Source organism: Manis pentadactyla, chromosome 12, assembly GCF_030020395.1.
Source record: "Manis pentadactyla isolate mManPen7 chromosome 12, mManPen7.hap1, whole genome shotgun sequence".
In the NCBI taxonomy this organism is placed as follows: domain Eukaryota; kingdom Metazoa; phylum Chordata; class Mammalia; order Pholidota; family Manidae; genus Manis; species Manis pentadactyla.
In genome coordinates, this window is record NC_080030.1 from 74,819,744 (window position 1) to 74,963,922 (window position 144,179).

A 144,179-nucleotide genomic window follows, 5' to 3' on the forward strand; every position below is an offset into this window, starting at 1 on the left:
TCTTCAAATATATTAAACTAGTTGGACAGGAAATGCTTCTAAAACTTTTATAGTTGGAAAGAATATTTTCTGAGCTTTATACAGCAATATCACACTTGTTCATAGGCACCTGGAAATTACATGACTCAGATCTTACCTATGCCAATTTAGCTACTCGAATTTGTCCCATAGGCACAGGTCCTACCAAAAAGGAGTTTGGTGGCATTAATGTGTAAAGGACAGCAGGTATGCATTAATATCTGCAATATGTTTAGGCTGCCCTAGTTAAGTCTGGATGGAGACAGAAGGCATATTCTTCATTATAAACTCAGTGGGACTGATTCCATTTGTTGAACATAAGCAGAGACAGTGAGGTTAGTCTGGCTGGATGTGAAAAGAACTGGACTTAAAAAATCTGTCTTCACCATCTGGCTTTGTCTATTACTAGCCTTTTTTTTTCTGCTAAATTACTGAACATAATTTATAGTATAAAGTGATTCAAACATAACACAGTAAAAATAATCATAATGTTATTATTTTCATATATGAGACACTTACAAAGTGTTCACAGTGTCTACTTCAAAAACAGGCCTGTGTGCTTCTGTCACCCACTGTCCCACAACACCCCTCAGGTCCTGGGCTTTTCTCACTCCTCAGTGTCCGCCTTTGCTAATGCTCAGCATAGACATCGCTGACCAACAAGCTCACTGAAGGTAGTTCCACACCACAGCCAGTGTCACAAAACTGTGATTGTTGCAGTAGTAGTTTGACTTAAAATCAGAGACTTGCTGAATTTTGAAACACAGTCAAGACATTTCTGTTCAATACGGCTCTTCAGTAAAGCTTCTTGGACCCTTTTCATATGTAAAAAGGAAATTTGGGGAAGTCATGCTGAGTAGTCTCACATTTTGTAAACCCTTACAAATATTTTCAATTTTCTGAATCAAAATTAATTCTAGTTCCTTCCCCTATGTCCTTGTAAGATACAGCTTCTAGCCAAGCCTTTGGTGGAACAAATCTGCAAAGAATAATAAGTTCCTTAGTCAAGATTCTGTAATGGCTGCTTTCTTGAGGAGAAATAAGATTATCTTTCTTTTATATGTTATTAACTCATGCAGAGAGCTTGTGACCATTGTGAATTCCTCAGACACTTTCATACCTTCTCAGCCGTCTGCCTTAAGGCAGAAGTCACTATGATTTGGTCAACCAGAGAACTTGGCCAAGGAGCTGTTGTAATATAACAGCTTCTGATGGAAAGAATACAACGTTAACTGGGAATCTGCAGTGGTGGATGGTCCCAGGGCATCAGCTTTCAATACTGTTCTTCTAAACGTACAGATAAGCATGTAGTTGAGTGCACTGAACTAATCAAGACTCAAGACAGTATAGGTACTGTCACAATTAACTGGAAAAAGGCAGTACACTTCACAGAGGCTACAAAGCTTTGCATCTCATAATGCTATCCTTAGACAAGTAGTATGCATCCTCTGAGAGCTTGTTATAGATGCAGACTCTTAGGCCCAGCCCTCAAAACACTGAATTAAAACTTCATTGTAACAAGTTCCCTGGTGATTTGTATGAATATTAACTTTGAAAATTACCAACCTAAATTTGTGGCACATGGTGCCATAAAAATTGGATTTCTAATCTTCCATACTTATATTACTTTTTTTTCTGTTTTCTTCCCTATTTTTATTCAATAATGATGTATCTGCAGACCTCTAATACCTTGATGTCTTCTTTCATTTGATGTTAAAGCATTTTGTTTCCTAGAAGCCTTCTTTACTGAAGTTTTCATAACATTCCAGTCATGCAGGGCCAGGCTCTGGACGAACTCCACAACAATCCTTGGTCTTTAGAAAAACTAAAGCTACTAGCAATCAACATACTGACATCATGATCCTGCTAATTCACTTAAACTTTTGGCCTTGACCTGTGTGGTTTAGACAAACTGGGGACACTGACATAGGTCTTTGTATATATGTCCCACATATTTGAGGAGATGTGTATTAATTGGGGTAAATTCCAATCCATGTCACATGTTACTGTGTATTGTTTATTTTGGCAGTTAAGTGATATCTGGCCAAAATACATATATCTACCTCATGTACTAATGTATATAGTCAAATATAAGCCAGGAGATCAAGAAGAACTTTCTAATACATTTCAGCACACAGATTGTGGTAGGGGGAGGGAAGACCAGCATATGAAATACCGACAATTTTGACTTTGGAGATTCTCTGACACTTGAAGAATGACAGAGAGCTAGAGAAGGGGCTGTGGGGTCATGGTGATATTTACTCTTGAATAGAAGGGGAGCAGCACCACATAGATGGAGTCCCTGTGACCTTGTGGGAAGGAATCTAGGAGGATTCAGTGACTTAATGCATCAGGATGAGTGGCCTTTAGTTAATGTTTTATATCTCAGTCGTGGCTGATTGTGGTGGTTTGAAGAAATTTGGCACAATTGGGATAGTTACATATTCCTTAAGAGTTAAAAAAATAATTATCTAAGTCTGAACAGAACATGGTACTCTGAGTTGAGGATTTCGTTGGCTGCTGGGTAGGAAGCCAGCACTGCTCAGTGTTTTATTTTAGGTGCGTCTGTTGGCTCAGAAGTAAAAGAAAAAACAAAACTCCATGAAGATGAATTTTCCAGTTTGGGAGGATCACAGACCTGCCTACCACCACCATCAGGGAGCACAAACTATTTGGAAGTGCTAGTTTATTTAGCTTAGGTAATTGTGTAATGGCCTTTGTGTGTTGGCAGCCTTTTCAAAGCATAAGAGCTTTTAATTTCCTTGAGGGGGAATGTTGAAATTGTCACTGGCTAAATGTCTTTTCTAATGTTTTTGGAAGATGTGTAATAAATTATTTCTGAACAATGTCTGAACACAAGGCCAGGGAAGACATTTTATTCCCTGTATAAGTTGTCTGAGGCTGCTGTAACAAAATGTCAAAAGCTTGGTGGCTTCAAGCAATGGGTATTTATTCTCTCACAGTCTGGAGGCCAGAAGTCTGAAGTCGAGGTTCAGCAGAACCACATTCCCTCTAAGCTCTGGGACAGAATTGGTTCATTTTCTCTTCCAGATTCTGGAAGGCAGCTATGTCCCAGCACTCCAGTCTCTGCCTCATTGTCACATGGCCTCCTACCTTTTCTGTGTCAAAGCTCTCTCCCTTTACTTTTCTCTCACAGACACATGTGATGGCATTTAGGGCCCATCTGGATAGTCCAGGATAGATTCTTCCTCTCAAGAAGACTGATTAAGTTTCAGTTTTAGAAGGTAATATCTACTCTTTAGCTATATAGGTTAATGTTCAAAGGTTCCATAGATTAGGACATGGATATCTCTTTTTGGGGGACACCCTTTAACACACTCTACTCCTCGACTGGTTCTAACTTAACCTTAAAAATTTTCAGACTTTTTGGAAGTGTGATGAGTGGCCTTTAGTTATGCTGTGAGTGGAAAGTCAAATATCAGACTTATATCCCCAAAACTCTTGGGTGCTGTATGAGACTTGGAACTTATGACAAAGGGACAGAGACCACAGAGAATTAGAGTGTTTTCCTTCTAATCCCAGAAGGTAATTTAGGCAAAATAAGCTGCATGTACTTAATGTATTCATCTATGTTATTGTTCTAAGGATACCATTTCCTTAGAAATGACTTACCAACACTCCATATCTTTCTTTAAAAGTAAGCATTCAGAATATAAGCAGGCTGATAATGGGTCACTTTACATGTTACAACAGAGAATCTTCCACTCAAACAGAGAGCATCACTGAGTGTTTTAGGAAAACTTCTCCTTTTGGAAAACTCGCTCAGATCCAGATTTATGTTTCCTGATCATATCTGTTCTAAACTAAAAGAAAATTGGAGAGTAAGTTGCTATAGGAAGTTATTTCACTTAACAAAAATCATCATCAAAGGGTCTGAAAGATTTGGCAGAACTGTTAAATTTGGGAGGGCTAATGATTACCTACTAGATTAAGTACACGCACTTGCTGCCAGCAAAGTGGAAACACCAAATCAACTTTAGGGAATAATTTCATTCTTTACACTTCAAAAAAGGTCAAAATAATAATGGTAAACTATGATTAAGTTTAACTTTCTTTTGTAGAGTAGTTATCACTTTTATTTTGACTTATAAAGGGGTCCCATAATCTTTTTGAGGCTTAGGTCCTCTAATGATCTAATTGTAGCATTTTCTGGACTCCAGAAGTCAAGGTGCTATTAGGAATGGGCTAATATGTAAGCTTCCCATGTCATGCATACAACACTAGAATATCATTACTGTTCTCCCCCTTGTTTATTGATAATCAAGATGGATCCAAAGACCCTCATTGACCAATAAGGAGAGGTCAGAATGGATAGTTTAAACAGTTATATGGTTAGAGTGAAGAGCAACATCCAAGTTACTCAGTACCTTTGGATGCTTAGCACAGGAAGCTCAGCCTAACACTTCACCAGCCAAGGAACCTTAGCTCTAGCTAGAGGTAAGGATATGCAGCCCAGAGATAAGGTCCTACTGCAGACTTTGGACATTTGTGGTAGGTATAAGCTGATAGACCATGGATGAGGTTTTCATCTAGGGAAGCAGCTAAGACCCTAACTAGTTGATAGTGTGGAGTGGCTCTCCAGAACTGAAGCTGTTAAGGTAATGGATCCTAACAACCATTCACCAATTAGATAACTGGTGGTGAGGTAATGGAGACAGTGGAGGTGTCTGTGGTAGTGGTGCTCATCCATTGCTGCCTCCTGGCAGTAAACAACCATGACTGGATGAGCTGGTACTCATTCAGTGGAGTGGGTTAGGAGTGGATGGTGACCTGGAGGAGGGACATGGGTCTAAAAACACATGGAAGTGGAAAAGCAATAATTCTCCATTTTTGAAGAGCTTCCAAAAAAGAATCAATTCCTCCTAAAAACAGCAAGATTGATGTCAACAATAGTACAGATGGACAACTCTGCCCAAAAGGCACAAAGAATAATATTCAATACTAAGGCTGACAAAATACCATAGAAAAAACTCCCATGCGGTTAGGTATTTCCCAGTGTGTGATCACCACAGTATACTCCCGGGTCAATACAACTTAGGAATAGATCTGGAGGAGGCAGAGCCAAGATGGCGGCATGAGTAGAGCAGTGGATATCTTCTCCCAGAAACATATATATTTTTGAAAATACAACCAAGACAACTATTTCAAAAAGAGAGTACAGAAGATACAGGACAACAGCCAAATGACATCTACACCTGTGAGAAACCAGTGCCTCGCAAAGGGAGTAAGATACAAGCTGCAGCCCGGCGGGACCTGAGCGCCCCTCACCCCAGCTCCCAGTGGGAGGAGAGGAGTCAGAGCGGGAGGGAGAGGGAGCCCAGGACTGCTGAACACCCAGACCTAGCCATCCGTACCGAAGCGCAGAAACACAGTGTGTGGGGTGCTGCATACTAGGAGAAAGGGGCAGTAAAATCTGTGAGTGGGTCCCCGCAGCTGGCACCCCTGGGACAAAGAAAAGCAAGTGCCCTTTGAAAGTCTTAAAGGGACAGGGGCCTCACAGCTGGACAGAGGTGTCATGGCACAATCATCTCAGCAGCTGTGAAACCGAGGAACTCCAGGCACCCTAACCCCTGGGTGGCAGCGCAGCTCCTAGGCCCCTCACGGCGATAAACAGCCTCCCACCCATACTCACTCCAGTGCCAGCTCGCCACAGAGGCAGTGACCACACCCACAGCAAGCACGCATGGAGCTTCCTTCAGTGGCCGGGCAAGAATTAGAGACCTCATCTGTGCGCAGCTTCCCAGCACAAGTGGCTAGAGGTCACCATTCTCCCAGGAGAGGAAGACCACAAACTAGCAAGAAGGGACGTTCTCCCAGGTGACATGTGCCAACTACCCACGATTATCTCTATCGCCATGAAAAGGCAGAAGAATTTCATACAGACCAGATTAAGCCAGACAGTCTCCCCTGAAAAGGAATGTGGGGAGATAGACCTAACCAATCTTCCTGAAAAAGAATTTATAAGTAAGGTCATAACCATGCTGATGGACTTACAGAGAAATATGCAAGAGCTAAGGAGGGAGAATACAGAAATAAAACAATCTCTGGAAGGATTTAAAAGCAGAATGGATGAGATGCAAGAGGCCACTGATGGATTAGAAACCAGAGAACAGGAACGCATAGAAGCTGATGCAGAGAGAGATAAAAGGATCTCCAGGATTGAAACATTAAGAGAACTGTGTGACCAATCCAAAAGGAGCAATATCTGCATTATAGGGGTACCAGAAGAAGAAGAGAGAGAAAAAGGGATAGAAAGTGTCTTTGAAGAAATAATTGCTGAAGACTTCCCCAAACTGGGGGAGGAAGTAGTCGCTCAGACCACAGAAATACACAGAACCCCCAACAGAAGGGACCCAAAAAGGACAACACCAAGACATATAATAATTAAAATGGCAAAGATCAAGGACAAGACAGAATTTTAAAGGCAGCTAGAGAGAGAAAAAAGTCACCTACAAAGCAAAATCCATCAGGCTATCATCAGACTTCTCAACAGAAACCTTACAGGCCAGAAGAGAATGGCATGATACATTTAATGCAATGAAACAGAAGGGCCTTGAACCAAGAATAGTATATCCAGCACAATTATCATTTAAATATAAAGGAGAGATTAAACAATTCCCAGACAAGCAAAAGTTGAGGGAATTTGTCTCCCACAAACCACCTCTACAGGGTATTTAAGGCTAAATAGATGTCACCAGAGAAAATAAAATCACAGCAAAGAAAGCAGACCAACAAAATACTAACTAAAGGAAAAAAATAAAATCAACTACACACAAAACCATTCAAACAAAACACAAAAGAGCACAGAATAAAACACCTAACATATAAAGAAAGGGGAAGGGGGAATAAGAAGGGAGAGAAATAAAGAATCATCAGAGAGTGTTCATAATAGCTCAATAAGCGAGTTAAGTTAGACAGGAAGATATAAAAGAAGCTAACCTCGAACCTTTGGTAACCACAAATCTAAAGCCTGCGATGGCAATAAGTACACATCTTTCAATAATCACCCTAAATGTAAATGGACTGAATGCACCGATCAAAAGACCCAGAGTAATAGAATGGATAAAAAAGCAAGACCAATCCATATGGTGCCTAAAAGAGACTCACCTCAAACCCAAAGACATACACAGACTCAAAGTCAACGGATGGAAAAAGATATTTCATGCAAACAATAGGGAGAAAAAAGCAGGTGTTGCAGTACTAGTATCAGACAAAATAGAATACAGAACAAAGAAAGTAACAAGAGATAAAGAAGGACATTACATAATGATACAGGGGTAAGTCCAACAAGAGGTATAACCATTATAAATATATATGCACCCAACAGAGGAGCACCAGCGTATGTGAAACAAATACTGACAGAGGAAATAGAATGCAATGACTCATTTTAGGAGACTTCAACACACCACTCACTCCAAAGGACAGATCCACCAGACAGAAAATAAGTAAGGAGACAGAGGCACTGAACAACACACTAGAACAGATGGACCTAATAGACATCTATAGAACTCTACATCCAAAAGAAACAGGATACACATTCTTCTCAAGTGCACATGGAACATTCCCCAGAATAGACCATATACTGGGCCACAAAAAGAGCCCCAGTAAATTCCAAAAGATTGAAATTCTACCAACCAACTTTTCAGACGACAAAGGTATAAAATTAGAAATAAATTGTACAAAGAAAGCAAAAAGGCCTACAAACACATGGAGACTTAACAACACACTCCTAAATAATCAATGGATCAATGACCAAATTAAAATAGAGACCAAACAATATATGGAAACAAATGACAACAACAACACAAAGCCCTAACTTCTGTGGTACGCAGCAAAAGCACTCTTAAGAGGAAAGTATATAGCAATCCAGGCATATTTAAAGAAGGAAGAACAATCCCAAATGAATAGTCTATCATCACAATTATCGAAATTGGGAAAAGAAGAACAAATGAGGTCTAAAGTCAGCAGAAGGAGGGACATAATAAAGATCAGAGAAGAAATAAATAAAATTGAGAAGAATAAAACAATAGAAAAAAATCAATGAAACCAAGAGCTGGTTCTTTGAGAAAATAAACAAAGTAGATAAGCCTCTAGCCAGACTTATTAAGAGAAAAAGAGAATCAACACACATCAATAGAATCAGAAACGAGAAAGGAAAAATCATGACGGACCCCACAGAAATACAAAGAATTATTAGAGAATACTATGAAAACCTATATGTTAACAAGCTAGACAACCTAAAAGAAATGGACAACTTTCTAGAAAAATACAACCTTCCAAGACTGACCAAGGAAGAAACAGAAAATCTAAACAAACCAATTACCAGCAACGAAATTGAAGCGGTAATCAAAAAACTACCCAAGAACAAAACCCCTGGACCAGATGGATTTACCTTGGCATTTTGTCAGACATACAGAGAAGATATAATACCCATTCTTCTTACAGTTTTCCAAAATACAGAAGAGGAGGGAATACTCCCAAACTCATTCAATGAAGCCAAAATCACCCTAATACCAAAACCAGGTAAAGACCCCACCAAAAAAGAAAATTACAGACCAATATCCTTGATGAACGTAGATGCAAAAATCATCAACAAAATATTAGCAAACCAAATTCAAAAATACATGAAAAGGATCATACACCATGACCAAGTGGGATTCATCCGGCGGATGCAAGGATGGTACAACATTCGAAAATCCATCAACATCATCCACCACATAAATAGAAAGAAGTACAAAAACCATATGATCATCTCCATAGATGCTGAAAAAGCATTCAACAAAATTCAACATCCATTCATGATAAAAACTCACAACAAAATGGGCATAGAGGGCAAGTATGTCAACATAATAAAGGCCATATATGATAAGCCCACAGCCAACATCATACTGAATAGCGAGAAGCCGAAAGCTTTTCCTCTGAGATCGGATACAAGACAGGGATGTCCACTCTCCCCACTGTTATTCAACATAGTACTGGAGGTCCTAGCCATGGCAATTAGACAAAACAAAGAAATAGAAAGAGTCCAGATTGGTAAAGAAGAAGTTAAACTGTCACTATTTGCAGATGACATGATATTGTATATAAAAAACCAAGACTCCAATCAAAGACTACTAGAACTAATATTGGAATTCAGCAAAGCTACAGGATATAAAATTAACACACAGAAATCTGTGGCTTTCCTATACACTAACAATGAACTAATAGAAAGAGAAATCAGGAAAAAAATTCCATTCACAATTGCATCAAAAAGAATAAAATACCTAGGAATAAACCTAACCAAGGAAGTGAAAGACCTCTACCTTGAAAACTATAAGACACTCTTAAGAGAAATTAAAGGGGACACTAACAAATGGAAATTCATCCCATGCTACTGGCTAGGAAGAATTAATATTGTCAAAATGGCCATCCTGCCTGAAGCAATATACAGATTTGATGCAATCCCTATGAAACTACCAGCAACATTCTTCAATGAACTGGAACAAATAATTCAAAAATTCATATGGAAACACCAAAGACCCCGAATAGCTAAAGCAATCCTGAGAAGGAAGAATAAAGTGGGGGGATCTGGCTCCCCAACTTCAAGCTCTACTATAAAGGCATAGAAATCAAGACAATTTGGTACTGGTACAAAAACAGAGCCACAGACCAGTGGAACATAATAGAGACTCTAAACATTAACCAAAACATATATGGTCAATTAATATTCGATAAAGGAGCCATGGACATACAATGGGGAAATGACAGTCTCTTCAACAGATGGTGCTGGCAAAACTGGACAGCTACATGTAAGAGAATGAAAGTGGGTCACTGTCTAACCCCATACACAAAAGTAAATTCGAAATGTATCAAAGACTTGAATGTATGTCATGAAACCATAGAACTCTTTGAAAAAAACACAGGCAAAAATCTCTTAAACATAAACATGAGTGACCTCTTCTTGAGCATATCTCCCCGAGCAAGGGAAACAAAAGCAAAAATGAACAAATGGGACAACATCAAGCTGAAAAGCTTCTGTACAGCAAAGGACACCATCAATAGAACAAAAAGGTATCCTACAGTATGGGAGAACATATTCATAAATGACAGATCTGATAAAGGATTGACATCCAAAATATATAAAGAGTTCACACACCTCAACAAACAAAAAGCAAATAATCCAATTAAAAATGGGGAGAGGAGCTGAATAGACAGTTCTCTAAAGAAGAAATTCAGATGGCCAACAGACACATGAAAATTGCTCCACATCGCTTGTCATCAGAGAAATGCAAATTAAAACCACAATGAGATATCACCTCACACCTGTAAGGATGGCTACCATCCAAAAGACAAACAACAACAAATGTTGGCGAGGTTGTGGAGAAAGGGGAACCCTCCTACACTGCTGGTGGGAATGTAAGCTAGTTCAACCATTGTGGAAAGCAGTATGGAGGTTCCTCAAAATGCTCAAAATAGAAATACCATTTGACCCAGGAATTCCACTTCTAGGAATTTACCCTAAGAATGCAGCAGCCCAGTTTGAAAAAGACAGATGCACCCCAGCAGAGGTGAGGCTTAGAACCTCCCCCCTCATGTTCTGAGAGAAATCTTCTGCAAACATGGATGTTTATTGCCCTCGTCTAGCTCGGATTAACACATAGTCTACAGGCACATACCTGATCATCTACACTTGCTCTCTTACAACACTAAACTATGTTTTCTACCTTTATCTCGTATCTACCTACCACTTCAGCATTTTATTAAAAATAATAATAATAATAGAGAAATGTGGTATCCACATATAAATCAAGTTTAAAAATCAAATGAATATTCATATTTGAACTGACTGTTTATAGTTCATAATGCATGAACAAAACCGAAAGCTTCTGTGATGACTGCCCTTGTACTGTTCACCATGTAACTTATTCACTATGTAAGAATTTGTACTCCATGTAAGAACTTGTTCGTTATGCATCAGAAGATTGGAGACTGACAAAAATTAGGCTTGGGGTGGATTAATGATTGTGCATTGAGTATTGACCCCCGTATACAGAAATTTATTGTTGTTAACAACTATTTGATCAATAAATATGAGAGATGCCCTCACACACACACACACACAAATATATATATATATATATATATATACACAAACACACTTCCAATTGTAAAATAAATAAGTAACCGGGATGTAATGTATAGCATAAGGAATATAGTCAAAATATTGTAACAACTTGGTATGGTGATAGCTGGTACCTAGAATTATCATGTATATAAATGTTGAATCATTGTGTTGTACACCTGAAACTAATGTAATACTGTGTGTCAACTATCCTTCAATTAAAAAAAAAAAAAAAAAAAGGATGGGAAGGGAAGAATTGGAGGCAGATCATATGGGCAACTCTTTTGAGAAGTTTTGCTACAAAAAGGCAAAGAATAATAGTACAGTATCTCATAAGTAAGGAAAGTGGAAATAGGAAGAACTTTTACTTGTTAGGAAAAACAATAAAATCGTTGTATGCTAAAAAAAAAAGACAGATGCACCCCTATGTTTATCGCAGCACTATTTACAATAGCCAAGATATGGAAGCAACCGAAGTGTCCATCAGTAGGTGAATGGATAAAGAAGATGTGGTACATATACACAATGGAATATTATTCAGCCATAAGAAGAGAACAAATCCTACCATGTGCAACAACATGGATGGAGCTAGAGGGTATTATGCTCAATGAAATAAGCCAGGCAGTGAGAGACAAGTACCAAATGATTTCACTCATATGTGGAGTATAAGAACAAAGAAAAACTGAAGGAACAAAACAGCAGCAGAATCACAGAACCCAAGAATGGACTAACAGTTACCAAAGGGAAAGGGACTGAGAAGGATGGGTGGGAAAGGAAGGATAAGGGCAGGGAAAAAGAAAAGGGGCATTATGATTAGCACGTATAAAGGGGAGGCATGGGGAGGGCTGTACAACACAGAGAAGACGAGTAGGTATTCTGCAGCATCTTACTACGCTGATGGACAGTGACTGTAATGGGGTGTGTTGGGGGAACTTTGTAAAGGGGGGAGCCTAGTAAACATAATGTTCTTCATGTAATTGTAGATTAATGATACCAAAAAAAAAAAAAAATGAAGGGAAGAAAAAATAATAGATCTGTAGTTATTAGATAAAATAGACCCTTTTATGCACAACTCAGATGACTGGTTGAGCAAGTGTGTCAGAGTTCATTAAAGCAAACAATGACAACAACAACAACAAAAACTCTTGTTTTTTAAAAAAGAAATTAACTAGTAAGATAAATAATAGCTTACTTTACTGAGAGAATAGATAAAAATCCAGGCCAGAGAAAGATCAGGAGCTAAGGAAGCTCTATAGATCTTGGTAGGAGAAACTGAGGAAAATATTTTCAGGAGTTTGTCATTAAAATGAATCACATTCAGCTGTTCCCCAGCTGTATAATTTTCTGCTTTAGCTACAAATCTTCAAAATCTTCCATGATGATTGTCCTTTCTGGGCCATATGTGTATCACTTGTCCAGGAGAGGTCAGATCACTATGTTGAGAGGCCTGAGACATCTTATGATAGGAGAGGCCTACCTCTCTAAAGGGAAAATAAGGTGATGTCTGCAATATGAGAGGGAATGATGATCAGAGAAAACAATGAATATGCCCAGAAGCTCAGACTTTGTCCATATTCATAACACCTTTACATCCACACCTAAATTGCACCATCAACATAACTATTCTTTCTATAACCAAATGCATACCCTAAACTGAAGCCTGATAGGTTTAACTTCAGTTTCAAAATATCTGACCAGCAAACCTTTGGTCTGATTAGGTCTCTTTCCTATCATGATGTTGTGCAACCACAGAATCTTAGGTGGATTTACCTACCACTAGCATAGATTATGTACAGCAAGTAAAATAAGAAAAGTTATGCACACAGAAAGAAAACACACATGACAAGGCAAGGTAGGAGAGAGAGGCCTCCTTTCTGCAACAGGTCATAAAGCCACCGCTGAATCTGTGGTTTTCATCCTCCATCAAACACTCAGAAAGTTTTACTTACTTTGTGTTAGCATCTTGAGGGTTCTTTCACCCATATTTTGATGATGCCCTCTTCATTCATGAGAGTTCTGGACCCTAGGCTAGCCTATCTTGTAGCATTACTATGTTTCCCACTAACATTTATGTAAAGGAATGCCAAGGGACTCCAAATTTCCTTCCATTTTGTACTCTATGTGCAGAAGTACTATTTTTTACTGGACATCAGAATAATCACTCTGGAAAACACTATGATCTGTATTCTTCCTCCATTTTTTTTTTTACTATTTGTCTAGTGGCATGAAAGAAGTCAATTGGCCAAATGGCAATTTGAAGAATCCAGCTGAATGGAATGGCCACAAAGACTATGGTTAAAGTGTTTTTCTATTTGGTACCAATATGTCTATATACCACCTAAGAATGATGTCACAGGCATGAAGAAAAAAATTGCATGGGTCATCATGTAACCCCTTCAGAGGGGCCTTCCCTACTTCCCCTTGCTCCTTAGAACTATACTTTCTGGTTAAGGGAGACATAGCAACACTTCCTTGTCACAGTCTCATTAATTATCCTATAAGTCTCCCTGCTGGCCTTATAGGTGGTTCTGGGTGTAGGGGTTTCATGATAATAATAATGATAACAAATACAAAATAATAATAGGGAGTCTTTTGGGGATGAACTCATTGCATTAATTTTTTTTTTCAGATAATTAATTTTTATTGAAGGATAGTTGACACACAGTATTACATTAGTTTCAGGTGTACAACACAGTGATTCAACATTTATATTCATGATAATTCTAGGTACCAGCTATCACCATACCAAGTTGTTACAATATTTTGACTATATTCCTTATGCTATACATTACATCCAAGTTGCTTATTTATTTTACAATTGGAAGTGTGTAGTTTTTTTTGGGTGTGTGTGAGGGCATCTCTCATATTTATTGATCAAATGGTTGTTAACAACAATAAAATTCTGTATGGGGGGTCAATGCTCAATGCACAATCATTAATGTGCCCAAAGCCTAATTTTCGTCAGTCTCCAATCTTCTGAAGCATAACAAACAAGTTCTTACATGGTGAACAAATTCTTACATAGTGTATAAGTTACATGGTGAACATTACAAGGGCAGTCATCACAGAAACTTTCAGTTTTGCTCATGCAGTATGAACTATAAACAGTCAGTTTAAATATGAATACTCATTTGATTTTTATACTTGATTTATATGTGGATACCAAAGTTCTCTCTTTATTATTATTATTTTCAATAAAATGCTGAAGTGGTAGGTAGATACAAGATAAAGGTAGAAAACATAGTTTAGTGTTGTAAGAGAGAAAATGTAGATGATCAGGTGTGTGCCTGTAGACTATATGTTAATCCAAGCTAGACAAGGGCAGTAAAACATCCACGTATGCAGAAGATTTCTCTCAGAATGGGGGGGTTCTAAGCCTCACCTCTGTTAATCCCCATTTTCTCACCCGATGGCCCCCCTGCGACTGTGCCTGTCTTAGGTTGTTCCTCCCTTGAGGAATCTTACCCATCTCTGGCTAACCAGTCATCTTCCGGGGCCATACAGGGAAATGTAGAGTTGGTAAGTGAGAGAGAAGCCTTATTGTTTGAAAAGGTTAGCTTTTTACTTCTTTGCATATTTATGCCCTGTGGCTTCTATGCCCAGCATTTGTCTTGAGGTATCTTTACCACTTGGAAGAATTATGATACTTGGTAAATTCTATATGAGGCACGAATTCTATTTAAGGGTTGTAATTAGGAAGGAAGAAGAAAAGCTATAGAAGTAGCAGGCAGAAGAAAACATGGGAAGATTGATTATTTCTTTGACATATCTTCTTGTAGAGTAACTTTAGCATGGATAGGTTTTAAACTACTAATTAAATTGCACACACACATTAACATAATAGGAGTACAGTTACATAACCAAAGCATACCTGTAATTACCAGCCATCTTCAGTGAAACCAAGGAAACCAGTTAGGCACCTTAGGCATTTGTGAAAACTTATCTATGATATGGTGGATATTGTCCAACTGAACTTGAACAGTCTGAGAGAAATCAAACAAATTAAAACAACCCATTCCTGGGGACTGTTCACATCACGTATGTTCTTTTAACAGTAAATAGTCTATAGTTTTAAGATTTTGGAGCACTACAATTTGCACTTCTCCTAATTCTTGGTTGAGTTCCAACCGTATAGATCCAGTCAAATTTGTTGTTTTACTGTATGCACAGGCCAGTTTAGATATCTCCTTCTTCATTCCCATGGCAAGTCCAGGAACTGGTGGGATGAGTGCATCTACACCTGTAGCAGTGCGTGGATCTTTGTTGGGGTTTTTGATGATCATCTTCTGGCATGAGTCTTCCAGAGAGTGCTGATGTTGGAAGTTCTTCTTCATCTCATATCTTAGTTCATTTTCTGGGTAGCCAAATTAGGCTTTGATCCTCTGTATAAACACAAACAGACCCTTTGCCTACACTTTTATATGCCCTTTATATCATTGTGTAGAACTCATTGGAGGTCACCACACAGGAACTGCTTTTTTTTTTATCATTAATCTACACTTACATGACGAATATTTTGGTGACTAGGTTCTCCCCTATACCAGGTCCCCCCTATATACCCATTTACAGTCACTGTCCATAAGCGTAGGAAAATGTTGTAGAATCACTATTTTTCTTCTCTGTGTTGTACAGCCCTCCCCTTTCTCCCACCCACCCCAGGCATGCTAATCTTAATATGCCCCTTTTTCATCCTCCCCTTGTCCCTTCCTAACCACCCATCCTCCCCAGTCCCTTTCCCTTTGGTACCTGTTAGTCCATTCTTGAGTTCTGTGATTCTGCTGCTGTTTTGTTCCTTCAGTTTTTCCTTTGTTATTATACTCCACAGATGAGTGAAATCATTTGGTATTTCTCTTTCTCCGCTTGGCTTGTTTCCCTGAGCATAATACCCTCCAGCTCCATCCATGTTGCTGCAAATGGTTGGATTTGCCCTTTTCTTATGGCTGAGTGGTATTCCATTGTGTATATGTACCACATCTTCTTTATCCATTCATCTATCGATGGACATTTAGGTTACTCCAATTCTTGGCTATTGTAAGTAGTGCTGCGATAAACATAGGGGTGCATTGGTCTTTCTCATACTTGATTGCTGCATTCTTAGGGTAAATTCCTAGGAGTGCAATACCTGGGTCAAATGGTAATTCTGTTTTGAGCATTTTGATGTACCTCCATACTGCTTTCCACAATGGTTGAACTAATTTACATTCCCACCAGCAGTGTAGGAGCATTCCCCTTTCTCCACAGCTTCACCAACATTTGTTGTTGTTTGTCTTTTGGATGGCAGCCATCCTTACTGGTGTGAGGTGATATCTCATTGCAGTTTTAATTTGCATTTCTCTGATAATTAGTGATGTGGAGCATCTTTTCATGTGTCTGTTGGCTATCTGTATTTCTTTTTTGGAGAACCGTCTCTTCAGTTCCTCTGCCCATTTTCTAATTGGGTTATTTGTTTTTTGTTTGTTGAGGCATGTGAGCTCTTTATATATTCTGGACGTCAAGCCTTTATCGGATGTGTCATTTTCAAATATATTCTCCCATAGTGTAGGGTTCCTTTGTGTTCTATTGATGGTGTCTTTTGCTGTACAGAAGCTTTTCAGATTAATATAGTCCCACTTGTTCATTTTTGCTGTTGTTTTCCTTGCCTGGGGAGATATGTTCAAGAAGAGGTCACTCATGTTTATGTCTAAGAGGTTTTTGCCTATGTTTTCTTCCAAGAGTTTCATGGTTTCGTGACTTACATTCAGGTCTTTGATCCATTTTGAGTTTACTTTTGTATATGGGGTTAGACAATAGTCTAGTTTCATTCTCCTACATGTAGCTGTCCAGTTTTGCCAGCTCCATCTGTTGAAGAGACTGTCATTTCGTCATTGTATGTCCATGGCTCCTTTATCAAATATTAATTGACCATATATGTCTGGGTTAATGTCTGGATTGTCTAGTCTGTTCCATTGGTCTGTGGCTCTGTTCTTGTGCCAGTACCAAATTGTCTTGATTACTATGGCTTTATAGTAGAGCTTGAAGTTGGGGAGTGAGATCCCCCCTACTTTATTCTTCTTTCTCAGGATTGCTTTGGCTATTCGGTGTCTTTGGTGTTTCCATACGAATTTTTGAATTATTTGTTCCAGTTCATTGAAGAATGTTGCTGGTAGTTTCATAGGGATTGCATCAAATCTGTATATTGCTTTGGGCAGGATGGCCATTTTGACGATATTAATTCTTCCTAGCCAGTAGCATGGGATGCGTTTCCATCTGTTAGTGTCCCCTTTAATTTCTCTTAAGAGTGACTTGTAGTTTTCAGAGCATAAGTCTTTCACTTCTTTGGTTACATTTATTCCTAGGTATTTTATTTTTTTTGATGCAATTGTGAATGGAGTTGTTTTCCTGATTTCTCTTTCTGTTGGTTCATTGTTAGTGTATAGGAAAGCCATAGATTTCTGTGTATTGATTTTGTATCCTGCAACTTTGCTGTATTCCGATATCAGTTCTAGTAGTTTTGGGGTGGAGTCTTTAGGGTTTTTTATGTACAGTATCATGTCATCTGCAAATAGTGGCAGTTTAACTTCTTTACTAATCAGATTTGTTGTATTTTTTTGTTTTGTCTGATTGCCATGGCTAGGACCTCCAGAACTATGTTAAATAACAGTGGGGAGAGTGGGCATCCCTGTCTAGTTCCCGATCTCAGAGGAAATGCTTTCAGCTTCTCGCTGTTCAGTATAATGTTGCCTGTGGGTTTTTCATAGATGGCCTTTATTATGTTGAGGCACTTGCCCTCTATTCCCATTTTGCTAGAGTTTTTATCATGAATGGATGTTGAACTTTGTCAAATGCTTTTTCAGCATCTATGGAGATGATCATGTGGTTTTTGTCTTTCTTTTTGTTGATGTGGTGAATGATGTTGATGGACTTTCTAATATTGTGCCATCCTTGCATCCCTGGGATGAATCCCACTTGGTAATGTTGTATGATCCTTTTGATGTATTTTTGAATTAGGTTTACTAATATTTTGTTGAGTATTTTTGCATCTATGTTCATAAGGGATATTGGTCTGTAGTTTTCTTTTTTGGTGGGGTCTTTGCCTAGTTTGGTATTAGGCTGATATTAGCTTCATAGAATGAGTTTGGGAATATCCCCTCCTCTTCTATTTTTTGGAAAACTTTAAGGAGAATGGGTATTATGTGTCCCTGTATGTCTGATAAAATTTCGAGGTAAATCTATCTGGCCTGGGGGTTTTGTTCTTTGGTAGTTTTTTGCTGGTAATTCATCTGTTTAGATTTTCTGTTTCTTTCTGGTTCAGTCTTGGAAGGTTGTATTTTTCTAGGAAGTTGTCCATTTCTCCTAGGTTTCCCAGCTTGTTAGCATATAGGTTTTCATTGTAGTCTCTAATAATTCTTTGTATTTCTGCGGGATCCGTCGTGATTTTTCCTTTCTCATTTCTGATACTGTTGATTTGTGTTGACTCTCTTTTCCTCTTAATAAGTCTGGCTAGAGGCTTATCTATTTTCTTTACATTCTCGAAGATCCAGCTCTTGGTTTCATTGATTTTTGCTATTGTTTTATTCTTCTCAATTTTATTTATTTCTTCTCTGATCTTTATTATGTCCCTCTTTCTGCTGACCTTAGGACTCATTTGTTCTTCTTTTTCCAATTTCGACAATTGTGACATTAGACCATTCATTTGGGATTGCCCTTCTTTTTTTAAATATGCCTGGATTGCTATATACTTTCCTCTTAAGACTGCTTTTGGTGTGTCCCACAGAAGTTGGATCTTAGTGTTGTTGTTGTCGTTTGTTTCCTTATATTGCTGGATCTCCATTTTGATTTGGTCATTGATCCATTGATTATTTAGGAGCGTGTTGTTTAGCCTCCATGTGTTTGTGAGCCTTTTTGCTTTCTTTCTACAGTTTATTTCTAGTTTTATGCCTTTGTGGTCTGAAAAGTTGGTTGGTAGGATTTCAGTCTTTTGGTATTTACTGAGGCTCTTTTTGTGGCCCAGTATGTGGTCTGTTCTGGAAAATATTCCATGTGCACTTGAGAAGAATGTGTATCCTGTGCTTTTGGATGTAGAGTTCTGTAGATGTCTATTAGGTCCATCTCTTCTAGTGTGTTGTTCAGTGCCTCTGTGTCCTTACTTTTTTCTGTCTGGTGGATTTGATCTTTGGAGTGAGTGGTGTGTTGAATTCTCCTAGAATGAGTGCATTGCATTCTATTTCCTCCTTTAATTCTGTTAGTATTTGTTTCAGGTATGTTGGTGCTCCTGTATTGGGTGCATATATATTTATAATGTTATATCCTCTTGTTGGACTGCAACCTATATAATTATGTAATGTCCTTCTTTGTCTTTTGTTACTTTCTTTATTTTGAAGTCTGTTTTGTCTGATACCAGAATTGCAACACCTGCTTTCTTCTCTCTGTTGTTTGCATGAAATATCTTTTTCCATCCCTTGACTTTAAGTCTGTGCATATCTTTGGGTTTGAGGTGAGTCTCTTGTAAGCAGCATATGAATAAATCTTGCTTTTTTATCCATTCTTTTTCTCTATGTCTTTTGATTGGTGCATTCAGTCCATTTACATTTAGGGTGATTATTGAAAGGTATGAACTTATTACCATTGCAGGCTTTAAGTTTGTGGTTACCAAAGGTTCAGGGTTAGCTTCTTTACTATCTTACTGTCTAACTTAACTCACTTGTTGAGCTATTATAAACGCGGTCTGATGATTCTTTATTTCTCTCCCTTCTTATTCCTCCTCTTCCCTTCTTCATATGTTGGGTGTTTTGTTCTGTGCTCTTTTTAGGAGTGCTCCCATCTAGAGCAGTCACTGTAGGATGTCCTGAAGAGGTGGTTTGTGGGAGGCAAATTCTCTCAACTCTTGCTTGTCTGGGAATTGTTTAATCCTTCCTTCATATTTAAATGATATTCATGCTGAATACAGTAGTCTTGGTTCGAGGCCCTTCTGTTTCATTGCATTAAGTATATCATGCCATTCTCTTCTGGCCTGTAGGGTTTCTGTTGAGAAGTCTGATGATAGCCTGATGGGTTTTCCTTTGTAGGTAACCTTTTTTTTCTCTTTGGCTGCCTTTAATACTTTGTCCTTGTCTTTGATCTTTGCCATTTTAATTATTATGTGTCTTGGTGTTGCCCTCCTTGTATCCCTTGTCATGGGATTTCTGTGTACCTCTGTGGTCTGGGATGCCATTTCTTCCCCTAATTTGGGGAAGTTTTTGGCAATTATTACTTCAAAGACACTTTCTATCCCTTTTTCTCTCTCTTCTTCTTCTGGTATCCCTATAATGTGGATATTGTTCTGTTTCAATAGGTCACTCAGCTCTCTTAGAATTCTTTCATTCCTGGAGATCCTTTTATCTCTCTCTGCATCAACTTCTCTGTGTTCCTGTTCTCTGTTTTCTAGTCCATTAATGGTCTCTTGCATCTCGTCCATTCTGTTTTGAAGTCCTTCCAGAGCTTGTTTTATTTCTGTATTCTCCTTCCTTAGTTCTTGCATATTTCTCTGCAAGTCCATCAGCATGGTTATGACTTTTGTTTTGAATTCTTTTTCAGGAAGACTGGTTAAATCTATCTCCCCAGGTTCCTTCTCAGGGGAAGATGTAGCAGATGCCGAAGCTGTCTGGGTTAGTCTTGTCTGGATCATATTTTTTTGCCACTGCTTTAAGGCTTCTTGTGATTATGTTGAGTTTGCCAAGGTATCCTGGATAATCTCCCCATCTGAAGGTTCATATCCTTAATCTCATCTGCAAAGTCCCTTTTGCCATGTAACAGTCATACCCACCGGTTCCAGGGATTAGAGTGTAGACATCTTTGCCAGAAGGGTCATTATTCTGCCTCCCACACTGATTAATCCTGATAGTAGTGTGTTGAAGAGAGAACTCACTAGATACAGATGTCAGGTATACCAGAAGCTGCCTGGTTCCTGGTTTCTTCTGAAAACTGTTGTTCACTCATTCCATCAGTTTCATAAGTTATCCACCATCAAGTAAACTGTTTGTCTTTTTTCCTTAAATTAATCAGAATCAGTTTCATTTGTCTAAGAAATTTATATCATGAATTGGGATGGGATCCTGGGTTTGAAGAAAAAAATGGCAGTTCCACATTAGGCTGAATTGGTTTTCAGGAGGCCCTTGAGAAAATCCTGGGCTATCTGGGGACAGAGACAGTTGCATAAGTTCGTAATGCAGGCCAGAGCTGTGGTTCATTATTGATGGGTGATGTGTGATAAACAGAGGGAGGCTGAATTAAACACAAATAGGAGCTAATGACCTTTGACTAAGTGGAATGAGGGATGGACGATAATCAGAGACTGAAACACAGCAGGGGTGTGGCATATCCAATTTAGTCCATGTGCAAAATTAAGAATCAAGGAGCATCTCCCAGAATAGTAGGTCCTATGGCAGCTTCATGTAAAAATCAAGTCCATGTTGTTCCAGAAATTGAAAACAAAGAGAATAGACAAGAGCTAACAGGAAGCAAATAAGAAAAACACTTCAGACACATATTTAGGGTGTAAGGCTTAATAATGTTCTGGGCTTAGACTATAGAAAAGAGAGGCCTGCATAATAATGACAGGTAGAATGCCCGGTTATTCTATACATACACAAAGAAGTGCTGATACAGTCCGTGAAGCACAAGGCTTCAAATTTCAACTCAAAATTCAGATATCATTTCAAAATATGCTGGTATCTGGAGTGAAACTTATTATATTGACCTGATATTTTTTTATGTACCCAGGAAAGGTTTTGGTAGATGGCTTGCAAATAACTCACCTCTAGAGAACAAATTATAGTTAAATGAGATGAGTTAGAGACCAAAGGCTAACTTTCTCAATGCTTTACCTCCTTTGGCAGTCAGGTAGGTGCTTCTGATCAAGGCAGTTAATGAAATAAATTTCCATAAGTGCTTGGTTTGTCTTAGTAGCATCTTTTACTATATAGACGCATATATTTTTGATGGTGGAGCAATTCATTCTGTTCTCATTGAAATGATATGTCATAGCTATCTTTTTTGCTAAGTTGGTGATCCCCTCTTGTTTTGCCTGCCAGTCTGGTTCTGCTGTCAGCTATTTACTGGACTTGAGGCAGATCACTTAGCTTTTTTGGATTTCATTTCTCACATTTGTAAATATAAAAGTCTATTAGATGAACTCTGAGATTTTTTCAGTCAATAAATATTTATCCAGCATCATGGCAAGGGATACAAAGAAAAAAATCTTTATCTCCATGCTAGAATGAAAAGCTCCACAAAAAAAAGGATTTCTTTTTTTTTTCCTGATTTTCTCTATAGCAGTACCTAGAGCATAGCAGCTGCTCAGTAAATATTTCTTGAATGAATGAATGAACCACAGAGAAATTAAAACTTAAAAGCCATGCAGTATCTAAAGAATGAACATATGAGAACATAAGGGTCAGAGGCATGGAGGTGGGTGATTGAACACTGAATTTGGCACCAAGGTTGACCAGGATAGCAATTAAGAGCAGGGGGTGATTGAAAGGCAAGCTGAGGTCTTGGTTGTCTGACTAAGAAATTTGGACTTCACCTCAATCCATGCTGTTGTGGATAAGAATCTAAATAAAGATTTAAAATTAAGCTTCTGGTAAGAAACTGCACAACTGTGTATTTTATTTTATTTTATTTTTTTGTTATCATTAATCTACAATTAAATGAAGAACATTATGTTTACTAGGCTCCCCCCTTCACCAAGACCCCCACACAAACTCCATTATAGCAACTGTCCATCAGCATAGTAAGATGCTGTAGAATCATTTGTCTTCTCTGTGTTGTACAGCCCTCCCCATGTCCTCCCCCTACATTACACATGCTAATAGTAATGCCCCCTTTCTTTTTCCCCATCTTTATCCCTCCCTTCCCACCCATCCTCCCCAGTCCCTTTCCCTTTGGTAACTGTTAGTCCATTCTTGGGTTCTGTGAGTCTGCTGCTGTTTTGTTCCTTCAGTTTTTCTTTATTTTTATACTCCACATATGAGTGTAATCATTTGACACTTGTCTTTCTCTGCCTGACTTATTTCACTGAGCATAATACCCTCTAGCTCCATCCATGTTGTTGCACATGGTAGGATTTGTTTTCTTCTTATGGCTGAATAATATTCCATTGTGTATATGTACCACATCTTCTTTATCCATTCACCTACTGATGGACACTTTGGTTGCTTCCATTTCTTGGCTATTGTAAATAGTGCTGCGATAAACATAGGGGTGCATCTGTCTTTTTCAAACTGGGCTGCTGCATTCTTGGGGTAAATTCCTAGAAGTGGAATTCCTCGGTCAAATGGTATATCTATTCTGAGCATTTTGAGGAACCTGGTACCTCAATGGTTGAACTAATTTACATTCCCACCAGCAGTGTAGGAGGGTTCCCCTTTCTCCACAACCTCACCAACATTTGTTGTTGTTTGTCTTTTGGATGGTGGGGATCCTTACTGGTGTCAGGTGATATCTCATTGTGGTTTTAATTTGCATTTCTCTGATGACTAGCGATGTGGAGCATCTTTTCATGTGTCTGTTGGCCATCTGAATTTCTTCTTTAGAGAACTGTCTATTCAGCTCCTCTCCCCATTTTTTAATTGGATTATTTGCTTTTTGTTCATTGAGGTGCATGAGCTCTCTATTTATTTTGGATGTCAACCCTTTATCGGATCTGTCATTTATGAATATATTCTCCCATACTGTAGGATACCTTTTTGTTCTATTGATGGTGTCCTTTGCTGTACAGAAGCTTTTCAGCTTGATATAGTCCCATTTGTTCATTTTTGCTTTTGTTTCCCTTGCCCGGGGAGATATGTTCAAGAAGAGGTCACTCATGTTTATGTCTAAGAGATTTTGCCTATGTTTTTTTCTAAGAGTTTTATGGTTTCATGACTTACATTCAAGTCTTTGATCCATTTAGGATTTACTTTTGTGTATGGGGTTAGACAGTGATCCAGTTTCATTCTCTTACATGTAGCTGTCCAGTTTTGCCAGCACCATCGGTTGAAGAGACTGTCATTTCCCCATTGTATGTCCATGGCTCCTTTATCATATATTCATTGACCATATATGTCTGGGCTAATGTCTGGAGTCTCTAATCTGTTCCACTGGTCTGTGACTCTGTTCTTGTGCCAGTACCAAATTGTCTTGATTACTGTGGCTTTGTAGTAGAGCTTGAAGTTGGGGAGTGAGAGCCCCCCCCACTTTATTCTTACTTCTCAGTATTGCTTTGGCTATTCAGGGTCTTTGGTGTTTCCATATGAATTTTTGAACTATTTGTTCCAGCTCGTTGAAGTATGCTGTTGGTAATTTGATAGGGATTGCATCAAATCTGTATATTGCTTTTGGTAGGATGGCCATTTTGATGATATTAATTCTTCCTAGCCAAGAGCATGGGATGAGTTTCCATCTGTTAGTGTCCCCTTTAATTTATCTTAAGAGTGTCTTGTAGTTTTCAGGGTATAGGTCTTTCACTTCCTTGGTTAGGTGTATTCCTAGGTATTTTATTCTTTTTGATGCAATTGTGAATGGATTTGTTTTCCTGATTTCTCTTTCTAGTAGTTCATTGTTAGTATATAGGAAGGTCACAGATTTCTGTGTGTTAATTTTGTATCCTGCAACTTTGTTGAATTCCAGTATTAGTTCTAGTACAACTGTGTATTTAATCTGAACTCTCAGATGTAAGTGCAAAGTTAGTTTAGAAGGAAAGAGACATAAATAAGAAGATGAAAATATGACCCAGGTAGTGCAATGAAAACAAAAATATTTAGGAAAGAAGATACATAATATAATCTTAGAGAAAAATTGAATTAAAACACAAGTAAAAAATAATATAATTGAACAAAGAAATGAAGAAAAGGTTTAAAGAGTGCTGACTTTGATGGACACTGCAATAAGAAATGAGAATCCAGTGAAAAGGTTGGGGGATGTCTGACATTAACAATATAACAAAACCTATGAGACAGATTTGATTAAAAATATTTAGAAGACCTCTTTTATTTTGTTTTGTCCATTTTTCTCCATTATACTCACTGGTATAAATGTCATTTTCCTTGTTCTGTATGTTATTGGAATTATAAAGCCCTGAGGTGACGAAACTCATTCCCCCCTCTCTTATTTGTTTGGTATAAGGTGAACTATACATTAGCAACAAGCACTAAAGAGCCTCTAATAATAGCTAAATATCAGCTAGGAAGAGCTGGAATAATGATCTAGGAGATAGGTTATTAACCTGGAGTTCATAAATAGGTCAATGATCTGAAATTTACGGAATAGTTTGTGAATATGTATGCACATTTTTCTGAAGGAAGGGTCCACACTTTACAGTGTTGCAGGAATCTCTGATACTCAAAATGTTCATGATTACTAGGATTACCAACCATCTCTGTTTGCCTGGGACCAAGGGGTTTCCTCAGGACTTTTAGTTTTAAAGCTAGGAAACATCTAGGGCAAATTCAGCAAATTGGTCCGCCCACTGTCTCCCTTTGATATATATGAAAGAAACCCAGAAAAGTGGCACCAATTTCCAAAGATTCCAAATTTGTCAGAAAAGCTGAGACCTCACAGTTCCTGTCTTTTCCATGTGAAGAGGTCATTATTAGGTTACAATCTTTGCTTGTCTATAGTAATGCCATTTCTTTCTCTGAACTATAGAATATGAAACAGTTACCACAGGCAAAATATATTTTATATTTCTCTAAATAATGTCTCTCCAAGAGAACATGTATGTCCTATGTGTTCCCCTCATAAATATAAAACTGCAAGTACTTAGGAGGAAATATGGTTTCAATGAACAGACATGGAGAAATATGGTTTGAAAAGAAATTCTTAGCAAAGTTTTATCCTGTTTAGTGTTTCAAATTCAGTCACCTAAATACTGGTTTATGCAAGGTTAATTACAAATGAACTAGAAAATTTCTCTTCCACTTTGCTATTAAAAGAGTTAAATGCGTACCTTGACTGGATTTCATTGCAGAAACTAATTTCCAACCGCAAAGAGTTTTTAGAGTAAGTTTGAGCCCCATGAAATTTATTGCTGTTGATGGACTCATCTACAATGGCACCCTTTAAATCATATTTAATGGGATATAGTCTATGTTTTCCAACATGTGGTTTTTTATTCATAGAGAGGCTGTATCATGATAAATATTATCTTAGAGTAGTAGTTCGGTTGTTAGGCTGACATGCATGTGACAGTACTGAGGTTTCAATTATCCACTTGCATCAATCAATCTTTCAGTTTTCAACACTGTTGCCTGCAGTAATGTCACAGCTTTTCTGTCAGACAGAAGAACTTTGCAGGAAATGTTATTCATTACAGCTGCAAATCTGTCACCGTGCATGGCATGGCTTGTTAATGACAACATTTATTTCAAAGAGCCATGTTTCGCTTTGGTGCAGGAGAGTTGACTTTGTGATCATAGAGTATAATCAAATGCCAAAAAGATGGAGTGAATGAAGTTTTCCAAAAATACACTAAAGTGATCCCAATCTGTTTTTTTTAAAAAGAAGAATGCATTTGCATTCATATTTTTATGCCCTTACTATATTTAGAAGGAAGCACCCTTGGAACAGGAGGGCTGCATTTGGGTGGCTGCAGAGAAAGACAAAGATTGTTCCTCCCCTGGGTTGAGATAAAATTTCAGGTGGGCACAGGTTAATTGGCCAGGCTTGGATTAGATACAGCAAATGCTTAGTAACATTGCATTTTCTTTTGAAAATCCTTCATGAAAGCTGCACAATGACTAACAGCAGTGTATAATGATTCATGAAAACTAATATTCTTACTAATTTATTTGTGGTATTTAAAAAAAATTGTGTGATAAAAAGGGAGAGTGAGGTGAATGATAGAATAAAATGGAAGGATATAGCTCAATTTAAACTGAAAAGGTTAATTTCTGGTTTTCCCAATGGCTAGACTGACATGTAAGTTGCTTTGAAGTAAAAGTAGCTGGTCATAAAATTTATGTTTGTCAGGTAGATTAAAATAAGCCGTAGTTCTCTGCATCTCCTTCCATTCAGAGATGGGAGGTGGAGCAGTTTCTCCACTCCTTGAATCTGAGCTGGTCTTGCCACCTGTTTTGACCAATAAAATGGGAGAAGTAAAGTTGAACTGGTTTGAAGTCTGGGCCTCAGGAGGCCTTGCCCACTTTGTGTTCCTGTGTTGGAGCCCAGCTACTGACCCGCGAGGACCTGCTGGAGAGCCCATGTGGACCTGAGATAAGCAGTAATGCTAGGCAGTGACCTTAGACCACTCAGTGCCCTTCCATCCTGGCAGCTGACCACCAAGCCATGAGTGAACTCAGACTAGATCAGCAGTCAGAGCAGAAGAGCCGCCACTCACAGATTCATGATTAAATAAATGGTGCTTGTTGTAAGCCACTAAGTTTATTATTCAGTTTCTTTATCTGGAAGATGAGTGTTTTGAACCAAATTATCTTTCAGTTTATTTCAAGACCTGCCTTGTAGCTCATTCAAACCAAGGTGAAAAGACAGTAAAAGATAAGACTGCAGATATGCTGTAAAAAATTATAATATCTTTGTAAGAAAATAAAATATCTCTATGCCTACAAGTGCTGTTACTTATTCCATCCATTTTTCACCTGATTTTTTTCTCTGTATATACCTCTCCTTCTCACCTATTTTCTGAAATTCTTTATCAATTTCCCTTTGCTTGTAGCATAAATTCTAAGCTCTTTAACAGGTGAAGTTTTGTTTATTCTAGTTTTATTGTGATATAATAGGCTTATAACATTGTATAAGTTTAATATGAAGCATATAATTTGATACACGTATTTATTGCTAAATGCATTTATTGCAGGTGAATGTTTGTGTCCCCCCAAAATTCAAAATCATATGTTGAAACCCTACACCCCAATTGATGATATCAGGGGGGTGGGGCCTTTGGGAGTTAATTTGTAGCTAGGGAGGTAATCATGATTATATGAGATCATGAGGGTGGAGCTCTCATGAATGGATTGGTGCCCTTGTAAGAGTCACAGGAGATCGTGCTTCCTCTCTCTGCTCTCCTGCATGTGAGGTTACAATGAGAAAACGTCCCTTTGTAACCTGGAAGAGGGCTCTTCCTAGAGTCCAACCATGTCAGCTTCTGATCTTGGGGTTCCAGCCTCCATAGCTGTGAGAAAAGAATGCCTGTTGTTTGTAAGTCACACAGTCTCTGCCACCACGATTCTCATTCCTTTCTGAATATGCCAAGATTTGTCTTCCTTCTTGGTTTTGTATATGCTTTTCCATGGTCCTTAGGTGGACCCTTCTCCGTCTTCTTCCCCTGGTGAACAGCACCCATTCATCAAAGCTCACTCCGAATGTCATCTCTGTGAAATCCCTCTTCAGTCTCCCAGGTGGAGATGTTTGTTACATCGACATTTTATTAGGGCTTCCACTGCATTGGATTGTGACTTTTTGCTTATATTATTGTTTCTTCTCTTAGATTATGCAATCTTGGGGAGCTTCAGATATTAGGGAAACAAAAAATTACTACCTACACTGTCCTACCATAAAGATATGCATTTTAATAGTCAAATGGTAGAAAAAAGAAGAAATAATTGATTCACCTTTTTACCAGTACAGACAGAATTAATTTACCCTTTTTTCAATGAAATCACTGTTTTGCCTTAAAATAAACACATTACTGAAGTTAAGTGCTAGGAACACAGTAACAGTATTTTAAAGGGGCAGTTCATTAATATAAATAGGTTATTTACAAGATCTTTAAACTCTGAATATTCTTCCTATCTGCAGGGAAATATTAAGACTGAAGGGAATCTGAGGTAGCAGCCTCATTGATAGTAGTAACTGTGTACATGCAGAGGATAACTTGAAGCCATTTAAAGCCAGAAGATTATTATTGATTGATTTATCATTTTCCAAAAGCTTGAGTTACTAAAACTCTTGAAGCTTCCTTTGCAAAAAAGGTGGACAAGCTGCATAATTGTTGCTTGTTAATCTCTTTGGCAGAAAAACATGAACTCACTTTGTCTAGACATGCTGATTGTACTCCATCAAGGAATGATTAAGTAGTAATACTCTTCTTCATTATACAGAATGTTAAAGAGATCCTTGAATAACAATTAGAATTGAAACACTGAACATAAAGGGGACCAGCACATAACATATTTTCTGTGAAACAAAGGCTTTATAGGAACTCATACGCAGAAGAAAAGTGAAAATAAATTCTTCATTCTTAAGAATGAGATAATGAAGCAACAATCATATTTTAAGAACCTGATTTTAAGGAATCTAAAATTATATACCATGTAATCCAATCTTCAGAATAATTTAAATGTAGATATTTCAAGTATCAATCCTTAGTATATATATTATTATAATACATATATTACTTTAATATACATATAATAACAGTTCAACCTTAAGTGGATTAACCATGCTGTTCACTCCAGCACTAATATTACAGGTTCCATACAAGTGCACAGATTTTTGTGTAATTATGATCTCATTTTGTAGGCTTTTGTATGTCTTTTTCACATGTATTCCTTTGGTCTCTTCTGTTGAGTTTTAATGTGTTTAGAGGGCAGAGATTTCTTCTTCTAGGCCTTTGTCAGCATAGCTGAGTGAATGGCTGTTCAGTCCTCATCAATAATTTATTGATTGAAGGAGGAATGTTAGAGAATGTAAATTATCAGTTTATATTATTCCTCACTCATATAATTCATCATTTTATGAGGTTAAACTATACCCATCAAACATTGCCCAAATAGATCCTCCCCCATAAAAATGTTCACATCTGCATCTTGTCAATGTTAATCAACCTCAGGACACTCGGCTCTAACATGAGCCCTCTATGACTCTCCTCTCACTGTTAATTTTGTGTCCCAAACCATATATTGCTTTATTTACTGCATTTTCCTTCATCTTTCATTAGCAAGTGTTCATCTCTTCTTTCTTTCAGTAGTCTGGGAACCCCTTGAATGTAGGGAATAAGAAATATTTATGTATTGTCCACAGCGCCTTCCTCAAATCCTCTCATATGCCATAAATGATACTCAAAATCATCGAGTGATTCTAAAGACAAGTAGCAATAGCTGATCTATCAATTTTCCAGTAACATTTTCATGAAGCCTCACCATGTTTACTTCTACTAACACCTTCTTAATTGTCTTTTTCTTCACTCCCTTTGTTGGAGTGGGTTTAATCTTACCAATATAAGATGGAAAATTCTTCTATCCCCCTAATATTCACAGAAGCTTGTTTGAAAGGCAAAAAAGTCACAGCAGCAAAAATAAGGATTATTAATGACAAGCTGAATTTTTTAAATATCTAATATATTTTAGTGAATAGCACTTTGGGCTAATAGGTACTCAGTAATATCAGGAAAAATAATTTGGTAGGGTCTCCTTTGGGTACAACAGAGTCTGTTGGCCAACTCCATTGCCTCATCTTTGAACGTGCCTTACGTTAAAACAGAAGGTGTGCTCAGGATCTGACTGAATGACAGTTGTCAAATGTCACTAGACCATTTAAAAGTGAAGTACACTTGCTGCCAACTGCCAGTGCCAGATGCAATGGCAAATCATTTTACAGATTGCCGACAAATTGCATTGGTATAAATTCTGAAGAGCCTTAGTAATTTGTACTAATTAGGAGTGGGCCAGTCTGAAAAGTAAGAAATCTTAATTACTTAGGAAACCTTTATAAGGAATACAATTTCTTAACTTTTAGGTTCATAGAGTTGTGCAAACTTGGTTAAAGAAGGGTTTCAAAGGGCATGTGCAATAATAAACAGATGAATGATATATGAGCATATTCAGTGAGCCTATAAACAAAGGAGAAATGAAGATTGAGGAATGACCAATATAACAGAACCAGAAATTTAAGTGGCATGCAATAGGCTGAAAAGTTGAATTTGTCTAGTGAAACAGAATTCTTTAGGAGTGAATCTTTAGCTCTTTATATGTTTTTTGAAAAAGCCTCCAAATTATTGGACATGTAGAGGTTGAGCAAGTCACATCTAGACAGTAACACTATTAAACAGATAAAAGAAAAAAAAAAACCCAAACAAAAAACAAACATAACAAAATTCAGAGGTTTTCTCTACCAAACCTGCCCCCTCAAAAATGAAATGCTGAGTTATGTTAGCAGGAGAGTGCACTCTTCTTCAGTGCAGTAGTGATAGTTCTGGTATCAGCACTGGTGAGACCTAGAAATTTTATTGTGTCCAATTTTGGGAACCAGAGAGAAGAGACACTGGCTGGTGTGCTTAGGCCCAGAGGAAAATGACCGGACAGTAAGAAGGCAGGAAACCATGGTCTGCAGCACAGACACTGGACATTCAGCGTAGAGGCCAGAACACGTCTAGGGGTGACTACAGAGTCTTGAACTCTCATGTGGGACAGTTGATTAGATGCCTTTCTTTGTCTCCACAGACCAGAACCAGGGCAAATGAGTAAATGAGGGGCAGATACTAGCAAAATATGAAAAACGTTCTAAGAATTTGAGCCATTTGGAATTGGAATGAGATGCCCTGGGGAGCAGTGCATTGCCAGTGACTGGAGGGACCAGACAGGAATGCCACGAATATCACAGAGGCCCTTTGGTCATGGGCTCAGATCCTTTCCTACCATGATATATGGTTATTGTAATAGTCTCAAAATTCTTATTTATTAATCAAGCCCATATTTATCAGGCTCCTCTTCATTATTTTATGTTTATTTTGGCCATAAAATGGGAACTTCCAACTTCACATTTTCACTTTCTTCTGATTTTCCTGCCTGCACGCTGTCAGCCCTTTTCATGCCTCTTGCCTGAGGGTGAGCCCAGTGGGGCTACTAGAGCAGGCCTCACCGTAGGTAGGCACCTCTAACTGTCTGCTGTATGTGAAGTTAGGAAAGAGTAGACATCCCATTTCAGACTCCAGTACCAGAATGTTTTTCAATTCAGCTTTATTCATAATGTCCTTATTATTTTAGTTTTAAGCTCCTACTGAATGGGAGAATAGCATAATGGTTGAGTGTCAACTTTGGAGCTAGAATGGCTGGTTTAAACTCCTGTGACTGTGGGCAAGTTACTTAATATCTTTGTACTCCTGTTTATATTTCTGTTTTTATTTTTTCTACCTGGAAATAAGGCATAATAGAAGTACTTATCTCATGGATTGTTGTGATTATAAAATGACTTAATTTGTGTAAGTCATTGAATCAACCTGCCACATGCTAAATGTTAGCTATTATTAGTATTATTTTGGACTGAAAGATTCTAATTTGAGTAGGAGAAACAGCAATAGGTAGCAATAACAAAGACTCTGTGTTGGGTGTGGTGTGGGAGGCCAGGGTTAGTTCATGAAGAAGATCATACATGATCTTAAGTTGTGAGTGGCAGCTTTGCAGGCCGACCAAGTGGGGTTGGAGAATGTGCATTCCATAAAGAGATGGTGGAAAATATGGCCAAAGACACGAAATGGGAAGGGATAGCACAAATTCAAGGAGAGAACACTGGGCAGGGGGCCGACAGGAGCAGGGGATCATGTTGAACAGGCCTAGCAGTGCTGGTCCCTCAAGTGCTTGACATATTGTTTTTTGGGAGGTTGGCTGTTAACTGTCCCAGCAGCACAGTATGAGGCCATGTAGACTAGAGTTTGGCAAATCTTCTGAGTAAAAAGCTAGATAGTGATTAGTTAAGACTTTGCCAGCCACTTAGGTCTCTGATTCATATACTTTTTTTTGAGCATTAAAAATATAAAAATCATTCTGAGTACAAAGGCTACACATAAGCAAGCAGTGGACCAGATTTGCTGAACCCTTCCTTGTCTAGACCTTAAAGTCAGCACTATGTCTCTACCTGTAGAAAACTTGGCTGCAGCAGAATGTTCATGTCAGGAAAGACCTTCAGGTGGGCCACAGGACAGGAAACACAGATGCTGGCAATTGAGAGCCCCTGAAGGATTTCATGCAGGGCCACAGCAATGTTACAGTTCTGTTTGAGAAAGAACACTGTAATTGCAGCATCAAAAATGGATCAGATGAAGGACTAGTTTGGGGCACTGAAGGGTCTGGATGGTGTCACCAGTCAGCTCAAGGGTTTCAGTACCCCCAGGATTATGACCAATGGGAAACAATAGGTGTGAGGAGCTAAGCCAATAAAGTCCCCTCCTTCTCCCCTGTGTGCTATTCTGCGGGCATTTTCGTCTATCAGCCTTCCCGAAGAGTCTGCTGGTCAAGTTGTCAATACCATCTACTGAGCAAACTGATCCTCGTCATTGCTCATAAGGCTCTCCTTTCCTCGTCCCTCTGCCTGATTGAACTTGCACTACCCAAATAAAGCAATAGCACTGTAAGCCTTGCTGCCCTTTTCTAGAGAACCCAGGTTATGCTTCCCGTATATGAAGAAAGGAGAACCTGCAAAGAAACCTGAGAAAAACGGTACTGAGGGAAGAGAAGTAGGAGAGCATGTGTGAGAGTCCAAGAGCGAATTTCAGGGAGGAAGCGATGGGTGGTGACAAATGTCACAAAGAGGTTAAGGGAGGATCAGGCAGTTGGGCAGCTGGGAGGTCACTGATGATCTTGCTGGAACAGCTTGCTCTGTGAGGTGACAGTCACACTGCCAGGGTTTTAAGACTGAATAGGAAGTAAGGAAATGGACATGAACTGCATATGAACTTGTCTTCATGACATATGACTTTGAAAGGAGAGAAAATAGGCAATAATTTAAATGAAATGGAGTTTAGAGATGTATTTTTGTTTAGACTTCTAAATGGCTTTACTAAAACACATTTACTTTACCAAAAAAAGTAAATGTGTTTATATATAAAGAACAATTCAGATAGGGAAATCATTCAGCCACTTTCAACCTGTCAGTGATCATCCAAAAGAGTGACATCCATTCTACCCCGACCCCTGAGCTTGACATTTTCTGTTGCTTTTACTCTGCTTTATTTTTCCCATCTCACTTTTCTAGATACAAACTATATATATTTAAGTACGCATATTACTCTATGTCTCTGTCCTCTCAAATGTAAGCTCCCTTGGGGCAGGAACTCTTGTTTGTCTGTTTTCTTTCCCTCAACACTTAGAAGAATATCTGGCCCATAGGAAGTACACATTATTATTTTTGTGGAATGAATGAATCTGATACATGTAAGATGTACTAGTCTAGCACTTTTACTGATTTTTAAAAAATGAAACATGTTAAGAAGAAATAAGATGAATCAATTCTATTTTTTAAGTAGAATAACTAGGACGAAATGCTAAATTATTAGATGTGCATAGGATTATACTGAGCCTAGCTTGATCTTCAGGATTACAAGAAATGAAGGACAGTTTGCTATAAAGAGCCATATGTCAGTGACAATAATATCACCTTTTTTTGGTCTGTATAACTTGGCTTGTTTTGTTGCCTAAGTGTGTTTACCATGTCAATGCTTTTCCATAAGCTCCTTAAAATGCAGAAGTCTGTGTTGTTAATTTTTAGCTAATAAATGAAAGAATTTCAGAGAGTGCTATATCATGAGGAGAAAGGAAGATTGTGGGTCAGGAAGCACATATGCCCATACATTTTGTTTTCAAAAATATTTTGCAGGATCTGCATGAAAAGCTCTGTTAAGCATTGGTGAACTCCATCTCATCTTCAGGTAGTATGTGACATTTATGGTTTATTTCAAAATCAAGGGTAAAGGAAGTGAAGGGGGGGATGATGGGTAAAGAAAATAAATCAAAAATTAATGTATAATCCCTGGCTCCACAACTTCAAATTAAATGAGCAGGCAAACATTATTCAATGAGAAGAGAAAAAGCAATGAAGGACAAATAGTCTTCTTCAGAAAGTGAATGAAACAAACATAGATTGTTTACCCTTTATTGAGTTTTGGTGCTGCTGGAATCCTATTGATCTGTTAATGGTAATTTTACTAACTTTCAGCATTTATTTATTTATTTATTTATTTAAGCAGGGGCACTGTTCACATACCTGAGGCATTTTCTCATGCAGAATTTTCTTTGGGTGACCTGTGACCCAAATATAGCAGAGTGTTGGTCTGTTTGCAGTGCCATGAAATATGATGAATCATGAACAGAAGGTAAGGCAGAGCACCAGTTACCTCTCATACTCTTAAAACACACATTTATTTACAAATGCAAATGACTTTACTCCCTTTTTTTTGACATTTTTTTAAACAGGAAAAGTATAAAAAAATTGATTCTCCTTTATTGTCCCCACCTAGAGGTAACTACTGATCATGACATGACACACATCTTTACAGGCTCTTTTGAATGCATTCACAATTATGTGCACACATGCCCACACTCAAGCACACTTATGTAGTGGAGTTGACTAAAAATGCTGTGACATAAATGTCTTTTCTTTACTTTGATGTTGGTAAGGAATAAAGAATGTGGGGAAATACAAATTTTTACTGGGAACTAAAAATTAGGGAGACATGCAACAGATGAGACGTATGAATGATCCTAATCAGCGGGAAAATTTGTATTGCAATATAACTATTGATAGATTGACTAATAATTGGCAAGTACACTTTCTAATTGGTTCTACAGGTAGATATATACATGTTAAGGAATATATTGTTTCAGCGTTTATGTTTTGGCGTGAGAAATAGAAAAGATTAAATCAGTAGAATAAAAAACTATTTGGTCGTTAAGAAAAGTGTATTTTGGTCAAAAAGCTATTTGGAAACAGATATATGGCAAAGGAGGAAAGACTGGGCAGATGTGAAATTCTTGAGACTATCAGAGGGAGGGGATCTGGAATGGAATGTGAGAAGAATCTATGCAGAGGAGGGAGACTGAGGTCCTATGGGGAAGGATTTAGGTCAAAGGTGCAAGGTTTGCAACATTCTGAGCACTGACTCACCTGCTGTTTCCACTTGGTGTTTTCACAGTTGGTATAAATAAAGCAAACCCTTTCTAACCTGTTTTTCTTATTGACCTAGCTTTTGGAAGAAATCCAGGAGTGAGAGATGATGGAGTTCACATTACATAACATTTTATTACATAAATCTGTCTTTGTCATCCTTTTCCATCATAAACTTTTTTTGCTTTAATGTTTGCAAAGAAATTCATTATGATATTATATCTTAGTTTATTAAGTCAAACCATTTTTGGTTGTCTTTAGGAAGTGTGGTACGCAGAGTAATGGCCTTTCAAAGATGTCTACATCCTAATCTTGGGAACCTGTGAATATGTTAGATAACATAACAGAGGGGAATTAAGGCTGCAGATGAAATTAAGGTTTATCAGCTGATGTTAAAAGACGGCTATTACCTTGGATTACCCTGGTGGGCCCAACGTAATTGCAACGGCCATTAGAAGTGCGAGGGGAAATCTGAGAGAGTCAGAAGCTGCAGTGTGACAAGCACTTAGCCAAATATATCTGAAGTTGCTGGTTTGAAGATAGAGGTAAGGGGCTATATGAGTCAAGAAAAGCAGGCAGCCTCTAGAAAATGGGAGATGAAAAGAAACTGATTCACCCCCAGGGCCTCCAAGAAGGCCCCACAATGTGGTCTTGGCCCAGTGAGATCTATGCTGGGCTCTGACCTGTAGAACTGTAAAACTATAACTGTGTTATTTAAACCACTGAGGTTTTGCTAATTTCTCACACAGCAATAACACTAATATAAGGTGTACTTTTTGCTATCTACAGGCTTCCCAGATTTCTTGGGAATAGGATGCTTATCTTCACCAGCCCCCTTACACTTGACAAAGGCCATATTCTGAGCAGAGCAGAAATGACATTTAATTGCTAGTGTGAGACCCTCCAGGGCTCTTCCCCAGGTTGTGGAACATCTTAAAGTAGTGTGTTGGGATGAAGTTGCTGCAAGATGGAATCAGCCTGAAATGATGAGCCACTGCACAAGGACAGCTTCCCTGGAGAGTTGCAGAGACCTTGTGTGAGAGGGAAATAAACTTTTGTTCGAATAAGACCCTGTAACATAGGTCTCATTTGTTATTGCAGCAAACTTAGTCTATGTGACTGGTGCAGTTGGTGGTAGTCTTAGCTTGTTAGGGATGTTGTAACAAAGTACTGGAAACTGGAAACTTTAAATGGCAGATATTTATTATCTCACAGTTCTGGAGGCTAAAAGTCTGAAATCAAGGTGTCAGAGGGTTGGTCCTTTTGAGAGCTATCAGGCAGGATATCTTCCAGACCTCTCTAATTGACTTGTAGATGGCTATCTCCTTCCTATGTGTGTGACTTTTTACATCATTTTCCCTCTATGCTTGCCTGTCTCAAATTTCCCCTTTTTTAAAGGATACTAGTTTTATTGGATTAGGGGCCCACCTCACTGCAGTATGATCTCATCTTAATTTTACTAATTATATCAACAAAAATCCTATTTCCAAATAAGTTCACATTCTGAGGTGCTGGTGGCTAGGACTCTCACATTTGGATTTTGGAAGACGTAATACAACCCATAGCAGTGATGATAACAATATACACATTGGATGGGTGAATAGATTAAGTTTTTATTTTGTTTTTAAAGGATCTCTGTTACTCTTTGCCTACTATCCTTGATCCCAGATTTTTCTTCATAACTGAGACTTCCAAAGAACAGAAGTAGGTTCCTTCAGCTGTCAAAAACTTACATAAAAAAATTAACCATTTATGAAAGAAGCTTGTTCAAATGATGTCACACACCCAGGGTTGCTCATCTCTGGAGACTTTGTCCTTCACCATCAATTTAACGGCCTTGTCACCGTGTGGCCATGTCTGATGGCCACCTCTTCCTCCATTCTTAATTCTTGCTAATGTATTTATTCTTAGCTGAGGGTTGAGGGGTCCTGAACTCTTCATTTATTAGCTCTGTGACTTTGGGCAAGTTATTTATTTTTAAATTTGGCTTTTATATCTATAAGATGAAGATAGTAATACTTACATCATAGGACTTCTGTGAAAAATTTAGATAGATAATGAATCTGAAGAATCTAGCACCAGGTAGGCACATAATGTTGATGCCTGAATGTTAGCTACTACTACTACTAATAATAATGGTAATAACAACTGCTAATATTTATTGAGTTTACTATGTGCTGGGAACTAAGTGCTTGATAAATATTAGCTGATTTAGTCTTCACAATTAGCTTAATGATATTGGCATCATTATTTCTCCTATTTTTAGATGAAATTGGACCACAGAGAGTTGGAGTAATCTTCCCAAGGACACACAAGTTCTAAGTGGCACAGTCAGAATCAGAACTCATATAATCTGGCTGTAAGGCAATGAAAAAATCCAAGTTTATTAAGAGTCATACATATCAAAAACCAGAAACAGCGACAAAACCTAAAGAACTCCTGAAACAGCTGCATAAACCTTTGGAAGTGAAACACTTTTAACTGTCAAGGTTTTGGTCTCAGAGATACCTTTTGCTTCTATCCAAGTGGAGTTCTAAGCTTTTCAAGTTAGAGATGACCGGGGCTGTAACCTTAGCGAACAGATTTTTTACTCTGTGCCTTTTTACTAAAAGTTTAAATCCAGTCTTCATCTTCCAAACAGTTTCAGACAAGGAGAACAAGTGCTGGGTCAGCAAGTTAAAATCACAGGAATTAACCATCCAGGAGAGGCTCCTCTGGCAGGCCAGCCACAGGCCAGCTTGGAGGAGCTGGTGCCTGATGGTGTCCTGAGGTCAGGGTTACTGTGGTTGCTTCCTCTCTCCCAGTCCAAGCCCAGAGTGTGGATAGCACTAGGGAATGTATGTTAAACTGATTTAAGCTGAAGTTCATTTCTGTGGCCTCCAGCCAATTATGTCCCAGCATGACATTTCTCATCTTACCCAAATTAACCTACATCTGATTCTTCCTTATAATCTGGGTTTAAATCCCTGTCATTGGATAAAGTTTGTCATCTCTTAAGAGATATGAACATGTTAACAATGAACTCTAGATCAGCATTTCTCAGCAGGGGGTGATTTTGTCCCTTGGGACATTTGGCAATGTTGGGAAACACTTTGGGCTTTTGGAGGTAAAGGCATGCTTTATCTGTTGAGTACAGGTTAGGACCGCTGCTGAATACCCTGCAGTGCAGAGAACTACCCTCTCCACCCCTGTCTCCAGCAAAGCTAAGAGTGGCATGTCAAGAGTAGGACTGATATTTTGAGGATGGGGACTGTTTCAAGACTATTGACAACTGAAAGAATCTGGGGTCCTATAAGGTTCATTCATTTGATGTGACATCATGTGTCAGTTGGTGATTTATTTGAAAAACTGACAAATCCTAAGGTGATTATAATAGAATATTAAATGGTAGTGAGAACAGTTAAGGAATTAAACTTTTTAGGCAACAGTTCTTGTGTTCAAATCCCAGCATAACATCTAAATTACATGACTTTGGTAAATCTTAGGGTCTCTGGGTTTCAGGCATTTCATTACCATAATGCAGGTAAGACTATCTACCTCATGTGATAGCAGCAATGACTCTAAATGGGCTAACATATGAAAGGTCTAGCACATTATAAGCATTGAATAAATGCTAACTGTATTATTAATAATAGTAATGGTTGCTGTTATTAAAACAGTATGGTGTATCAGAGAAAAACCAAAATCTATACTTAGAAAATGTAGCTTTCTCATATGTAACATTGGCGTAATAAAGTTATAAGGGAAAATAGCAACTAATAATGACAGCAAAAATTTTAACAGGCATAATACATACATAATAATAGTGTATGTACTAGTCACTGTTTCAGATTCTTTTCAAGTTTCAACTGACTTAATTCTCACAGCAATCCTATGATGTGGGTAATATCACTACTTTAAAGAAGAAGGTTAAAGTGCATTATAAAGTATAAATCCCACAGAAATATTGATTGCTATTACTGGTCACACATTTCAGAATTTTCTCCCTATATTATCTCTTTAGATCCATGTGCCATCCCATGAGACCTTTACGTGATATTTGATGTCTCTACTTCAAAGGTATTTATACCAGTCCTGTTATACAATGAAAGACAGACATAGTAATTATTTAATAGAAGCAGAGACCCTGCCATAAATTTCTCAACATTAACTTTCTTCAAAATGTCAGGACTAGGGCCAGTCTTTGTTGTCTTTCCCCTGGTCCAGGCCGAGGCCCTGACTGATACTTCAGACACCAAAAGGGCCTTTCTCATCGAAAGTGCACATAGGCCTCAAGTGTACCTGTGACGTCTCACTGAAAATGGGTTTTAGGGGAAGGCATGTGAGTAACAAGGGCTTTTGTGATGTTTTTGTTATTGTAATCATAAAGGTCAACACCTACCAAAGAATCTCACACCCAGCTCTATTTCAGTTCTAACATTTCTGGAGGGAGAGGAAGGGGAAATAAATTGGTGCCACTGTCTTCCCCCCATGGCTCCGCTATGTAATGTGGGTGGTGAACCGATGTGACAGGTGACGACTAGAACTTAGATTCCCCGGGGTTCTTTGTTGGTGAAACGCTCCTATCACACAGCTGTCATATTCCAACTCCTGCTTTGACATATTGATGCATTGCTTTTCTGGCATTTGTTTTATGGGTGACCTCTGAGACTCAGTCAAAAAAAATATCTGCCAGCTCTGGGCAAACATAGTTGAGATACTGGTAGGAGTGGAAAGAGAATTTTTTCTCCACTCTGTTTGCCTAGGAGAATGTGTTTATACCCCCTTTGAAAGCTGAGAATAAAATCACATTGCTGTTATTAAAAAGTATTGCTAATTAAATGAGTGACGTTTGACCCAAGACAGGGAGGAAAATTTTATTATGCAAAATTTTAGCTTTCTTTGGACACTCCGATTTGGTACTTCCTTAATTGCTTAAGGTTGGAATAATGTATTTCCTGCTCTCATTTTCTTATTCAAGTAGCAGCCATAGATTAGAAAATATTTCTGGAAATTTACCAGCATTATCAAATATTGTCCTCATTATAGTTATTTTTAGCAAGATTTTTATTAGGAAAGGAAATATATTGAGATGAAAAGAAAATACATAGCTATAATATTTCTAAATCTAGAAAGACATGTGTGCCTTACTCTTCTAGCAACAAAGTTCTTGTTCTTTCTCTGGCACAGATTATTCCATATTTTGGTGCATATTAAATGCTGAGCTCCTGTTTTACCTAGAATGAGTCTCCCATTCACAAATAAGGATTGAAACTGCTAATAGGGCATAAGTCATTTTAAACAATTTTTTTAAGCCCTTTTAGGATTTTCCTTCTTGTTGGCTTTTCTTTAATTCTAAAATCATACTGATTTTCTAAATGTAACTTAACAAGTTTGTGTCAATGTTTAAATAAGACAGTTTATTTTTTTCCTTTAAATTAATAGTGCCTATTGTTTTATGATCTGTTGGTTTAATGGTGATTTTCTAAACCCTATCTTTGGTGTATGGATATTGTACAAATGATTTTTTTTGCCTGTAATTTGTTCCAGATAATAATCCCTGATATCACACCAGGAAATGTCTGTGTAATATAAATTTCAATGTTAAATTATTTATTGCATATAAATTTTCTATCAGAAGGGGATCAACACACTGAATCCACTAATGCTGGTCTAATAGAAAGTTAATGGCTTATTCCAACTGATTTTGCAAGAACAAAGGGGCATGCTAACCTCAAAGACAGTGTGCAATTAACCAGATGCCTAAGGAATAGGTTTTCTATAGTCCACGTTAAGTCTGCAGAACTACAAAGGTAGCAACTTCTTTCTAAGTGAAATTCCTTATTGTATTATTACCATTAAGTCTGCAAAGAGACACAGCTGAACATAACAGTACTACACTTCAGTGGAGAGAGGTCTTCTGAGCCAGGTTGTCTACTTGGTGAATGCCTAATACTAGGATGCTGTTCAGGGCCAGGGAGTGTACAAAATATGACTTCTTAGTAATATTATTTCTCTACTTTTCTAGTTTGAAATTAGATCTAAAAAATGCAGCATGATGACTAGTGGTGCAAATTCAAATTATAGGCTGTTGAACATGGATTTCAACAATGACACCATTTCATTTTGGTAAACTAAAAAGCAAACAGCTATCTAGCCAGGCAGGATTTTCCATAGCTTCTTCAGTATTTAAGCCATGATTCTGGCTCCATCAAACTGAAAATTTTCTTTTCTTCAAAAGACACTACTATGAGAATAAAAGACAAATAACAGACTGATAAAACTCTTTTGCAAATCACATATCAAAGACTTGTATCCCCCAAAAAATAAAGAACACTCAAAACTCAATAGTAAGAAACAAACACAAAGTAATAAAACATAGCAAAAGTTTGGAAGATGCATTTTGCCATAAAAGATTTGTGGATGGAAGTAAGCATATGAATGATACTCATCATTTGATAGTAGAGAAATGCAAGTTTAAGCCAAGAGATACCACTATATACTTAGAATGTACACAATTTAAAAGACTGACCATACCAAGTTTATGAAGATTTGGAGAGCAACTGGAATTATCATAAACTGCCATTGGAAATATAAACTGAGACAACCATTTTAGTAAACTGTTTATCAAACTTTTGATTATACCATATCATCAGCCACTCTCCTGGGTCTTTTGCAGGAGAAATGAAAGCATAAGTCCACACAATGACTTAGATGTGAATATGATGGCAACTTTATTGGTAATAGCCAAACACTGGAAACAGCTTAAATATCTGTCCATCAATAGGTGAGTGGATAAAAATTGTGATGAAGGCATATAATGCAATGACATAAAAATGAATGAATTATTAATATAGGCAACATCAGTGAATTTTAAAATAATTAAGCTGAGTGTAAGAAGCCAGACAAAAGGGGTATATACTACATGATTTCATTCATATAACTTTCTAGAAAATGCAAATTAGAGTGGTAATTTCTGAGTGGCTGAAAGGAGATCACTGGTTGTCCAGAGTCTGGGACTCAGGGAGGTACAGGAGGTGGTAAAGACATAAAGGGGCACAAGTGGACTTATTTGGGATGATGGATACCTTGACTGTGGCTGTGGTTTCTTAGGCCCACATAGAAGTCAAACTTATTAAAGTATACACTTTAAGCATGTGAAGTTTGTTGTATGTCAATTATACCTTGATAAAGTTTACAAACAATAAAAATCTCTTTAAAGATTTTTACTGAAGTAATAAAGCATAGCAAAAGTTTGGAAGATTTTTGCTCATTGAAGAAATAATTAAAAAATATGTGATTTTGAAGAAAAAGAGTCTTCTACTGCATGAGATTTACTTTATCTTACCAATTGGACACATAGTTCTCTTTTTGTTTTCTTACCTTATCTCCCTTACATTACTTATTTCTACCTTCTGTTATAGTTATTGATGTTCATTTGTTTAGTTATTTGACAAATATTTACTGGGCATGTTGTCTATGTCGGGCACTGTTCTAGCTTTGGGGGCTCCGTTAGTGAACACAGCACAGTGACTTTCCCAGTGAAGGTGCTGTTATTGAGGAAGACAGACATTGCTTCATTTCAAAAGAAATTAAGACACTGTTGAAGAAAATGGTATCAAAATGAAGTACAGGGTGCAGTGAGATTGTATCACAGAAACCTGAGCTAGACTTCAGGGTGCTAGAAGGATTCCTTGCTTGAGGAAGTGACACTTGGTGTAAACTCCCTGAGAAAATGTGTGTGCTCTCTTATGGACTCAAAGCACACTGACTATCTCTAGATAGATGCTCTGTACATGGTTTTGAAATCAGTGGAATAAGTAATTAACTTAAATGCTTTGTTAGTAGTTTGTTTCTTCTCTTTTCAAGATAGCCACTAAATACTTAAAGCACTATTTAACAAATAAAACTGATATACTCAGATTAAAATTACATTTATCTCTTTACTTTTGTGTGTGTGTGTGTTTTAAATTGAGATATACATTTCTTTACTTTTTATCCTTCCTTTTTTTAAAATTCACTTATACCCATGATGAAATTTTACTAAAGACAGATAATTGAATGAAAAATATTCAGGAATTTATTAAAGGGGGTGCCTAAATTGCTTGTTTGCTTTCCATAGTCACACTGATTAATTTTCATTTCAATCTGTTTTTGAGATTGATATTTTCTTATCATGTAATGTATTTTCCAGTAGAGCACAAAACAGGTAGAAATGGAGAACCAAGGTGATCACAGCAGCTTAGTCTGCCTAGACACCACAAATGTTCTCAGACTAACACTTTATGACCAGCCAATGGGCCTGCATTTGGAGACTTGATTGAGCAGGTCTTGTATATATATATATTTTTTCCACTTATCTGCTGGATCCATGTCAGATGTTTTTCAAATAAATTTCAACTAATATTAACTCAAGATCAATACTCTACTCAATAAAGTAAGTTGTCTCTTGCCTAACATGACAGTAAAGAAGTTTAAGAGGCTGTCTTTTGAAATGGCTGCTTAAAAATCAGAGATAAAGCAGCTTTAGATATGACAATGCAATACAAGTAATCACTTATTTTAAAAATCGTCTCTAAAATGTTACTTTTTATTTTCTTTAGCATGCATAAGTACTCAGGGCCACATTGTAACTCACTTGGAAGATCAGGTTACCACCGACTTTGGCTTTGTGAACTCTCAAACAGCCTTGGCCAAAAGCACTTAAGACCAGCCTTGATCTGAAGAGGCCAGTCAAGAAAAATAGGAAGACTTATTTAACGATCTTCTGCCTCACAGCCTGGAGCAAGGTGAGGTGGACTCCGACGCTACTTCCATACTGCCAAGGAGGGAGAGAAAGAAAAATCTATGAGCATCAGGGAGGCCAGTGTGTGCAACACTGGGGAGCTCCAACCAACAAAAGCTTTCTCCACCTCTCCCTCCCCGATGAGATCCCGGTACGCTCTCCCAGAGGGTGTCCACCTCCGCCTCGTCTCCCTCACAAACCCCTCCCTTGACCCTTCAATGCTTTAGTGAGCCTTTACTAAAAGATATAAATTTCCTAGCTTTCAGGCATGTTGGATGGTGGGAAAGAAAAAGGCTGAGAACACCTGGGCTAGGGCCTCAGCACAGAGGACTCAGAAATGTATGGCTCAGATATTTCGGCTCTGGCTGTGTTTTAGGATCCTTTGGTAGCTTTTGGAACACGGCCCCCAGAAAGTCATATTGAAGTGGTCTGGAGGGGCCCAGGTATTATGGTTTCCACTCTGCAGGCAAGGCTGAGAATCAATGCTATAAACTCATCATTAGCCTATTCAGATTTTAAACAGAGGTTGTCATGGCTCTGTGATCTATACTCTCCTAAATAAGACACTCCTGTTCTAAATGTCCTCTCCACTCTGTTCTGCTTATTGATGAAATTCATACTATACCAAAGGGAGGGATTTGGGTGACTGTGGACACTGGCACAACACCTGGCCTGAGAGTAAGTGCTGTGAGGCTTAACAATGACGAGCCCAGACCCCGCTTCCCCTTCACACCATGAGGGCTGCATGGTGAGTAATGCCAAAGCAGGATGGCCTTGCCCAGGGCTTTTCCCTGGATGGCTGGTCCTTATTAAGGACTTTCACTAATTGAAGAAAAATTAGTTTTCTTTTGTCATAACCTTAAGTTACTTGGGAACTTGGGGATGGAACTGTCTAGGATTTGTGCCTATTAGGCCTTGCAGCTCTGGATGCTGATAGGATGCTAACAGGAAAGAGATATTAGCATCTTTGATGCATATCTCTGAGTCAGGATCCAGCAAACTGAGCCTAGAGAAGTGGGGTGGAGACAGAAGTGGCACCCAGCTCACAGGAGTGACAGCATAGCTAGTGTGGAGATATTAGATTGGAAAGATAAGACTGAGTTCTGGTGTGGTTCTGCCACAAACAAACCTTGTTACTTTGAGAAATTCCTTTGAATTTTGATGTTTTCCCTTCTTTCACAAAAAGGGACCTAGGATGGGATAAGATGATATCTAAGACTTTTTATAACTCCAGTATTATACAACCCTCCAAGATCTATGTGGATGCATATCTATTGATACCTAAGAGATGTTGGAAGAAACAGTCCCTCTTCACCTATTTAAAATGGGCATAGAATGTTAGAGCTAGAATTTAGACAGCCCCACATTTAGTGAGCACCTACTGTGAGCAAAGGGCTGTGAGGGTTGCAGGTTGGGCATCAGAAGAAGCCAGTTATGGTCCCTGCCTTTCCCATTTTGGCACAGCATGGAAGGGCAGAGGAAACCACAAAAATGGTTGATAGGAAGCCAATCAGATGAATGGCTTAATAAAGATGTAATGATCGACAGGGGAAATCAGAAGGAGAAATAAAGGTCATTTGACTTCATGATGAGATTTAGAATGGTGTTACAGAACCTGCTTTTGTTCTTTGGAGGTGTTGGAAGACATTTGTTCATGGTGGTGGATTCTTCTGGAAAGACACCATGTCCTCCTTTCCTGTAAGCCTTGTGGTGTTAGCTGGGCACCTGTGTTGGCTGGATGCTCAGTACATGCTCCTCTTGACTGACTGTAGAATGGAAATTATTGTTAGTATTGTTTTCAAACATACTGTATCCAAGAGCAGCATTAGTAGTGGCTGGCATCCACCATACAGATTTGTCATCATATTACAAGGGGCAAAGCCATTTGGCCGTGTCTCACTCCAGACCTCTTTGCTGCTCTGCCCTGGATTCTCAAACTAGAAGTGCATAATCATGCCAATGTGTTCCAATGGCACTTTCACAAGTCGTTTGGGCTGTAATGAGGGTGTGGTGATCATCACACTGGAGTCTGGATGAGCAGCATCCTCTACCTCACACAGCTCCTCTCTCATGGTTGCAGCCGCTGAACACTGGGGCAATGAGCTCTGTCACTGTGGCACAATGACGTGCCAGGAAGGATTAAGAACAGAATATACCCAGAGAAGCTGTTGGTGCCTGTGAGTGCCAAGAGGAACAGATTGTACTGCAGAGGGTGTTTAGGAAGGCCATTAAGGCAACTTAAGTTATCAGACAATTGTGACAGAAGATTCGTGATGCGCAACAGTAATAGGGTTGGAGTAGTGGGAAGACAGAAAAATGAAGTTGTTTACAAAATCAAGGTAAAGATAAGGGTAGCAAAAGGCATATTCTGTATTTGGGGTATACAAAAGTCAGGAACTCATAGACACTGATATATATTGCTTCAAAATGACTTTTATTTGGGACAAAAAGGAATATAGATATAATATGTCAGGATGCTGTATCTAAATATAAACAACACTATCTAAGTTCCACCTGATAGGGATACCCATCCAGGTGAGCCTGTAGAGGGGAACATCATGTGCAAGGAAGTGGGTATGAAACAGGTTTGCTGTAAATAACGAGTGGTAGAAGGCCTATCATAGTGTGTGTTGTAACCAGAGAGGCCCAGTGCATGCTCACTTCCCAGCTGATGTCTGAGAGCCAGGGATCAGAGGAGAATGTCTGCACACTTGGATGGATAATCTCTAAGACATCAAAATCTAGATCTTATTGAGATTATAAACCAGAAAGATGCAAGCACATTTTGAGGCATCAGCATCAGTGCTCATACTACTCAAGGTCTCAGGTCATCTCCTATCCCTGGTTCTGGGACACCCTTACATGGCAGCAAAGGGGTGCACACTGAGCAGAAGATGACTGAACAACAAAGGAACCGATTCAGGTCACTGTGCAATCTTTTTTTTTATGAAGAGATGACAGGACTTACAGTGATGTTAAGTTTGAAGTTAAGGAATCATAGAATGTTAGAGCTGGAGGTAAATCAGACACACACTTAGTGAACAGCTATTGTGAGCAAAAGGCTCCATGTGAGGGTTTGGGGTTGATCACAAAAGGTGCTACATATGGCCCCTGGCTCTCCTGGATGGGAACTCCATGGAAGGGCAGAGGCACCCACTCAAATGGCTGATTGAAGCCAACTCCAGAGAACAATTTAATAGGGGGGCAAAGATTAGTGGAGAAACGAGACAGTGAAATAAAAATCTCCTACATCAAATTCTTCGATTAGTGGATGAGGAGTGGGAGCACAGATAGTCCCAGCAAGCTGGTGGCACAGCTGGGCCTGGACACCAAGTTTCCTTCAGGGAAATCTGTGAACATGCCCATCAGCATGCCCTCCGGTGCGCCACTGCAGTTTCCAAGATTATATCATTCACCAAATTATATTCATTTGGATTGAGTGTGGTCATCTTTAACGGAAATTTTTTGCCTGTGATTAAACTCATGAAGCCCTTACTGAGTCACCATCTGGAAGGTAAAACAGGAACTCAAACAAAATGAAGCTGTGTTTTGTAATGCCATCCTATTTCTCCATCGCTGTAAGGACAACACTGGACTGTCCACATCCGAAGTTCATTCCCTCCAACATGGGGAACTTTACTTGAACAGTTGACTCCTTTGGCTCAGTGAGAGTCCTGCTGTTCAAGGTGTCATCCCCAGACCAGCAACACTGGTGTCACCTGAGACCTCATAAGAAACGCACATCCACACAATCACAATAACCATTTTAAGATCCCTTAATGATTTCAGGGCACATTAAAGTTTCAGAAGCTCTGCCTTAGGTTCCTCCCTGACTCCAGATTTGTAATTCCCAGTACTGACTTTATACCTCCATCTGGCTGCGTCAGAGGCAGCTTTTATCCCACTGCAAAAGGAATTTATGATCACTTCCCAAAATGGCTTCTCCTATATTTTGAACTCAGGGAGAAAGTCTTCCCAAGAACAAAACCTTCTTTTCCAATGTCTCCACTAGTTCCCCCTGAGCCCCGCCCCCCACCAACTCCAACCCATCCAATTTCCCTTTGAAGAATATTTCCATTTCTTCCCAACTATGAGTCATCAGGCAAAATTGCTAAAATTGCTACAGGTATTTTGTGAGAGTTGTGGTCAACATCTGTTTTTTTTTTTTCCTACATAAAAAATGACATACAGACAGTTACATATAGATATGTATTTATACATCTTACAACTTTTCAGCAATTTAATATCCAAGTTATAATGGAAAAGCAATTGCCCAATTATTTCCACAGGGTATTGAAAAATTATTTTTTTGTTGTAAAACAGAGTGCTTCAGTTGTGGTTGTGCCATCATAGTAATAGAAATAAGCTCTGTTCACTTCTGAAATGGGAAATTTAAAAAATAGATTATATTTTCTGAACACTCCATCCCACACAAGAAAACCCAAGAAAAACACTGCCATGTGTCCTCCTTTTAGGAAATATTGTTATTAAAAATTAGTCAGGTTTAGTAGCATTTTAAAAATAGTTACTCATTAATAAACTTCAATGCTACTATAGGCGAATGATGCAATACATTTAGAATACTCCTTCTAAAGAAACTTTCTAATGTGCTACATTTATGTCCCTGCTATTAATTTTAATGTAATTTTTGAAAATTTTGGAAGGCAAAAACAACAATGCAGCGTTCACTGGAAAATCTTGGGGGCTCTTGCTGAATCATGCTATCTTTTTAGCTGTGATTCACCTGTATTACAGCTGAACTTTCTTTTTTGTATGAAACATGCTCTGGAGGAATTTTGTTGATTGTGTTACAGGCTTGGAGGAAGAAAAGCAGACATGATTTTCTTTACTTGGCATATCAAGGATTTTATTACCTCAGTCTGACCTTTTTACATTCTCCCTATAGCTCATGTCTAGAGTGCTTAAGTGTTAATGACAACTTTAGTTTATTTTCCTTGCTATATGAAATCTGATTTAAAATGGTTCTTTTCTCACTCAAGTTTGGTCCCTTTTTATTTAATGAAAATCTGCACCTTTTATTGTGACATACATATATTAATGTTTAATGCAGTGGACATGAAAAATATATCAAAGGTATTGCTTGTGATAAAACCTGCATCAGAGGCCGATCTGCTCAGTATGGACACTAATGACCGTGGTGGTTTTTGCAAGGCCAGCGTGCGTGCTCCACAAGATTTTTAGCTCCAAGCTGAAAACCTTGGCCAAATGAGTTCAGCACATCCCTCAGGGTTTATTATATTAGGCTGGCTGACAATGAGTAAGGGACAGATTTGTTCAGACTGAAAAGAGCACAGTGTGCAATGCAAGAACAGTAGCCAAATACTTCTGACTTCACATCTCCATCACCACTTGGCAGGGCTTTTTCTGCTAAAACCCAAGTGAAATTTCAAGTTGCAGTTGTACATTCATCATTTTCCAACTGAGAAAATACTTTTGTGCTTTTTTCTCATCATAAAACCTTTCATTTGAATAGGCAATTTGTGATCTGCAGTTTTCACTTCCGTTACCCTCTTTAACCCTTACCATAACCCTGATAGTTATTGTCTTACTGTTCTCACTTCTACAGATACTGGGGTTGATGCCCTGAGGGCCCACCTGACTGTCCAATGTCACAGAGATGGTAACTGAAGTCAGAACTCAAACACAGGTCTTCTGACTCCAAGTATAGCTAAGGGCTTTTTTGACTATAGACCATTTTACAATAGTGTGGGATGTCTTAACCTTACAAACTGTAAAAGGTTTCCAGAATATCTTTAGAAAGTGGATCGAAACACAGAAACATTTGTAATGAGCATTTTCCTTTCAACTAGAACCAACAGTGAGTCATTTCACTGTTTTCCCTCAGAGCATTCTCATTTTTCATTCTATATACAAAATGCAGTGTTCATTACATTTGACGGTACTTTGGGAAAACTTTGTTTTTAATATTGAATATTTTACTGGTGAATATTCAAAAGGCTTATGTGTGGCTCTGAGTGAAATGAAAGGCTTTGTCACTAAAAGCAAGGGAAATGCAGTACACAGTATTCCCCTAGATAATCGCTGGGACTAACCATTCTGAACCTGTGACTGCAAATATGGACCTGAGATTAACTTGCTATCTTTGATGACAGTAGGTAACACAGCATAGAATTGGGATTATTATTTTTTTTACCATCATGTGTACTTCACAATACACCACGGTACAACGCACAAACACTTTCGAAGAGTAATTTTAGGATTTTCCTTTATGCTCATCCCCATTGCCCAATTTTTTCATGTGTTGGTATTTTATATATAGTATTTTGCTTTTAGAAAAATTATGTCTCCTCCCACAGAGGGTGACATAATTACAATTTTTGCTGTTATTTCCTAATTTTTCTTATTTTTTTTGTCAGTTAGTTAATAGTTTTATGCTGATGTTGGTAGTATTATTTATTTTTACTGAAATATCTTAAAGAGTTTCTGCAGGCAGAGTCTGCCCTGTTATGGGAATGGTTTGGGGATCTTTTCATGCTGTTCAATTCTGATGTCTAATGGAAAGAAATCACAGAAATGGTGGTGCTGAGGATAGGGACTGGGATAATGTGTTACTCTTTCTTCTATAACTGATAAAGAAACTGAGGAACTAAGAGGCTAAGGAATACATTCACAGTTACAGAGGTAATGAATATCAGAATTTAAATTCAGCTCTGTCTGATGTTAAAACTCTTGTGAAAGGTACAATACAATAAAAAATAAAGCCAAACCAAAAGTTTAGAGATTCAGGTTCTATGGGAGTTCAGAGGACAGGGTGATTTACAGATTGCTGATTAATGATCACAGTGAGTCACAAAGGTGTCACATTTGAACCTCATGGAGAGGCTAGCATCTGAGTGGAGTCTTGAAGGATTCATTGACATTCAATAGACCATAAGCACGGAAAAAATATTGCTGGCTGTAGCAGTAGCAATAGCATGTACAAGGGTACAGAGATGTGTCTGTAGAGATTGTAAACAGTGTTGTTTCACTGAAGAGTAGTGCCTTTAGGGAATCCAAGGTCAAGCCTTCATGATTTATGTAGAGGAGTATGTCCTTGACCCCTAACACTGCAGAGGTAGGGAGATGGTATTTGTGCCTTCAAGGAATCATTCTGTGGGTGAAATGAAGAATGGAATGGATGATAGGATGGCAGGAGATAAATAATGTCCATGGAGGAGGCATCCAGATTGGAGAGATATTTAGATGGTAGAATCCCTGTTACATAAGACGTTCAAAGGTAAGCTCCTTGGTCTGGAAGAAAGAGCCAGTAAGAAGTTATACTGAGGAGCACACTCTAGAGTCACATCCCTCCATCCCTCCAGTCAGGTGGCCCTATTCTAATTCTTTTCCTTAATAAACTCTTGACTTACTTGTGGATCTCTTCATGATAAAACCCACCGGGTGAATCTACAGGTCTGGTTAAGTAAAACTTACTTAACTGTTTACTCTGTGCCTGAATTTCAGCTTTAAATGTCATAACATAGAACCATTTAGACCAGCCTGCTTCAAGTTCATGACTGACTGCTGTCTGACTTTGAGGCTGGCTGGTACTCGCCAGCTCTCTACTGCCTTTCCCATTCCATATTCTGTCCTACTCTCTTAAACCTGTAGGTAATTTTAGTTTTTACTACAGTGTTATTTTTTTGTTTTAGTCATTTGGAATGAAAGAATTTCAGTCTTTTTTTTTAAAGTGCTTACCCTCTATCTCATTTTTCACAAAGTATTTTATCATGAGTTTCCTAAGAAAAAGATTATTCTCCAACATAACATGATAACCTCATCATATGCAAAACTGAGACAATGACAATATCATCTACTATACAATCCATATTAAAACTGTTCCAACTATTGCAAAATTGTCCTTTATGGCTTTTATTTTTTTTACATCCAGGATCCAGTTAAAAATCTTTCATTGGTTTTGGCTTTCAAGTTTCTTTAGTCTCCTTTTTGTCTAGATGAGTCCTTTCACCTTTGTTTTTTGTGACATTTACAACTTCCAAATAACTTGTTTTGTTGAATGCTCTTGATCTGGATTTATCTAATAATTTCCAAAGGATTAGATTAAGGTTAAACAAGACTATTACATAGCTGATATGTACTTTCATGGCATTGAATCAAGAGACACATAATGCCAGTTTGTCTGTCTCTGGGTTAAGATAAGCCCACAGAAGCCTCCATTATAGAGAACATTCTTATCCTTTTATCATTAATAAGCTTTGATGCAGCAATATGCAGAAAATATATAAACATACTGTTTAGCAGTATCTTTTACCTGATGAGTTTAGCAAACATTGATGAGCTTTTTATCAATCACTTATTACATTTACAGATATCAAATGATGACTTTCCAATTCAATGTTGTTTTTACATTTGTTAACTGGCATTGTTCTGATTAGAGATTGTCCCCTTTCCCCCTTTTTTTGGATATCACTACAATTTTTTTTTGCATTTTTTAAGATTAAATAAGTTAAAACTCTTTATCATCATTATTCTTTTTAATGCTGAAATTGTTTTAGATTTACCAGTGGGAAGTACTTTAAGCTGACTTTGATGTCTTTTCTACATATCTCCACTTCTTTGGTGGCACAAATATCCCTTCAGTTTCTTTGGCCTTGACATAGAATCTGTCATTTTTTCAAAGATGATTTGTTCATTTTATTTACCAAGAGTTGTTTAACAATTAGTTTTTAAATGTCCCCTGATAAGACTTTCTAGCTTTATTTCAAATTTCTAATTGTGTTTCACTGCAACCAATCAATAATTTTCATGTTATTTCTACCTTACAGAACTCACTGAAATTTTCTCTGTGATTTAATGGCCAATGTTTTGTGCTTGCTTAGTGTTCACTTGAGAAGGGTATATATTCCCTACTATGGGGAAATAAATTTTGATACATGTGTATACGTGAGTGTGTGTGTATTTTGTTTCTTTCTACTGGTTATACATGTAGTAATAGAATTGTTGGGTCATAGGACAAGCATATATTTGGATTTAGTGGGTAACAGCTAAGTTTCCCAATTTACACTTTGCTAGTAATATGTCACAGGGTCTGCTTGCTCCATACTCTTCACATTTGATATTTTTCATTTTTTCCATCTGGTTGGTATGTAGTCTCACATCGTTTTAACTGGCATTTTATTAGAGGAAAAGATTGACTATCATTTCATATATTTATTTGCCTCTTTGGTGGAATACTTTTATTTTCCTCTTTTGTGAATTGTCTGATATCATTTGCCTATATTTTTCTATTGAGTTTTGTAGATATTTTTCATGTCTTCAGAACACAAATCTTTTCTGGATTATGTATTGATTGTAAATATCTTCTCTCGTGGTTATTTTTCATTCTCTTTATGTTGTCATTTGATGAGATGGAATCTTAATTTTAATATGTGTCATTTTATTATTATTTTTTTCTTGTATCACTAGTGACTTTTGTGTTCTGTCTTGCATACTTTGAAGTCATGAAGATGTTTTCCTTATAAACTTTACTGTTTTAGCATTCACACTTACATGTGTGACCCATCTGTAAATATCTTTTGTGTATGGTGGCAGGTAGGAAACCATGATATAGATATACTTTGTATATACATTTATGTATTTAGATGGATATACAATTTGATCCAGCACTATTTTTACTGTAAAGGTTATCCTTCCCATTCTTCACTGTATCAACATCTTCTAAATAAAATGGACATCTACAATTGTACAGTTATGTTTCTGCACTCTATTATGTTTAATTGATTAGTTTAAAATTTTGTCATTGTGCCAGATCATACTGCATTAACCATATAATTTAATACATGTTGATACTGTGTAAAGTTTTATCCTTTTTTAAGTTTGCTTTGACTTTCTAAATAACTTCCACTTCCATATGAATTATTATAACTTTTAAACATTACATACACAAATGGATATTTACACAGTCATATAACAGAAACTTGCTGGTATTCTGTCTGGGATTAGTTTGAATCCTTAAGTTCATTTTGAGGGAATTAATATCTTTACAATATTAAATCTTCTAGTGTATGTTCATGGCATATCCCTCCACTTACAGAGATTTTTAAGTCTTCTTGACAATGTTTAATAGTTTCAGTACGGTTCTTGCACATTTTTTTGTTAAATTTACTCTTTGGTACTCAAATTTTTTTTGGATGTTATTATAAATTATATTGTTTAAATTATATTTTCTATTTATTTGCTCCTCAATTTTTTATTTTCAGCTTTTTAGAAGTACTCCTTGTGGATATTCTGTTGTTTAGAGTATCAAGTTAAAGTTTGCTTTTTAAATTAGTTTATAATTTTTTCACTTAATGGTTGAATTAAGCCCATTTTCATTTATTATTACAACTAATATCTTTTGTTAAAAATCTTTAAAATTATTTTGTTATATTTACTAATATCATTTTATAACTACTTAATTTTTTCACTATTTGATCTGCTTTCTTTTTTAATTGTCCATTTACTCATATTTTCTTTCTGCAAGTTTCTTAAGATTTTGTTCTACTTTTGTCTTCTTTTGTACCTTGTTACAAAGAAGTCTGATGCCAGCCTCATTTTCTTTTTCAATTACCCTTTTTTTTCTCCAGAATAAGAGGATTTTTTTCCTCATCCTTGAAGTCTAACAGGTTTATTATAATATGTCTTAGAATTAACCATTCTTGGTAAATTTTCCAAGAAATGGTATATTGTATATAACGTGTATACAAGTAATTTTTTATTTCCAGAAACTTCTCAAAATGTAGTGTTATGTATTTATTCTGTTCCATTGCTTTGGTTTCATTTTTCAGGGGTTACAATTATACATATTTTGAATCCTCTTGTCTTTCCAAACTCTGAATAATGGGCTCTCATAGGGCTCAGAGCTCTGGGTCCTCTTCTGTTTTCAATCAACACTTACTGCCTCGGGTTCTCACTTGGTGCCATGGTTTCAGATGCCCGTGAATGCTGCGGCTTTCACAGTTATAGACCTAACTTTGACCTCCCTACTGAATGTTAGACTTATATATAAAATTACCCTCTGTCATCTTTCTTGGCAATGTAATACATGTTTCAAACTTAAGATGTCCAAGATCAATTTTTTCATTTCTGCCACCAATCCTTCTATAGTCTTCTTTGACTCAGAAACTCCAGCCTGCTTGGAGATGCTCAGACCAAAAATCTTGGAGTAATCATTGACTTCTCTTTGCCTTCCACTCCCACACCCAAACTATCAGAAATCTGTTTTTTTTTTCTATATTTAAAATATATCTATCTTTAAAATATATCCCTGTGCTCTACTTTCACTACAATCCCACTATTTCAAGCAATTATCACCTCTTTTCTTTCTTTCAGGAGACTTTGGCCCACCTACTTCACTTTTGCCCCCACTGCAATCCATTATCCTCTCAGCAGCCAGACTGATACTTTAATATGCAAATCTTACCACATATTGTCCTCAGTTCAAGATCCTTCAAAGTCTTCTCCTCTTTCTTATTGTAAAGTTCAAGACCATCCACAAGCTACATTGTTTGGCTCCTGCTCAATCTCTGACTTTGACTTCTACTTTTTACCTTCATTTTGAGCATTGTGCTCCAGTCACCCTTGCCTTCATGCTGTCCACCAACCACACCAGACATTCTTGGCCTCAAGGACTTGCATTTGCTATTCTCTCAGGTTACTGTGTCTTCACTGAGACATCTTTATGACTCATGCCTTCAAGACATTCTGATTCCTGATCAAATCTCTCACCTGTGAGGCCAGAGAGGCCTTTGCTGATGATCTTCTACATCCTACTTAATGTAGAACTTACAACTGTTCCTCTTCAGTCCTTCACCTGTTTCACTTTTCTTTATAGAACCTATCACCAGTTGTGTGTGTGTGTGTGTGTGTGTGTGTGTCTGCGCGTGTGTGCACATGCAGGAACAGTGCCTGCATAATAATAAATCTTAGTCAATGCTTGTTAAATAAATAAAATTGTTTTATTGAAATGCATATTTTTAACTAAATTAAAAAATGATATCATTAAAAAAGACACATTTGCCAATCTCAGTGTGATGTTCTGTGAGCTAATCTCTTTTTACTTGGACTGGACTGAGCAAAATCACTGAGATCCAATAGAAGACGGCAATTCATTTTCTTAAAATAGTTTCCTTCTCTCATCCAGATGTTACTCTAGGTTAATGTGAGAATCTGGGTCTGTGTCTGATGAAATTAACTTTACTACTTAAATCGGAATACTTTCAAGCATTGAGATCACTCCATTAGTACTGACAAGATTTTCAAAACAGTAGCTTCCTCTGGGAGAATGATATTCCAACCAGGAGACTGTCAATTTTGCATCCAAGATATCAAGTGGAAACTTTTCCTCAGTTATTAATATTGCAGGAATATTATGTTTTGGAAATGTTTGATTCTTTGTATTCCTCTTCAATAAGATCTCTTAGCTCTTAGATTTCTACCTTAACTTGATGCTCAATAGCTGTTTATCGCATTTCCTTAATTTAAATTTCTCTTTGATCATCCTGTTTCATGGTCACTACTAGTCTAGTGAGTATAGATGATAAGTATTATGTGATCATGGGCAGACTTGCCCATGTAGAATGCTGATACTAATGAATGTTGATTACAGTCTGGATCATATAAATGAAAGTGCTGCATAAGTCAAAATGTGCTATACATCAATGTTAAGTTTGTTATGATTATAATTATTATCATAGTTATTATGGTTATGAGCCTTAATAAACTCAGAAATGCAAGAAATAATCCTATTTCTTATTAAAAAATCAATTTAAACTTTTCTCAGAGTACCCCTCTTGCTTAGCTAACAGGAAATCCAATCTTATCATTGCTGTACACCTCTCCCCTCACCCAGACCTGTGCAAAAGTTCTCAGAACTTCCCCAGAGTCAAAGCACTAAGCTAGGTTTACTGGTCAATAGCGTTAGTCGAACAGTGATTTTGGAGGGAACTGAAGATTCCTTTCTGGTTTGGCTGCTTTGTTGCTTCCAGGCCATTCTAGAGGTAGAGTACTCGTTGCTGAGGCTGGGAACCCACATGCCAAGCATACATTCCATCTCATAAAACCTAAGAAAGACCTCTCCACTGAAGTCCTGGTATTTTATTAGTTGGAGTTCAGAGTTGCTGGAATGGAATTGGCTCTAGGCATTTTAGACAAAGTGGGTATATTTCATAGCAATCAGTAAATTAGAGAAGTTCCAAAGGAGCTGGGAAGTAAGTAGCCAGAAAAGTTCCCAAGCAATCATGGGACAATTCTAAAAGGACAGGGAGACACTACTAAGTTAAAGAAGTTTATCTTTTGTTTTACTGTTTCCTGGTGGCATAATGAAATTTGGGGCAGAAACATACCTTGGTTTACACTAGGGAAGCTTTACAATAGTTTGCTTTACATCTGTCTCTATCAGTGAACTTTGAACAGGATTGAGGCTAGGTTCCTGCTGATTTTCCAGACACACTCAGAAGATGGTTTGATCTATGCCATCATGGGTACCTATCTACTTGGGAAGGGAATAGAAAACTCTCTGAGAAATATACTCATATTAGGTTTACTTAGTAATTTGCTTCAAGTCAAGCAGACTGAAACCTTTAGTGGTGTCTTAAGTGATATAAACAAAATGACTGTTTTATGCAGATGCTCTTTATCACTTGCAAGGACAATTCCAAATAACTCCATTTCAGGGTTCGGCTCACAGAGCCATCTGAGGGAACGTTTTGTAGCTAGCTGATCTTGGCTGACCAGTCAGCATGAAGTCTGCCCATGAACAAATGTGCAGTAGTAGCCAGATTAAGGCTTTTTAAAGGTTGAAGCCACTGAATTGTAGCTACTGCCCTCAGGAATTTTTAGGAAAAAATGTTCTGCTTTACAGAAAACTGACTTTAATGATGCAAGTTTTCATAGGTTTAAGCAAGTCCAAAGCTGCCTCCTTTGGAAAGTCTTGGCCTTACCTTCAGATACTCCTGCAATTTTCATTCTGTAAAGTATCAAGAACACTTTAGGTAGCTATTTTTCTCTGAGAAAGTATCAGCGTTTTCTTATGAAAACTTATCAGAACAATGTAAATTTCTTTTCAAATGACACAGAATATATATGCTTTGGGTACTTGCCATTCAGCTACAGTTGTGATTTCCTTTTTTTCTATTCTTGCATAGCATTTTAAACAAATTTGAACTAGTTGCTAAAATTTAGGAATTGAGAAACTTTACACAGAAATCTAGACTTGGGTTTTCTTTTGAAAAGTTGGAAGCTCTGGCAAAAGCATTAAGGCCACATTGCCACCTGGAAATTGAAGGCAGGAACCGAGTAGCTGCTGAAGAGCTGATCAGCTTAGATAAGCTTCTGGTCTGGTTTTCCCCAGGCCTCATGGCTTCTCACCATACCCCTCCCAGGCACTGCGCTCTGTCTGCCTGTCTCCTAAGCACTTGAGTTTGCTGCCTCTAGTCTTGTCACATGACCATTTATGCCCTTCAAGCAGGAATCTTGATGAGTGCATTTCTTTTTTAAACCTTGCATGTCATAATGTACGCATCTGTATTTTCTAAGGAGAAGATCCATAGCTTTCATCAGACTTCCACAAAAGTTTAAGAACCATTACTTCAGATGTCCTAAATCTCTCTCCTCCCCATATTTTAATGGTCAAATTTTGTGTTTCAATGTAAATATTTTAAGTAATCTTTAGGAATCAGATAAAATATAAATCGTGTAATAAAATTAATGCTAAGTAATGAAGAAAAGAATATTGTCTGGAAGCTAGCTTGATCTTAAAGCATGCTTCCGTGTCATTCCATACCTGGAAGACACAGAGATCTTGGCTTCCCCCTGGGGCAGCAGTGAAGAACTGGAGAACCTGCAATTCAGCAGCCTCACTTTTTGCTCATATTGATCTGTGGGGGATCCTCATAATCTAGCACATTCACATAAGGAAATGTCATTGGAACACATTGTAGGGACTTGACTGCCAAAGGAAGGAATACAATATTCTGATGCACGAGGCTTTCTGTAGCTGATCAGCCAGACATAAAGTAGGGACTTCAAAATAGAGAACTGAGAAAGATAACAATGAATGCATACTTCACAGAACGCCTAGCAAGGAAAAGCTACAGGACACCAGTCTGGTGAAGAATGCCATGGCCTTGGTCTCTGACCGAAGTTGAAATTTATCTTTCTCAGGTACTCCATCATCTTCCTCAGTCATATATGATCTTTTCCTTTTCAGAATACAGTATTGAGGAAAAAAATTATTCATTTAGAGTTTCTAAGAAATAAAGAAATCAGATAATTTTAATATCCTGCTTATATAACAATTTACAGATCTTTAGGCATTAGTATATTTAGAGAAAAGAAATACTGTGATTTGTTTTCCTCCTCCTTGCTCATACTGGAAACATTTGAGTGATACATTTCTCCACATGAGTTAACACTTGTGGTAAATAAGTAAATAAACACCTTGGTAAATAATTTGGAATTCTGCCAAACTCTTGATTTGAATGTACACCTAACACACCACCACGGCAGCTTTGAGCACTGTGCTTCGGGGATGGAAATCTATAAAGCTGTACAGCAAAAGAATGAGCTAATAAGATGCCTTCTGTTGTATTTCCAAAGAACGGCCACTCTAGAGGAAAGCATTTTGGGAAATCATTTCAGAAGAATAGAGCAAGGAAAGAGAAAAGGATGAGGCATTGTTGTTTCTCCATGAACTGGCATGCAAGCTTGATGATTTCATTATTATTTTTTAGGTTTGTTAAATGCTGTTGTGTTTTTTGGCAAAAAGTCTGAGTCAATTCTATAAGTACAGTGATAATTGGACCCTATTAAGTTCCTGCAAATGGCATTTCGTTAGTGATGGCTTGTGTCTCAAGGTGAGTCACTCCAGTTCAGATTCTCTGACACTGAGGGTGGGAAATGATTATTTAAGTGTGTCATAAACAGAGGATTTTGCCTTTGCAAATGGATGGAGAGAGGTTGGGAAGGGTAGCAGTGCAAGTAGTCTGGAGCACAGAAAGGGTGGCTGAGGCTGAGGCAGGGGTTAGGGGCTCCCAGGCTCTCAGTCAGGGCACAGGAGCTGGTGCACTGGCTCTGACTTGCTATGGAATTGGGCAGAGAGCTCAGCAGATGCATTTCTCCTCATTTCCTCTGTCACTGCTGCTTCCTTACCTGGCCCTGTGCCCGGCACAAGGATATACAAGGAGTCCTGTCCCCCATCTGTGAATGAAGCTCAGCTCCTACTACCAAACTGAAGCTTCAGTTCTAGGGTATAATGCAATGAACTTGACTGGGTTCAATAGTACTAGCAACAGCTCTGACATTCAGATAAATATGAACTTTTTCTCACCATCTTAACAAAGTGTTTTTGTAGAATTAAAAATATCCATATAAGATAGTCTTCTTTTGGTCTGTTTTATAATAAGGAGGATGAAAATGTACACATCTAACATAAAGATGAAGACTAGAGGATAGAAAGAACCTGGAAGTTAGAAGATTGGTTTTCTAGTCCTACTCGGCTACTAACTTACTATAGTAGGCCTTTCAAAATATTAATGTGTAAGTGGGGGTTATTGTTAAAATGCAGATTCTGAACCAGGAGGTTTGGGGTGGGGCCTGAGTTCTGTATCTCTGACAAGCTCCTGGGTAATGCCTCTGCTGGTGGTCCCCAGGCCGTGCTCAGGGCTACATGACCTGAGTCAAAGGCTTGACTGATCACTGTAACTTGTCACCTCTCTTCCATCAGGCCCTCCCGTTTCTTTCTGGTCTTCCCTGATCATGGTAGCTAAAATGGCAATTCCCACGTTCACTCTATCCTCTTAACTGCCTTCTTTTTCTTCATTTCATGTACTTCCTAAAACTGACAGAAATTCTTATGTATTCATAGTTTGTCTCTTCACTGTACATGTTAAGCTCCATAAGGCAATGGCTTTATCTATTTCTTTTCTTATTGTACTCTCAGTATATAAGAGTAACTGGCATGTGGAGGAACACAGCATTGAGTGAATGAATGAAGGAATGAAGGAACCTTTCTTTCCATCACAGAATGTGTGGCACCTTCTTTGGAGTCTGTGTCATTTTGAAAGATGAAGCAATCCCACCTTTGGGCTAAGTATTGGTAAGACCACTGTGGGTAACAGCTAGAATCAACTTGTCACAGATTTTCCCTAGACTAAGGGGAGTGTGCAACTCTGACTAGTATGGTTCTTGGTATTTTGCAGTTTCCATACCATTGTCATAAGGCTAATCAGAGTACAATCTTGCCTGTAGATATCAAACATTTTTAATTTTTCTAGATTTTGAAAGATAGACAGCTTCTTAGGATTATATAGGCTACTAAAGCAATTTAAGAAATTTTTTTCCAAATTATTTCATCTAGTACCAAAAGATAGGAAACATTTCTGCCCTTCTTGCTTATAGTTATCTTGTCTCAACACAGAAGAAATATTGTAGGGACAAACTGAGTTACATTTCCAAACCAGAAAATCTCCTGAGGACACAATCATAATTGCAGCTCTCAGGAGTGGCAACCATATTGAATAGAGGTCAGCAGAATTGTAGGATGTAATTTGTAAAACACCAGAACAAGCAAACAACCATTGAAACTGCAAATAAAGGAATTATTGTTCTATTCTGGGTGAAAAGGAGGCAGGAAGGTATATGGGATTCTCTTCTACCACATCACTGTAAGCTATAGTAACTTTTATCAAAATAGCCATCCTCAAATTTTAGTTATTTATCAGATCATTTGTGTGAACATATTTTAAAATAAATTTTTCATTATTTTTGGGGTCAAACCTAATATTTTGAAGTACCTTGTCTTCTATATGCAGTATAAAGCAGAAGGCAGTAAGCATCTAAGAGCATTAGCTAAGAGAATGACTTTCTGCAGTATTCTAACTCCAAATTAAAACAAATTTTCTTGATTAAATTACTTAAATTACAAATTGCTAAAAGAGAAAAAAATGTGATTGAAATTAGTCTTTGTTCTTGCCTCTCACCAAAGGTAAAAAGAGAATAAGTTATTTTGTTTCAGGTAAAAATCTATGATTCAGTAAATTAGTAAAGCATTAACTTCCACCAAAAGTTTTGTTTCCTCTTTTCATTTCTGCTAAGTTTTCACTCATGGAAAAGCAAATCATAAGATTTGGGGATGTTGCTTCTACAACAGAAGGCCCTGAACTATTTCTGAACAGAAGCTGTCTCTATTTCCAGTTAATTTTGTGATTAATGAAGGGAAGTTAAAAGAAAATTACAATGAGAATGCAAGCTAATGATGGGGCTGCTGAAGGCATTTTCTTTTCTCTGAAAATCTCTTTAAGCCACAGGTACTGGGCAACTCCACCAGGTAAGCTTCTGAATTTATTGGTATGGAAACTATTCCAACTGCCAGATTATAAAATTCCCACACAGAGTTTTGCTGCCTACAGTTTGAACTAGAGATGACATGGTATTGACATTTACTTCTAACATGGATTTACTGAGAATGGACAAACAGGTATTGGGTGCTCATAAATAAACACTCCACCAAAGATGGTCACGTTTTGTATCTACAAAAAAATATTATTAGTGGGAGAAATTAAACATGTCAAAGACAACATGGTGATAAATTAATAAGCTCTTCCCATTTTGAAAGCCATTGAGATCATAAACTTGTGTGAAGTGAGTCTCTTAATACATGAGGTGGTACAATCAGGAGCAGGACAGTGTCATGGAAGAAGAGAGTGAACTGAAACACACCCACATACATATAGACACACAAAGGCATTTTTCATAAGACATATGACAAAACTTGTTTTTTTCCATTGAGTTTGCAGAAAACTATTTTCTTAGGTCTAAATTATTTAAGTACCTAGCTGTTGGGCTTTACCAGTGCTTGCATTTTTATTCATAAAATCAATATTGCATAAAATAAAACAGAATTTTCTCCCAAATATTTGAAGGTCATTTATCTTTCTGGGTCATACCAGTGGAAAGGAACCAGACAAGTTGGCTGCATTCCCCAGACGCTTGGTTAGTAAAGCTTTACTTTAGTAGTGGTTATTACCCAGTCTTGTGCAAAAAGTGTAAATCTTACTGTGCAGAAGATCCTCAACAAAATATTAGCAAACTGAGTTAAAAAATACACCAAAAGGATCATCCATCATAACCAAGTGGGATTTATTCCAGATACCATAATGGCATAATATTTGTAAATCAACCAAATACCACATTAACAAAATGAAGGATAAAAACAACATGCTTATCTCAAAAGATGCTGCAAAAGCATTTGCAAAATTCAGCATCTTCATGATAAAAACTCTCAGCAAAAAGGGAATAGAGGTTATGTACCTCAACATGATAAAGGCCATATACAACAAACCCACAGTTAATATACTCAATGGTAAAAAACTAAAAGCTTTTCCTTTAAGATCAGAAACAAGACACAAATGTCCATACGCACCACTTTTATTCAACATAGTACTGGAGGTCCTAGCCATGGCAATCATAAAAGGCAAAGAGATAAAAGGCATCCACATTGGTAAGGAAGAAGTTGAACTGTCACTATTTACAGATGACATGAAATTAAAAAACTATGAGAGCTAATAACTGGATTCAGCAAAGTTGCAGGATACAAAATTAATAGACAGAAATCTGTTGTGTTCCTATATACTAACAATGAACTAGCAGAAAGATAAATCAGGAAAACAATTCCATTCACAATTGCATCAAAAAGAATAAAATACCTAGGAATAAATCTAACCAAGGATGTGAAAGACTTACCCTCTGAAAACTGTAAGACACTCATGAGAGAGATTAAAGAAGACACCAATAAATGGAAATCCCAGGCTCATGGATAGGAAGAATTAATATTGTCAAAGTGGTCATCCTGCCTAATCAATTTATAGATTCAATGCAAACCTTACCAAAACACCAACAGCATTTTTCAATTAGCTAGAACAAATGGTTCTAAAATTCATATGGAACCACAAAAGACCCCATATAGCCAAAGCCATCATGAGAAAGAACAAAGCTGGGGGTAATATGCTACCTGACTTCAAGCTATACTCCAAAGCTACTGTAATCAAAACAGTGTAGTACTAGCATAAGAACAGACTCTTAGATCAATGGAACAGAAGAGAGAGCCCAGATATAAACCCATTCATAAGGTCTATTAGTGTATGATAAAGGAGCCATGAATATACAATGGGAAGCCTCCTCAATAACTGGTACTGGGAAAACTTGATAGAACATGTAAGAGAATGAAACTGATTATTGTCTAACTCCGTACACAAAAGTAAACTCAAAATTCATCAAAGACTGAATGTAAGACATGAAAATATAGGCAAAAAAATCTATGAAGAAACAATTCTGTATACCCCAAATATGCCATTATATTAGAAGACAACATAGGCAAAAATCTCTTGAACATAAGTATGAGCAATTTTTTCCTGGACACATCTCCTCAGGGAAGGGAAACAAAATAAAAAATGAACAAGTCGGACTACATTAAACTAAAAAGTTTCTGTACAGCAAATGATGCCATCAGCAGAACATAAATGTAACCTACCTACAGTATGGGAGAATATATTTATAAATGATTTATCTGATAAGGTGGTTAACATAAAAAATATATGAAGTCATACTACTCAACACTAAAATACAAATAAACAAATAACCTGATAAAGTGGGCAGAGGTCCTAAAGAGACATTTCTCCAAAGAAGAAATACAGTTGGCCAACAGGCATATGAAAAGATGCTCCACATTGTTAATCATCATGGAAATGCAAATCAAAACAACAAGATACCAACACACCCCAGTTAGAATGGCCACTATCCAAAAGACAAGAAATAACAAGTGTTGGTGAGGATTTGGAGAAATGGGAACCCTCCTACACTGTTGGTGGGAATGTACATTGGTATAGCCAATGTACTGTGGAAAGTAGTATGAAGTCTACTAAAAAAAACAAAAATAAAAATACCAATCAACTCAGTAATTCCACTTCTAGGAATTTATCCACAGAAAACAAAATACCTATTCATAATGCACCCCTATGTTTATCACTGCATTATTCACAATTGCCAAGATATGGAAACAAACTAAGTGGCCATCAATAGATGAATGGATAAAGGAGAAGTGGCACATATAAAAAATGGAATATTATTTAGCCATAAAAAAGAAATCCTGCCATTTGCAAAAACATGGATGGATCTAGAACGTATTATGCTCAGTGAAATAAGCCAGGTGGAGAAAGACAAATACCATATGATTTCACTTATTTGTGGAATTTAAAAACAAAGCAAAACAGAATGAAAAGAACAGCAGTAGACTCATAGACATTGAGAAGTGACTGATGGTTACCATGGGTAAGGGGAATAAAGGGACACAAAAATTCTCAATCATAATGTAAATTGGTCACAGGAACAGTAGTACACCATGGAAAATATAGTCAGTCAATGATTCTGTAACATCTTTCTATGCTGATAGATAGTAACTGCACTAGTGGGGGTAAGAATTTAATAATATGGGTATCTGTTGAACCACTGTGTTGTATATTTGAAACCAGTGTACGATTGTATATCAATGACACTTCAATAAAAAAATCTTACTGTGCAGATCAAGACTGAATAACTTCTAGGATTTTAAAAGTATGGTAGCAGGTGACTACCATATAAGGGCTTCTAGGTTACAAAGAAGGGACTCTAATTTGTGAAATAAATTAGGATACAAATATAATATTGGAGTAACCATTAACTAATAGATAACCACAAATTGGTAACAGTGTTAAAAAATATTGTGTAATTTAGTTCTTGCCATTGATCAAAATGGCTGCACTATTTTATTTATTATTTGTTTCAGGGTCTGACCAGCCTACCTCCCTCAATAGTACCCTCCTGGAGAGAAAAAGAGGTGGTTTTAACAAGGTGACAAATATTTTAGATGAATGTCTTACACTGAATATACAGAAAACATGACAAATATTTGGGATATATAGAATGGTAAAGTGAATGAAAATGCTCCTTTAACAAAATGGGAAGACATTCTATTAGATTCTTTTCATTAAATGGTCAAAAATCAAGGGTCATATCTGACCTGTTGTTGAGTCACTTTTGAGTTGGTGCTTTTAAGTGATTCCACAGTGCCACAAAGTGCATGTTGGCGGGATTCCTCTTCACGCTGTCCTCTCCTCTTGGACGGACGTCACACAGTGTGCAGCACTGTCTCTGTCATAGCATAAGCTTCATATTTTGGGTAAAACCTCTTTCATATGGATGTCAGATATCCCAACCAGTGCTGCATGCTCAGAATTCAGATCTCATATTTCAGAAAGAATTTTTTGTTTCCACTTGGTTGTATGATTTAAGATTTGTTTAATAGCCACTTTCACTGGGTCCTACAACTGGTGAATTTTTGGAGAACATTAATATAAATAATTTTACTTTACAGCAAATCAACAATGATGGGTCAGCTAAGGAATATCCATTATTTTAACATATTAAAATCCGAGACTTTGTATCTGTCATTCATGTATATAGTTTGTATACTTGTGGTGTATGTGTGTATTAAATCTATATATATACATATTAAATTTTATATAATTTATATAATATGTATATATATATAATATATATAATACACACATAATGCTTAAACAGAAAATGATGGTAAAAAATACATATGTATGTATTTTTATATTCTCCTATTCTCTTCTTTCTTATACAACAAATGTCTTGTGTCAAGCATATTATCTTACTCATAGCCTAGGAAAAATCAGATACCTCTGAGATATATAATAAGAAAGATACACTAAGGATAATTTTTACCATCTTTCTGTGTTAAAGGTCAAAGTTCTGCCCACCACATAACAGAACTCAGAAAATTTGGCAAATACATCATTAACTGGATCTTTCTTCCAGGTCTGATATATGATTATGTAACATTAATCTTAGAGGTAAGAAAACAAAACCCTGCCTCTGAGAGATTTTATTTATAATAAACAACTTTGAGTTTTATTTATAAATAAGCTATTATTATTTTTATTCACATACCAGAAGGAATTTTCATACAGATCCAAGAGTAGAATTTCCTCCTGCAAAGGAAATGGATAGATGACAAACATATCTTTCCCCCATTCAAGTTGCCGGGAAAAGGACTGACTGATAGAGGATGTCAAAAACAAGAAGGGGCTATGGGTCCAGGAAATGCATGATGGCGTCGGTCAGTTTGATGGAGTTTGACATCTTAAAATGTAAGTGGCAGTTGCTGGAGGGAAGTGTGGCAAAGCAGTGGATATCAAGGACACCCAGCTTAGTTGATTGGTGGTAGCAGTATGTTTCATAAGGCAGATAGAGCAGCTTTTAGAATCTTAATCAGGCAACATTCTATAATGCAGATAGGCTGACACATGGTCACTATCAGGGAAGCATCATTAAGTATGAAGGACTAAATATGACAGTACTAGACTGCATTAACTGGAAAGTACCAGACAGAACTCCAGACTTGAAGCTGATGTAACTCCGGGCAGATTATGAAGGTTGTAGCTGAGAAAAGAAAAGGAAAATCCTCTTCATCATTCTTTGAGCTTCCTTGTGATGTAGGTGGGACCATGGACTATGCATATCATCTTTGCATTCCTGGCACCTTCCCCAGAGCCTGCCACTCAGTATATGCCTAACAAACATTTGTCATTAAAATAAATATCAAATTGTGGATTCAGATGAATGGTGTGAATTTGATCTTGACAACTCAAAGCCATAGAGGTAAATCACATTTTGTATGCTGAAAACTAATATTTTTTTGTTTTAATTTACCAAAATTGTAAAATAAGAGAAACATGTATTTTTTTATATTATATTTTGGTATCACTAATCTACAATTACATGAGGAACATATGTTTACTAGGCTACCCCCTTCACCAAGTCCCCCCCACAAACCCCATTACAGTCACTGTCCATCAGCATAGTGAGATGCTGTAGAATCACTACTTGTCTTCTCTGTGTTGCACAGTCCTCCCCGTGTCCCCCCTCACATTATACATGCTAATTGTAATGCCCCCTTTTTATTTTTCCCCACCCTTATCCCTCCCTTCCTCCTCATCCTCCCCAGTCCCTTTCCCTTATGTGTCAGCCCATTCTTGGGTTCTGTGATTCTGCTGCTGTTTTGTTCCTTCGTTCTTACACTCCATATATGAGTGAAATCATTTGGTACTTGTCTTTCTCTGCCTGGCTTATTTCACTGAGCATAATATCCTCTAACTCCATCCATGTTGTTTCAAATGGTAGGATTTATTTTCTTCTTATGGCTGAATAATATTCCGTTGTGTGTATGTACTACATCTTCTTTTCCATTAATCTACTGATGGACACTTAGGTTGCTTCCATTTCTTGGCTATTGTAAATAGTGCTGCGATAAACATAGGGGTGCATCTGTCTTTTCCAAACTGGGCTGCTGTATTCTTAGTGTAAATTCCTAGAAGTGGAATTCCTGGGTCAAATGGTATTTCTATTTTGAGCTCTTTGAGGAACCTCCATACTGCTTTCCACAATGGTTGAACTAATTTACATTCCCACCAGCAGTGTAGGAGGGTTCCCCTTTCTCCACAACCTCACCAACATTTGTTGTTGTTTGTCTTTTGGATGGTGGGGATCCTTACTGGTGTGAGGTGATATCTCATTGTGGTTTTAATTTGCATTTCTCTGATGACTAGCGATGTGGAGCATCTTTTCATGTGTCTGTTGGCCATCTGAATTTCTTCTTTGGAGAAGTGTCTTTTCAGCTCCTCTGCCCATTTTTTAATTGGATTGTTTGCTTTTTGTTTGTTGAGGTGCATGAGCTCTTTATATATTTTGGATGTCAACCCTTTATCGGATCTGTCATTTATGAATATATTCTCCCATACTGTAGGATACCTTTTTGTTCTATTGATGGTGTCTTTTGCTGTACAGAAGCTTTTCAGCTTGATGTAGTCCCACTTGTTAATTTTTGCTTATGGAGAAACATGTATTTTATGAAAAATAAATATAAATATTGTTTTTGAGACAAGAAGAAAGTAAATCTTTGAACACTATGTTGATGACTTGTGTTACTTAAAAGGAAGTTTTATATTGTATTTATAGTAATTAGTGGGCTTGTAATTAAATGCTGGATTTGACACATGGCACAGGACAACTACATGATAAATGTCAATGAAATGAATTAATACAATTTATAATGCGCTTTTTCTCAAATCAACTTAATCTATGAGTATGTGAAATATTTCATTAATGGAATCATTGTGGAAAAGATGGGACATGCAATTGATAATATATAAAGAATATACACTATTATCTTATTTAGTCATAGGGTTAATAAGACACTTAAAAAATCAAATTATTCATTCCATCACTTTTAGGCAAAGATGAAATGTTTACAATTTCCTTTAAAGGAAGGAATGTAGTTTCTTTTAGGATAATTTTTGTAATGACACTATGTTTTGATAAAGTTTAACACATTTTAAAAGAAACTCTGTCCATCAAAATCAGAGCATAAAGTTTCTTTTTTACCAAATGATATTTTTCAAGTAATTGCAAATTAAAACTTCAAATTTATTCTCATTTAAAAAATTTAGTCTCTGAATGTGGTAACATCTTTAGGTATAGAAAGAAGAAAAAATTATTGAAATAGAAAATTTAAGGATACAATTATTTTCTAGTGTAATATGTACAAAAATTGTAACAAAATTCAAATATTCTATTGAAATTAGAGTACTACACAAAAAGGCTATATTCTCTTGGTTCTACGTGCTTGGAAGAAGTTAATGTGGTCTACATATTGCCTGATTCTATCTTGTGTCTCTAAATTTTATCCACAGCATTTAAATATTTTAGTTTTTTTTCTAATTTTGTTTTTTTTTCTCACATGATATTTCTTCATGGTTTATTTAGTACTTCTGGTGAAGCCTGTTAAAGGTATTTAATATATTTGTTTAGCATGTTTTTGGAAAGATAAAAGCAACCCTATTCCAACATTAGGATACAAAGATCACCACAGTATATTTTTTCTTAAAGTGTGGGTTTTCCCTTAGTGATTTTGCTTTAAATAAGTCATATCTATAAACTGGAAGGATAAACCAACTTTGTTCAGATGGTTGTGTAGAGGTTCCTATTTTTAATGTCTAACATGAACATCTTAGGCACAGGGTTTGGAAATTTTGCCCTTCTGCATTTCCTTCCATTTGCAGTCTAGTTACATTAATCTCTTTAGCTCATAAATAGTTGGATACCAGAATTAACTAATAAATATTGCTGAATAACAAATGCGATATGATGAAGCACTCACTGTACTAGGTACAGAAGAAGGAAATGCTCTTTGAATCCATGATACCAGTAAAGCCAGAGATGTTCACATGGATCTTGTTATCTTAGCTGGCTCATTTTCATTTTATTTCTTTTTCATTCCTTTTCATTTCCCTTTCCTCCCTTCCTTCAATTTCCTTATTTGCAAAATATTAAATTTACAGTAGAGTTCCAGTTTCTAGGCAGAACATTTGGTAACTTCATAAATCTAGAATTTCAGTTCTATGTCTCTCTCCCTCTTTACTGCCATTTAAAATTATGTGTTTATTTTACCAAAGCCTTTGCTATTGTTTATTACTTTGCTACCAGGTCATTTCTTTCATGCTTTTTCACCTAGGCACACATCAAATATAGACCAAATGCCTGGTAGAGTGAAGCTCTGTACTGTATCCTGTGGAGAGCATAGAAAGCATACAGTTAACACCATCAAAGGAAGATACATTCTCGTCTTGTGGGCTCTATCCTTTTAAAGATGAGAATTCCTTTTCTTCCCTTTAAAAGCAATCAGTGTTTATTTAATACATACCACGTGCCAGGCGCATGCATTATCTTAATACTAATTTCTTAGTATGCATTATCTTCTGATGTTCTGACTTACGGTTTTGTGGGTGGGTGTGTCTGTGGTGTCCATTTTTTAGAATCATGGTAAAATAAATATAAAATTTACCATTTTAAACATTTTAAGTCCACAATTTAGTGGAATTAATTACATTCACAATATTTTGCAATCATCACTACCATCTACCCGATATTTTCATCAACGCAAACAGAAACTCTGTTCTCATTTCTCATTAAGTAATTACTCCCCATTCTCCCCTTCACCAGCCCCTTGGGAATTTATAATCTACTTTTTGCCTCTGTGTATTTGCCGTTCTAGAATTTTCAGATCACTGGAACCATAGAACATTTGTCCTTTGGTATCTGGCTTATTTCACTTATGATAATGTCTTCAAGCTTCATTTATATTGCAGCATGTATCAGAACTCCACTCTTTTTTAGATCTGAATAATATTTCATTATATGTGAACATCCCAGTTTGTTTTCTCCACTCACCTGCTGATGGACACCTGGGTTGTTTCCACTCTCCTCTGATTTTGGCAAGCTGACAGGTTTTGCAATCACAGATCTACAGGTGTCTTAACATTCTCTCTCTTCCTACTGCTAAGTGCTAGAATGCCATCTTATCTCCGTATTTGCCTTCATCTTTATTCTATTCAGAATTAGCTCTTTATATACTCCTTTATTCCACAGTTTTATTTTCTCTTTCTGCTAATGACTATTTTAACATATGTGTAACTTGTATGTGTGACTCATTTTTTCAGCAGGTATAATTTCATTGTGCCAGTGTGTTTACATAGGCACCCAGATTATTAAATAATAAGGACATATCAAACCAATGATTAAGATTCATTTGAGTTAAATTTCTTCTACAGGTCATTGCAGTGAAAATAGGAACATGAAGTTTTTTCTTTCAACTCATTGGTGTTTTACCATTCTCCTACCACTTAAGTAATCAAGGGCATTATAAGATATTTATGAAGTTTACTAAAATACTAGCATACAATCCTTGCAAAAATTACTTAATCTTATTGCTAAGTTTATTCTATTATAAGAACATTTTTTAACATTTTATGAGATTATTCTAAATATGATATATTTACTAAAGTGAAATTGAAGCAGGAATGATTCGGGCTGTGCCTCTTTAAAAAATTTTTCCATAGCAGTTGAAATTCCTACAAACCTTTGTTACCTAGCTACATTTAAATATTCTTTTAATGATTGGATATTAATAAATTGGGTTTAGAAAATAAGTATTCCATTTACTTTATTCTCAGGAGAAAAAGTAGTTTAGACAAGAAACATCAATAAATTAAATTTTATGAGGACATTTGTGGCAATAATGTTAGAGTGTCAAGGTCTCTGCTGACTACTTTTTATTCTCTTTAATTTACACATAAAGGCTTAAAGAGCTGTGGGCAAACTGCTTCAAAGAAAAGAACATTGTTGCTGAACTAAGCTAATGCAAAATTATTTGAAAGCTAGAGAGTCCTTTCAGCACACAATAATGGAAGAAAGCAGAGCTTTTATATAACAAAATACAAGCTTCGGTACAAAGGATTTTCTCTCTTTACTTTCATATCAAGTACACCTAATTCATTTTTTATTCAGTACACAAGTTTTAAGGCTGTGTGGATAAATTGATCATGAGGGAGTATGATGGAAAAATGATATTAAAAACAATTCTGTGTTAGCAAGGAGAGGCTGCATTTAGTTTAACATTTTTTTATATTTCTATTTATTTTGTGTAATGACATGTATGAAAATGTATGCAAATGGCATCTTTAACAATCTTTGGGTGAATAAAGTAAGGGAAAGAAGTAGAGTTTTGCTAGTACAAACTGTAGTTGGAAACCTGATGCCTGAGATTGTCTGTACAAGTTAGGGGAGTTGGCACAAAGAACAGTCAGACAATCCTTTAGATTGCATTCATAGTCAATACCGATTTCTGTGGTTTCATTGATCTGGCCACAAATTACATGAGCCTGAGCTTGGAAAGACCCAACACTTTATCTCTCTCTTTCTCTCTCTCTCTAGCTGACTGCCTTTCACAAAGGAGAAGGTCACTAGATGTTTCTGAAAGAACAAGATGACAGAAGTCTCTGTTACCTGATGTCATTTCTCAGAAGCAAACATCACCAAACGGTGCTCCACAGCACAACCCCATTTGGACTTTTTATTCTATTGACTTATATTTTTTAAAGTGAAATAAAGCACCAAACAACAGAATCATATCTTTGCACTTTTTTTGTTAAACATTCTGTGGATGTTCAACAAATATCAAAGCAAAAGTCAAAACACTATGTGTTTATGAGTTAAATTCAAATGTATCTCTTGTTATTGATTAAATATGTGGAACAGAAGTTATTCACTAGTTGTATCAACGGGGTTGTATTGAACGGGGATTCACTGGTCCCAAGGCTGCATGTCTGTAGGGAGGGAGGAGTGCTTCAGGGTGTCTGTGAAGACTGAAATGATATAAAAACTCTGGAGTATTTTTTTTTTTTCTGGAATGATATGACTTTACAATGATTGAGCAGTTCCTATTTGTTTGGATCTGTTCTAATCATCATTTGGAGCTTTTTACTCACTTGATCCTCATGATAACACTAGGATGTAAGTGTTCTCTTGTATTATATTATCCTCTTATTATAGATAAAAAAACACACAGAAATTTCCAAATTGCTAGAGGTCTAGGGCATCAAAACTACTAAGAGGTCAAGTTGGAATTTGAACCCAGAAGTCTGGCTCTAGCACACATTGTGCTGTCTTTTGATAGGGAATAATAGATTTTAAAACTATGTCCCCTTTTCAGATCTTCAGAGGAGTTTGTGATCAAAAGACAATAAATATATACTGCAGTACAGGAGACAATTAGACCACAGAAATGCTGCTTTTATTACATATGCTATTGCTGAAACAACAGGACTTCTTCCCACAGATGTAGTCACCTGTGGTCACTTAGATGTTACGAATATTCCAGGTCTGATAATAAATGTCTCAACTATTTATTTATTTAATCTGACCACCCAGGACTTCATATTGCCTACTGTCTACAATAAAATGCATAAGCATATGGTAAAAATCAAGATTTTGATAATGCAGATAAAATAAATAGAGCAAAATCTGGGAGTAAGTCATTATTTAAATAGACACCCTATAGTAAATAAAATTCATTTACCTAAATTGGGCCTAGAAGTCCTGTTGATCAAGGCGAAGTGCAAAATATGATCAGTTACATGATTCACACTGTTCCTAAGAAAACCTATCACTTCCTCAGAGGGAACAATACATTACTTGGTTCAAAGTCAGTAATACATTTTCTTTATGATTATACAGTGAGCATTTTTTCCAGTGGCATCTCTCTAATAAATGTAATAGCTGCTGTGATGTGTACACCCCTCAAATTCATAGGCTGGAATCCTAAACCCCATTACTTCTGAACATGACTGTATTTAGAGATAAGGCCTTCAAAAAGGTGATCAAGTTTAAATGGGACCATGTGGCTGAGTCTTAATCCTGTATGACTGGTGCCCTTAGGACACAGACACAAGCCCTTCGACAGAGAAGAAATCTCATGAGCTCACAGCAAGAGGACGATCATCTGCACACTGAGGGGAGAGGAGGTCCCAGAAGGGATCAGATCTGCAGACACCTTCGTCTTACACTTCTCAGCTCCAGAATGGTGAGGAAATAGATATGTTGTTTAAGCCTCCCAGTCTGTATGTATTTTCTTATGACAGCCCTAGATGACTCATACACGCAGTTTCTAAAAGTACTTTGCAGTGATTTAAACTTCAGCACCCCTCTGCTTCTTACTCTATCATTCATGGCACCTGAAGAAGCAGTGCAAGTTAGCTGAGAATCCACAGTGAAATTCTGAGGCCCCTAAGTAATGTAGTCCAACACGGTGACTTTTCTGTGGCAGTTCTATTTGGAGGTGAGATCTAGATTATTCAGAAAAATGGATGAACAGTGTGTGTATGTGGGTGTATTTGGGCTTTTGATAAAACATACTACTGTAATGATCACTTAAGCTTCATAATAAGGCATCAAATGAAATGTTTCTGTATTGCTAATTAAGGATTAAAAATAGACTATTGGGCAAAAGACTTGACCTTTGATGAAAATGGAAAAGTCCCACCCAGGGTTAGAGCTCTCTGGTTCATGGTCACCTTAGCTCTAAGCCAGGGGGAACCTCTCAGCAGTAAGAATTTTCATTAGAAAGAGTTGTGGCACAAATCTGACACATGAAGAAAGTTAAGGACTGAGATAATGTTAAAGTTGCATGCCATAGATTTGTACAGAATATTTTCAAACCAAGAGTGACCAGAATAACTATGACCAAGGAAAATCTCATTAATATAGGCATATAAATGCAAATTTATTAAAAAACTTTACAGTGATCAGAAGTATAAAATTATTCACTGTGAAAGTCTCATAATAATTTATGAGTATATTATAAATAATTGCACATTTTTATACCTCTATTATAACATATGTCGCTAGGATTATAATTAGTTGTTGAATTGTGTCCACACTACTTACTTAGATATTAGAGAGCATGAATCCCATTTAATTTCAGTTGATTTTTTGATCAGCAGTGCTCAATAAATGTTATTGAATGATTGAATAAATGAAAAAAATAATACATTAAAATTGTATAGATGAACCACTAAAATTTATATGGCAGTTGGATTCTTGAACTTCTCATATATATCACTTAATAATAATAAACAAAAAATTTCTCTACACTTCGTTTTTTCCTTAATTTTAAATTTGATGCTATCTAATTTTTAAAAAATCACATTTTGGAAGACGATTTAAGGGTGATAAAATAGTGTCAGTATAGTGTCAAGTGCATAAATGTAAAATTATATGTGGATGATAACACAGACACAAAAAGAAATATAAGTAAATAAGCCAAAATATTGGTTGTGGTTGCTACGTGGGTGAAAAAATTCATTTTGGAGTTCTCTTTCACAGTCAGGTTTATTGACAAAAAGATAACATAAAAAATTCACATTTTTAGTATATAGGTCTAAGAGTTTTGTGTTATTTTATTTTAATTTTTTACATATTCCACTATATAAGCTTATTTACTCATTTTCCTTTTTTATTTTTTATTTTGGTATCATTAATATACAATTACATGAGCAACATTGTGGTTACTAGATTTCCCCCATTGTCATGTCCCTACCACATACCCCATTACAGTCACTGTCCATCAGTGTAGTGTAGTAAGATGCTGTAGAATTTCTTCTTGTCTTCTCTGTGCTACAATGCCTTCCCCATGCCCTCCGCCCCCCACGTTATGTGTGCTCATCGTAATGCCCCTTATTCCCCTTCTCCCTCACTTCCCATCCACCCTCCCCAGTCCCTTTCCCTTTAGCACCTGTTAGTCCATTCTTGGGTTCTGTGAGTCTGATGCTGTTTTGTTCCTTCAGTTTTTCTTTGTTCCTTCTTCTGCTCCACAGATGAGTGAAATCATTTGGTACTTGTCTTTCTCTGCCTGGCTTCTTTCACTGAGTGTAATACCCTCTAGCTCCATCCATGCTGTTGCTAATGGTAGGATTTGTTTTTTTTATGGCTGAATAATATTCCATTGTGTATATGTACCACATCTTCTTTATCCACTCATCTACTGATGGACACTTAGGTTGCTTCCATTTCCTGGCTATTATAAATAGTGCTGAGATAAACATAGGGGTTCATATGTCTTTTTCAAACTGGGCTCCTGCATTCTTAGGGTAAATTCCTAGGAGTGGAATTCTTGGGTCAAATTGTATTACTACTTTTAGTTTTTTGAGAAAGCTCCACACTGCTTTCCATAATGGTTGAACTAATTTACATTCCCACCAGCAGTGTAGGAGGGTTTCCCCTTTTCCCCATCCTCGTCAGCATTTGTTGTTGCTTGTCTTTTGGATGATGGCCATCCTAACTGGTGTAAGGTGATATCTCATTGTGGTTTCAACTTGCATTTCTCTGATGATTAGCATCTTTTCATGTGCCTGTTGGCCATATGAAACTCTTCTTTGAAGAAGTTTCTATTCAGATCCCTTCCCATTTTTAAATTGGATTATTTAATTATTGTTTGTTGAGATGCATGAGCTCATTATATATTTTGGATGTTAACCCCTTGTCAGATACGTCATCTATGAATATATTCTCCCATACTGTAGGATGCCTTTTTGTTCTACTGTTGGTGTCCTTTGCTGTACAAGAGCTTTTTAGCTTGATATAGTCCCACTTATTCATTTTTGCTTTTGTTTCCCTTGCCCCGGGAGACATGTTCATGATGAAGTTGCTCATGTTTATATTCAAGAGAGGAGTGATGCCTATATTTTCTTCTTAGAGTTTTATGGTTTCATGACTTACATTCAGGTTTTTGATGCATTTTGAATTTACTTTTGTGTATGGAGTTAGACAGTGACCCAGTTTCATTATCTTACATGCAGCTGTCTGTTTTTGCCAACACCACCTTATGAAGAGGCTTTCATTTCCCCATTGTATATCCATGGCTCCTTTATCATATATTAATTGACTATATATGCTTTGGTTAATATCTGGACTCTCTATTCTGTTCCATTGGTCTGTGGGTCTGTTCTTGTGCCAGTACCAAATTGTCTTGATTACTGTGGCTTTGTAGTAGAGCTTGAAGTTGGGAAGTGATATCCCCCCTGCTTTATTCTTCCTTCTCTGGATTTCTTTGGCTATTTGGGGTCTTTTGTGGTTCCAAATGAATTTTAGAACTATTTGCTCTAGTTTGTTGAAGAATGCTGTTGGTATTTTGATAGGGATTGCATTGAATCTGTAGATTGCTTTAGGCAGGTTGGCCATTTTGACAATATTAATTATTCCTATCCATGAGCATGGGATGTGTTTCCATTTATTGGTATCTTCTTTAATTTCTGTCATGAGTGTCTTGTAATTTTCAGAGTATAAGTCTTTCACTTCTTTGGTTAGGTTTATTCCTAGGTATTTTATTCTTTTTGATGCAATTGTGAATGGAATTGTTTTCCTGATTTCTCTCTCTGCTAGTTCATTGTTAATGTATAGGAAAGCCACAGATTTCTGTGTATTAATTTTGTATCCTGCAACTTTGCTGAATTCAGATATTAGTTCTAGTAGTTTTGAGTGTATCCTTTAGGGATTTTTATGTACAATATAATGCCATCTGCAAACAGGGGCAGGTTGACTTCTTCCTTACCTATCTGGCTGCCTTTCATTTATTTGTGTTGTCTGATTGCCATTGCTAGGACCTCCAATACTAAGCTGAATAAAAGCGGGGAGAGTGGGGATCCTTGTCTTGTTCCTGTTCTTAGAGGAAAAGCTTTCAGCTTCTTGCTGTTAAATACAGTGTTGACTGTGGGTTTATCATATATGGCCTTTATTATGTTGAGGTACTTGCCCTCTATACCCATTTTGTTGAGAGTTTTTATCATGAATGGATGTTGAATTTTTTTGAATGCTTTTTCAGCATCCATGGAAATGATCATGTGGTTTTTGTCCTTCTTGTTGTTGATGTAGTGGATGATGATGATGGATTTTTCAATGTTGTACCATCCTTGAATCCCTAGGATGAATTCTACTTGATCATGTTGTATGATCCTCTTGACATATTTTTGAATTCAGTTTGCTAATATTTTGTTGAGTATTTTTGCATCTATGTTCATTAGGGACATTGGTCTGTAGTTTTCTTTTTTTGTGGTGTCTTTGCCTGGTTTTGGTATTAGAGTGATGCTGGCTGCATATAATGAGTTTGGAAGTATTCTCTTGTCTTCCTTCTTTTGGAAAGCTTTAAGAGAATGGGTGTTATGTCTTCTCTAAATGTCTGATAAAATTCAGTGGTGAATCCATCCTGTCTGGAGGTTTTGTTCTTCGGTAATTTTTTGATTACTGACTCAGTTTCATTGCTGGTAATTGGTCTGTTTAGATTTTCTGTTTCTTCCTGAGTCACTGTTGGAAGGTTGTATTTTTCTAGAAAGTTGTGCTTTTCTTCTAGGTTATCTGGTTTGTTAGCACATGGTTTTTCATAGTATTCTTTAATAATTCTTTGTATTTCTGTGGGTTCATCTTGATTTTTCCTTTCTCACTTCTGATTCTGTCTATGTGTGTAGATTCTCTTTTTTTCTTGATAAGTCTGGCTATGGGTTTATCTATTTTGTTTATTTTCTCAAAGAACCAGCTCTTGGTTTCATTAATTTTTCTATTGCTTTATTCTTCTCAATTTTACCTCTTCTCTCATCTTTATTATGTCCCTCCTTCTACTGCCTTTGGTCCTCATTTGTTCTTCTTTTTCCAGTTTCAATAATTGTGAATTTAGACTATTCATTTGGGATTGTTCTTCCTTCTTTAAATAGGCCTGGATTGCTATATATTTTCCTTTTAGAACTGCCTTCACTGAGTCGCACAGAAGTAGGGGCATTGTACTTTTTGTATTCATTTGTCTCCATATATTTCTTGATCTCTACTTTAATTTGGTCATTGATCCATTGATTATTTAGGAGCATGTTTTTAAGCATCCGTGTGTTTATGAGCCTCTTTGTTTTCTTTGTACAATTTATTTCTAGTTTTATACCTTTGTGATCTGAGAAGTTGGTTGGTACAATTTCAATCTTTTGAATTTACTGAGGATCTCTTAGTGGTCTAGTATGTGGTCTATTGTGGAAAATGTTCCATGTGCACTTGAGAAGAATGTGTATCTTGCTGCTTTTGGGGGAAATGTTCTATAGATATCTGTTAGGTCCATCTGTTCTAATGTGTTGTTCATTGCCTCTCTGTCCTTACTTATTTTCTGCCTGGTTGATCTGTCCTTTGGTGTGAGTGGCATGTTGAAGTATCCTAAATTGAATGTATTGCATTCTGTTTCCCCCTTTGATTCTGTTTGTATTTGTTTCACCTATGTAGGTGCTCTTGTGTTGCACGCATAGATATTTGTAATGGTTATAGCCTCTTGTTGAACTGACCCCTTTATGATTATGTAATGTACTTCTTTATCTCTTGTGACTTTTTTAGTTTTGAAGTCTATTTGTGTGATACAAGTACTGCAACGTCTGCTTTTTTCTCTGTATTGTTTGTATGAAATATCTTTATCCATCCCTTCACTTTTAGTCTGTGTATGTCTTTGGGTTTGAGGTGAGTCTCTTGTAGGCAGAAAATATATGGGTATTGGTTTTTTATCCATTATATTACTCCATGTCTTTTGATTGGTGAATTCAGAGCATTTCCATTTATGGTGATTATTGATAGATATGTACTTTTTGCCATTGCAGGCTTTAGATTCATGGTTCCCAAAGGTTAAAGGGTAGCTTCTTTACTATCTAACCATCTAACTTAACTCACTTATTATGCTATTATAAACATATCTGAAGAATCTTTATTTCTCTCTCTTCTTTTCTTCTTCCTCCACTCTTTATACATTAGTTGTTTTATTCTGTACTCTTGTGTTTCCCTTGACTAACTTTGTGGATAGCTGATTTTATTTTGCATTTAGTTAGTATTTAGTTGGTCTACTTCCTGTGCTGTGGTTTTATTTTCTCTGGTGACAGCGATTTAGCCTTAGGCATACTTCCATTTAGGACAGTCCCTTTAAAATACACTGTCAAGGTGGTTTGTGGGAGGTAAGTTTCCTCAACTTTTGCCTATCTGGAAATTGTTTAATCCCTCCTTCAAATTTAAATGATATTCTTGCTGGATAAAGTATTCTGGGTTCGAGGCCCTTCTGTTTCATTGCACTGAATATATCATTCCATTCCCTTCTGGCCTGTAAGGTTTCTGCTGAGAAGTCTGATGATAACCTGATGGGTTTTCCTTTGTAGTTGATCTTTTTTCTCTCTCTGTCTTCTTTTAATACTCTGTCTTTGTCTTTGATCTTTGCCATTTTAATATTATATGTCTTGGTGTTGTCCTCCTTGGGTCCCTTGTGTTTGGAGATCTGTGGGCTTCCACAACCTGAGAGACTATTTCCTTCTCAAGATTGGGGAAGTTTTTAAGCAATTATTTCTTCAAAGAGACTTTCTATCCCTTTTTCTTTCTCTTCTTCTTCTTCTGGTACCTCTATAATGCAAACATTCTTCCATTTGGATTGGTCACACAGTTTTCTTATTATTCTTTCATTCCTAGAGATCCTCTTATCTCTCTCTGCCTCAGCTTCTCTGTATTCCTGTTCTCTAATTTCTATTCCATTAATATTCTCTGTCACCTCAGCCAGTCTGCTCTTAAATCCTTCCATTGTTTGTTTCATTTCTGTTATCTCCCTCCAGAATTCATCCCTTAGCTCTTGATTTTTTCTCTGTAGCTCCATCAGCATGCTTATTACTTTTATTTTGAAATCTTTTTCAGGAAAATCAGTGATTTCAGTCTCATGAAGCCCTCTTTCTGGTGTTGGAGGGATTTTGGATTGAACAAGGTTCTTCTGCCTTTTCATGGCAATGGGAGTGGTTGCTGGCAAGTGGCGCATATGTCAGCTTGGAGGACAAAGCCCTTCCTGCTTGCTGATTGCCTTGCCTGTCCCATTGTCTGTGCTGGTTATCTGCACACAGGGAGCAGTCTCTGGGTTAATCCCCTAGGCTGCTGTGGGCAGGATGGCCCTTGGCATGGCCTCAAGCAATGGCGGAGGTCGCAGGCCCGCAATGTGTGTGTCTGTCATAAGGACAAGACCCCTTCGTTCCTCCTGGTCTCTGCACCCATCTCCTCTATCTGTGCTGGTCAATCGCGCACATGGAGTAGCCTCTGGGTTAATCCCCCAATGTGCCATATGCGGGTTGGCCCTTATGTTGGCTTACTGTGCTAGTGGGTTTTGCAAGCAAGTGGCAGGTGTTCTGTCAGGAGAACAAGGCCCCTTCATTCCTTCCAGTCTCTGTGCCTGTTTCCTCTGTCTGTGCGGGTCAGCTGCACACGGGGAGCAGCCTCTGGGTTTATCCCTTTAGCTGCCATGGGCGGGGTGGCTCTTGGGATGGCCTAAGATGCTGGCAGAGGGAGCAGGCAAGTGGCGTGTGTTCTGCCAGAGAACAAAGTCCCTTCATGCCTCCCAGTCTCTGCCCCTCTCTCCGCTGTCTGTTCCGGTCAATCGCACACAGCAGGAAGTTTTAGGGTCTGGGCCAGTTAGCTGCGCACAGGGAGAAGACTCTGCATTAAATTGTGTGGTTGCTATAAGCAGGGCTGCTCTGTGGCTGGTCTGCAGCAATGGCAGGGACAGTCAACTTGCTTGCAGGTGCCAGCAAGGAGGAAGGAACGGCAGGCTGCTTATTGCTGTGAGGGGCCTCAGAGCAGCATTGCCAACCTGGGGTATAGGGTTCCTGCAGTTCCTTAAGGCTCCCAGCCTGCTGGGCTGAGTGTGCCAGGATGATTTTGTCCACCTGTTAAACCCTTGTCCCTTGAAGACTTTTAAAGTGCCTGCTATTCTTTTGTCCCAGGGCAGCTGGCTGTGGGAACCTGTTTGCAGTCTTAGTCTTGGATTTTGCTTTTACATTCCTCTAATAACCAGAGCACCATGTAATGTGTGTCTGTGCTCCTGGGGAAGATTACTGGGGCTGGTTATTTAGCACTCCTGTGCTTCCACTCCCTCTCTGCACTGATTTTCTTTTCGTCCCTCTGATGAGCTGGGGTGGGAGAAGTGCTCAGGTCCCACCGGATCATGGCTTTGTACCTTACCCTTTCCCATGAGATGTTGGGTTCTCACAGATGTAGATGTAGCCTGGTGTACTGTATCTTCTGGTCACTCTTTTAGCAATAGTTGTATTTTCAAAACATATATGGTTTTGGGAGGAGATTTCTGTCACCCTACACTTGCCACCATCTTTTCCTCTCTCCTAAGAGTTTTAAAGAAGATGTAAAATTCTATGAGTTATGGTGTTGTTGAGTATGTAACTCAACAATGAAGATAATGAATGCTCCCATCACCACAAAAAGCCCATAAATATTACATTTTAGACATTCCTCCTGACTCCCAATTCACAAAGCCCTGGAAACCAATGATTTATTTTCTTATAGTTGTCTAATCCCCAAATATCATATTATTGAACCTTATAGTTTTTTGAGTCTGACTTCTTTCACCTAGCATAAAACTTTTGAGATATGTCTGTTATAACATATACCAATATTCTTTTTTTCTGTTTTTGGCTAAATGGGGAATCTCTGTACCTTTCTCTCAATTTTGTTGTGAAACTTAATCTGCTCTAAAAATTTAATTCTTTTTAAAGAAAAGCTAATAGTGAACAAACTGAGTTGCATGTTAAATGTATATTTAATTTTAAAAGAAACTGTCCAACTTTTTTCAGAAGATTGTACCATGTTGTGCTCCAGTTGGTAGTATATAAACGTTCTTGTTCCATCTCCTTGTCAGCACATTAGTATTGTCAGGTTTTTGTTGTTTTAGCTAACATAATAGGTATGTAATGGTATCTTACTTTGGTTTTAATTTGTATATCCTGAATGACTGATATTGTGCACCTTTTCATGTGTCTGTTTAGATAAGATCTTTAGTAAAAGTGTTTACATTTTGCCATTAAAAAACTAGGTTGATTGTTTTCTTATTACTTCACCTTTATATATCACATCAGATGTGTGTTTTTCAAATAGTATTCCAATATTTGGCTTTGTTGGAGGAGGTCATCAAAAGGATGCGACCACCAGCTGACCATAAGCTGGACCTGGACAGTTTAAGACTTCTCACCCCTCCCCATCCTTGGAGTGTCTGTCCTGCTAGTTTTTGCCATACTAGAAGTTGCTCAGGGATGCAGCCTTGAGAGACCATCTTGAGTATTGTTGAGACCATCTGGATGGTATACGTGACTGAATCCAGTTAAAACCTCTGTGTAAACATCTGAAATTCTGTCAGGTGGGTGCTGAAATCTAGTCATCTGGAGGCCAAGACAAACCTGCCACCTGCCAGTTGGAGTAGCTTGCCTTTTTCTTGTTTATCCTTGTCCTCTGTTTATGGGGGACTAGTTTACAAGCCAATAGGTTTGGCTTTATTTATTACCAGTTGCATTTTAAAAGTTAAAGACTTTAATTTTCATGAAGTCTAATTTATCAGTTTTTTCTTTTTGCAATCATGCTTTCTGGGCCATGTTTATTTTTTGGCTAACCCAAAGTGATAAAAACTTACAATTTTTTTTTCCTAGAAGTTTTATATCTATGTTTTGAATTTAGGTCTGTGATACATTTTGAGTTATTTTGGTGGACAGTGCAAGATTCATTTTCTTAGATATGGATATCCAATTGTTACAGCACCATTTGTTAAAAAGACAACCATTCACCCCTGAATTTTTTTGCCTTTATCTACAATTATTTGACCAGTGGTTATGGTTTTTTTTGATCTCTTTATTTCAGTGATCCACATGCTTGTCCTTTTGCTCAGACCAAACAGTCTTAATTACCATAGTTTTCTGGTCAATTTTGAAATCAGATAGTGTTATGGACTTATTTTCCCCCAAAATTTGTTGGTTGAATTCCCAAAGTACCTGTACTAGGAGGTAATGTCTTTAAGAAGGTAATTAAGAGTACATGAGGTCATTGGGGTGGGGCCCTAAGTATGATTGGTATCCATATAGGAACAGGGAGATGTACCAGAAATATACATGTGCAGAGAAAAGGTGGCCATCCACAAGCCAAGGAGAGAGACCCAGGATGAAGTAAACCTGCTGTCACCCCAGGCTAGGGCTTCTAGCTCCAGAACTGTGAGACAATAAATGTCTGTTGGTGAAACTGCCCAGTCTACAGCGTTTGTTATAGCAGCCCAAGTTGAGACAGATTTTATTCCTGAGATGTGGGTTGCTGCTTTAACAGATGTGTACAGCTGTGGAATTGGGTATTGGGTAAAAGCTGGAAGAGTTTTGAGGCTGGATAGGTTTCTATGAGAAAAAGTATAGATTGCCTTGAAGGGACTGTTGGTAGGAATACAGACATTAAAGGTGATTCTGGTAAGGTCTGAGGTGAAAATGAGGAACAGTTTATTGAAGTTGGAGAAGAGGTGATCCTTGTTATAAAATGGGAAAGACTTGGCTGAACAGTGTTCTAGTGTTTTGTGAAAAGTTGAAATTGCAAGTGACAAACTTGGAGATTTGAGGATAAAGGTTCTAAACAAAGTGTTGAGGACATGGCCTGATATCTTCTTCCTGCTTATAATGAAATTAAAGAGGAGAGAGATAAATATAAGGCATTATTGGGCAAAAGAAACCAGAACTTGAAGATCTGGAAAATTCTCAGTCTATCATCATTGCAAAAACTGAGAAAGGTGTTCAGAGAGAACAGCAGTATGGCTGGACTATCATGTGATGAAGCAATTGTAGGGTTATACCAGGAGTAACAGTAAGAGTTTGGAGTAGATGGGACAGAATGAAGGAAAGGCTGTTGGACTTCTGGCATCCTACAGGATGGGACAAATAAAACTATTCAGGTGCAAATGAATGTTATTCTTCAAGGAAATGCAAGAATGACCCCAGTGGCATTTCATAAATCACCAGGGCTTCCACTCCCAGCATAAGCTCCGAGCACACAGGCCTGAGGGCAACACTGCCTGTTCTGTCTCTCAGTGGGCCAGGCTGTTATCATGCATGCCTTAGAACTGTGAGAGGATAAATTTCTCTTATGTAGACTGATTTTTTTTTAATCATTGGGCTTCAGCATTTCAAATATGCATTTTTTTTTGTTTTTTGTTTTTTGCTTGAGAGTCTTCAAATTTATTGGGTCTATTTATTGGGTCTATGGTTTGATGTCTTACAATACTTTTTTGAAATTTCTCACCATTATCTTATCTATCTATCTATCTATCTATCTATCTATCTATCTATCTATCCATTTATTTATATTTTGGTATTATTTATCTACAATTACATGAGGAACATTATTTTACTAGACTCCCCCCTTCACCAAGTCCCCCCACATACCCCATTAGTCACTGTCCATCAGCGTAGTAAGATGCTGTAGAGTCACTACTTGTCTTCTCTGTGTTGCACAGCCCTCCCCATTCCCCCCCACATTATATATTCTAATCGTAAGGCCCCCTTTCTTCTTGCCCCCCTTATCCCTCCCTTCCCACCCATCCTCCCCAGTCCTTTTCCCTTTGGTAACTGTTAGTCCATTCTTGGGTTCTGTGATTCTGCTGCTGTTTTGTTCCTACAGTTTTTCCTTTGTTCTTATACTCCACATATGAGTGAAATTATTTGGTACTTGTCTTTCTCCACCTGGCTTATTTCACTGAGCATAATACCTTCTAGCTCAATCCATGTTGTTGCAAATAGTAGGATTTGTTTTCTTCTTATGGCTGAATAATATTCCATTGTGTATATGTACCACATCTTCTTTATTCATTCATCTACTGATGGGCACTTAGGTTGCTTCCATTTCCTGGCTATTGTAAATAGTGCTGCAATAAACATAGGGGTGCATCTGTCTTTTTCTAACTGGGCTGCTGCATTTTGGGGTAGATTCTTAGAAGTGGGATTCCTGGGTCAAATGGTATTTCTATTTTGAGCTTTTTGAGGAACCTCCATACTGCTTTCCACAATGGCTGAACTAATTTACATTCCCACCAGCAGTGTAGGAGGGTTCCCCTTTCTCCACAACCTCTCCAACGTTTGTTGTTTGTCTTTTGGATGGTGGCGATCCTTACTGGTGTGAGGTGGTATCTCATTGTGGTTTTAATTTGCATTTCCCTGATGTCTAGCGATGTCACCATTATCTTTTAAAATATTTCTTCCATCATGTTCTTTCTCTCTCTTCCTTTTGAAACCCCAGTTTCAATAATGTCATCAATTTCATTTCCCATAGCTCATCGATGATCTGCCTTTTTCATTTTCATTCTTTTCTCTTTATATTTACATTTGTACAATTTCTATTGACTTATATTCAAATTTACTGATTGTTTCTTTAGCTATGTTTGGTCTATTGATGAGTCCATTGAAAATATTCTTCACCTCTGTTACTGTATTTTTATTCCTAACTTGTTCACCTGAGACTTTATATATTTTTGTTGAAATGTCTGTCTGATCATTCATGTTGTCCACCTTACCTGTGATAGCTTTACACATACTTATCATAATTACTTCATAATGCTTGATAGTTCCAATAATAGGTCAACTCTGAGTCTAGTTCTATTGGCTATTTTGACGCTTTACAATTTTTTCCTTTATATTTTGTGTATCTTAAATTTGTGATTATATGTTGGGAAACTTGGATGGAACAATATAGAATTAGATAATGTTTATGCCTATAAGTGGCTTGCCTCTTCTTCTCTATTCTTAATGTAAGTGCTTAAATCACTTATCAGGAGTTGTTCTGAGTTTGGGCTTGATGTTGTTATGACTGCCTTCAAAGCACCATTAGCTTCAGATTCTTCTAGTGTTACCCTGTGCTTACAGTGAATATTTGTATGTGATCTACCGATTGGGGCCTTTTCTGTGTGCCTGCCCTCAGAGGGACCTCCATCCATTCTCTTGTCAATCCTTAGAGGTATACTGCTATTGGTTGTTATTCTTTGATTGCTATAAGGAGGGTCTCTGTTTTCTGCTATAGTTTCAGTCTTAGCACTATGTTCTTGGGTCTCAGAGATAGGAGTGTATCAGTATTGCAACCAAACTCCATCTGTATCTGTGTGGTTCTTATGTGGGAGTTCAGGAGCCTTTGATAGCAGTAGGAAGGCCTTAATAATATTGATATTGAACCCTGAGCCCAGGATTATTTCCAAGGATATATTAAACATTTTAACCTTTTTTCTTCTGCAGAGTTTTAATTTGTACCCTGCCTTCTAAGAGGCTTAGGTTTTTGTTCTGTAGGGAGAAGAGCCTGGGCAGGACTTTGTTCCTTTCTTGTAGCTCTCTCTTCTCCTTTCCTTCAGGATTGTGCAATGCCAGAGGCTTTCTCTAGTCTAATTTATCCCTATCTCTTCATGAGTACTCATTAGAGGTTTGTGAATAAGAGCCAGAGAGTGGTGCAAACTCTTCTTGTAACTGCAGCATCCATGGGTTTTATACTTTTGCACTACTTGACCTTTATAAATTTGTTAAAATTTTTAGATGAGTTGTTATTATTTACCTTATGGTGCCTTGTGTCTTACATTCCTGAGGTGAGTCAATGCTCACCTCCTATTGATCTCTTAGGCATCCATCTTTCCTTAGATTTCAAACTACTTAGTTTCTTTAGGCCTTTGGTTCTCTGAAGTGTTGTAAAAAGTTTTGTATATGCTCTGCTTTGCCTGTACAAAAATCAACTGGGAAAGGATTTGCTTGACCTTAAGCTTTTTGTTTTGTAAATAACAAGAAAAACAAACAAACTTCAACCGTTTAATGATTGTTTGGTGTCTGGAAATTTATAAATTCAAAAGTCATTTATGTCAAATGAAATTGAAAGTTTTTTTTCCTTTAGATATCTTTTAATATAAATTCTGTCTTCTTGAATCACATAGTACACCTTTTTTCTTGCTACTGATTTAAATTTTGAGTAACAACCAAAACATTCTTTGATGCTACTCTTGTATTTGGAAAAGACAGTAATCAGTTACTAAAATTTTTAAATTAAAAAATTAATTTAAAAAATGCTATGTACTGTCAGTTAGTTAGCAGAACATTGCACATTATTCTTTTTCATCACCACAGGCAATACAATTTGCAGCTTTATTAATGGAAATATTTTAAAAATGGGAGTCATATTTATTTTTTCAAATAAAAGAAAAAAGTGAAGCTGATCATTGATGGTTTTGTTTCTTGACTAAATGATATCATTCCTTAGATAACGTTTTTTAGGCTTTTAACCAGATACCCTAAAATCCATCATTTTCTCTTTTAAATTTTCCTTTTGAAATATGATCTATTAAAATACAAATGTATTTTTACTTGATATTTCTGGCAACTTCATGGCCCCATGCAATACTGGTGTGATTAATCTGTCATTGCTTCATGATATTAAGTTGCAATGACATGCAGTAATTTCTTAATGATAAGAAACATGTACCTTTTTTTGCCTTTATTTGTGTCTTTTTGGGGAGATTTTAGAAAATATTTTTTGTTGGACAGTGTAATTAAGCAATATCTAAAAAAATACTTCACTGGAATCTCCTATGAGTGAAATCAGAAAATTTTCAGGTGAATTGTGAAAATAAAAGATGAGTATTTTAAAACACTGACTTAAAGCTTTTATGTTGTTTAAAAAAGATTTCACCAAATATAAATACTATAACTCTGAAACTTTATATATTTAAAAAACATTACATTTTAGACTATCATCTGAGGAAACCACTTGAGAGTTAAGATGATTTGCTACACTTGACATGGTAACATTGCTGTCTTCTGTATAAGTACAGTCCCTTCTGCCCTTTGTGGGAGACTGCCCTTTGGCCAGTCAGGAGTCAAGGAGTTTCTGTAAATTGGACCCTTTGTCTGTCCTTCAACAGCATCATCAATGGTGTAAAAACACAGGTACAGGCCAGAAAATGAAAAAGATTCAATTCCAGCAGGAAATAATATGGAGCCATTTGCAGAAAGAAGTTATTTGCATAAGATAAGGGAGCTAATTAAGGAAATGATTAAACATGTATTTGTATGTAATAATCCCTGTATCATAGGCAAACTATGTTTTCTTTGAATTGGTATTTGAACTATATATGTAATTCTTGGGCTTCTCTGCTGTGGCTTGTGTGTTGAACTGGGAAGCAGATCTAGGAAAAGCAGATCTAGGAAAGTAGACTCTAAACTGAGGGTTTTTGAAAAGGGGGATTTACGTGGGAAATAGGGATGGCTAGGGTAAGTAGTGATAAAAATGGTGAGAAAAAAAGGATTATGTGGAGGACAGCACTGTGGCTTTCTTAGATAGGGGTCACTCGGCCTGGGTCCAACAGTCTGGGCCTGTGTCAGAGATCAGAGAGACACAGGCCGTAGTAGAGGATCTATGGGCCATCAGGTACATGCTAAGGTGCTGTGAGGACTGCACTGCACTCCTAAACCATCTCAACACAGAATCCAAAGGACCTAAAGTTCTGTCAGGAATACCCTGCCTGAGAAGTTGCTACCCTCAAGGTTTCTTTTCAGGCAAGGAAGTTTTTCAGTAAGGAAAAAGACCAGAATGAGCTCAGTTGGGACACCCCTGGGGGTTCCAGAAATAACTCTAGAACTAGACTAGAGGCTCTCCATTATGTTAATGGGGGCTACATCAAATGAAATTTGGGTTATTAATGGTGAATGTAACCTCACTGGGGAAATTCTTAAGGCTTGCTTATCTATCCATTAGATTTTATCTCAACTGTCACTTCTTCAGGGAGGCCTTCACAGGATTCCCAAGCTGGAGTCTATGTACATTTTCAGTGTCATTTTGTTCCTTGATACTTATCAGAGTTTGATCCCAATGTTTTGATTGTTATTATTTTGTTTTGTTAATAGTATTCTCTCCATTAGACTGTGAGCTTCAAGAGGGAAAGAACTACAAGCCTGGAGCATAGCAGATGCTCATTATTTTTACATAAACAAATGAGCAAATAGATGAATGAATGGCACTTTGATTAAGTAGCTCCATGTAAAATTCATTGCTTCTTTACTGACTATTAATTGTTTTTTGGGAAGCTTATTAGAAACCTCTCTGGGCATTTCTCCTTAGACAGATTTTATATTAGTTTTTGGATCCTTACTCATAGTGAAGAGAGGCTTCACTCAGCCCCTGCTGAGGAAATTATCATCTTACTACAATATACCAAGTAACTGGTAGAAACAGTGAGAAAATTCAATCAACAGATTAATTTGGATAACTGATGCCAGATAGCCAGTCAGTCTGATTTTTACACCTCACTGAACTGACTTAATTAACAATGTTTTCATACTGTGTAGCTATCTCTATTGACACAAAATTATCATGTATAATAAACAAATGATCTTTGAGAACTGGAGTCTGACTGCCCTATTACCCTGTGTACCTCTCATTAGAATTTGTTTTTTTTTTTATATGGCACAAGTTAATGATTTTGCTCTTGTTGGTGTACACTAAAATTTGAACAGTTTAAAAACACACAATGAGCATAGAATATCTTGTTTCTAAATCTTAACACATATGTATGTTTTATAATGAACTTCATTAATTCTGGGTATTGTAAAAATCTATAAATAGACAACAATAAATTGTGAAGTGATTCAGATGGCCGTAAAAAATGATGGAATAAGCATGTCTATAAAATAATACTATGTGATAAAATTAATTTTTGTCAAGTAACTTTTCTGGTTTTTTTACACTTTTCGATCTTTTTTATTGGTTAAAACTAATATTTGAGAACAATTTAACTAAATAACATGGGTTTTACTTCAAAAAAGCTATAAAAACAGTATATTAAGGTCATTTTATTCATCCTCTGATGATACTTTTGAACAGTATTTAGTGCTGTTGATATGTAATGTTGTGGTATTTTAAAATAAAAAGCATGGAATCCTATTTGTCTCATATCATAAATGAATATGGTGCAGTATAGCAGGGGCTGAAAATTCTGCAAATTGACATGGTTATGGGCCTAGTTAAGGCAAGCAATACAAAAGAAAGAAGCCAGTAAGACGTGGCATACAAGAGAATGTTTACCCTTTTTAAATGATGTCCCTATCACTTGGCTCAAGCAGAAATGCAGGATGAAAAACCTTCAGACTTTGTGCTTCTGGTTCCTTTTTCACTTTCAGTTAAGTAATGGATCTTAATTAAAATTAAAAAGTGTCATTCCTTGAAATCAGATAGATCAAAGTAAAACTGCTGGTTCTGGGGCTGAAACATTTATCTTAAACACCACCAAACTCCAAGCATTCAAAAAAACAATAGCTTTGAATAGTAAGACTAGCCCCAAAATTTCTAATGGTAAAAATAGAAAAAAAACTTGTAAATTGGGTTGAGCTCCAGCTTCTGCATTACTCAAGATTTCTTAAAACAAAATGTTTGACTGTATGCTCTGGCCGAACTTGGGCATGTTTGTGTTCATATATATATTACAAAAGAAAAAAATTAGAGTCACTAGAACTTCTAGATGGATATAGATCAAAATTGGGCAAGATCGGAGAGATTAATGATGAAAAAACACATTTCCCACTAATTCTGTAAACTTCTGACCTCAGAAATAAAGTATACTGCTCATGCTTCTCCACTGAAGTGAATTTGTTATTTGCCCATGTTTAGTTCCCTCAAGGGTCTTTCTGAGTGACTGAGACTAATCTGATGAATTAAGGTTCTAATGGCATGCAATTGCTTAATGTCTTATCTCTTCTGGGTAGTTTTTGCATTTCCACACCTTAACCCAGCAGAGTGTGTAGTGAGATTAGAATGACCAGACACAGGGGCTTGAAGGTGAAAGGATGCAGCAGCCAAAGTCTGTGGGTAGATTTGAGACTGTCAGGTACTGGCAAGGCCAAAGCCAAAGCAGTTTTTGGAAGGAAGGCATTTCAATCCTCTTCAAATCTACATATGGGTAGGATTTGCTAGTTACAACACACTCTATTCTAGGTTGCATATACTACAACAAAAGTAATTAATAATTTGACTTAATTGAAAATGTTTTTAAATATTCCAGTTGTGTTGGAGTTACATAGGGAAGTCATTAAAGACAAAAAAGAAGAGATTAATGAGATTATCTCTCTTTTTCAAGCTCCATTTTATGCTGATAATTTATGCCTTCTCTAACCACATCAGTATAATCTTACAGTTAAGATTTCATTAGTTTTAATAAGCAGTATTTTGGTATCATTTTCAGTTGCAGGACCTCTGTCTCCTATAGAATCCCACCCAATTTTTTGGAGTTCTTAGGGGATACCACATACATGCTCACAAATTAGTCCTATGTGGCATATATATTTCTTTGGGAAGTTTACAAAAATGTAACATTTCACTGGGAAGTTTCTTTCCTTCCTTATCAAAGAGAGGAAGCATGTGAGGAAGGCTCACTAACAGCATTCATGCTTTCTATATTTAGAAGTGGATATTTCAGGATCAAGTATTTGGAACTGAAACAGCCACTTTGGTATTATGTAGTGTAGGTCTAGAGTAGCCAAAGGAATCAGATACAGTGCTCAGATTCTTATAGCTGCTGAATAAAATCCTCAACTGCCAACCTCCAAATTTCATTTTAAATAAACAGAATATGTGGTATGGATTAAGTCATGGGTTGGCAAATAATAACCTGTGGGTCAAATTCAGTTCACCCCAGTTTTTATAAATAAAGTTTTATTTGAACAGTTACCACATTCATTTACATTTTGTCTGGCTTCTTTCACTATAATAACATAGTTAAGTAGTTGTGACAGAGACCATATGGACTGCAAAGCTTAAAATATTCACTATCTGACTCTTTACATAAAAAGTATGCCAACCCATACATTAAACCAGCATTAGTAGAATTTTCTATTATTGTCACATGAGTGGATCTGAAGTGACAAAATCATACCTTGAAACATCTACATTTGTTGGATTAACACCCATTTCATATCTTCAAACCTGTTAAACCTTGACAAATTATTTTCAAAATGTAAAGCAGATTTTTAAAAGGACATAAAAAGTATTTAAAAGCTTATTTCTATGTTTTAATTCACCCTCAAATTCCAGCCAAAATTTTGCACTGAGATGAAATCATCATCTTAATTGTTGCCTAGTAGGATTTAAAATAACTTAACTTTCTTTCCAAATGAGACGCTTAATGGAAATGCCTTAAGAGCCCAAGCTACTGAGTGAGCACTATTGTTACAGCTATTTCAAAATGACATTTATGCAGACTATGTAAAATGTTCACAGAGTCATTAAATAGTATCCTATGGCTACCCATTTATCCTTCCTTAATCATGTAACAAAAGAAAAAAAGAACCTAATCATGATCAAGTCCCAGTTTCAAAAAAACTGCCTTTTTTGCAAACTGCCCTGAAGCTTAAATAAATCAGATTGATGCACATTCTCGTAAGAGGACTTAGCACCAATTTCTATACCTATGAACTAAAGAATTATAAAGTGAAATAAGCCTGTGAAGTTTCCTGGGGGTGTTCTTTCATATGAAGATAATTAGGACTTAATATCTCCCTATTGTTTCCTAATGTATATGACACAGAAATATACATTTAAGTTAATCATACTACTGCATTGGTCAGACTGCAGAATGGGGACTTTATCTTCTTCTCTTGTAATTAGAGCATGGTAAGTATAGCCAGCATGAAAGGCTGCCTTCTTCCATACACAGCCTTCCTCTGCTAATCTCACTTCCTTTATGACTGAACTGTGTTGAGAGATTTCTCCCATGATTCAAGAGATTGTTTTTTAATATTTATTTTAATATGAAAGAAGGAAATGCTCATTTATCATCAGAAATGTTGTTAAAACAGCACTTCTTATCGGCCATTGATGATGAATGGGAAGATCTTTTCTTAGTATGGGAAATAATATTACACAAATCTTCTTGACTCTTACCACAAATCTCTCTTAATAAAATTCAGCCGATCAGTTTGCAGAATAAGAATATGTCTTTAGTCACAAAAGGTAGTGACAATGGGAGATGCTTCAGAGATCTATTTTTTAAAAACTGTGCTTAAGCTTATGAGTAGATAAAAGACACAGCTGAAATTATATTTGTTTTTAACAGAGAAAAATTAAAGTTGATGTATTTTGCTTTGATGACAGCTTGTCATCTCATAATACAGTCTCCAGTATTTATTTGCTGTCAACTAAATGTGTGAATAATTCTAAATGTTGAGAGAAGTTACAATGGAAAAGAAACCAACAAACAGCATTCTCTTAGGAGCTCGAGCAAACATGTATTAAAAAAAAGACAGTACTATATCCAACGAAATGACTACATTCACACAGTCTCTCACCACTTACTGTGTGTCGGGCCCTGGTGGACCAGGCACATGTGTGGGCAGAGCAGTGCTCCAGCTGTCATGGTACTGACATTTAACTTGTCCCTTGAGATAGTCTATCACCCATTTTTATAAACAAAGTTTTATTGGAACATAATTACTTCCATTTGTCACTTAAGAATCTAGCCAATAAATGGAGTCATATTTTCAAACATTCAGCAATCCTTTATAGGTTAGCAAAAAAATATGCCTTTTTTATTTTTATTGAATGCATTACTCCTTTTTCTGCAGGAAAAAATGATGAGGAACACATTTGAATCAGATGCTGTATGCTGTAAGTCTGAGTCATTTTACAGGTTGCTAGGTTATCCTTAAGTGTAAGGATCTAGAAATCTGATCTTGAGCCTTAGAAGCATAAGTACATCATGAATCAATTGTGTGTCAGATTCTTTGAACATATCAGCAGGTCAGCTCTGCATCATTCATTGCACCAATCTCCCAATGCTATCATTTTGCAGCTCCAGTGTGCAGCTGGCAGATAAGCATTGCAAAGTTAATACACAGTGCAGATGGAGAGTAAATGAGAATAGTTATCATAGCACTACAGGTGAGCCACACACCTTCTAAGTTCACCAACATTGGCCTCAAGGAAACCGAGTACCAATTCAGTGTCTTCTCCAATTTTTGAGGTCACAGACTGAAAAACTCAGGCTCTTCTGCCAGTTGTGTAAAAATGCTTGAAAGTATGGAAGATAGAATATTGTTGAAATTGGGGAAATTTAAGCAGATATACTTGTCTCCAGCGTCAACCCACAAGACCCTTTGCAGGGCCTAGGTACAATAGACAATCTTCCTCTTCAGTGTTCACATGCCCTACCTGTATCTACACTTGTTACAATGCCATTTGGTTGGATGCAGACATTGCTAGAATCTCCAAAGATGCAGCATTTTGTCTTAAAACCTACTCTTGTAACCAAGAAATACAACAGGCTTAAAACATACTCTTGTAGCAAAGAAATATAACATTAAAGATTGTAATGAAACCTGTAGTGCGGTAGGACTCCAGCTTTACCCACTAGCAAGCTCCTTCCTGTGAGTAATAAAATCTCTGTGATGGAGAAGAAGACAAAAACCCCAAAGGATATACTGAATACAAATAATGGGATGAGCAATTATAAAAAGATATTAAATTAACTTTGCATTGTCATGATTTATTTTTAAAACATTCAGAATATTTATGAGAGATTTCTATTTATGTGGATAGGTTATAAATTGACTTGTGTTGTAAATGATAAATGGAAGTCCTTCTGTGCTCAAATGGCAGCATATGAAAATGTGTGAACTGATTTTAATCAGAATGTGTACTTATCCCTAGTTAACTACTTAAAATTTAAATGCAGAAGTTAAATAATCTAGGTAAAAAGATCAATCTGTAAATCAATCTAGTTAACTCAGGGTTTCTCAAACCTAGCATTTTTGACATTATTGGCTAAGTAATCCTTTGTTGTGAGGGGCTATCCTGTACTTTGCAAGATTTGGGAAAACAACCTTTTTTTACCCACTGGGTGGTAGTGAAACTGCTCCAGGGATGACAGCCAAATATGTCTCCCCAAATTGCCAAATATCCTCGGTGGGGGGGTGGTATTACTTTTTGTTGAAAACTGCTGAGTTGAAGAACCCTCTTCTATCCTGCATTAATATTCCCACGTTGCTTTAGCAAGCATGAAACAGAAGGAATTGAGAACAGAGTGTAGTAACTAATCAACTATTACTGTTCGTAGAAAATAACAGCTACCTGAAATACATTAGCGATTTAAAGAATGGGGGCACAATAAACTCTGACCTAACATTAAAGCTAACAAGAGCTTGGTTAAATCGTATTTTTATTATTGAGCAGGCACTTTAGGTTCATATAGACTGGAAACATTATTAGCAGTATGACCAATATGCTGTAGATATGCAGAAATATGGTAAATATGACTGTGGAATTGTGTCTCAAGATATAAGGATAGTAGTTTCACTGTCTTTGGCACTGATTAGAAGACATATAGATCACTACATAGATTTCTGGAAATCAGTCAAATTCCATATTCTTCTGGCAAGTAGATAAAAATTTCAGGGGAGGAACAAGTTAAAGAAAATTCTGAAAACCATATTTAACACATCACATTGGAAAGGGAGGTGTACTAGGGATGGCTATTTAGATAAAAATGGGTTGCAAGTAAGAATATAATAACTTTGGTCAATAATCTGAAACTTTTTTGTGGAAGATGATCTCAGCTACATTATCTTTTTCCAGAAAGTAGATGATTGGATAGCTGGTATTCGTCTGATGGAGGACAAATTTATTCCACTCAGCTTGGATGACTCCTCATCATTCCAGTCTCAGTTTCAATGTCATTTTTTAAAGACATCTTCCCTTAGCACCTTAATTTAAATCAGATTGTCCATTATTATTATTATTATTTTTTATTGAAGGGTAGTTGACAACAGTATTACATTACATTAGTTTCAGGTGTACAACACAGTGATTCAACATTTATATACATGATAATTCTAGGTACCAGCTATCACCATACCAAGTTGCTACAATATTTTGACTATATTCCTTATGCTATACATTACATCCCGGTTACTTATTTATTTTACAATTGGAAGTGTGTTTATATATATATATATATATATATATTTGTGAGGGCATCTCTCATATTTATTGATCAAATAGTTGTTAACAACAATAAATTTCTGTATAGGGGGGTCAATACTCAATGCACAATCATTAATCCACCCCAAGCCTAATTTTCGTCAGTCTCCAATCTTCTGATGCATAATGAACAAATTCTTACATGGAGTACAAATTCTTACCTAGTGAATAAGTTACATGGTGAACAGTGCAAGGGCAGTCATCACAGAAGCTTTCGGTTTTGTTCATGCATTATGAACTATACACAGTCAGTTCAAATGTGAATATTCATTTGATTTTTAAACTTGATTTATATGTGGATACCACATTTCTCTATTATTATTATTTTTAATAAAATGCTGAAGTGGTAGGTAGATACGAGATGAAGGTAGAAAACAGAGTTTAGTGTTGTAAGAGAGCAAATGTAGATGATCAGGTGTGTGCCTGTAGACTATGTGTTAATCCGAGCTAGACGAGGGCAATAAACATCCATGTATGCAGAAGATTTCTCTCAGAACATGAGGGGGGAGGTTCTAAGCCTCACCTCTGCTGCTTCCCATTTTCTCACCAGATGGCCCCCTGCGACTGTGCCTGTCTTAGGTTGTTCCTCCCTTGAGGAATCTTACCCGTCTCTGGCTAACCAGTCATCTTCCAGGGCCATACAGGGAAATGTTAAGTTGGTAAGTGAGAGAAGCCTTATTGTTTGAAAAGGTTAGCTTTTTACTTCTTTGCGTATTTATGCCCTGTGGCTTCTATGCCCAGCATTTGTCTTGAGGTGTCTTTACCACTTGGAAGAATTATGATACTCGGTAAATTCGACATGTGGCACGAGTTCTATTTAAAGGTTGTGATTAGGTAGGAAGAAGAAAAGCTATAGAAGTAGCAGGCAGAAGAAAACCTGGGAAGATTGATTATTTCTTTGACATATCTTCTTGTAGAGTAACTTCAGCATGGATAGGTTTTAAACTACTAATTAAATTGTGCACACACATTAACATAATAGGAATATAGTTACCTAACCAAAGCATACCTGTAATTATAAGCCATCTCCAGTGAAACCAAGAAAACCAGTTAGGCACCTTAGGCATTTGTGAAAACTTATCTATGATATGGTGGATATTGTCCGAATGAACTTAAACAGTCTGAGAGACTTCAGATAAACTAGAACAACCCATTCCTGGGGACTGTTCATATCCCATATGTTCTTTTAACAATAAATAGTCTGTGGTTGTAAGATTTTGGAGTGCTACAATTTGCACTTCTCCTAATTCTTGGTTGAGTTCCAACAGTATAGATCCAGTCCAATTTTTTGTTTTACTGCATGCACAGGCCAGCTTAGATATCTCCTTCTTCATTCACATGGCAAGTCCAGGAACTGGTGGGATGAGTGCATCTACACCTGTGGCAGTGCGTGGATATTTGTTGGAGTTTTTTTTTTGCTGATCATCTTCTGTCATGAGTCTTCCCGAGAGTGCTGATGTTGGAAGTTCTTTTTCATATTGTATCTTAGTTCATTTTCGGGGTAGCCAAATTAGGCTTTGATCCTCTGTATAAACACAAACAGACCCTTTGCCTACACTTTTATATGCCCTTTATATCATTGTGTAGAACTCATTAGAGGTCACCACATAGGAACTGCTTTTTTTTTTTTTTTTTTTTTAAATCATTAATCTACACTTACATGATGAATACTTTGTTTACTAGGCTCTCCCCTATACCAGGTCCCCCCTATATACTCCTTTACAGTCACTGTCCATCAGCGTAGCAACCTGTTGTAGAATCACTACTTGTCTTCTCTGTGTTGTACAGCCCTCCCCTTTCTCCCACCCCGCTATGGATGCTAATCTTAATACCCCTCTTTTTCTGCCCCCCCTTTTCCCTCCCTACCCACCCATCCTCCCCAGTCCCTTTCCCTTTGGTACCTGTTAGTCCATTCTTGAGTTCTGTGATTCTGCTGCTGTTTTGTTCCTTCAGTTTTTCCTTTGTTCTTATATTCCACAGATGAGTGAAATCATTTGGTATTTCTCTTTCTCTGCTTGGCTTGTTTCACTGAGCATAATACCCTCCAGCTCCATCCATGTTGCTGCAAATGGTTGGATTTGCCTTTTTCTTATGGCTGAGTAGTATTCCATTGTGTATATGTACCACATCTTCTTTATCCATTCATCTATCGATGGACATTTAGGTTGCTTCCAATTCTTGGCTATTGTAAATAGTGCTGCGATAAACATAGGGGTACATTGGTCTTTCTCATACTTGATTGCTGCATTCTTAGGGTAAATTCCTAGGAGTGCAATTCCTGGGTCAAATGGTATGTCTGTTTTGAGCATTTTGATGTACCTCCATAGTGCTTTCCACAATGGTTGAACTAACTTACATTCCCACCAGCAGTGTAGGAGGGTTCCCCTTTCTCCACAGCCTCGCCAACATTTGTTGTTGTTTGTCTTTTGGATGGCAGCCATCCTTACTGGTGTGAGGTGATACCTCATTGTAGTTTTAATTTGTATTTCTCTGATAATTAGCGATGTGGAGCATCTTTTCATGTGTCTGTTGGCCATCTGTACTTCTTTTTTGGAGAACCGTCTGTTCAGTTCCTGTGCCTATTTTTTAATTGGGTTATTTGTTTTTTGTTTGTTGAGGCGTGTGAGCTCTTTATATTCTGGACGTCAAGCCTTTATCGGAAGTGTCATTTTCAAATATATTCTCCCATACTGTAGGGATCGTTTTTGTTCTATTGATGGTGTCTTTTGCTGTACAGAAGCTTTTCAGCTTAATATAGTCCCACTTGTTCATTTTTGCTGTTGTTTTCCTTGCCCGGGGAGATATGTTCAAGAAGAGGTCACTCATGTTTATGTCTAAGAGGTTTTTGCCTATGTTTTCTTCCAAGAGTTCAATGGTTTCATGACTTACATTCAGGTCTTTGATCCATTTTGAGTTTACTTTTGTATATGGGGTTAGACGATGGTCCAGTCTCATTCTCCTACATGTAGCTGTCCAGTTTTGCCAGCACCATCTGATGAAGAGACTGTCATTTCGCCATTGTATGTCCATGGCTCCTTTATCAAATATTAATTGACCATATATGTCTGGGTTAATGTCTGGATTGTCTAGTCTGTTCCATTGGTCTGTGGCTCTGTTCTTGTGCCAGTACCAAATTGTCTTGATTACTGTGGCTTTATAGTAGAGCTTGAAGTTGGGGAGTGAGATCCCCCCTACTTTATTCTTCTTTCTCAGGATTGCTTTGGCTATTTGGGGTCTTTGGTGGTTCCATATGAATTTTTGAATTATTTGTTCCAGTTCATTGAAGAATGTTGCTGGTAGTTTCATAGGGATGCATCAAATCTGTATATTGCTTTCGGCAGGATGGCCATTTTGACGATATTAATTCTTCCTAGCCACGAGCATGGGATGAGTTTCCATCTGTTAGTGTCCCCTTTAATTTCTCTTAAGAGTGACTTGTAGTTTTCAGAATATAAGTCTTTCACTTCTTTGGTTAGGTTTATTCCTAGGTATTTTATTTTTTTTGATGCAATTGTGAATGGAGTTGTTTTCCTGATTTCTCTTTCTGTTGGCTCATTGTTGGTATATAGGAAAGCCACAGATTTCTGTGTGTTGATTTTGTATCCTGCAACTTTGCTGTATTCCGATATCAGTTCTAGTAGTTTTGGGGTGGAGTCTTTAGGGTTTTTTATGTACAGTATCATGTCATCTGCAAATAGTGACAGTTTAACTTCTTCTTTACCAATCTGGATTCCTTGTGTTTCTTTATTTTGTCTGATTGCCGTGGCTAGGACCTCCAGTACTATGTTAAGTAACAGTGGGGAGAGTGGGCATCCCTGTCTAGTTCCCGATCTCAGAGGAAATGCTTTCAGCTTCTCGCTATTCAATATAATGTTGGCTGTGGGTTTTTCATAGATGGCCTTTATTATGTTGAGGTACTTGCCCTCTATTCCCATTTTGCTGAGAGTTTTTATCATGAATGGATGTTGAACTTTGTCAAATGCTTTTTCAGTATCTATGGAGATGATCATGTGGTTTTTGTCTTTCTTTTTGTTGATGTGGTGGATGATATTGATGGACTTTCGAATGTTGTGCCATCCTTGCATCCCTGGGATGAATCCCACTTGGTCATGGTGTACGATGGCTTTGATGTATTTTTGAATTCGGTTTGCTAAAATTTTGTTGAGTATTTTTGCGTCTACGTTCATCAGGGATATTGGTCTGTAGTTTTCTTTTTTGGTGGTGTCTTTGCCTGGTTTTGGTATTAGGGTGATGTTAGCTTCATAGAATGAGTTTGGGAGTATCCCCTCCTCTTCTATTTCTTGGAAAACTTTAAGGAGAATGGGTATTATGTCTTCCCTGTATGTCTGATAAAATTCCGAGGTAAATCCATCTGGCCCGGGGTTTTGTTCTTTGGTAGTTTTTTGATTACCGCTTCAATTTCGTTGCTGGTAATTGGTCTGTTTAGATTTTCTGTTTCTTTTTGGGTCAGTCTTGGAAGGTTGTATTTTTCTAGGAAGTTGTCCATTTCTCCTAGGTTTCCCAGCTTGTTAGCATATAGATTTTCATAGTAGTCTCTAATAATTCTTTTTATTTCTGCGGGTTCCGTCGTGATTTTTCCTTTCTCGTTTCTGATACTGTTGATTTGTGTTGACTCTCTTTTACTCTTAATAAGTCTGGCTAGAGGCTTATCTATTTTGTTTATTTTCTCAAAGAACCAGCTCTTGGTTTCATTGATTTTTGCTATTGTTTTATTCTTCTCAATTTTATTTATTTCTTCTCTGATCTTTATTATGTCCCTCCTTCTGCTGACCTTAGGCCTCATCTGTTCTTCTTTTTCCAATTTTGATAGTTGTGACATTAGACCGTTCACTTGGGATTGCTCTTCCTTTTTTAAATATGCTTGGATTGCTATATACTTTCCTCTTAAGACTGCTTTTGCTGTGTCCCACAGAAGTTGGGGCTTAGTGTCGTTGTTGTCATTTGTTTCCATATATTGCTGGATTTCCATTTTGATTTGGTCATTGATCCATTGATTATTTAGGAGCATGTTGTTAAGCCTCCATGTGTTTGTGAGCCTTTTTGCTTTCTTTGAACAGTTTATTTCTAGTTTAATGCCTTTGTGGTCTGAAAAGTTGGTTTGTAAGGTTTCAATCTTTTGGAATTTATTGAGGCTCTTTTTGTGTCCTAGTATGTGGTCTATTCTGGAGAATGTTCCATGTGCACTTGAGAAGAATGTGTATCCTGTTGCTTTTGGATGTAGAGTTCTGTAGATGTCTATTAGGTCCATCTGTTCTAGTGTGTTGTTCAGTGCCTCTGTGTCCTTACTTATTTTCTGTCTGGTGGATCTGTCCTTTGGAGTGAGTGGTGTGTTGAAGTCTCCTAGAATGAATGCATTGCATTCTATTTCCTCCTTTAGTTCTATTAATATTTGTTTCAGGTATGTTGGTGCTCCTGTATTGGGTGCATATATATTTATAATGGTTATATCCTCTTGATGGACTGAGCCCTTTTTCATTATGTAATGTCCTTCTTTGTCTTTTGTTACTTTCTTTATTTTGAAGTCTGTTTTGTCTGATACCAGAATTGCAACACCTGCTTTCTTCTCTCTGTTGTTTTCTTGAAATATCTTTTTCCATCCCTTGACTTTAAGTCTGTGCGCGTCTTTGGGTTTGAGGTGAGTCTCTTGTAAGCAGCATATGGGTGGATCTTGCTTTTTTATCCATTCTATTACTCTGTGTCTTTTGATTGGTGCATTCAGTCCATTTACATTTAGGGTGATTATTGAAAGGTATGAATTTATTGCCATTGCAGGCTTTAATTTTGTGGTTACCAAAGGTTTAGGGTTAGCTTCTTTACTGTCTTACTGTCTAACTTAACTCGCTTGTTGAGCTATTATAAACACAGTCTGATGATTCTTTATTTCTCTCCCTTCTTATTCCTCCTTCTCCCTTCTTCATATGTTGGGTGTTTTGTTGTGTGCTCTTTGTAGGAGTGCTCCCATCTAGAGCAGTCCCTGTAGGATGCCCTGTAGAGGTGGTTTGTGGGAGGCAAATTCCCTCAACTTTTGCTTGTCTGGGAATTGTTTAATCCCTCCTTCATATTTAAATGATATTCGTGCTGGATACAGTAGTCTTGGTTTGAGGCCCTTCTGTTTCATTGCATTAAGTATATCATGCCATTCTCTTCTGGCCTGTAGGGTTTCTGTTGAGAAGTCTGATGATAGCCTGATGGGTTTTCCTTTGTAGGTAACCTTTTTTTTCTCTCTGGCTGCCTGTAATACTTTGTCCTTGTCTTTGATCTTTGCCATTTTAATTATTATGTGTCTTGGTGATGCCCTCCTTGGATCCCTTGTCATGGGAGTTCTGTGTACCTCTGTGGTCTGAGAGGCCATTTCTTCCCCTAGTTTGGGGAAGTTTTCAGCAATTATTTCTTCAAAGACATTTTCTATCCCCTTTTCTCTCTCTACTTCTTCTGGAATACCTATAATTCTTATATTATTCCTTTTTGATTGGTCACTCAGCTCTCTTAAAATTCTTTCGTTCCTGGATATCCTTTTATCTCTCTCTGCATCAGCTTCTCTGCGTTCCTGTTCTCTGTTTTCTAGTCCATTAATGGTCTCTTGCATCTCGTCCATTCTGTTTTGAAGTCCTTCCAGAGCTTGTTTTATTTCTGAATTCTCCTTCCTTAGTTCTTGCATATTTCTCTGCAAGTCCATCAGCATGGTTATGACTTTTGTTTTGAATTCTTTTTCAGTAAGACTGGCTAAATCTATCTCCCCAGATTCCTTCTCAGGGGAAGATGTAGCAGATGCTGAAGCTGTCTGGGTTAGTCTTGTCTGGATCATATCTTTTTGCCTTTTCATGTTGACAGGTGCTATTGACTGTCAGCTGGGAGGGCCAAAATTTTCACTTGCTACTGGCCTTTCTTTACTGGGACAACTTCGACCCCTAGTGGCTTGTGTTGGGTAATTGCGTGTAGAGTGGGTCTTTGTGTCTTGCCTGGCCGGAAGGGAGAAATTTCCCTTTCTGTGGGCGGAATTTGTCTCAGGCTGCTTCTCTGCTTTCGCAGCGCCTGGTGGGGTAATGGATGGGGGGGCTGCTTGACTGTTTACCTCAGTGAGGGGTCTCAGAGGTGTTGCCCAGGGGGTTAGTGCACCCGGTTTTCCCTGTAATTTCCAGCTGCTGTACTGTGACCTGGGTTGTTTCCGTCAAGCTGTTAAGTCCCTGTGCCTTTAAGACTTTCAAAAAGCCCCCGCTTTTCTTTGTCACAGGGGCATCAGCTTCAGCACCCGCTCAGAGGTCTTACTCCCTGTTCCCCCAGTATCCAGGGCCCCCTGGGCCTGTACTGTGTCTGCGCTCTGGCCCGGATGGCTGGGGCTGGGTGCTCGGCAGTCCTGGGCTCCGTCTCCCTCCCGCTCTGCCTATTGTTCTCCCGCCGGGAGCTGGGGGGAGGGGCGCTCGGGTCCCGCAGGGCCGGGGCTTGTATCTTACCCCTTTCACCAGTCGCTGGGTTCTCGCTGGTGTAGCTGCAGTCTGGCCACTGTCCTGCGTCTTCTGGTCTCTCTTTTAGGGCTTGTTGTTTTTTTTGTTGTATTTTCAAAAGTCTATATGTTTTTGGGAGGAGATTCCCACTGTCCTACTCACGCCGCCATGTTGGCTCCACCTCCCAGATTGTCCATTATTATCTCATAACATCCTATCTTTACTTCATATGGCTTATCATAATGTACAATTAAATATTTATATGGGTGATGGTTTGCTTAGCATTTGTCAATTCACCTAAATGCAATTCCGAAGGATGGTATCTTGTCTCATTTGCTCAGTGTTGCAGCATGGGCGATTAGCTTAGGATCTGTCACTTACTGTGGGCTCAATGTGTGTTCAGTTACTAAATTAGTAACATGATCAATGTGTTTAAAACAAGCTCTTTGATAAAATAGTATGGTTGGCATGAGGATGCTTCTATAATCATTATGACCAAATTTTACCATATTCAGAGACGTGATAAAGTTGTGTTTTAGAGCTGGCTCACTCATACCAGCTCATGAGAGCCAATTGTGTGAAGCTCTTTCAAACCCTAAATTCAGTGACGTCAGGAAGGTAGATTGAAATTAGTTATCATGGGAGTACTTGCACCACAGAAATAAGCTATAAAAACACTATAAAACAGAGGGATTTTTGATGTCATATCCATGATGTTGAGGATATTTCTGTACAAGTAAAAAAGTTGAAAAAAGGGGCTTCTAATGGCTCTTTTTACCCTAAGTCTCTGTTTCCACAAAAGTGGCAGTGTGAGAATTCAACTTCAAAATATGGAGGATTAAGTTTTTTCTCCATCAGCACTGCACTAAAAGGAAATACTCGGGAATTTTCTCTTAATGAAAAGAAAATAATCACAGATGGAAATTTTGAGATGCAGGAAGATGTGAGGGTTAGTAAGAACAGTAAGTATGTTGGTAAATCTAAATAAATATGCATTATACAAAATCAATAATTGATTTTGGGTTTCAGTATAGTTAAAATTAAAACACACACAAAATGTAGCACATAAATCACAAAGACAAAGATATTTATTGTGTTCTATGGTCCATGTATTGTCTGGGAAGTAGTAAAAATATAGAGAGAATCTAAGTTCTGGTTTGCATATGCCTCTTATGGGCAAAATTAATGGTAGAGTCTTGTTTCACTCTCAAAGTGTTCTGATTTGGGTGATAAATGTTTGCCTTTTAAGACTACTAAAAAAGAATCATGTTATAATTTCATGTTAAAACTAAATGAATAGTAACATAGTTCACACTAGCAATCTAACAGAAAGAAAAATAAAATAAAAATGATTAATTAAAAAGACAAGAAAGGAAAGAAAAAACAAACAATATGTAGTTTTATTAATTACATAATTTACCAAATAATGATTTGGTAAATTTATCTTATATGTTGACTCTAAAAACAAAACAAAATAAAACAAGCTCTTAGTTACAAAGAAAGGTTATTGGTTGTCAGAGATGTTACATGGAGAGTGAGAGAAATGGATGAAGGGGGTCAAAAGGTACAAACAAACAAAAAACCTATCTTGGTTGCTTTCTCTCTGCCGAATTATCTTTCCGTACCCATGGTTGGCACAGACTTCCAGGGTTTTTCAGTTCTTTAAGAATAATGTTTCACTGGGCGTAGTTAATGACATGGTTCACTGAAGGGCTCACTGGTGGGAGAATTATTTCCCCAACATAAGCGACATCTATATTCACTTGTATAACATCTCAAACAGAGCCTTTTCTACATGAGAGATTTGTTCTCTCTTGAATGTGAAGCCTTCAAGCTCAGCCTGAGCTCCAGAAACCCCACTTATATTTAATTTTCACTTGGAATGGGCAGGTCAAAACATAAACCAAAAGCAGAAATGAATGTGAAATACTTGCAGTCTTGGATACAAATATTTTACATGTAGATTTAAATGCTTTAAAATCCAGATTTCAGTGAACAAATAATATGGTCAATTTAAAACAAAATTTATTGACATTTTGATTAAATGTAAATAAACCGCATGCTCCAACAAAAAAACTTCTGCCTAAGCTGCTTACAAAAAATATGTGTAATTCTAAGGATACAGAAGGTTTCAAAGCAAAAGAATGCAGGAGACATTTTCTTTAACTGCATTAAAATGAAATACATTTTTTTTGAAATTTTAATCATTTATTGAGGGATATAATTTCTTTCAGCCATATTATGGTTTTTGACAGGTAACATTTTACATCTATGTAATAAACACATCATATTTCCTGCTGCATTTTATTGTTATAAAATGATAACTCTGGAAATCAGATAGTTTTTCCTTCTCCAGGGCTTGTGGGTTTTTGCTAAGTGTTCTAGTAATCTATTTGCTTTGAGACTTTCCAAACTGATATTGTGCTCATTGAAGTCTCTTTTCCTTAACTCATGTTCAGACAATGCTTTGACAGATTTCCTTGAATGCCAGGAGATGAAACTGACAAAAACATAATAAAAAAAATAATGAAAGAAAAACAATGTGCCTCCTACTCTGTGCAGCCCAGGCTTCGTTGGGACCATCCTCCACAGATAAGCCAGGTTTGCTCTGAACCCAGGGGTCAGACCAAGGCAAACATGTAAGGTTTTCTCAGGTCTTTTCTGAGCAGGCACCTTACCTAGGCATGCATATGACTTTCCAAAATCTCCTGTAGAAGCAGTTGTTTTTGAATGTCCTGATTTTCCAGAGTCTCACCCCAGATTTCCTGCAGACCTTACATGGTTGACTGTATAGCTCTGCCCGTCATCTGCTACTCCCAGTGTTGGTGGGTTTGTAGTCCCTTTGTAACTTTTATGAGAAGTGTTTGCCACTTTTACCTGCCTGCTTTCCAAGTTATAAAAGACAGAGACCAGAAGAGTCATCTCCAAACTGGTAGGAAATTTGTGGTCTTTTGACTTGCCCAGGCTCTGCCTCCTCCCTGGCACACTGGCAGCCTTGGCCTGGTGCAGAAGCAACCCAGTTCTCTGTTGCCCTAATCCTTGGACACTGGGAGCAGAGCACTCCTTATTTGCAAATTGCTGTTTCGTTCTGTAACACATGACTTTTTATTTAGATCAAATGACTCTTCCAAAGCTATTCCACCCATTTTAATTTTAAGTTTTCTTATGCATATATGAAAATTCTGTTCCAATCTGGCTGGAGGATATTTGAAGGACTGACTCACTGGTCAAATGAAATACATTTTAAGATAAAAAAATACTAGAAATAGAGAGGCACATTGTATAATGCTAAATGTTTAATTCACCAACCTATAAGGTCTTCTCAGATACACATTATATTTACAGAAACTGGGATAAAAATAAAAAATCAAATGAGAAACTATGAATTAAGATGGAAAAATTCTGATGGAAATTTATACCTTTAAATGCATTTATTAGATTACTAGAAGAAAAGTCTAAAAACAAAAGGAATAATATTTTTAAAAAGAAAAAATGTGTAAACATTCAAACACAAATTAGTACACAACAAAGTGTGCTTTAGTAAAGTGGAAGATTTTTTTCCTTTATTTAGAATATAGATTTCTGGACAAACATGGTTAGAAGAAAAACTAGAGCCAAAATCTTTTCAAGAATTAAAAAAAATGTGTAGACTTACAAATTGCAGGAAATTTAAAAGAACTAGTATATCATTTTATTAATAAACTTGAGAATTTAGATGAAATGGATAGATTTCTATTTCACCTATCCCCCCACTTTCCTCCCCTAAAGTGGATGAATTTCTAAAGTAACAAAATACTAATATTGACTCAAGAAGCAATATAACTTTGAAGCAATAACCATGAAAGGGAAATATAGCAAATAGTAGTAATATATCTCTTCAAAAAATGATCATTGTTTCTATCGTTCAAAAAATAAAAGTCTAATAATCATTAAGTAATTATAAGCATGATGTGTGTTATGAAGGAGGAAGTGAAAAAAATGCTCTTCTCCTCACCTCCTGGTTTTGTTAGAAATTCCTAGAAAAAAATGAAATTGGACATTTTTTTAGCCCCTTTAAGAAACTCTTAGAGTTCTTACAGAATTAGACAATGAAATGCATTTTACCTATTCAATTCAAAATACTTGATTTTTCCATAAGAAGCAGCTTACTGAAGAAAAATCAAGAGGAAGACTTTACTTTTTTTTTTCTTAACAGTATTTGGTCCATGAAGGGAAGAAGCAAAGGTTAAGGTAGCACTAATATACAAAAGACACCCTGTTATCTTGATTCATACAAAAAAATAGAAATAAAGTGTTTCTAATTAACTTTTTCACATATAAATGGAGAAAACAGGATAACAGTTAATGAATGAATGAATGTTTACCATGTTCAACTGATGAACACAAGATTGAAACACTAAGGAATGCTGATGGCATAAGGTGGTCCTAAAAACAAAAATGCTTAATTGTTTAGGAAGATATCATCCTTAACTTATATGTACTAATAAAGCATGTATGAAAATATAAAGAAAAATTGAAAGCACTAAAAGAATTATACAAATGCACAATTATAGAGGGAGACAAAAAAATAATAGAAAAGATCAACAAAGACAAAAGTTCTTCAGAAAGATAAAATTGATAAACCTTGGTGATATCAATCAGGAGAAAATGAGAGAAGATACAAATGGCAATATGGCCAATTAAAGGTGGCCTTCTTATAGATCCCACAGATATCATAAAGATAAGTGGAGAGATAACCTCCAAATTTAATTTATGAGGGACATTACGTATACCCCCAAATGCCGACAAACACATTTACAAGAGAAAAATTAAATGCCAATATCTTTTATGAACATATTTGCAAAACTTTTGAATTATAACAAACTAAATACAGAAATATATAAAAAGGAAAATACAGCAGAGTTGTTTCTATTTTAGTAATCAAGGTTAGTTTGATATTTAGATGTCAATCAATGTAAATTACCATATTAATAAAGGAAGACAAATAATCATAGCAAAGTCAATTTCAATAGTCAAACACTCTGAACAATTTAGATGTTCACCAGGTATAAAATGGATACATAGATTATAAGATAGTCATACAATGTAGTATTACACACCAAAAAAGTTAATGATTTTCTGCAGCAAAATAATGATGTGGTATATTCTCAGAAATGTATCAAGCAAAAGAAACCAGATACTTCTGTGTAATTCCACTTAAAACGTCTAGCAACAGAAAACATTAATTTAAGCTATTCAAAATGGTATTGAGATTAAAGAGTTTCCTGAAGTGTTTTAACATTCCATTTGTTTTCTTGGGATGTGGCTACATAGGTATATCATTTTGTGATAGTTCATTGAGCTACACATTATAATTTGTACATTTTCATTTATAAAGGTTACTCCTCAGTAAAATATTTTATTTAAAAGTTGGCCACCTCATAGACTTGTTTACTTCTTATTTGATTTTGACATGTATTGTCCTTTGACTGAAAAACAATTTTATCAGATCTCTTTTGTTATTGGCATAATCTAATCAAATCTATGGAAATGATTAAATTGGTCAATGTTAGGCATGGACTTAGGAGTAACATTGCATCTTTTCTAACTGATTAAGTGTTTTATAAATATAAAATATGGCAATTAGAGAGGCATATAGGGGAGATTAATATATCCTTATAGTGATGCAAAATTATTCAGTAATTTCAATGAATAATAAAATAAATACCAATTTTAGGAGAAAGGGCATTTGTTATTGTTATTTGTTATTGTACTTATCCATCCTTACAGAAATTCTGTGTTACTTAGGATAATCCTACAGCAAAATTTGCATAACTAAATATTTGTGAATTCAATGTTGATTTCTGAGCAAGAAGATCATTAATTGCTTCTCAGGAGGTGTCCTGATTTCAGAGACATGAGTACAGATCGGCAAATCAGACAGTGCAAATTCGTGCCATTACCATCGGTAGTGCTTCAGCTACCATTAAAAAAAATATATTACATGTTCTTGCAATTCCAGCACATGAAGACATCTTTATTCAAATACCTGTGTGCTAAAAGGCACTTTCCATTAGACAGCTTTCTTCTCTATGCTTTATCACTCTGATTTTTGTATTGTCAAAGGTGGGGACTCAATAGGTTGACTGTTAAAAACAGAAGCAGTTAGAGAAATCAAGTGTTTGTACCTCTAAATAATATGGCATAAATCATTCCTTTTTCATAAAAATGACATTTTCCTTTTTTATTTTTCTTTTGACATAATTCATGCTAATCTTATTTTAACAGAAAGAAGCAGGTATTGCTTCAGATTTTCCAAGGACAATGGTTGTGAGCTTCTCAGCAGACTGAGCTGGGCTCACAACTCCACACACAAAATGATAATCAAGACATCCCTGCAAAGCAATTTCAGTGCCATGGTAGCAACAGACTGTCCCTGCTGGCCAGTGGCAAGTTCTTTCTGGGTCACAAGCAGGAGACAGGTGTTTATTAAGTTGGGCTTTCCAATAATCTTTGTGCTACTTGAAAATCCCATTAAAGAGGGTAATAGTCATTTCAACTTTGTGATTGAGGCAGAGGTGCACCTGTCTGCCAAAGAGCATGCTTCCAAGATGTCTGTTGCTTGATTTTACAAGAAATGACTATAGGAGGAAAGTCAAGAAGTCTTCACAGAGAGAAGGAAGCACTTTGAACTTTTTAAGCAACAGTCTCCTTTAAAACATCTAGCATTGTTTACAATTATTTTCTGTTTGTCGGACTACTACAATCATAGTTTATGATATTTTGAAATCATAAAATTAGGATTGGAATCTTTGATGTGGAAACTTCAGCCTCCATCAGCAGAGGGTATTCTATAATTTACCTCATTTTAACAGATGTGGTTTGCAAACAGTGTCCAGAGCAGGCTTTGATGTTGTTAATAGATCTGGCTAACACAATTGAGGCTTCTCCTCTAAATTGCACATTAACTTTTTAAAGAATGTTTTGAATATAAATGCAGAATCATCTCCATCTAGAGAAATTTATAGCAAATAAAGGAAGTTTCTCTAGTGAGAAGATGCTGAGGTCTGACCTACAGACCAAGGATTCCACAAATATATCATTTTTCATTTTAGTCTGGTGGACTGGTTCAGATGAGGACTTGTATCCTTGTCTCTGACTCTGTGGCTTTTTCCAAGAAGCAAAAGTCCATGTCTCAAAACTGTCACGATGAAATGAGATCATGTTTACAAAATAGTTGCCACACTGTAGGTGCACAATAAATGCCATCTGTTACTTCTGGTTGCTCTTACGATGTCATTAAGTTAGAAAGTGCCATCGACAATGCATTGTATGAAAAGGAATGGCTGCAACCCAAACACTGGGAGTTACATACCCAGGACTCCTCCATGGAGGAGGCCCTCTCCCAAGGTTTTTATAAAATTTTATAAAGAATTAAAAGCAAAAGACTCTTCTAAATATTTCAATGAAAATATGGCCTTTATTGCAGTAGAGATACGTAACTGAAAGACTTAAATACAGAAGAGGCATGAAAGCGCCATGCCCTCCAGAGTTCGTGTTGGTGGATTGCGCTGAGTTCTCTGCTCTCCTACTAAGTACCTGAGCAGTCTCTGGAAAATCACGTAAATTTTTCTGAACTTCCTTGACCATCTCTCTTTTTTGTTTAAAACTATCATTGACATACAGCCTTATGAAAGTTTCACGTGAACAACATTGTGGTTTCAACACTGACCCATATTATCAAGTTGTCACCCCCTGCTCCCCTCCACTGCAGTCGCTGTCCATCAGAGGAGTGACACTATAGTCATTACTTGCCTCCTCCGTGCTGTACTGCCTTCCCCATGACCTACTTATATTGTGATTGCTAAACATGGGGCCTCTTACTCCCCTTCTCTGGCCCCAATCACCCTCCCCTTTGGTAACCACTAGTCCCCTCTTGGGATCTATGAGGCTGCTGCTGTTTTGTTCCTTCAGTTTTGCTTTGTTTTCATGCTCCACAAATGAATGAAGCCATTTGGTACTTGCCCTGACCTTATCTCTTAAAAGGAGATGAGAACAACTTCTCTGGCCTTCTCACAGGGATGCAGTAAATATAAAATTAGATAATATGCATCTGCATGAATATCATTCTTAGAATAGGCAGTTAAATAGACATGAGCAGGAGCAGAGAAAGGAGGGTGGCAGACCACCCAGTCCCCACCCAGATACAGCCCTGTCTCTCTTAGACCAGCCCGTTTTGTGGTTTAGCACAAACGGATAAGCAATATGTATGGGTTGCTGGGACTTTCCCAATTTTGGTATGTGTACTTGAGGAAAACCTTGCCTGCTAATGACCCTGAGGCCATCACAATATCATTATAATATCATTTGCATTGTGGTTTGGGCCCCACCATGGGTTTCGCTTAGGCACTCATGGGAAAATGGTGGACAGAAACTTACGCAAAGATGCTGAAGGGGAGGAACAAAGGAAGATCCAAAGGATGATGTGAGAATGACAAAATGGGAGGGAGGAAACCAAATAAACCCTCATAAGAAAACAAAATGTAAAAACCTAGAGGGACGTTACCCACCCTTGGGGTCAGCTGCTCCACTGTCTCTGGAGCATACGTTACGTTTGCTTTGCTAAATAAAAAACCCCTTGTGACTTTATCTCTCTATTGGGTCTCTCTACTGAATTCTTCCCTTTGAGAAGACAGGGCCAAGGAACCCCACCACCCACCACCCGGTGAGACCGTCAGGTCTTGTCCGCAGCAGAGACGTCCAGGCTGTCTGTCTGCAGCGTTCCCCTCCGTCCCGGGACTGAACCAAGGAAGCCTCTCCTCTGCTCACGCCCACCCTCAGAAACCAATTCTTTGCGTTAAGACAAACTCTTGGCACCCGGCCCCAGCTTCCAGGTGTGAGGATTAACAGCTTCAACAGCACTGAGATGGGGAGTTTCGGAACCAAGTCACAATACTAGGAAGCCCCATGTTTTAGTGGCCACCGCTGCCACCATTTCACCTACAGGAACCCCTGTGTTCTACCTCTAAATAGATAGTCCCCAAATCAACTGAAATCCTTCTGTTGGCTTCCCTTAACACAGCTGAAAAAGACTGACATGTTCAAGAGCAACTTTAATAAATACATTTTCAACACAGAAATGGAATCATTTAAAAAATGCCAATAAAACAAAAACTTTTTTTCAAAGATTCATCATTCTAAGGTGGTGATTGACCTTGTTTTTATATACTAGAAAATGCAATGAAAGGTCCTGAAGAGAAGCTGTGTACCTTTTGAATAACAACTTAACAACCATTTTATTATAAAATATCCATGTATATATAACTAAGAATTACCCATATGCAGTATATTCTCACACTTGTAAACCTGTTACTCTTTAGTGGTACTGCCCATTTCCTTCCTTCTATGGTCAGAAGTTTAGCACCTTTAGTGACTCCACTCCTTCACCATCCTTGGATTTTTACCACTTTGCCAGGAGCTTACTGATTACATTGCCTTCAGGGTGACCTATGACCCATACGTGACAAAGCCTGACAGCTTATTCCCAGTCCTTATGCTTCCTGATCTCTCCTGTGGCCAGCAGTCCTGGCTGTTAATGGCAGAAGCTTTACAATGAGGAATCTGATAAGGAAAAAGGAGAAGTAATTAAATTATTCTCGGGAAGAGTGCAAATTCAAAGAAGTGTTAAGAAGTCAGACTTACAAAGAGTAGAATGAGGTTGGCAGTAGAGCCCTCTGAGCTTTAAACTCTGTCAGGACTGTCTTCTCTCACCTTTTTTGATTTTTTCTTTGAATATTTGTGGACTAGATTCTATAAATTGTGGGGGGCAAGGCCATTAGTTCCACGTTTCAAGCTCAAATTTTCACAGCTTTGTCAACCTTAAGGAGAGTTAGTTCTTCCTCATATTTTCCTGACAACTATAGGGGAAGGATTCTAATTGATTGGACTTTGTGTGCAAGTTTGAGTTGCAATAATTATGCTCAGAGAGTAAAGTACTATGTCTGGCCAGCTTGGGACTCAAAGTGTACCTGTGTCTCAGGAGAAGATGGGCATTGTACTATAAAAAATAGCCCCATTTAGAATCACAGTAGGTATTGAGTACTTCTCAACACTAATTAAAAGTTCTCTCTAATAGAAAGAAGCAGAGTAGGAAGTGCTGTTATCTGAATATAGGTGTAGAGGCCAGTCAAAATAACACAGATCCTGTATCTTAGAATCTGAAATGTCATAGGCCACCCCCATTTCCTTGGTTTCTATGAGACCACAATTCTTCTGCGTATTCTACTACTCGTGTCTCTTTCTGGGTACATTTCTCTGCCTGTTTTCCTCTTAGACATTCTCTTATGTTCTGTTCGTGGGCCAATTCTCTTTTCCCCTAAATGTTTATTTCTTGTTATCTTTACTCACTTTTAGCTAAACAATACTCCCTGCTTATATGATCCCCAGATATATATCCTTAATTTTGGTTTCCTACTAAGTCTTACACTCATATTTGGACTTAATATGCCCTTACTAGCTCAGTTGAATATATTCCACATCATATTATATCTTCCCACTCTTTACATTTAATCTTTCATCTTGCATGTTCTTAGAATAACAGGCAGGGATAGGCAACTGCTAAGAAGTTTGAAATTTTGATTCATATCCTCAGAGGCAGCCAACTAGCAAAAAAGAGGTTAAAGGCTTTGGTTCAAAGCTTAAATTCTTTAGCATCTAATAAAGGAAATGAGGCACATGACTCAAGAAAACATGGTTAATTCTCTTTCCTGTTTGGGTTTGGGTTTTCCAGGCTGTTTGTGTGTGCCCTTTCATGGCCCACAGCATCTTCCAGGCACCAGGTAACCCTGACTCATGGCGTTCATGTGTCCTCATCTTCCTCGATCGAAGCTTCCCCTCCCCCAAACTTCTCCATAAAATTCACTGTCAGATTCCTTCAATCTCAATTCTGCAATACCTTGTTCCCTTTTTTTTTTTCTTTAAAAAAATCCTGTTGCTACTCCCTTAGTTCAGGCCCTTTTTATTCTTGTAAACTATGGCAATAGCTTCTCATCTGGGCTCCTTTTTCTAGTCTCTTCTGGCTTCAATCCGACAAGCCTACTGATGTCAGAGCAATCTCCTTAAAGCACATCCCCAATCATGCTACCTTTATTGATTAGAAAGAAGGAAGTAGTACAGCAAGGTAAAGGGAGGTATAAGGTTGATGGATGATCAGATACAGACTTTTTGAAATATAATCGGAGATATAAAGAGTGCTCAAGTCAAATGTACTCGTTCTCAAGAATTTTGGGTTGATATGTGGGTATGTATGGATGGAGAGATAAAATATTAGCTAATGGAACATCTAACATGATGCTATCACAGACCCAGCTCATGGCATGAAATTTTTCATTTTGAGGAGACTGGTGAAATGCACTTTCTCTTATTATGCCAATCTAATTTAATTAATGCAGTTGTTCAAAGCAGAAGGGAGCCATGATTAAGAGCACGGATTCTAGAATCAGAAGACTTCACTGGAATCTTGGCTGTTTAACCTAACAGATGTGCAACCTCATAAAATTATTTAACCTCTTTCAGTCTCAATTACCTCTGCTGTACAAAAGAGGATTATTGTGTAGATTTATTTATTGAACAGCTAATAATTAGACTAGTGTGTCAATTTATTGTATGGTTTATTGTATGGATGATATCAGAGAATGTATATGTGTATAGGATATAGAACAGTGCTTACAAAGTAGTAGTATTAACTATAACTGACGTTTACAGAGTGGTTCCTATGTATCAGCTGGTGTTCTAAGCACTATTGATAAATTGTTCTTAAGATGTTATTTAATTCTGATGTTATTTTGCATAGTATACCATTATTATTTCTTTTTTTAAACATGAGGAAAATGATATGCAGAGATGTTAAATAACTTGTCCAAAGTTATACAGCTAATATGTGACAGGGTCAGAATTCATGTAGTAGTCATGCTCAGAGCCTGTAATTTTATACTTTATGCTACACTTACTTTCCTGTTAATGGTAACCATGTCATACTTTTCCTGTTTCAAGCTTACAATTATTCCCCATTTATAGAATTGAGTTAGACTGTATGTGGGAATCAGCAACTCTAATTTTCATTAATCTTCAATGGTTTTCCATTGCCAGAAGAATAAAATCCATAATATTTAACTCAAGGTCTTTGTAATCTGTCCAACCCACCTTTTCAGCCTTATCTCCTTTTTCTCTTTAATAATCATAGAATATGATAGAAAGATCTCAACTACTTCCAATTCAACAAGCCCATCATTTTTCCAGTTTCTTAACTTTGCACCTTGGCTCTGTTGGAAATGCCCCTCACCTCCACTATCTCCTTATGAAAATCCTTCATTCTTTGATCGTCACTCTCCACAGAGTTTCCCAATAGCAACATTTTTGGAACATTTAATGCCCTTGATTTCAGCTGTAGGAGAATCAATATTATATATTTATACCATAGTCATTTCTCTGGAGTTAACATGTTTTGAAATACAGAAAAGTCTTGTTTTCTTTATTGCTTTTATAGCCAGGTGGATCAAAACAAGAATGATCTGTAGAGAAATAGTTATGCCTAAAACATCTGCTCATGTCTTAAAAGGATATTAGACTTAATACTTTAATTCTGAAATTTGTTGGAAAAAACCCCAGTCCATAGTTCAAGTGAACTGGCCAGCTGACTAATGGAGAGCAGTTTGGAGAAATTAGAGGCTTTATCTTTTAGAAGATTGGGCAGAAAATACTTCCAATTCATGCTGAGGAAACTATACTTCAGGAGTTAATTTTGGGTAAATACTTTGTCAGTGATTGAGACTCACCACTTAGGAAAAGATTCAAATTTTTCTGACAAAAAGAGATGCCCTCCTGGTGCCCTGTTTATCTTTGGGCTATTGATCAGATGTTTTAATGCAGTGTGGTTACTGGACTGCACAAGGGAAGATCCTACAGTCTCAAATACTCAGAAATTATCGTTAGAGTTGTGTAAATTAGCCAGTTCGGTTACTGATAAATATGGAGGCTCTGGATTTACCTGATCAAAACTACGCTCAAATATAGTTGTCAGCAACCTCAGATGTGCAGGGATCGTTGCCACTCATGAAAAACTGGGAGTCATCCGCTGATATCTATTAGTATCTGGGTTTTATTTTTGAGAGGCTGAGTTGCTTATAAAATGGTCTCATTTTAAAATGCTGTTGGCTATTGTCGTATAGAGGTTATCACAGAGGATATCTAATTACATCCTTTGGACACATCGTGAGTTGGGGAGATCTGTTTTATTGTGTGAATACAAAGCTTTGGGAGGAGCACAGGCGGAAGTTTGAGAAAGGGGATTCCCGTAGAGCTCAGAGGGCAGCCCAGCCAGGCTGCACGCCTGGTCTCCTCAGGTGGATGTCACTTACAGTAACTAGATTTATTTGGTTCTTTGATAGAGCTAAACAAACTCCTTTCCTTGGTTGTCTAGTTATCTGGATACTGCAGATAAACTGTTGGCACACACTTAGAAGGAAGATATTTTGAGAATAATATGAAGAAAGTGCTATATTTTTTAGACTTCAGAAAGTTGCCTGTAGAATGAGATGAAAATTAGAACAAACAGCTTCCATTCTTATTTTCCATAATTGTACTATTCTAGATGTTTGTATGATTAGATAGATACAAGGACAACAATATGAGAGACAAAAAATGGAATTAGCAAAAAAGTTTCACTAATTAAAAACTTTCTAATATTGTTTTCTAAATAATCAGCCTCTAGAATAATCTGTAATTTAATTCAGCTGTTACTATGTCTGTGTTACTGTGTGCCTTTGAGGTCAGGTGGGGAGTGGGATCGCTTCTTGAAACCCTTAAACTTTTCCACAAAATGTAAAAGACTTATCTGTATAGGCATCTCTTGGCATGCTAATTAAAAATATGATTCCTAAAATCTACCACAGAAATGCAGAGTCAGAATTTTGGGAGGTGGGTCTGGGAAATAAATTTTAACATGTTTATCAGAAGAGTCTTGTTCTGGAGGTTTGAAAACCATTTGTTTAAGGTAATCTAAGTATGTGCCTAGGATCTTAAGTATTACTGATACACACACCATAGGAACATCATTTTCTTTAGCCAAAAAACAATCTCTTTATGTTTGAGAATAATGGGTTGGGTATCTTAATTATGCAGTTGGTGAACCTCCCAATAGGAATGTGACCCTAAGTGGTTCAAAGGAGAAAATATAGGTGACATTGATTATACTGGGCTGCAAGAGAATTCTCTTATTGTGTGTGAGACAGTATATAGAAAAAGTACATGTTTTTGGAGTAGTAATCATTTTGTTGCTCTTGATTAAACACAACTCTGTCCTAGATATTAAGGTATAAAGATGAATAAGACACAATAGCTATCCTCAAGGGATTGACATTATTTTTGGGGAGACTTACTTGAAAACAAATAATGACTAGAACGGAATCAGTCACAGGGACAGCACAAAATAGGGAAGGATCAGAGAAGGACCTATTAAATTAATTCTTGAAGGATAAACTGGACTTCCAGGTGATTGGTAATGGAGGAGTATGGGAAACAAGAATGAATTTCAAGTCAAGAGACAATATTTGTAAAGGCATTGACATCTGAAACTATGTTAAGTATTTGCTCAACTATAGATAACCTGATGTGGTTGAAGTGTCTAGAACTGTGATTTTGATAGTGATTTTGGATCCTAGATTCAGAGTAGACTCTGTGAGGATAGTCTAAAGTAAATATATTTAAGAGAAGGCTTCTATATCATCTTTTCCTTTGTTGTCAGTAACTATTTTGACCTTTTCTTAATCTCACTTTTTCCCTAAGTGATCCCATTCCGCCCTGTGACTTTAGTTATCAACTCTGACTGAGGACTTCTGATGAATCTTTCTAGCACAGCTTCCAGACTGGTATCTTATTTCCTAGATTGCCTCTCCATTGGCATCTTAAGGATAACATTCAAGATGGAACTCACAAACATACTTTGCCTAAGTCTTTTCCATTGCAGCCAACCAGAAGCCCAAGTCCTAAGAGTCCTTAACTTACCCTTTTCTCTCATGTCCAATACTCATCCATAAGTTTTTACCTGCAAAATATATTCGAAAATAATCTACTGCTCTATTGCCATAGCTTTCTATCATTACAACCATTATTCTATCTGGTCTCTCCTTTTTCACTCTGATATATTTTCTTCCATTAGAAATTATCTTTATGACATGTAAATCAGAGCAATCTTGGGTCTTAAAATCTTTCCTATTCACTTAGAATAAAAACAAACTAATTGCTGTGGTCTCTAAAAGCCCTGTCTGATCCAAGCTCAGGTAAACTCCTTGATCTTAGCTTATTCCCTCTCCACCTCTCACTGAGCTCAGTAGCACTGACCTTTCTGTTTCTCCAGTATGCCCAGCTAAGTCCTGCCTCAGGCCATTGTCTTTTTTTTTGCCTTTCTTCCTGGGGTGCTTTTCCCTGGCTCTGAGCAGGAATGGCTCTTTCTTATCATTCAGGTCTTAGCTCAAATGTCACTTCCCCAGAAAGGATTCTATCTAAAGTAGTAATTTTAACAACGGGCTAGTTACCATTCATCACATTGTTTTGCTGTTTTCCTTTATTATATTTATTGCTGTTTCTAGTTACCTTGTTATTTATTTGTGTATTTCCCTACAAAATATAAGTTGTCTGTTAAAGGGTCTCTTTCTCTTTTACTTATCACTGTATTCCTTCCACCTGGAGCTATGCCTGGTGTATATCAAGGGTTTCCTCTGAAACAACTATTGGACAAATGCAAAAAGGGAAGATGGTACTTTCAATTAAATAATACATTAAACATCATCTCCAGAATTACACTGTCCAATAAACCAGTCACCAGCGATATGTGGCTCTTTAAATTCAATTAAACAAAATCTAAGTTCAGTTCTTCAGTTGTATTAGCCATTTTTTAAGTGTTCAAAAGTCACATGTAGCAAGTGATTATTGCATTGGACACACAGAGATAGAAAACATCATCTTCACAGAAAGTTCTATTGGACAGCACTGTATTTTAGAGAATGAATATTTAAGCCATAATAAAAGAGGAGATGATAAAGAAAGAACATTTCTAACCATGATAAATTGTATAATTTAAAGGGTAAGTGGAAAGCCATGAGATTTTCTTTTTTCAGAACTCTTTTAAATATGATAAATTCTTAGTACTAGACAAGACTTAGTAGCCACATAGCTTGAAGGTGGGTCTTTGGACTTTTGACCTTACAAGTTCCCTCCTGGATCTACACAATTTATTCTTGTGATTATAATTAAATTTGAATTGTGCCAGCCAAATGCCAAACCTTTCAAAGAATCCACAGAAGACATGGTCTTTGATCACAAGGAATTTTTCAAGTCTTTTTTCAAACTGCATTTAAGAATAGATCACATTTTGCAAGAGCTTTAATGAAAAGACTCATGATGATTAAATGACTCCAAGAAAATGTGAGTGACAGATCCCAAGATTTCTAAGCATTTACTTGTCCTGTTTAATTTACAAATTAGAAGAAACTGACTTGTTCTATTTAATTTGCAAAACTTCAGAAACTCTCCAGTTTAAAATACTAACAATTGTAACCATGTTTTATTAGATCTTTACCTAAGGGCTTGTCAGAATTCTTCTAGTGGGCTAGTGTATTTTCTAGCTCATCCCCAGATTGCATTAAGGCTGCCTCCCTTGTAATGGCAACCAGACAGAGCTCTTTGGAATAGTCCCCAAGACAATATTTTAAAGGAGTGTTTTACTGAGTCTGAATACAAATGTATCCGTAGGGCTTATTTGGTTTCAATTCAAGTCAAGTGACAAGAGAGGACATTGCTTGTCTGAGAAAATGCAATCATGGTTCAGAGAATTCTTCTGCTCAATATGCAGCAAGCAATGCTGAGAAGGGAGCAGGAGGGAGAAAAGAGGATGGAAAACTCTTGTGTTTGGAAAACCAGCTCTGGCCTAACTTTACAGAATCACAATTCTGCATGTGGTTCCTACCTGGAGAAAAGCAGCTTACTTGATATTCAGAGGAATGAAACAGCATCTGAAAAAGCTTTTGCGAGCTTTTTCCATCTTTGCTGGCTTGCAATGTCATCATGTATTTCAGGCAAATAGAGTTTGCATCAGTTCAGTTGACAGTACTTCATGAATTTTAATATCATGACTCCATATTCATGTTAGTGTTGATGCATCCTTGCACCTTTTTTCCCCTTCACTTTTTAGTAAAAAGCTGGATTTGTGCCAGAAATACAGAGCATTGCCATTCTGTGAAATATTTGAAACAATTAATGCAGGTTAAGTGAAAATCTGCATGGGTTTGTGGAATTTGTTCCAACAAATTCTTAAGTTATAGCTTAGGTTTTATTTAAATGAGTAAAATGGAAGACACATTTTATGATTTTGCTCCTAGAGTCTTGGATTTGTTTAAATTCAGACTTCTGCATAAAATCTTTCAATACCTTTCAGTCTTGGGTTTAGACAATCTGAGAATTAGTTTGTCATGACACTGCAAGAGAGTATTAAAATGGTAGGCTTGCAGAAAAACCGCAAGATTATGTTCACATATAAAAAGATGAATACAAAACCATATAGCTACTACTTGATTATTTATTGTCCAAGAGACCTGAGTTTGACACTTTGGAGTGATGTTTTCATATGAACAACTATGGTTCTCCTAATTAACATATTTAGAGGTAGTGTTTGGTCACGTACATGTTCAGTTACCTAAAGAAGGAATGTGCAAATTATAATCTGAGGCACAGAGAAATAAAGCACAAAGGGAAAAGTTATGCTGATAGAGAAAGATACACAAATTCACAATTGCACGAAAAAGGCAGTTCAATCAACATATTTGTTTTCCTGTTCTACAGCATATTACTATAGGGAAGACAAGATTTGTGTCCTTAATAGGCAAAGCCAGAACAAATTTCTATTCTTGCTACAAAATAGATGTTATTTAGAGACATAGAAGTACATAAATAGCTGAAAAGTTGCAGTTCTGGATACAATAATTAAGAAAACTTGAACACAGGTGTATCGTTGCTCTGCTTGGTATTGTTACACTGTTGTCACATCAAACTCAAGCCCATCCCAGAAAATCGAGGCAGAGCTTTTATCAGCTTTCCTTGAATTCAAATAGTTGTTAGGTTTCCTGGGGCCTGGGATGCCTTAATGTTAACCTCACCAACTCAATGTTGTTTCTTTAAAAATGTGTTGCCTTAACAGGGTTAACAGTGAAAATATAAGGGTTGTTGTGGCTTTCTGAATTTTTGGTTTAGGAAGGAAAAGAAGAATTTCTGTTTTAGAAGGCAAGAGAATTAGGTTCAAATTTTTTACCTTTCATTAGGAAATATATAAATCTAAACACTGACTTCTCTCTAGAAAAGTTGTATAGATTTCCTTAATTTTATTAAATTAATATTTTTAGTGACTATGAACATTTTCATCCAGTAAGTACTCCTTCTAATATTATCACCTCAAAATGGTCATTTCAACCCAAATGTTGAGCAAAGAAATTCCAATATTATCCAAGCATATGGGTAAAGTATTTATTTTGAAGAAGGGAGAGCTGAAGGTCTTTCCTTTAATCAGTAACTTCAGAAATAAGAAAGATTCTATTTAGACCATGGTTCCATATTTATCAGAGTTTGAGGTTATAAAAATAGAAGGATAATTAACAAAGGGCAGAGCCAAGTTGATAAATACGGTAAATGTAGCCCTAGAATTACCAAGTTGAATGGGACTTTAAAGACTTTGGTCGGCTTAAATAGAAGCCCAGGAGAGAAGAGGTTGTAACTATCTTATTTAGTGTCTCTCCTCACCCCCAGCAGCTGGCACAGTGCTGGAATGAAGTAGGAAGTTAATAAACACTTGCTGAATAATGAAATGAACCCAGGGAGGGGAGTTCTCTAAGGCTTTCTGAGTTAAAATAGTGATTTATATGATAGGCTCAAGAATCAAACACAAGCCCTTCATAGTCTTCTGACCAGTGATCTGATACCCTTTCATCTGATGCCCTTAGCAGTCTAAGTGCAGTCAAATCAAGAAGTGATTATTACAAGCAACTTCATTTTCAGTGGGGTAAATGCTTTTACAGAAAAATGAACTCTTGTAGCAATAGTCACATTTGGGGGAGAAAAATTATGGGAAAATATAATGTCATCATTTGAGGTACAGTATAAACGTCTATGATCTAGGATGACCAGTTGCTACAAGTTTGCCCAGCACTTTCACAGTTTCAGCACTGAAAGTCCTCCATCCTAGGGACCAGCTCAGTCCCAGACAAAGCAGGATGGCTGATCACCCCCCTCAGGTGTAAAAGAACACAGCAGGACTGAGGAGGGTTCCTGAGTCTGTAAGAAACCCACAGGTGTACATATTTCTCAGAATATCAGTTTCATTGTAGTATTTTGGGTGAAATGTCATCATTTATATCTTTATAAGTAAACATAAGATGTCAAGAAATATCCATGATATATCTTAAAACTTCTTAGATTCTCTGCTGTGTAAAAGTTACTTGGGTAGAAAAGTATTAAGAAAGTCTGATACTTTGGTTGGGCAAGAGAAGTATGGTTAGATGCAATGATTGTATGAGTTTGCATAGTTGAAAGGTCTCACATGTCTAAATACGTCATACTAACATAAGACATTAACAAAAATAAAAATAAAGCATATAGTACAGTAGGAGAAAAAGCATAGGTAGTTACTGAAAAGTCCAAGACTTTCAGGGACAGCCTGCCAGGGACCTTTCAGTCAGGCAGGATGGATGTGATTTGTCTTTGGATTATGAACCGTCCAACATATGTGGGAGATATTTTATTTTCAGGAGATCTCAGACAATAGTTTACTGAATGTTTTTTTTTTCTTTTTTCTTTTGGACTTTACTAGTGACACAGCTAAAATTAGTTTAATCAATGAAACCAGGTACAAACCATCAAGAACATTACAAACTAACAAAAGATACTTCCAGGGAAGTTTTGAACTTTTAGTAGTACAGTCTACCTAGCACTTCTCATCTTTATCTTGGCTATTTTCAGAGATAAGCATAGGGACTACTCAAGTCAAGCTATCCAGCTTTAAATTAACTCTAGCCATACACTGTGGGTAGTTACTGCAAGTTACCCCTTGGTATTTTCACAGTAAGAAGATGAGTTAAAATGGAGTTCTAATCAGTGGTATAAAATAATGAATTTAATTGATGATTAACTCTTAGAATACTAGAACTGGGATAACTTTTTATCTAATAATGTTAATTTAGAATAAATGAAATGAAGAAATATTTTGTGGTTCAGGTAGTAAACTCATGGAACTCAATTTTTTATGGGAAGAGTAAATCAATAGTTTGGAAATAGATTTAAGTTACTCATGTTGATCTAATCTTGAGATTTTAAGGAAGGAGAATATTTGCATATATCCCTGAACTTGGAGGTTGATTAAAAATGCTGATACTCTTATCATAACTCCATAGATGCCCTGATAGAGAATTAGCATTCTGTTCAGTAGATGACTCTTACCACCCAGGATGGCATTTCTCCTATTCTTAGTTGAGTCATTTTACCAAAGCATAGTATTGGAGAGGTGGCAGCTAGAAAACCTGGTAAATTAGTTTGTTTATGGGTCAATCTCATAATCAGGCCCTACTTAACATTTTTTTTCGCCTGATCCCCTACACATCTCCATTTCCATTACCTTTCCTTTTACACCTATCCCCTATTGCTAAACTCCGGGCTAGTCACTATTTTCGGATCTTCTGAGTTATTTTTCACCTCCTTGCCTTTGAAAACATGGTTCTATCTTCTTGGAAAATGGACAGAATCATTCATAGGCTTGCTTTTTAAGTGTCACATCTTTCATTACCTAATTATATGGGAACAAAATCACACTGTGATTGACCCATTGTAAATGCTCAGAAGTGGTTGCTAAGTAAATGAATGGATATTATTTTCCTCCTAATAAACATACATATATTTTAATGGGAAAATTTCCTTACACACATGAATGATCTGATGATACAGCTTAATTAAAGAGGAGAAAGATGTTGTTACATGTAGCCTCATACAAAACTTCAAATGGCACTCTCCTAGGAGATTTACCACACTTGGTTGTACTGTGCATTTCCCACATTGACGTTTAGGTGAATCTGACAATTGTGAGTCACACTGAATGCCAGAATGTTCATCATTTAGCATTACTGAAAGTATGCAAAAAAAAAAAAAAGATAAAACGAAGAGTCCCGTACCTTTTAGGGATAATTTAATAATCTAGAGGCTAGAAGGGAAAAAGTTATCATTTCTGAAGAGTACTGTACAGACACATGTATGTTGCTTTCCTAACTCAGGTGAAGTGTAAATAAAATGACACCATATAATTATAGATTTAAATATTTAGACTATAGCAAGATATAATTATGGAAATATAGAGTAAAATACTATCCATAAATGGCATCATAAAAATTACACCATAAAATTATGAATTTAAATAGTTAAAATATAAAAAGATATAATTATGGAAATAGTAAAATATTACTTCCATTTTAAATTAAAAAATAACTGTTTTTGGTTCTGTATATTATTCATAATATTTTTCTTTCATGAAAACTCTATCATAAGAATACATCGATTCCACCATTCCACTTAAATAACAAGGCAGTTATTAGTAGCAAGCTTTAAGCAAAAAATAAAAAGACACATTTAGTAACAAAAAATATTTCTGCATTTCTCTTGTATGTCCCTATCAGGTCAGCCACACAGAAATTTCTCTGTAACATCTGGTTAAAAGCTTTTTATATACATAAAGTACACTGGACTGAGCATTTAAAAAGGATGCTGAGGTTATTTCTAGTCCAGCCCAATTGATTTTTCAATAGGAATTTGTTCAGATGTTCTCTCATCCTTTTCTTTTAGGCAGATAACTTACCTTAAGCATAAACTGTGTTAACATTCCTGTGCAATGATGGAAAGAGTTTCAAGAACGCATTTAAAGTTACTTAGAGCAGAGTATTTCAGATTGGATAGAGTTTTCTTACTGATTTTTTTTTTTGGGGGGAGAGAAGTTGGAGGATTGGCATATTATTTTTGGTTATTCTATAAATCCCTTTTCTAAACCCATAGTAAGTGTTACAAACCTTGAGAAATCAGTGATTTTTTTTTTTTTTTTTTGCCCTCCATGGTTAATTCCTGCCAGGAGCCCAGTTGCAGTAGGTGCCGGCACTTGAATTTTAGGTTCTGACTAGTTTTCCCATGTCATGTTTATAACTTTCAGTCCCTTATGCCTCCATATTACTACAGAGAACAATTAAGAATTGATTGGGGAGAGTGAGCCAAGATGGCGGCGTGAGTAGAGCAGCGGAAATCTCCTCCCAAAACCACATATATCTATGAAAATATAACAAAGACAACTCTTCCTAGAATAAAGACCAGAGGACACAGGACAACATCCAGACCACATCCGCACCTGAGAGAACCCAGTGCCTCGTAAGGGGGGTAAGATACAAGCCCCGGCCCCGCGGGAGCCGAGCGCCCCTCCCCCCAGCTCCTGGCGGGAGAAGAGCAGGCAGAGCGGGAGGGAGACGGAGCCCAGGACTGCTGAACACCCAGCCCCAGCCATCGGGGCCAGAGTGCAGACACAGTACGTGCCCAGGGGGCCCTGGATACTAGGGAAACAGGGCAGCAAGAACGGTGAGAGGGTACCGGAGGCCTGGTGCTGTAGGACATGAGAAAAGCGAGTGGCCATTTTATTTTATTTTATTTTTTTTGCTGTTTTGTTTTTGGCGAGCGCTTTTTGGAAGTCTTAAAGGGATAGGGACCGCAATAAAAGGGAAACAGGGCAGCAAGACCAGTGAGCAGATGCCTGAGGCTGGCGCCGGAGAATAAAGAAAAACGAGTGGCCATGTTTTATTTATTTATTTATTTTATAATTTTTAAAATTTTTTTTGTGTGTGGTTGTGGTTTTGTTTTGGCGGGTGCTTTTTGGAAGTCTTAAAGGGGCAGGGCGGGACACTTAATCCAGAGGTAGGGAATCCAGGGATCTCTGGGCACCCTAATCCCCTGGGCTGCAGGGAGCAGGGAGGCCCCTTAGGGAGATAAATAGCCTCCCGGCTGCTCCCCATCCAACGTGACTCCACCACTTTGGAGCAGCTGCCTGAGCCAGGCCACGCCCACAACAAAAGCGGAGACAAACTCCATAGCAGCCGGGCAGGAAGCAGAAGCCCTGTCTGCACACAGCTACGCAGCACAAGCCACTAGAGGTCGCTGTTCTCCCAGGAGAGGAGGGCCACAAACCAACAAGAAGGTAATTTCTTCCAGCCGTCACACGTGCCAGCTCTGCAAACTATCCCTATCACCATGAAAAGGCAAAACTACAGGCAGACAAAGATCACAGAGACAACACCAGAGAAGGAGACAGACCTAACCAGTCTTCCTGACAAAGAATTCAAAATAAAAATCATAAACATGCTGACACAGTTGCAGAGAAATATGCAAGAGATATGGGATGAAGTCCGGAGGGAGATCACAGATGCCAGAAAGGAGATTACAGAAATGAAACAAACTCTGGAAGGGTTTATAAGCAGAATGGATAGGATGCAAGAGGCCATTAATGGCATTGAAATCAGAGAACAGGAATGCATAGAAGCTGACATAGAGAGAGACAAAAGAATCTACAGGAATGAAACAATATTAAGAGAACTGTGTGACCAATCCAAAAGGAACAATATCCATACTGTACCAGAAGAAGAAGAGAGAGGAAAAGGGATGGAAAGTATCTTGGAAGAAATAATTGCTGAAAACTTCTCCAAACTGGGGGAGGAAATAATAGAACAGACCACGGAAATACACAGAACCCCCAACAGAAAGGATCCAAGGAGGACAACACCAAGACACATAATAATTAAAATGGCAAAGATCAAGGACAAGGAAAGAGTTTTAAAGGCAGCTAGAGAGAAAAAGGTCACCTATAAAGGAAAACCCATCAGGCTATCATCAGACTTCTCAACAGAAACCCTACAGGCCACAAGAGAATGGCATGATATATTTAATGCAATGAAACAGAAGGGCCTTGAACCAAGGATACTGTATCCAGCATGACTATCATTTAAATATGATGGTGGTATTAAACAATTACCAGACAAACAAAAGCTGAGGGAATTTGCTTCCCACAAACCACCTCTACAGGATATCTTACAGGGATGGCTCTAGATGGGAGCACTCGTAGAAAGAGCACAGAACAAAATACCCAACATATAAAGAATGGAGGAGGAGGAATAAGAAGGGAGAGAAGAAAAGAATCTCCAGACAGTGTATATAACAGCTCAATAAGCAAGCTAAGTTAGGCAGTAAGATACTAAAGAGGCTAACCTTGAACCTTTGGTAACCACGAATTTAAAGCCTGCAATGGCAATAAATACATGTCTTTCAATAGTCACCCTAAATGTTAATGGACTGAATGCACCAATCAAAAGACACAGAGTAATAGAATGGATAAAAAAGCAAGACCCATCTATATGCTGCTTACAAGAAACTCACCTCAAACCCAAAGACATGCACAGACTAAAAGTCAAGGGATGGAAAAACATATTTAAGGCAAACAACAGAGAGAAGAAAGCAGGGGTTGCAGTACTAATATCAGACAAAATAGACTTCAAAACAAAGAAAGTAACAAGAGATAAAGAAGTACACTACATAATGATAAAGGGCTCAGTCCAACAAGAGGATATAACCTTTCTAAATATATATGCACCCAACACAGGAGCAGCAGCATATGTGAAACAAATACTAACAGAACTAAAGGGGGAAATAGACTGCAATGCATTCATTCTAGGAGACTTCAACACACCACTCACCCCAAAGGATAGATCCACCAGGCAGAAAATAAGTAAGGACACGGAAGCACTGAACAACACAGTAGAGCAGATGGACCTAATAGACATCTATAGAACTCTACATCAAAAAACAACAGGATATACATTCTTCTCAAGACCACATACTAGGCCACAAAAAGAGCCTCAGTAAATTACAAAAGATCGAAAACCTACCAACCAACTTTTCAGACCACAAATGCATAAAACTAGAAATAAACTGTACAAAGAAAGCAAAAAGGCTCACAAACACATGGAGACTTAAAAACACGCTCCTAAATAATCAATGGATCAATGACCAAATCAAAATGGAGATCCAGCAATATATGGAAATAAATGACAACAACACTAAGCCCCAACTTCTGTGGGACACAGCAAAAGCAGTCTTAAGAGGAAAGTATATAGCAATCCAAGCATATTTAAAAAAGGAAGAACAATCCCAAATGAATTTTCTAATGTCACAATTATCAAAATTGGAAAAAGAAGAACAGATGAGGCCTAAGGTCAGCAGAAGGAGGGACATAATAAAGATCAGAGAAGAAATAAATAAAATTGAGAAGAATAAAACAATAGCAAAAATCAATGAAACCAAGAGCTGGTTCTTCGAGAAAATAAACAAAATAGATAAGCCTCTAGCCAGACTTATTAAGAGGAAAAGAGAGTCAACACAAATCAACAGTATCAGAAACGAGAAAGGAAAAATCACGACGGACCCACAGAAATACAAAGAATTATTAGAGACTACTATGAAAACCTATATGCTAACAAGCTGGGAAACCTAGGAGAAATGGACCACTTCCTAGAAAAATACAACCTTCCAAGACTGACCCAGAAAGAAACAGAAAATCTAAATAGACCAATTACCAGCAACGAAATTGAAGCGGTAATCAAAAAACTACCAAAGAACAAAACCCCCGGGCCAGATGGATTTACCTCGGAATTTTATCAGACATACAGGGAAGACATAATACCCATTCTCCTTAAAGTTTTCCAAAAAACAGAGGAGGAGGGGATGCTCCCAAACTCATTCTATGAAGCTAACATCACCCTAATACCAAAACCAGACAAAAACCCCATCAAAAAAGAAAACTACAGACCAATATCCCTGATGAACGTAGATGCAAAAATACTCAACAAAATATTAGCAAACCGAATTAAAAAATACATCAAAAGGATCATACAGCATGACCAAGTGGGATTCATCCCAGGGATGCAAGGATGGTACAACATTCGAATGTCCATCAACATCATCCACCACATCAACAAAAAGAAAGACAAAAACCACATGATCATCTCCATAGATGCTGAAAAAGCATCTGACAAAGTTCAACATCCATTCATGATAAAAACTCAGCAAAAGGGAATAGAGGGCAAGTACCTCAACATAATAAAGGCCAACTATGATAAACCCACAGCCAACAGTATATTGAACAGCGAGAAGCTGAAAGCATTTCCGCTGAGATCGGGAACTAGACAGGGATGCCCCCTCTCCCCACTGTTATTTAACATAGTACTGGAGGTCCTAGCCACGGCAATCAGACAAAAGAAAAAAATACAAGGAATGCGGATTGGTAAAGAAGAAGTTAAACTGTCATTATTTGCAGATGACTTGATACTGTACATAAAAAACCCTAAAGACTCCACCCCAAAACTACTAGAACTGATATCGGAATACAGCAAAGTTGCAGGATACAAAGTCAACACACAGAAATCTGAGACTTTCCTATGCACTAGCAATGAACCAACAGAAAGAGAAATCAGGAAAACAACTCCATTCACAATTGCATCAAAAAGAATAAAATACCTAGGAATAAACCTAACCAAAGAAGTGAAAGACTTAAAATCTGAAAACTACAAGTCACTCTTAAGAGAAATTAAAGGGGACACTAACAGATGGAAACTCATCCCATGCTCATGGCTAGGAAGAATTAATATCGTGAAAATGGCCATCCTGCCGAAAGCAATATACAGATTTGATGCATCCCTATGAAACTACCAGCAACATTCTTCAATGAACTGGAACAAATAATTCAAAAATTCATATGGAACCACCAAAGACCCCAAATAGCCAAAGCAATCCTGAGAAAGAAGAATAAAGTAGGGGGGATCTCACTCCCCAACTTCAAGCTCTACTATAAAGCCACAGTAATCAAGACAATTTGGTACTGGCACAAGAACAGAGCCACAGACCAATGGAACAGACTAGACAATCCAGACATTAACCCAGACATATATGGTCAATTAATATTTGATAAAGGAGCCATGGACATACAATGGCGAAATGACAGTCTCTTCAACAGATGGTGCTGGCAAAACTGGACAGCTACATCTAAGAGAATGAAACTGGATCACTATCTAAGCCCATACACAAAAATAAATTCAAAATGGATCAAAGACCTGAATGTAAGTCATGAAACCATAAAACTCTTGGAAGAAAACATAGGCAAAAACCTCTTAGACATAAACATGAGTGACCTCTTCTTGGACATATCTCCCTGGGCAAGGAAAACAACAGCAAAAATGAACAAGTGGGACTATATCAAGCTGAAAATCTTCTGTACAGCAAAAGACACCATCAGTAGAACAAAAAGAAGCCCTACATTATGGGAGAATATATTTGAAAATGACACATCCGATAAAGACTTGACGTCCAGAATATATAAAGAGCTCACATGCCTCAACAAACAAGAAACAAATAACCCAATTAAAAAATGGGCAGAGAAACTGAACAGACAGTTCTCCAAAAAAGAAATACAGATGGCCAGCAGACACATGAAAAGATGCTCCACATCGCTAATTATCAGAGAAATGCAAATGTAAATTAAAACTACAATGAGGTATCACCTCACACAAGTAAGGATGGCTGCCATCCAAAAGACAAACAACAACAAATGTTGGCGAGGCTGTGGAGAAAGGGGAACCCTCCTATACTGCTGGTGGGAATGTAAATTAGTTCAACCATTGTGGAAAGCAGTATGGAGGTACATCAAAATGCTCAAAACAGACTTACCATTTGACCCAGGAATTGCACTCCTAGGAATTTACCCTAAGAATGCAGCAATCAAGTATGAGAAAGACCAATGCACCCCTATGTTTATTGCAGCACTATTTACAATAGCCAAGAATTGGAAGCAACCTAAATGTCCATCAATTGATGAATGGATAAAGAAGATGTGGTACATATACACAATGGAATACTACTCAGCCATAAGAAAAGGGCAAAGCCTACCATTTGCAGCAACATGGATGGAGCTGGAGGGTATTATGCTCAGTGAAACAAGCCAAGCGGAGAAAGAGAAATACCAAATGATTTCACTCATCTGTGGAGTATAATAAGAAAGGAAAAACTGAAGGAACAAAACAGCAGCAGAATCACAGAGCTCAAAAATGGACTAACAGGTACCAAAGGGAAAGGGACTGGGGAGGATGGGTGAGTAGGAAAGGATAAGGTGGGTGGAAGAAGAAGGTGGATATTAAATTAGCATGCATGGAGGGGGGAGAAAGGGGAGGGCTGTACAACACAGAGAAGGCAAGTAGTGATTCTACAACATATTGCTATGCTGATAGACAGTGACTTTAAAGGGGTTTATAGGGGGGACCTGGTATAGGGGAGAGCCTTGTAAACATAATATTCATCATGTAAGTGTAGATTAATGATACCAAAATAAAAAAAGGCAGTTCCTATGTGGTGACCTCCAATGAGTTCTACACAAGGGCATAAAGTGCATATAAAAGTGTAGGCAAAGGGTCTGTTTGTGTTTATACAGAGGGTCAAAGCCTAATTTGGCTACCCCGAAAATGAACTAAGATACGATATGAAAAAGAACTTCCAACATCAGCACTCTCTGGAAGACTCATGACATAAGATGATCAGCAAAAAACCCCAACAAAGATCCACGCACTGCTGCAGGTGTAGATGCACTCATTCCACCAGTTCCCGGACTTGCCATGGGAATGAAGAAGGAGATACCTAAGCTGGCCTGTGCATACAGTAAAACAACAAATTTGACTGGCTTTATAGTGTTGGAACTCAACCAAGAATTAGGAGAAGTGCAAATTGTAGCACTCCAAAATCTTACAACTACAGACTAATTACTGTTAAAAGAACATATGGGATGTGAACAGTCCCCAGGAATGGGTTGTTTTAATTTATCTGATTTCTCTCAGACTGTTCAAGTTCAGTTGGACAATATCCACCATATCATAGATAAGTTTTCACAAATGCCTAAGATGCCTAACAGGTTTTTTTGGTTTCACTGGAGATGGCTGGTAATTACAGGTATGCTTTGGTTATGTAACTATACTCCTATTATGTTAATGTGTGTGCACAATTTAAGTAGTAGTTTAAAACCTATACATGCTGAAGTTACTCTACAAGAAGATTTGTCAAAGAAATAATCAATCTTCCCAGGTTTTCCTCTGCCTGCTACTTCTATAGCTTTTCTTCTTCCTTCCTAATTACAACCCTTAAATAGAATTCGTACCTCATATCAAATTTACCGAGTATCATAATTCTTCCAAGTGGTAAAGATACCTCAAGACAAATGCTGGGCATAGAAGCCACAGAGCATAAATATGCAAAGAAGTAAAAAGCTAACCTTTTCAAACAATAAGGCTTCTCTCTCACTTACCAACTTAACATTTCCCTGTATGGCCCTCGAAGATGACTGGTTAGCCAGAGACAGGTAAGATTCCTCAAGGGAGGAACAACCTAAGACAGGCACAGTTGCAGGGGGGCCATCAGGTGAGAAATTGGGGATCAACAGAGGTGAGGCTTAGAACTTAACCCCCCCTGTTCTGAGAGAACCCTTCTGCATCCGTGGATGTTTTATTGCCCTTGTCTAGCTTGGATTAACACATAGTCTACAGGCACACACCTGATCATCTACATTTGCCCTCTTACAACACTAAACATTGTTTTCTACCTGTATCTTGTATCTACCTACCACTTCAGCATTTTATTAAAAATAATAATAATAAAGAGAGAAATGTGGTATCCACATATAAATCAAGTATAAAAATCAAATGAGTATTCATATTTGAACTGTTTATAGTTCATAATGCATGAGCAAAACCAAAAGTTTCTGTGATGACTGCCCTTGTACTGTTCACCATGTAACTTATTCACTATGTAAGAATTTGTTCTCCATGTAAGAACTTGTTCGTTATGCTTCAGAAGATTGGAGACTGACGAAAATCAGGCTTGGTGTTGTTTAATGATTGTGCATTGAGCATTGACTCCCCTATACAGAATTTTATTTTTGTTAACAACCATTTGATCAATAAATATGAGAGATGCACTCAAAAAAAAAAAAAAGATTGATTGGCATCAGTTAGTATTTGTATTTCTCTCTTAGGTTACCACAAAGAAAGATATGAATTCTACAAAACTTTAATCTCTGAATTGTGGGGATCAGGGAACTGTTTCTGGGGATGCCTGCAGGGCCTCCAGCATGTTGATACATCAAACATGAGCCTGAGAGTGAAGCAAGAAAAATCCTAAATGAGTTAAATTGCCTCTGTGAAAGAAAACAAAATAATTACAACTTAAAAAATTTTTGGAACACAAAAATAATATAATTACTGAGCATTATTTTTAAATACAAGAATATACTAAGAATATCAAATTATCTTCACACTCCTACTCATGAACTGTCATTTTTTAAGGTTGTTACATAGTAAAAAATTGAAACCATTATATTTAGTTTGCTTCTTTTTTGTTACTATATCTTATTTTAGTACCTTATGTGACTATAATATCTTTTTAGCATGATTTGAAATAGCTATATAATGTTCTATTATGTGGGTGATCCATAATAGCCTGGATTTACTCTGATGGAAAATTAGGACCCAAAGCCCAGTCCTAGAATTTAAATTTCCTGTCTTACTAAATTTGTTGATTTTTTTTCTTTTGAATTATAATCCCCTGATTTGCATGAGTTCATAGTGCACAAGGTGTGCCTACTGAGTCCTGGGCTCCCAGTTAGTTCACAGGATTCTGTTAGAAACATTGATTCCTGGTTGTGACAACTCTCTAGAAAAAGCCTCCAGTAATTACCAAAAACCACACAGGAGGTGGGGAACTAGACTTTTCAATAATAGTTTCTATTTCTAAAACTTTTCCCCTCTGACTACTGCCACTTTGTAACTTGAAGAATGAAAGTGATAGCTTAAATCACTTACAAGGGGTAAGAAAAAAAAGTGAGAAATGCAGTCCTTCCTATATGCTAGTTGTCAAGAGAAATAGGACACATGTAATACCATTTTCCTTCCTTGCTGACAAATTGATTAGATGAGGTGTTTACTTGAAAAAGAAATTAATGTCTTGATCAATAGAGAATTTGTCAAAGATACTGGATATTTTTGAAGAAAGATTAATCTTTTATTTATTTGCTCTGTCATTGTCCCTACAAATCCTTTTATGACATATTAGTGTTTAAAAATTTATTTGCTTGATCCTTTGGAAAATCAGGGAATTTATTAAAATGCAGAGTCCTGGGCCCTACTCTAGGCCTTCTAGTTTTAACTGTAGGAGTAAGGGTATAATATTCTTCATTTTAAAATTCACTTCACAGATAACTTTATCAGTCTAAAATGTGTATCAGAAAGCTCTGCCTTGTTGTGTTGAGGCAAAAACGCTTTATTATGATCACACTTAATATTAGTCACCTCTTTAGAAGAACAGTTGACTCTTGAACAACATGGGGATTAGGGGCACTGACCCCCACCCTCTGCAATCAAAAAGTTATATATAATTTTGATTCCCCAATAACTTTATTAGTAGCTTAACATTTACTAGAAGTCTTACTGATAGCATAATGATCAACTAGTACATTTTATATGTTATGTGTATTATATATTGTTCTTATAATAAACTATAGAAAATGTTCTCTCAAATAGTTGCAAATCTCCAAGAATATTTTTCCTATTATTTATTTATTTTGCTTCCACCTTTTTTTATTGAAGTATAGTTGATATACATTATATTGATTTCAAGTGTACAACATACTGATTCAGCAATTATATATATTATTTTTTTTATTAATGTATCATTGATATACAATCTTATAAAGGTTTCACATGAGCAACATTGTGGTCACTACATTCACCCATATTATCAAGTCCTCCCCCAACACACACCTTATCACAGTCACTGTCTATTAGTTTAGTAAGATGCTATAGAGTCACTACTTGTCTTCTCTGTGCTATACTGCCTTCCCTGTGACCACCCCCTACATTATGTGTGTTAATCAGAATGCCCTTTAATCCCCTTCTCCCTCCCTCCCACCCACCCTCCCCAATTACTTCCCTTTGGTAACCGCTAGTCCCTTCTTGGAGTCTGTGAGTCTGCTGTTGTTTTGTCCATTCAGTTTTGCTTTGCTTATACTCCACAAATGAGTGAATTCATTTGGTACTTGTCTTTCTCCCCCTGGTTTATTTCACTGAGCATAATCCTCTCTAGCTCCACCCAAGTTGTTGCAAATGGTAGGATTTGTCTTTCTCTGCCTGGCTCATTTCATTTAACATAATACCCTTTAGGTCCATGCTAAGAAGTGATTGCATAGAAATGGCAAGATTCCTTTCATTTTTATGGTTGAATAATATTTCATTGAATATATGTACTGCCACTTCCTTATCCATTCATCTATAGATAGACACTTTGGTTGCTTCCATATCTTGGCTATTGTAAATAATGCTGCAATAAACACAGGGATGCATACTTCTTTTTGAATCAGTGATTTTATTTTCTTTGGGTAAATTCCCAGAATTGGAATTGCTGGGTCATATGGTATTTCTATTTTTGTTTTTTTGAGGAACCTCCATACTGCTTTCCACATTTGTTTGACCAATTTACATTCCCACCAACAGTGTAGGAGGGAGGGTTCCCCTTTGTCCACATCCTCACCAATACTTGTTACTTATTTTCTTTTGGATAGTGGCCATTCTGGTGTGATATGATACATCACTGTGGTTTTGATTTGCATTTTCCCAATGATTAGCTATGTGGAATATCTTTTCATGTTCTTGCGGTTCATGTGTATATTTTCTTTGAAAAAATGTCTGCTCAGCTTCTCTGCCCATTTTTTAACTAGTCCAATATATTTAACAAAAATAAAATTCATGTAAATGGACCTGTGCAGTTCAAACCCATGCTCTGCAAAGTTGAACTATACTTTCTATAATCCTAGCACTATGTATCTTATGTTTTATTTTAGTTAAGCATCAGATATTGGTAAAAAAATATATATATAGGCAAAAAATACCACATCTTCACAGAGGAAAAAAGTAATAATTAGAGAATTGAAATAATATTTTAAAAAATTGAAATAAAGCATCCCTTTCCCCTCATCCCCTAACACCCCCAAAAACCCACATGCATGCACATAAACACACAATACAAAGAAGGCAGAAGCCTCATCTAGGATTCTAATTAGAGTCAGGAGAAATTCAAAGTCCACTACACATAATCTTAGCTAGATTAATCAGGCAGTGTTCTGAAACTGTTTCTTTATTTTGACAATAAATTTGCAAGGTTGAACTGCCAAGGATCGTTTTGATGAAAAAATCTTATAATGACCTAGAACTATTGGCTTTCATTTATAAGGCTATATCCAAAGTCATTTGGAAAAAGGCAACAGAATGAGAAATATGGTAAAGGAATTTAATTATCTCCTGATTGTTACTGAGCCCAAGAATCACACCAACTTTCTTTCCTGTGCATTGCAGATAGGCCATAAGCACAATTAAAACTTGGCAATTTGTGCTTGCTACATCTTCCATTATCTGCATCTATCTGTCCTTTGTGGATAACTGCAATGACATTGGTGTACATCATCCCTAGTGTTTCTACTCACCACACTTACTCACTGTAAAAGGTATTTCAAGGGTATGCTGAAAATAGGACTTCACATCAAACGTGGTACTGTGAGCTTCAGAGTCTCAGTTTGGTTTTGACTGTTCTTCTGAAGCACTTTCTGAATAGGGCAGTGTGTTAATGTCATGGAATTCTCCAGAGGCAAGAAACAATGTAACACAAATCTGCATGAAAAGTTAACTAGATGAGATGAATGTAATTCTTTTGTTAAAGGCAGGGCAAATTATAGCAAAATGCCACTGTAGCAAGTTTCCAAACAAATCATAATCAAAAGAACTCAGCTTAACACTGCAGCTGAGAGTTGGCCAAAGGCCATATTTCTTGAAGCCCAGAAAAAGCCATGTATTTCTCATCTCCAAGCACAGCAGTTAAATTGATGATCTGCCTTTGTTTCTTTCTGTTTTCATTCTCTTTACTCCTATCGTTGCTCTTATTATATGCCTTAGATGATAAATTGTCAGTGTTTACAGATTTTCGTACCTGATCCAAATTTCATTACTTGACCCACAGTTGGGTCTAGTATCACCTCTATTGAGTATAGTCCTTGATCAGTCTCCTTAAACTTTATATTGTTTATTGACACAGCCTTGAAAATAGTTTCTAGAAATTGTGCATGTCCCATTCCTGTTCTCTCACACAAATTTACTCTATCCATACCCCCACGCACTTACATTCAAATTGTTTCGTAAGCTTGCTCCTTTCTCTCAGCTTCCTTTTGCTTTCATATCACTGACTTTCCTTACTACTATTAACTGTGTTACTACCTCACAGAACTAAGAGATCACAAGCCCATAGACAGCAAATCATGTTAGAAAATGCCTGAGTCTTAGGCTGGAAGAGATACAGTATCAGGCTGAATTCTCTACTGACCAGGTGTGTAAAATGAGGCAACTTGTGTTATTTTTATAACTTAAGTTCCCTCAAAAAGAAACAATGAATGAGCTAATACCTGAAATCCTAAATGCAAATGACTTCATAAGTAATATGGTCATTTTCATGACTAGAATAATAGAAATAACTTTGTATAAGACTATAGCAAGTCTTGAGGATAGCAGACAAACTGAAAATTTTATATCCAGTCTAAAAGCATTAAAAATGTATGGCTCACAACAAATAAGTGAGCAAACAAATCAAATCAAACCAAACCACACTGTCTGATGCCTGGATTCAACCATGGGCTAACATTGTGCTGCCATTGTTCAGATCCTCTCTCTATCTTCCTACCTCTGAAATTCTATGAATTTCCAGTGCCAAATTTCTTCACACAAAGATTTTTTAATAGCCCAAGCTAAAGAGAAGAGAGAAGATGGGTACTAGATTACTTTTAGTATCTCTATGTCAGACTTCATACACACCCAAGAATAAGAAATAGGCTTAGGGGTCAGACACAGTCCCCATTCTGGAAGAAATAAGCTGTGTTAACAGTTTGTTAGGGATGACGGATCCATCAACTATTGAAAAAAAACACAGGGTACATTCAGTATGATTTTATGCACACTCTAGAATGAGACTTATATCCCAACTATTATTTAAACAAAAATCATTCATAAAACCTAGCAAATAACATGTACTCAGGTTATCATCAGTTATATAATTGGTGAAAACCATTAGCTAAGTCTGAAAAAGAAGTTTCTGATCTACTACAGTCTTCCTGGCTGTGGGTAAAATTGCAATATTTCTAAAATCTCTCACCTGGCTTTAGTGCATCTCCATAACAATAGGTGTTTCCAAGGGGGAATGAGGACATGTATGGACCTGAGAGGTTGGGTGGGTCTCTTTTTCTGCAGCTGGGTTGAGAGAGACATGGGAGATCAGAAGTGGATGACTGCTTGTAGACAATAAATGGGTTTCTCCCACTTTATTTCTCCCTTTGACTGATTTTGGTTTCAAAGGTGTATTTTACCCTGGGATTCTTACCCCTGGAATTACATCTGACGGTAGTTGGCCAGACCTCTGAACCCAAAATCTGTCTTCATGGGTGCTGCCCTTGGGCAGACTGCCCCTAGAGATGGTGGGGAGATGCCCAGAATGCCCCTGTGGATGGTGGGGAGGCTCCAGTGGCTGCAGTGGTAGAGAGTGCAGCTTCACCCAGGAGCCCCCTATCTGTTGGGCTTCCAATTGGGGAGACCCTAGTGGAGAATTGGTCTAGGGAAAAGCACTTCCTAGAAGTGGGTTCTTGCTGAGAATTGGGAAAGGGTGGAGACACCAGAAGCTGTGGAATTTGCCCTCCATGAGATAGAAAACTGCTTAGAGGCCCTGAGTGGCTAAGTAGCAGCCAGGAATTGGATCTTTTCATCGAGACAGTGGAAAGTGTTATTAAGGAGAGAGAGAGGGTTACCGAGGATAGAGAGAGACTTCAGCAGGAGAGAGACACACTTCAGCATCGGTTGGAGTTTGCTGGGCAATGACCTATGGGATGCCCTTTGGAAAGAGAGACAATTATTGAGAAGATAGGTTGTGGTCCTGGAAGATTCCTTAGCAACAGTGCGGGAGAAGGCAGCAGGAGAAGCCACACTGGAGCAGGTTGTGGGGGAGGGGGATAAAGGAGCAGTGCCTTCAGCCTCAGAGAAGGTAGAGGAGACATCGGGAGATGATGAGGTGGTGGGACCGAGGGGCGATCTGCTGCCAATGCCCCCGCCTGAGAATTCAGCCTCTTCCATATTAAAGGCCTGCCTGGTTGTAATTAAGAGCATAAAAATGCAACAACAGCAGGCTCTGCAGGGGGAGGAGCCACCCGCTCCCCAGGTTGTGGAGCACTCCATGCTCTGCCCCTACACCCAGGATAAGCTGGTGGCCATGAGCATCCAGTTTCAGCAGAAGCCATGGAAACCTCCGCCTACATGGCTTTAGCGTCTCTGGGATATGGGGGTGGAAAACACTGTTAAGTCAGGTTCTGAAATGGGTATACTGGCTTCCCTGGTGACTCACCTGTCCCTCTGGCAGTGGTTGCAAAGTGCCCATCACACCTCAGGGAATTAGGCACTTCTGGATTGGCTGACAGCTGCCATGAGGGCAGTTGGCCTAATCTGGGTCATTTCCCATACTTACCCACTAGCTGGGAAATGTATGCAGAACTCCAGCAGGTGTTACAGGAGCTGAGCATGAAAATTATCATCTATAATATGGATCCCCAGGGCCCCAATGAGGAGTTGCTCACTGTGGGAATAAGAAATCTGGTGCTGCATACAGCTCCCACATTTCTCTTTGGGTCCCTAGTGACTATTCTTGCCCCCCACATAGGGCAACCCATAAGTGAGACTACTCATACTTTAGCAGATCTGGGGAAGATTGAAATAAAAAGAACCCAGAAGGAAGTATGGTCTATGACTGAAAGTAGAAGTGCAAAGGGCCCTGAGAAGGTCCCAAGGACTCAGATGTAGGTTGATTTGATAAAGGCTGGGGTAGTGAAAGAAAATCTTGATGAGAACCCCAATAGGAACTTGTTGGAACTGTGGCACCAGTTAAAGCCAGAGCAGCAGTTCCAGCCACTGAGGTCCAGGACACAGAAGTTGGAGTCTGAGTTTCATATATGGCCTGTATCTCTGAAAGACTTCCTGGGGGATAGTACTGAGGCTTTTCCTGGGCCCTCACTCTCACAGGATGATGATTGGGCATCACGGTTTGACTGATGGCGGGCCGAAGTCCCCACTTGGGGAATGTAGTGGGGACTGGAGTCCACATGTAGAATCAGCAAGTCACTTGTCTCCCTGAATGTACAATGTGTCCTTTCATTGTGGACACAGGAGCTGAGTGTTCTCTGATTTATGGCAGCCCTGAGTATTTTCCTGGGACCCCTGCTGTGATAGATGGCTATGGGGGTAAGGCAATTAGAGTGAAGAAAGCCTAAATCACATTGGGGATAGGGCATTTACCCACAGAGGAGTATACTGTGTACATTTCTCCCATTCCTGAGTATAATTTGGGGGTAGATATCCTGCAGGGCCTGTGGTTACAGACCACTGCAGGTGAGTTCAGACTGAGGGTATGTGTGGTAAAGGCAGTTCTGAGGGGACATGTTAAGCACACACCTGTAGCTCTACTTGTGTCTTGGCAGGTGACACATACTAAGTAGCATAAATTCTCTGTGGGGGCACAAGGAAATTAGAGAAACTCTACAGAAGTTGGACAAGGTGGGCATCATAAAGCCCACTCATAGTCTTTTAATTCCCCAATGGAGCCAGTGAAAAAGCCAGATGACTCCTGGCATATGACTGTGAATTACAGGGAATTAAATAATGTTACACCCCCTTTGCATACTACTGTTCCCTCTATAGCAGCCCTTATGAACACCCTCAGTCATGAACTAGGGATGTATCTTTATGTTGTGGATCTTGCTAATGCTTTCTTCTCTATTGACATAGCACAGGAGAGTCGGGAACATTTTGCCTTCAAGTGGGAAGGCCAGCAATGGACATTCACTGTCCTTCCACAAGGATACCTCCACAGTCCCACAGTTTGTCACGGACTGTAGCCCAGGACTTGGTGACATGGAAGAAACTGCAGAGTGTGGCTGTATCACTACACTGATGATATCATGCTCATATCTGGTTCTCTTACAGATTTAGAGGGGCAGTTCCTAGACTGCTGCAACATCTACAGGAGAAAGGATGGGCTGTGAACAGCACCAAGGTTCTGGGACTTGGTTTGTCAGTAAAATTTTGGGGGTTGTCTGGTGAGGTAAAACTAAAGTTATCCCAGAAGCAGTCATAGACGAGGTCCAGGCTTTCCCTTCCCCTATCACTGTGGCAGTTATTACAAGAGTTTTTGGGTCATTTGGGCTACGGTAGAGTGTTTATTCCGCACTTGGCACAAATTCTGAAGCCTTTATACAGGTTGGTATGAAAGGCCATCAAGTGGGCCTGGGATGAGACATGTGCAGCTGCTTTTACTG